At 57.7% G+C, this 136,772-nt stretch overlaps 5 protein-coding genes and 1 long non-coding RNA gene across 12 annotated transcripts in view; 3 read left to right on the top strand and 3 right to left on the bottom strand.

The window, feature by feature from the left end:
• Positions 1-3,130: 3,130 nt before the first annotated feature.
• LOC104356812 (zinc finger protein 239) lies at positions 3,131-30,630 on the bottom strand. Of its 3 annotated transcripts, XM_042794053.1 has the most exons (5): positions 30,478-30,630; positions 28,192-29,837; positions 22,323-22,371; positions 18,557-18,560; positions 3,131-3,317 (listed from the first exon to the last, which is right to left on the bottom strand). In XM_042794053.1, exons 2-5 carry the CDS (start codon positions 29,827-29,829, stop codon positions 3,233-3,235), a joined length of 1,776 nt encoding a protein of 591 aa, XP_042649987.1. In that variant the 5' UTR covers positions 29,830-29,837; positions 30,478-30,630; the 3' UTR covers positions 3,131-3,232. The 3 variants fall into 3 exon arrangements, with proteins under 3 accessions (XP_042649987.1, XP_032847777.2, XP_042649988.1); XM_032991886.2 differs by lacking the exons at positions 3,131-3,317; positions 18,557-18,560 and having other exon boundaries at positions 21,361-22,847; positions 28,270-29,837; XM_042794054.1 differs by lacking the exons at positions 3,131-3,317; positions 18,557-18,560; positions 28,192-29,837; positions 30,478-30,630 and adding an exon at positions 23,196-24,612 and having other exon boundaries at positions 21,361-23,011.
• SH3BP5L (SH3 binding domain protein 5 like) lies at positions 8,524-14,315 on the bottom strand. Its single transcript, XM_042794058.1, has 7 exons — positions 14,274-14,315; positions 13,258-13,773; positions 13,062-13,124; positions 10,833-10,961; positions 10,541-10,702; positions 10,194-10,367; positions 8,524-10,007 (listed from the first exon to the last, which is right to left on the bottom strand). The coding sequence occupies exons 2-7, from the start codon at positions 13,474-13,476 to the stop codon at positions 9,594-9,596; spliced, it is 1,161 nt and encodes a 386-aa protein (XP_042649992.1). The 5' UTR covers positions 13,477-13,773; positions 14,274-14,315; the 3' UTR covers positions 8,524-9,593.
• LOC116959223 (zinc finger protein 239-like) lies at positions 16,013-17,775 on the top strand. 2 transcript variants are annotated; one of them, XM_042794070.1, is made up of 3 exons: positions 16,013-16,204; positions 16,862-16,922; positions 17,028-17,775. In XM_042794070.1, the coding sequence occupies exons 2-3, from the start codon at positions 16,862-16,864 to the stop codon at positions 17,615-17,617; spliced, it is 651 nt and encodes a 216-aa protein (XP_042650004.1). In that variant the 5' UTR covers positions 16,013-16,204; the 3' UTR covers positions 17,618-17,775. The 2 variants fall into 2 exon arrangements, with proteins under 2 accessions (XP_042650004.1, XP_042650003.1); XM_042794069.1 differs by having other exon boundaries at positions 16,013-16,200.
• A 4,776-nt stretch (positions 30,631-35,406) lies between the features above and the next one.
• LOC104361615 (zinc finger protein 646) lies at positions 35,407-100,373 on the bottom strand. Of its 4 annotated transcripts, XM_042794033.1 has the most exons (26): positions 100,262-100,373; positions 99,325-99,909; positions 98,053-98,649; positions 95,500-96,057; positions 92,318-92,875; positions 81,308-82,108; positions 80,033-80,425; positions 78,766-79,362; positions 77,406-77,798; positions 76,332-77,018; positions 75,283-75,368; positions 65,297-65,795; positions 64,022-64,414; positions 62,755-63,351; positions 61,395-61,787; positions 60,321-61,007; positions 59,166-59,357; positions 50,746-51,246; positions 49,665-49,787; positions 45,766-46,308; positions 43,786-44,370; positions 41,282-41,842; positions 40,049-40,438; positions 38,634-38,673; positions 36,820-37,364; positions 35,407-36,327 (listed from the first exon to the last, which is right to left on the bottom strand). In XM_042794033.1, exons 1-26 carry the CDS (start codon positions 100,362-100,364, stop codon positions 36,212-36,214), a joined length of 11,523 nt encoding a protein of 3,840 aa, XP_042649967.1. In that variant the 5' UTR covers positions 100,365-100,373; the 3' UTR covers positions 35,407-36,211. The 4 variants fall into 4 exon arrangements, with proteins under 4 accessions (XP_042649967.1, XP_042649968.1, XP_042649969.1 ...); XM_042794034.1 differs by lacking the exons at positions 35,407-36,327; positions 36,820-37,364; positions 38,634-38,673; ... (2 more) ...; positions 43,786-44,370; positions 45,766-46,308 and adding an exon at positions 48,260-48,740 and having other exon boundaries at positions 49,230-49,787; XM_042794035.1 differs by lacking the exons at positions 35,407-36,327; positions 36,820-37,364; positions 38,634-38,673; ... (3 more) ...; positions 45,766-46,308; positions 50,746-51,246 and adding an exon at positions 48,260-48,740 and having other exon boundaries at positions 49,230-49,749; positions 59,293-59,357.
• A 701-nt stretch (positions 100,374-101,074) lies between these two features.
• The window catches only part of LOC104364205, a 39,057-nt gene continuing 3,359 nt past the window's right edge, over positions 101,075-136,772 (top strand). The window contains exons 1-21 of the mRNA XM_042794007.1: positions 101,075-101,177; positions 101,530-102,114; positions 105,233-105,790; positions 106,750-107,307; positions 108,122-108,679; positions 109,172-109,317; positions 109,906-109,912; positions 111,095-111,418; positions 111,771-112,463; positions 113,538-114,095; positions 114,965-115,357; positions 117,167-117,358; positions 124,730-125,434; positions 128,165-128,647; positions 128,955-129,539; positions 130,439-131,017; positions 131,981-132,565; positions 133,362-133,919; positions 134,109-134,666; positions 135,462-135,572; positions 135,765-136,019. Of these exons, the coding sequence (XP_042649941.1) occupies positions 101,075-101,177; positions 101,530-102,114; positions 105,233-105,790; positions 106,750-107,307; positions 108,122-108,679; positions 109,172-109,317; positions 109,906-109,912; positions 111,095-111,418; positions 111,771-112,463; positions 113,538-114,095; positions 114,965-115,357; positions 117,167-117,358; positions 124,730-125,434; positions 128,165-128,647; positions 128,955-129,539; positions 130,439-131,017; positions 131,981-132,565; positions 133,362-133,919; positions 134,109-134,666; positions 135,462-135,572; positions 135,765-136,019 (9,094 nt within the window). The remainder of the gene's footprint in view (positions 101,178-101,529; positions 102,115-105,232; positions 105,791-106,749; positions 107,308-108,121; positions 108,680-109,171; positions 109,318-109,905; positions 109,913-111,094; positions 111,419-111,770; positions 112,464-113,537; positions 114,096-114,964; positions 115,358-117,166; positions 117,359-124,729; positions 125,435-128,164; positions 128,648-128,954; positions 129,540-130,438; positions 131,018-131,980; positions 132,566-133,361; positions 133,920-134,108; positions 134,667-135,461; positions 135,573-135,764; positions 136,020-136,772) is intronic.
• LOC116960373 lies at positions 122,510-124,239 on the top strand. The gene is made up of 2 exons (XR_004406344.2): positions 122,510-123,376; positions 123,622-124,239. It is a non-coding gene; the product is annotated as an uncharacterized LOC116960373 (long non-coding RNA).

The raw sequence follows: 136,772 nt of genomic DNA on the forward strand, positions 1-136,772 counted from the left end.
CAGGCTCAGCATGTCTTGAAGGAGCTCAGCATGTCTTGAAGGGTTCAGCACATCTCCAAGGGGTTCAGGACATCTTCAGAGTGGTTCAGCACATCTTGAAGGGCTTTGGGGTGTCTCTAACGGGGTTCAGCACATCTCCAAGGGGTTCAGCACATCTCCAAGGGGGTTCAGCAGATCTCCAAGGGGTTCAGCAGATCCCTAAGGGGTTCAGCAGATCTCCAAGGGGTTCAGGTTTTGTCCAAAGGTCTCCAACACATCTAAAAGGCGCTCAGCATGTCTTGAAGGGGTTCAGCATCTCTTGAAGGGGTTCAGCACAAGCTCAGCACATCTCCAAAGGGGGTTGAGCACATCTCAAAGGAGTTCCCCACATCTCAAAAGGGCCTCCCAGGAAGCTCCCTGGGGAGATGCAAGCAGCACCCCCGCAGCTCTGCCACGGGGCAGAGACCCCTGGGCACAACCCCATTTTGGGGTCCAACCCAGGGACACCCCCACACCACCCCCCCCAAGCCTGCCTGGACGTGGCTCCGCTGGAGCAGAAGGTTCTGAGGAAACATCTGCGGGGGGAACGGTGCCAGGGGGGGAACAGGGTGGGGTCTTTATTTTTAGGTCGATATTAAATTTCCGTTGTCTTAATTAAATTGCTGCCGGGCTTGGGTGGGAAGAGGTCTGCACAGAATATGTATATATTCCTACTTTTATTTGGGAAAGGTTTTAATTAATAAGTGTCTTAATAAGTGCATAAAAAGAATATGTAGGCATTTTTTTTTAATGCTAGAAATAACAGTTACAAGGTAATTGTGGTGGCCGTGCTATGGGATAATTACAAAAATGGAACAAAATTGAATAAATCTGGTCTTAATCTGGAAAAAAAGGGGATGAAGAGAGGTGTGAGGGACTAGCAGAGAACCATGAGATGCTTCCTCCATAACAGCGCATGAAAGCAGATCCTCAGTGAGCAAAAGGAGATGATTCTTCTTTGAATGACTAGTCTATATATGGAGAAAAACCCTCGTTTTTTTCATTAAGACAAAAGAAGATCTGAAAAATCTGACGGCTGTAAGCAGACGAGCTTCAAAACCTGGCAAGAAAATGGCCATAGAGAGTGGTAAAATGAGAAAGTGGCCGTGTCCCGCGTCCTCGGCGGGAGCGAGAGCCGCAAAGGCATTTCTGGCATGCCAAAGATTTGCCTCCAGCGTCCTCCCAAACCCAAAGGTTCCACAGGGTTTAATCCCAGAAGGGCAAACCCGACCACTCCGCTGAATGCCCAAAATAGCTGGCGAGATAAAGTCGTGCAGGGGGGGAAGAGTTTTACCCGGGAGCAGCTGCAGATGTTGCTCCTGTCTTGGGTTTCTCCACGTGGCACCAACTCGAGCTGGTCCCTTTGTCCCTCACAGCTCTAGAAAGTCAGATACAGCTATGGACTCTCCAGACAACCCCAAATCCATATGAACAGGACATCCGCGTTACTCCTGCAGCATCTCCTCCAGCCTGCCTCATCCAGCAACCTGGAGAAGAGTTTAGATCCATCGAGGGTTTGGCTCCGTCAGGGATTTGGCTTCATCAACGTTTTGGCCCCGTCAATGTTTTGACTCCACCAAGGTTTTGGCTCCATCAACATTTTTGGCTTCATCAATATTTTGGCTCCGTCAATGTTTTGACTCCATCAAGGTTTTGGCTCCACCAAGGTTTTGGTTCCATCAATGTTTTGGCTCCATTGACATCTTTACCCTGTCAACGTTTTGGCTCCGTCAGGGTTTTGGCTCCACCAAGGTTTTGGCTCCATCAACACTGTTACCCTGTCAATGTTTTGGCTCCATCAAGGTTTTGGCTCTGTCAAGGTTTTGGCTCCACCAAGGTTTTGGCTCCATCAACATTTTTGGCTCCATCAGCATTTTGGCTCCGTCAATGTTTTGACTCCATCAAGGTTTTGGCTCTACCAAGTTTTGGCTCCATCAACATTGTTACCCTGTCAATGTTTTGGCTCCGTCAAGGTTTTGGCTCCACCAAGGTTTTGGCTCCATCAACATTTTGGCTCCGTCAACGTTTTAGCTCTATCAAGGTTTCAGCTCCACCAAACCCTCTCTACAAGGAGCTTGGTGTGTCCCCCCACCTTGGGACCTTCCGTGTGCCAAGTGATCTTATGGATAGACACCACCAGTCCTTACAACACACGGGCCACCCCATACAGCTGAGATTCGCCCCCCCGTGAAGGCTGTGGAGACCCTCTCGCCAAGGGAAGGACCGTCCCCTTGCCCCAGGAGAAGACATAGAGCTCTCGCACCCATCGCGCTGTTCCTTCATGCATGTGGGGTGGCCCCCTGCACCCCTGGGATCTGCAGCCACGTCCTCCCAACAGCTCCAAAACTGGGAGATCTCACCCCTTGTGCCTGCCAACGCCACCCAGGACTTGGGGACACCTCACCTTGATGGCCATCACCCAGGGCTTTGAGGACTTGATGGCCCCAAAAGCTTCAACATCCTGACAGACCCACCTGGATGTTATTTCTCCCACCCATCCTGGTGGATCTCCAGGTTTTTTGGTGGAAACAGCACAAGGAATAAATCAGACTTGCCCCATGCGTCTTAGGGTTGAGCACCAGCCCAAAAACCCCACTGAGCTCCTTCTCCCTGCCCAGTTTTGGGGTCATCTGCGGGGTGCTCCTGCCCCATCAAGATGGGAAAGGTGTCACCTGCTTGCCCCGTCCTTGGTGGGAAAGCTGAGGCTCCTCTTCCCACCCCAGACCAGGCTCATGTGTGGACCCGCTGGTGACGGACGAGGGCGGAGCTCTCACCGAAGCTCTTCCCGCAGCTCAGGCAGGTGAAGGGTTTCTCACCAGCGTGGGTCCCCTGGTGCCCTTGGAGATGCGAGAGGCGCCCCAAACCCTTCCCACGCTCCGGGCACCTGTAGGGCTTCTCCTCGGTGTGGATCCATTGGTGGGTGATGAGGTTGGAGCGATCGTTGAAGCTCTTCCCGCACCCGGGGGCAAGCATAGGGCTTCTCACCCTTGTGGGTCCTCTGATGGGAGAGGAGGCAGGAACGGAGGCTGAAGGTCTCCCCACACGCGGCGCAACCATAGGGTCTCTCCCCGGTGTGGATCTGGTGGTGCTTGGTGAGGTCCAGGCTCTGGCTGAAGATCTTCCCACACAGTCGATACAGGTGTAGGGCTTGTCCCCGGCGTGGGTCTTCTGGTGGATCAGGAGGATGGACCTATAGCTGAAGCTCTTCCCACACTCAGGACATCCACGGGGTCTCGCTCCGGTGTGGACCCGCTGGTGGATGAGAAGGTTGAACCTCTGGTTGAAGCTCTTCCCGCAGTCTTGTAGGGTCACTCGTGGGTGTGGGTACAGTGGTGGGCGACGAGGTGGGAGCTGCGCCCGAAGTTCTTCCCACACTCGGGACGCTTGTAGGGCTTCGTGCCGGGGGGTGACCAGGGATGAGCCACAGGAAAAACTTCTCCCACCCTCCCCACAAACATCGGCAGCTCCTGCGATGGGACCCCCATGCCACCCCGCCTTGTCCCCTTCTCCACCCGTTCCCCACAGCCGTGTTGTCCCATCCTGGGTCGTCTTCGGCGCGTCTCCATCCTCTCACCGCCTCCACCCTCCTCACCATCCACGGTCTCGTCACCTGCAAGGACAGACGTGCCGATGCGGGATCCCAGAGTGTCCCACCAAGCCCCCGGCGCGTCCCCAGTGGGTGGAAGTTTGAAGCCAAGACCTGGAGATGATCCACTCCAACCATCGACTTCGACCAAGGTCTTCTTGGCCCACGTCCGTGTCCTTGAGTTTCTCCAAGGGTGGACCAGCTCCAGGAAGCCTCTTCCAACCTTCTTCCATCACGGAATATCTCCAGTTGGAAGGGATTGCCGTCTCCAACCCCTTGCAGGAGGACAGCGCCCCCCAAGTAAGCTTTTTTTTTAAAGGTTTATGCAATATTTCATGGGGTTTTCCCTTGATTTGTGCCCCGATTCCAAAGGAAAAGAGGGGAAAAATAAAAGCTTCAGACTTTCCCACCTTTTTTTGCCATCCCGACTCGGTGGCGCTCAAGGGTTTCTTCTTGGGGAGGTGGGGGGATCCCCCAGACTTTAGGAACCACCTTCACCCCCCTGCTCGACCCACCCCCCCTGCCTCCCCGCCCCGCTTGGTGTTTTTTAACGATCGCACGAAATAATCCCGTAGGAAATTCGGTATTTCCGTGGGAAAGTGGGAAAGACCTCCCCTCCCCCGCTGGTCCAGCGGCCCGGGGATGCTCGGGGGATGCCTGGATGTGTCCCCCCCGGGCCCCCCCCGTCTCCCCCGCTTCCCGGAGCCTGTTGCAGGCCGGGCCGGTGTGGGAGGACACAGGAAAGGGCTGCCCGGGCCCGGAGGAAGCGGAGGGGGAGGTCGGAGCCGGCAGGTACCGGGGGAAGCGCGGGGGCGGCTCCGGGGAAGCTCCGCCCGGTCCCGGAGATGCCCCGGCGGGGCTGGGGGGGGGCTCGGCTGCGCCCCGGGGCTGCTTTTCCCGGTCCCAGGGATGCTCAGCCCGGTCCCGGGGCTGCTTTTCCCGGTTCCAAGGATGCTCAGCCCGGTCCTGGGGATGCTCAGCCCGGTCCCGGGGATGCTCAGCCCGGTCCCAGGGCTGCTTTTCCCGGTCCCAAGGATGCTCAGCCCGGTCCTGGGGATGCTCAGCCCGGTCCTGGGAATGATTTTCCCGGTTCCAAGGATGCTCAGCCCGGTCCCAGGGATGCTCAGCCCGGTCCTGGGAATGTTTTTCCCGGTCCCAGGGATGCTCAGCCCGGTCCTGGGGCTGTTTTTCCCGGTTCCAAGGATGCTCAGCCCGGTCCTGGGGATGCTCAGCCCGGTCCCGGGGATGCTCAGCCCGGTCCCAGGGCTGCTTTTCCCGGTCCCAAGGATGCTCAGCCCGGTCCTGGGGATGCTCAGCCCGGTCCTGGGAATGATTTTCCCGGTTCCAAGGATGCTCAGCCCGGTCCCAGGGATGCTCAGCCCGGTCCTGGGAATGTTTTTTCCCGGTCCCAGGGATGCTCAGCCCGGTCCTGGGGCTGTTTTTCCCGGTTCCAAGGATGCTCAGCCCGGTCCTGGGAATGTTTTTCCCGGTCCCAGGGATGCTCAGCCCGGTCCCGGGGCTGTTTTTCCCGGTTCCAAGGATGCTCAGCCCGGTCCCGGGAATGTTTTTCCCGGTCCCAGGGATGCTCAGCCCGGTCCTGGGGATGCTCAGCCCGGTCCCAGGGATGCTCAGCCCGGTCCCGGGGATGTTTTTCCCGGTTCCAAGGATGCTCAGCCCTGTCCCAGAAATTCCCCACGGGGTACTGAGGGTGCTCAGTTTGGTCCTGGGAATGTTCTACCAGGTCCCCGAGATGCTCAGCCCAGCCCTGGGGCTGCTTTTCCCGGTCCCAGGGATCCTCTACCCGGTCCCGGGGATGCTTTTCCCAGTCCCAGAAATGCTCAGCTGAGTCCTAGGGGTGCTCAGCTCTATTCCAGGGACACTTTTCCCGGTCCCAGGACACTTTTCCCAGTCCCAGGGATGCTCAGCCTGGTCCTGGGTCGCTTTGCCCAGCCTCAGAAATGCCCCACTGGGTACCAGGGCTGCTCAGCTCGCTCCTGGGGATGCTCAACCTGGTCTCAGGGATGCTTTTCCCAGTACCAGGACACTTTTCCCAGCCCCAGAAATGCCCCACTGGGTACCAGGGGTGCTCGGCTCAATCCCTGGGATGCTCCATCAGGTCCTGGGGATGTTCTTCCCAGTCCTTGGAGATTTTTTTTTTTTGGTCCCAGGACACTCTGCCCAGTCCCAGGGATGCTCTGCCCGGTCCTGGGTACCCCACTGGATCCCAGGGCTGCTCCACCCCACTCCAGGGATGCTCAGCTCCGTCCCAGAGCTCCTCCAGACACGACACTGCAGGGGAGCTGAGCCCCTCGCCCCCAATACCAGGCACCATCCCAGTACGGAGCCCCCCCAGTCTCAGCATTTCCCTCCCAGATGACTTTAGGAACTGAACTGGCTCCCAAGCCCTCCCGGGAGGGCGCTTTGCCCTTTGAACCATCCCACACAACTGTATTTATCCCTCCAGGGTCTGAACGGGGACCCCCCCCGGGGAACCTCGCATCCTCCTGCCCATACCCGGATCCCCCGCGGGTCGGTGGATTTTTTGGGACTCGCAGGGACCGACGGAAGCGTTTGCTGCTTTGGGGGCTGGAGGAGGACGGGGTTTCACCAGCCGTGCAGGAGAACCGCGAGGCATCGGCCTCGCCGGGTGAGTGGGTCCATGTCCCCCCTCTCTCACGAAATCTATTAAATTCCCCTTTCCCACGTTGCCCCACTCAAGCATTGGGGATCCCCTGCTGCCTCCCCAAAATCCCTCATCCTTCCCTCCCTTCCCAAACCCCCCCCATTCCTTCCCAACCCCCCATCCTTCCCTCCCTTCCCAAATCCCATTCCTCCCCAACCCCCCATCCCTCCCTGCCTTCCCAAATTCCCCCCAAACCCCCCCATTCCTCCCCAAATCCCCCCAAACCTTCCCTCCCTTCCCCAAATCCCATTCCTTCCCAACCCCCCCATCCTTCCCTCCCTTCCCAAATCCCATCGCCCCCCCCAAATCCCCCCATTCCTTCCCAAATCCCCCTTCCCTCCCTTCCCAAATCCCTTGGCTCCAGCCCAAATCCCCCCCCCCCCCCCCGAATTTCCCGGCGGGCGACGGACACCCCGGCACTGGGCTGAACCCAACCACGTCGAACCATCAGGAAAATCCCCCGGGAACGGATTCGGCTCATCCCCTTCCCCCTGGAAAGGGCTTCGACACCCCCGAGGACCCGATCCCGAGGGAGGAGAGGAGATTTTTCTGCACCGAATGCGGGAAGAGCTTCAGCCAGAGCGCCCACCTCCCCCGCCACCAACGCACCCTCTCCGGAGAACGTCCTTATCCCTGGCTGAAGTGCGGGAAAACTTTTACCTGGAATTCCCACCCGAATTCCCACCAAAAAACCCACGCGGGGGAAAAACCCCATCGTTGTCCCGACTGCCAGAAAGGTTTCAGCCGTTGATCCAACCTCCTCCGTCACCAACGCCTGCATGGGATGGAAATTCCTTACGGGAAAAGCTTGAAGGCTGAGCGTATCCCGCATTCCCGAAGCCACCCCGGTGATATTCCCTGTATTCGTTCTGAATGTGGGAAACGTTTCAGCACGCGCTCCAATCTTTTCCGTCATCAACGCATCCACGCCGGAGAAAAACCCTACAAAGGTCTTGAATGTGGGAAAATCTGGGGCAAAACTCGGGTCTTGCCAGCATCACTGAATCCACACCGGAGAAAAACCCGTTTCCTGCTCGTTTTGTGGGAAATCCTTTACCGAACGATCCCGCTTCATCCGACATCGAGGGCGGCACACGGGGAGAAAAACCCTCCAAGCGTTCGGAGCGTGGGAAAAGCTCCAGCTCCAGCTCGATCCGGCATCGAGGATTCCCCGCGGGGGGAAAAGCCTCGTAACCGTGGGGGGGTGCGGGAAAAGTGTCGGGGTGTGTTCCGTCCTCAGCGTCCTCACACAGGAGGAGGACCCCACGGGTGTCCTTGCGGGAAGAGGTTCGGGCGAAGCATCGACGGATCCACCCGTGTCCCGGCTCCGCTTGCGGGGAGGGAGGGGCTCAGCGGGCGGGCGCCTTCGGTGAAGCGTCGGCGCCGCTCCGTGAGCCACCCCAAAATCTGCCCTCTGGCCCCCAGGAACCTCTCCACCACCCCAGGAGAAAAAAAGGTTGATGACGGAGCTCGGTTTGCGGGGAGAAAGCAAGCGGAGGAGGAGGAATCGCTCCATAGATGCTCTCGAGCAGCAGCATTCCCCCCCCCCAAAAAAAAAGGGGGGTGACCCCCAAAATGCACATGAAGGGGAAAAGAGATTTGTGACTTCAAGGTGTGGTTGGCTCCGTGGTGTCACCCATAGAGGGGGGGGTTTGGGGGGGGGGCGGCAGTGGGAGCCCCAAATCCCTCTGGGGTGACGGATACCTTACCCTGCTGTATTTTAGGGGGGGGCGCAACAGTGGGACACCCCCCCCCCCCAATTTTAGAGCGGGGGGCCCACGATGGGACCCCCACATCCCTTGGGGTGCCACCTGCTTCTGCTCTTCCCAGCCACGATCTCCAGGGCCAAATTTGGGAGGTTCCAGGCCCCCCCCGCCCCCAGCAAAATCCAGGCACTGAACCCCCCCCCCCCTTTTTTTTTCCCCCAACTATTTCCCAAAAAATTCCTATTTTCCCTCCGATCCTTTGAGCTGGCTTGGAAACGCCAGGTAAGACTCAAGGGGAAAAGCAGGAGCAGCACGTTGGACCCCCCCAAAATAGCTTGATGTCACCCCAAAACCCAACCCCCAGTCTGAAGGAAATCCATATTCTTTTTTAAAAAAATGAGAAAACAGGCAAATTAAACCGATGAAAAGCAACCCTTTGGGGAATGAGAAGGGAATTTAGATACTCCAAAAAAAAAAAAGGTGTCATTTTTTCAGTCATGACGAAGGAAAATTTAGGGCACGAAGAGGAATGTCATTACTAATAATAGTGATTTTTTTTATTTATTTATGTTAATAATATTTGGGGCTATTGGTTTGGTTTTTCAAGTTTCAGGGACTCGACCCCGTCCCCGCGATGGATTTTTTTTTTAAAACCTCAGGAAGCACAATTGCCCCTGTAGGAGCCCAACGACCCCGGCCCCAAAGGCGTTACCCCCCACCACCCCCCCCCAAGGCTTCGAGCTGCTCCCCAGATGCCGGAATATCAGGGCTGGGGGGGGCAGGGGGGGTGTTTTTTGGGGTACCCGGGGTGCAACGGAGTGAATAAAACCACGTGGAGTTGCAGGGGGGGGCAGTAAGGCGGGGGGGGGGGGAAGGAAATAAATTTTACTCGCTGGCAAATAACTCCCCAAGCGACCCCCGGGGCAGCCTCCAACCGGCTGCGGTTCTCATCACAGCCCCGGCACGGCCGCAGCGCTCCCCGTACCCCGAAATAGTTGGGGGGCACCCCCCCCACACCCCCCCCCATCAATTCTGTTAGTGCAATTCGGGTTCTGCCTCGCCTTTCGCTGGAAAATAACCTCAAATAACTGCTTGAAATTGAGGGGGGGGGGGGGGGGGGGGCGGTTTGTGGGTGAAAGGAGGGGGGATTGGTAGGGTGTTGTGCCCCCCCCCTACATTTTTTGGGGTGCAGCTCCTCCGTCGAGGAGGGGCCGCGACTGAGCGGCTTCGTTAGCAGCTTCATTAGCAGCCTCGTTAGCAGCCTCGCCCACCCAGCCGCTCGCTGCCAACACCCCCCCCCCACCAAGGGGCAGCTTCCCCCCATATCCCAACATCCCGCATCCCACGGGACACGGCTCCCACTGACCCCCCCCGTCCCCCCCCCCCCGAATTCCAGGGGTGAACCCCAACAACCCCCCTACATTTTGGCCGCCGCCGGCGTCACCTTTCTCAACAAGGAGCTTCCAACCGTCGCCCCCCTTCGCTCCGGCATCCCCGGGAGGGACCGGCGGCACCCACCGCCGTTTTGGGGGGTTCCCCAAGGAGGGGAGAAGCCACAAAATTGGGGGGGCCGGGGGGGGGGGGGGCGGATGGGGGGGGGCTAAAGGCTGATGCTCCGATGATGTTTGAAGTGACCCTGCCCGCCCCGGCGTCGCTCCCGCTCCTCCAGCTCGTCGCTGTTGAGGCTGGTAGCGTCCGACAAACCCAACAAATGCTCGACCGAGTCGAACTTCTGGAGGTCGGAGGCGATGGTTTGCAGGCTGAGCACCGACAACGTGTCGGCTGGGGGGCACTCAGCCCCTAACCGGGTCCCCCCCGTCACCCCCAGCTCGGCGCCGGCGTGCTGAGGGCTGGCCTCGGCTCCCACGGGGGAGGCTCGGCGCACGATGAGGCGCTGGAGCCGCCGCGCGTGGATCTGTTCGCTGATCTGCTCCAGGTTCCGCAGGGCCACCGAATAGCGGGTCTTGGCTCGCGACACCAGCCGCTCCAACGCCGTCACCTTGGCCTTGTGCTCCTGCGGGACACGGCCTCAGCCACCCCGCTCCCAAACCGAGAGGCAGGTCCCACCCGCCTCCTTTTTTCTTCCCCCCCCCCCCCCGCCCCGCCCCGCGCAGCCCCGAAGCTGGTGGAAAGCAGGAGGATTCCGCCCCCCCCCCCCCCCCATCCTGCAAACATCCCACCGCCCCAGCGCTCCCAGTACCTCGAGGATCTGGTTGAACTGGGCTTTCAGCTCGAAATAAGGCTTGCTCTTCACGATGACGCGCTTGAGGGATTTTTGGAGGGCTTGGACCTTGGCCTCGGCTTGCTGACACAGCTGGGTGACGCGCTGGTGCTCCCGCTCGCTCCGCAGCCGCTCTTCCTCCGCTTCGTTGACCTGGAGGCAACCCCCAAAAACCCCTTTGGAAGCTGGGGGGTGTGTGTGTGTGTGTGTGTGTGTGTGTGTGTGTGTCCATCACCCCCAACCGCCTCCTCCCACACCCCATCCCGCCTCCCCCCGGGGTGATGAAGACCCCCCCCCCCACACACACACTCCTCGCAGCCCCGTACTTTGCAGGTGGCGTGGTTGAGCATCTCCTGCCAGGTGGGGTCCAGGCGGTTCTTGTCGGCCATCACGCCCTGCTCCGCCACGAAGACCATCTCGCGGGCGGCGTTGTGCATGCTGACGGCCCGCTCGTAGCGCAGCGCCGCCTTCTGCGTCTCCTGCTGAGCCTGCCGCCGCCAGCGAGGAAGGGGTTACGCTGGGGAAGGGGGGATAAACCAAACCAAAAAAAAAAAAAAAAAAATCACACAAAACACCCCCCCCCCGTCCTTCCACACCCCCTCAGAGGGATGTCAGTACCTCCTTGGCGAGGCGCCGGGCTTCGTAGTAAGGTCGGGCTTTCTCGATGCAGTTGCCCAGCTGGGAGCCCTGGGCGTTGAGCTTGCGGGCCGATTCGGAAAGGATCCGGCGATACGCGGTGCGGGCTTCCTGGGGGGGGTGGGAAGTGCAGGGGTCAGAGCATCCCCGGGGTCTTCCCGTCCCCCCGTCGCACCCACCCAGAGCCCTCGGCAGCGGGTTTTGCCCACCCAACCCTGGCACCGAGCACAAAATCCAGGAGGGACCAGCAGTAAGGCGGCCGGTTAGGGACTGGGGGGGACCAGTTAAGGGCTGGGAATGAGGATGCAGGGACTGGTTAAGGACTGTGGGGCGAGGAGTGGGGGACTAGTTAAGGACTGGGCACCCAGTTAAGGACTGGGAGACAGGTTAAGGACTGAGGGACAAGGAGGGGGGGACCTGGTTAAAGACTGGGAGATCCAATGAAAGACTGGGGGACAAGGAGCAGGGGACCAGTTAGGGACTGGGGGGGACAAGGAGCAGGGGACCAGTTAGGGACTGGGGGGGACAAGGAGCAGGGGACCAGTTAGGGACTGGGGGGGACAAGGAGCAGGGGACCAGTTAGGGACTGGGGGGGACAAGGAGCAGGGGACCAGTTAGGGACTGGGGGGGACAAGGAGCAGGGGACCAGTTAGGGACTGGGGGGGGACAAGGAGCAGGGGACCAGTTAGGGACTGGGGGGGGACAAGGAGCAGGGGACCAGTGAGGGACTGGGGGGGACAAGGAGCAGGGGACCAGTTAGGGACTGGGGGGGACAAGGAGCAGGGGACCAGTTAGGGACTGGGGGGGACAAGGAGCAGGGGACCAGTTAGGGACTGGGGGGGACAAGGAGCAGGGGACCAGTTAGGGACTGGGGGGGACAAGGAGCAGGGGACCAGTTAGGGACTGGGGGGGACAAGGAGCAGGGGACCAGTTAGGGACTGGGGGGGACAAGGAGCAGGGGACCAGTTAGGGACTGGGGGGGACAAGGAGCAGGGGACCAGTTAGGGACTGGGGGGGACAAGGAGCAGGGGACCAGTGAGGGACTGGGGGGGGACAAGGAGCAGGGGACCAGTTAGGGACTGGGGGGGACATGGAGCAGGGGACGAGTTAAGGACTGGGGGGGACAAGGAGCAGGGGACGAGTTAAGGACTGGGGGGGACAAGGAGCAGGGGACCAGTGAGGGACTGGGGGGGACAAGGAGCAGGGGACCAGTTAGGGACTGGGGGGGACAAGGAGCAGGGGACGAGTTAAGGACTGGGGGGGACAAGGAGCAGGGGACGAGTTAAGGACTGGGGGGGACAAGGAGCAGGGGACGAGTTAAGGACTGGGGGGGACAAGGAGCAGGGGACCAGTGAGGGACTGGGGGGGACAAGGAGCAGGGGACGAGTTAAGGACTGGGGGGGACAAGGAGCAGGGGACGAGTGAGGGACTGGGGGGGGACAAGGAGCAGGGCACCAGTGAGGGACTGGGGGGGACAAGGAGCAGGGCACCAGTGAGGGACTGGGGGGGACAAGGAGCAGGGGACCAGTGAGGGACTGGGGGGGACAAGGAGCAGGGGACCAGTGAGGGACTGGGGGGGACAAGGAGCAGGGGACCAGTGAGGGACTGGGGGGGGACAAGGAGCAGGGGACCAGTTAGGGACTGGGGGGGACAAGGAGCAGGGGACCAGTTAAGGACTGGGGGGGACAAGGAGCAGGGGACCAGTGAGGGACTGGGGGGGACAAGGAGCAGGGGACCAGTGAGGGACTGGGGGGGACAAGGAGCAGGGGACCAGTGAGGGACTGGGGGGGACAAGGAGCAGGGGACGAGTTAAGGACTGGGGGGGACAAGGAGCAGGGGACCAGTGAGGGACTGGGGGGGACAAGGAGCAGGGGACCAGTGAGGGACTGGGGGGGACAAGGAGCAGGGGACCAGTGAGGGACTGGGGGGGACAAGGAGCAGGGGACCAGTTAGGGACTGGGGGGGACAAGGAGCAGGGGACCAGTTAGGGACTGGGGGGGACAAGGAGCAGGGGACCAGTTAAGGGCTGGGGGACCTGGTTAAGGATTGGGGGACAGGTTAAGAACTGAGATACCAGGAGTGGGGGACCAGTTAAAGACTGGGAGACTGGACAAGGAGTAGGGGACCAGTTAGGGATTCAGGGACCCAGTTAAGGTCTGGGGACCCAGTTAAGGACTCGGGGACCATTTAGGGACTGGGGGAGCAGCTCACGTCCAGCTGGAGCTCCACCCGGTTGATCTCCTCATTGGCTTGGTTGAGGTGCTCCAGCTCCTCCTGGGGAAGGGAGAAGCCAAATGTGGGGTGAGGGAAGAGAAATGACACCCCCAAATTTACTATGTGTGTGTGTGTGTCCCTCAAAAAAAAAAAACAAGGGGGAACTGGGAAAAAGACCCCACCCACCCCTCACCTGTATCCTGGGATCCAGCTCTTCCTCCTCCTCCTCCTCCTCCTCTCCTACCACTTTTGGGGACGTCCTGGGCTCCTCACCCTCGCATGCCCCCCCTGAAACGGGCGCCCCTGCCTCAGCCTCGTCCCCCCCCGGGGAGACCCCCAGCTGCCCGGGGGGTGTCTGACGTCCGTCCCCTCCGTTTGTCCCCCAAACCAGCCTCTCCTCCGCGTCCCCCATGGCGGGATTCCCCCCAGTCCGGGTGACGTCGGGGTCCGCTCTGCTTCAGGGGGGGGCCAGCATCTTAGCGGGGGGGCCATCCAGCGCCGGCCCACCCCGCACAGAGCAAGGGGTCCTATTTCATTTCGGGGGAGAGCCAGGCGGGGGGGGGGGGGAGGTGGAGGGAAAAAGGGGGGTGCCCCCCCACCCCCACAGCAGAGACACCCCCCCCCCTCTTGGGGACGAGGAGTCGGGATCTAGTTCAGCCAAAACAGTTTGGGGGGGAGGGGGGGGGGGGAGGGGGCAGGGGACGACGACCTGAAAAATCAATTGGGAAAAGTTTATCCCCCTCCTGCACCCCACGGGGTGCCCCCCCCCCCCAATATCCCCCCCCCACTCTAATGAGCCCTATACCTTTCCAATGCCCCCTCATCTTCTACCCCCTCAAAATTCCCCCTACCACAACGCTGCCCCCACAGACTCCCAATGCCTTCCCCCCCCACATCCCTTCCCCCCAACTCCCTCTATATCCAGCCAATGCCCCCCCCACATCCCTCCAGCGGCCCCCCACCACTGCACTACCCTCATAGCCCCCCCCCAACGCCCCCCCCACATCCCTCCAACACCCTTCATCCCTCTAATCCCCCCACACCCCTTCAACGTCCCCCCCCGGCACTGTCCCTCCCATATCCCATATCCCCCGTCCCCCTCCCCCACGGCACCCCCCAGTCTAACCCCCCCCCCCCCCCCCCCCCCCCCAAAGCCCCCCCAAACCCCTTTGCCCCTCTTCCCCCCCCCCCGCCGCGGCCTGTGTTTACCTCCCGCTCCGCCACAGCGGCTCCACGTCCCACCCTCCCTTGCGTGCACCGGAACCGGAAGCGCTTCTCTCCCGCCTCATCCTCCTCCTGCCGTACGCCATGGCGGCCCTCACGGCCCCGCGGCCGCCCGCCGTCTCCACGCCCCGCCCGGTCCCCGGTAGCCTCCAACCGGGCGCGGAAGTGCTTACCGATGAACAACAAGCCGCGCTGTCCCGTTTGGCCCCGCTCCTCCTCATAGACGAGGTGGAGAAAGGGCAGCGGTGGCGGCCGGGGTGGGCGCCGCCATCTTGTTTTACGGTGCCGCCGCCGCGCCTCAAGATGGCGGCTGCCGCCTTTAAACCCCCTTAAATCGGTTCGACCCCGTTTACAAAGTTCCCCCGTGGAAATTCAGGTCTCGAGTGGGGTTTGGAGGGTGCTCGGGTGGGGAGGATGGGCCTCAGGCCCAAGGGCTGCGGGGAAAGAGCGGCGTTGGGGCTGGTAGAGGCCGAACTGAGCCTGTAGACATATATGGGCACGTATAGATCCCTATAGACGCATATGGATGTGTATACACACGGGTCTACACACGTGCGCGCTTTGGGCCGCGCATACAGGCGCACACATGTGCACACACCCCTACAGACACACAAACATATGTGCATACCCACATGTAGACGTGCATCCCCCTCAGGACATGAATATAGGGGCATACCGCACGTATATAGGCCTTTATACAGCCGCCTGTACACACATTTCTGCGCATACGTATACATGTATGCACACATATGCACATGCATCTACGCACATGCACATATACACACAGGTATATGTATATACACCTATATACATACCCCTATGGGCATGTATGCGCACATATAGAGACACATATATGTACAAATATACACACCCATACACACATACATAAATACATGTATGCACACACCCATACACGTGTATACGTATATAAATGAACACATATACACACCCATGGGCGCTTATACATAATGCACACACACACGCACACCCCCATACGTATGTATGCACTTACAGATATGCACACGTATATGCAGATGTATGCACACCCATGTATGTGCACATACATACATATATACTTACCTGGACACACATATACACATATACTCACACCCATGCAAGCATATAGTCACATATATGTACACACACACAGAGGCACACGCGTATGCACACATGTGCAGACGGACATGCACGTGCATATGCATTCACCTGTGCACATATATTCGCTCCGGTATACACGTTACACACACATACACGTGCACGCGTGTATGCACACTCACCTATGCACACGTATACACATATGCTCACACCCAGAGAAGCATACATACACATATGTACACACATATGTGCACATATGCACGTACATCGAGCCTCACCTATACAATCATACACGCGCACACACATACAGATGTCGATATACTCCCCTGCACACATGTACACGTGTGTATTCCCCCTCCATACACATGTATACACCCCCCGTGCACCCCTATATGTACCCACACCCACGCACACACACACCCCCCGCCTTAGCACACGCCTATAGGCGCGCACACGCGTGTACACACACCCTCGTGTACCTCCCCGCCCCCGGGGCACCCACACCTCCCTCCCCGGGAGGGACCCCCCACCCCGGGACACGTCCCCACCCCCCCGCGGAGGGACACGCCCCTCCCCACGCCCCCCCGCGACCGTGTCGGCTCGGTCGGTCGCTAGAGGGCCCCGAGTCGCCGATAATCCCCGCCCCCCCCCCCCCTCCACACCCCCCTCCCCTCGCCCCACTCGCGATCGCGCTTCAGCTTCCTGGGCCGGCTCCGCTCCGCCGGACACCCCCGCAGCCAGGACCCCCCCCCCCCACGCGTGACCGGGGTGCACGGCGTGGGAGAAAGCATCGCCTCCCCCCTCAGCCCCTCAAACTGTAGGTATGGGGGGGGGGGGGGTGATGGGGGGGGGTCCCCCCTTAATCCCAGTAACACCCGCCACCAATGGGGTGCGAGCACCCCAAGTCGGAGGGGGGGGGGGGGGAATGGGTGCGGGGCAGACACCACACACCCCCATCCCCCCCCAAATCATGCCGGGGGTGGGTGGGTGCAATGGGGGACCCCAAAATCATCCCGGGGGGGGGGCTGGGGGGGGGGAAATGACACCCCCAAATCATCCTCAGAGTGGGTGGGTGCGATGGGGGACCCCAAAATCATCCCAGGGGTGGGGAGGGTACGGGGGACCTCTCTTAACTTGTCCCAGGGGACCCCAACTCTTCCCGGGGGAGGGGGGGGGGGGGCTGCTGTAGGGCACCCCCAAATCCTCCTGGAGGTCGAGGGCTGCGATGGGGGACCCCAACTCACCCCAGGGTGGGGCTGAGACCCCCGGCAACCCCCTAATCACCCCCAGCCCCACCCGGTGACCCCCACCTGTTTGTTTTGGGGTGCCAGGGCAGCTCCTAAACTGGGGTAAGGATGATGGGGGGGGGGGGAGGGGGGGTCCAACACCATGTGTACCCTCCTCCCCCCCCTTTCACCTTGCACCCCATTTTCTCCCACAGCAGGTTTGATGTGACCCCCCCCCCTCCCCCTCCACAGATGGAGCCAGAAAGGGCCCCCCAAAACCAGGACACGGAGGAGGGGGGTGACCCCCACGCAGGTGAGTTTGGGGGGGGGGGGGGAAGGCCTGTGGGGTGCCATGTCTTGTTGTGTCGTGTGTCGTCCCCCCCCCCCCCATATCACCCCACTGCGGCTTCTTTTCCAGACACGGGGGATCCACCACCGCCCCCCGCAACGGGAAGCCAAGCGGGGGATTTGGGGGTGCCCCCACCCCACGGCCGCCCCTACGGATGCCGCGAGTGCGGGAAAGGTTTCGGTAGCAGTTCGGCCTTATTAACCCATCGGCGGGTCCACACGGGCCAAAAACCTTACAAACGCCCCGAATGCGGCGATCGGTTCAGCCAAAACTCCGCCTTGGCGGCTCATCGGCGGGTCCACAGGGGCCAAAAACCCTACAGGCGCCCCGAAGGCGGGAGGGATTTCGGTCACGCTTCGACGCCGGTTAAACATCGCCGGATCCACACGGGGGAAAAACCCGACGTCTGCGAAGAATGCGGGAAGAGGTTCAGCATCCCAGCGACCCGTATCCGACGGCGGAAAACCCAGGCGGGCGAGCGGCCCCACCGGTGTCCCCGCTGCGGGAAGGGCTTCGCGGAGAGCTCCAGCCTGGCGACCCATCAGCGCATCCACAGGGGCCAGCGGCCCTACAGCTGCCCCCGCTGCGGGAAGGGCTTTTACCGGAGCTCGGATCTCACCCGGCACCGCCGGGCCCCCGCCGGGCAGCGCCTAAAATGATGGGGGACACACACACACACACGCACACAGGCGAGGTGGCCCCGTCTTCCGAGCCCCGTGCCACCAGCGACGCGTCCCCCGGCTCCTCGTGGCTCGTGAAACGGCGTCAGCTCAGGAACCGCTTCGCTTCCGTTCCAATTGAGTACATTTAATTTTTATTTTTTTTTTTCCCCAAGCATCTTTACCATAATAAGGTAAAAATAAGGTTTTACCAAAATAAGGTAAAACTAAGGTTTTACCAAAATAATAAGGTAAAAATAATGTTTTACCAAAATAACGTAAAACGAAGGTTTTACCAAAATAATAAGGTAAAAATAATGTTTTACCAAAATAAGGTAAAACTAAGGTTTTACCAAGATAAGGTAAAAATAATGTTTTACCAAAATAAGGTAAAAATAATGTTTTGCCAAGATAAGGTAAAAATAATGTTTTACCAAAATAAGGTAAAAATAATGTTTTACCAAAATAAGGTAAAACTAATGTTTTACCAAAATAAGGTAAAAATAATGTTTTTTTACCAAAATAAGGTAAAACTAAGGCTTTACCAAAATAAGGTAAAACTAAGGCTTTACCAAAATAAGGTAAAAATAAGGTTTTACCAAGATAAGGTAAAAATAATATTTTACCAAAATAAGGTAAAAATAATGTTTTACCAAAATAAGGTAAAACTAAGGTTTTACCAAGATAAGGTAAAAATAATGTTTTACCAAGATAAGGTAAAAATAATGTTTTACCAAAATAAGGTAAAACTAAGGCTTTACCAAAATAAGGTAAAAATAATGTAGTTTTACCAAAATAAGGTAAAACTAAGGTTTTACCAAGATAAGGTAAAAATAATGTTTTACCAAAATAAGGTAAAACTAAGGTTTTACCAAGATAAGGTAAAAATAATGTTTTACCAAAATAAGGTTAAAAAAAAGTATTTTAGCATAGTGAAACCCCCCTCAAGGGACGTGGCAGGACGGGACCCTGGCTATTGGGGGGGGGGGGGGGAACCTCCCCACGGAGCGTTTTAGGGTGACTTTGCCGAGGGGATTTGCAACCTGTGCTGATGAAACGGGGCTACAAGGTGGAATTGAGGCATTTTGAGGCGAAACGCCCCTTCCTCCTCTAGGATGCTGGTTTTAGGGAGATTTAGACCCCAAAATCCGTCTCTGCTCTTCCCTTCACGGTGTCAACGTCCTCTCGTGGTGGCTGGAAAAATGGGGGAGGGGGGGGGGGGGGGAAGGAGCAACCTGAGGTTTGAAAATATTTGGGGGTTATTTTATATTAATAAAATATTCAATAAAATGATATCAAGGGGAGATGGACCTTCTCAGCTTTCGGGGTGCAAAGTGACAGCGAAACCTTTGGCTGCTGGGAAGTTGGGGCCCCCCCCCCCCCCCTAAGATATCCCCCCCCGGGGTGCAGCAATGTTCCCTGCCCCGAGTGGGTGCTGAGGTGGGGGGGTTACCCCCCCTTTTTTGGTGGGGTGGGCTTCAGAGCCCTCCTCCCCCTCAAACAAAACCCCAATCTCCCCTCTCCCCCCCCCCCCCCCAATTTGGGGTGCAGGGCTTCTTGGGGACCCCACTCCAGCCCCCCAAACTCGTCTTCCCCCCTTCTCCCCCGCCCCCCCCCCCCCCCCGTGGCGACATGCGTGGGAGCCCCGGGCTGGGCTGCATGGGGGGGGACACACACACATCCCCCATGACCCCCCCCTGGGGACCCCCCCAGAGTGGAGCCAGGCTGCAGTGCGAGGGGGGGGGACACCCCCACAAGCCCCAAGTGGGGACCCCCCACCCACAACCCCCCCAGCAGGGGGAACCCCAGCACCCTCCTGGTGATGCCCCATGGTGGATAAAGTCCACCCCAACCCCCCCCCCCCACCCCCCCAGGATCCTCCTTGTCACCCCATCGATTTTTTTTCCCCAGAAATCCCCTTTTTTAGGGGAAATCCTAAAACCCAAACTCCCGGGGAAAGCGGGGTGGTGGTTTTTTGGGGGGGGGGTTGTCCCCTTTCGGGTTGTCCCCGGGGAGGGGACAACCGCGGAGGAGGCGGCACCCCTGGTCCCGGTGCCACCAGCCTGCGGTGGGGACACCGTGACGAGGAACGAGGACACCGTGGTCCCTCTGGGTTAAGAGTCCCCAAGGGTTGGGGACAAGGTGAGGCCTCGGGCGGGTGGCCGAGACGTGGCTTTGGTGGGGACCAACATCTGGGGACGCGTGGTGGTGGCGGTGCTTTGTGTCCCTCAGCGGGGCTCTTGTGCTGTGGCGTGTCCTCAGACCTCCTGCCGTCATGTCCCCACCCCTCCGCCACCGTGTCCCCAAACCTTCTCCCACCATGTCTCCAGCCCTCGTGCCATGGTGTCCCCAAACCTTCTCCCACCATGTCCCCAACCCTTTTCCCACCTTGAATCCGTACTTTCTCCCACCATGTCCCCAGCCCTTGTGCCATGGTGTCCCCAAACCTTCTCCCACCATGTCCCCAACACTTTTCCCACCTTGAATCCGTACTTTCTCCCACCATGCCCCCACCCCTTGTGCCATGGTGTCCCCAAACCTTCTCCCACCATGCCCCCATCCCTTGTGCCATGGTGTCCCCAAACCTTCTCCCACCATGTCCCCACCCCTTGTGCCATGGTGTCCCCAAACCTTCTCCCACCATGCCCCCATCCCTTGTGCCATGGTGTCCCCAAACCTTCTCCCACCATGTCCCCACCCCTTGTGCCATGGTGTCCCCAAACCTTCTCCCACCATGTCCCCAGCCCTTGTGCCATGGTGTCCCCAAACCTTCTCCCACCATGCCCCCACCCCTTGTGCCATGGTGTCCCCAAACCTTCTCCCACCATGTCCCCACCCCTTGTGCCATGGTGTCCCCAAATCTTCTCCCACCATGTCCCCAGCCCTTGTGCCATGGTGTCCCCAAACCTTCTCCCACCATGCCCCCATCCCTTGTGCCATGGTGTCCCCAAACCTTCTCCCACCATGTCCCCATCCCTTGTGCCATGGTGTCCCCAAACCTTCTCCCACCATGTCCCCACCCCTTGTGCCATGGTGTCCCCAAACCTTCTCCCACCATGTCCCCATCCCTTGTGCCATGGTGTCCCCAAACCTTCTCCCACCATGTCCCCAGCCCTTGTGCCATGGTGTCCCCAAACCTTCTCCCACCATGTCCCCAACCCTTTTCCCATCTTGAATCCGTACTTTCTCCCACCATGTCCCCATCCCTTCTCCCACCATGACCCCCAACCTTGCCTGACCATGACTCCATCCCTTCTCCCACCGTGTCCCCAAGCCTTCTCCCACCGTGTCCCCATCCCTTCTCCCACCTTGAATCCATCCTTTCTGTCCCCCATCCCTTCTGCCATGGTGTCTCCATTCCTTCTACCACTGTGTCCCCAACCCTTCTCCCACCATGACCCCAAACCTCGGGGGTGGAGACCCTGGAGCTGGGTTCGGGCTCTCCGTCCCTCTCCATTTCCCTTGCACAAGGATGAAGGTTCAAACCAAACCCCGGATGAGGTTTAGCTGGCACCGCTGGTTAAGTCGTAGGGTTGCAGCATCCTTCCGAAACGTGGCCACCACAAGCCCACGTGTCCTCCTCACCCTCCACCCATCCATGGAGTTGTCCCACCACTCCCATCCATCCCAACACCATTGGGAAAATTCAACCCTAGAGATGGCCAAGCCACAGCTTGGATGAAAACGAGGTGGTTTGGGTTCAACGAGGCCATACCAAGGAGGTGAGTGGAGGACAAGTTCGCTGCAGTGGAGTTCTTGTTTATTTTTGGCAGCACGAAGGCAGCAAGAGCAGAATGTGGAGTTGGGCTGTGCCCATCTCCATCCCTAAGATGTTGCAGGAGCCTCTTCTGAAGCCCTTTGGACAACTCAAGAGTTTATTCATCCAAGACAAACTGTAGAGGGGCAGGACAGAGGTTGCACGATGCCACCAAATAACATCCCATGGAAAAAAAAAAAAACCAACCCCAAACCTGTAAAAGAGGAAGAACTCAGCCTTGTGTATCCCAACAGGGTTGTGGGACTGCTTCCACCCCATTTCTTCCTTCCTGAAGAAGCCGAGTCCCAAGTGGTGTCTTCAAAACTCGGTCTGTGCCCAACGCCATCCACCATTTGGCTGTGGAAGAAGCCCGTGGTCCATATGGTGTTGCTTGATGCCACCAGAAGAAATTACTGGATCAAGCGGATGTGACTTCTTGGAGTCTAAACCCAAAGAGTCCACTCGTCCTAACCGGCCTGCGTCCCACAGCTGAGCCCATCTCAGCAAATGGACACTCCCACCTCCATTCAGGTCCCTCTGGGGAAGCAGGCAGATGTGGGGCCCACCAGACAGGTCTCTACCCAACGTGGGTCACCAGGTCTCTACCCAACGTGGGTCACCAGGTCTCTACCCAACGTGGGTCCTCCGATGGGTAATGAAGTTGGAACAGCGGATAAAGCTCTTCCCGCAGTCAGGACACTCATAGGGCTTCCCTTCCCGGTGGGTCCTTTGGTGTTTAATCAAGGCAGAACTCACGGTGAAGCTCCTCCCGCACTCGGGGCACTCGTAGGGCTTCTCCCCAGTGTGGATGCGTTGGTGGGTCATCAGGTTGGAGCTGCGGTTGAAGCTCTTCCCGCAGTCGGGGCAGCGATAGGGTCTCTCACCCGTGTGTGTCCGCTGGTGCCTGATGAGATCTGAGCTGTTCCTAAACCACTTCCCACAGTCAACGCATCTGTAGGGCTTCTCCCCGGTGTGGACACGCTGGTGGATGATGAGGCTGGAGCTCTGGCTGAACGTCTTCTCGCACTCCCCGCACTTATAGGGCCTCTCCCCGGTGTGGATCTTCTGGTGGCGGATCAGGTAGGAGCTGACGCTGAAGCTCTTCCCACACTCGGGGCACTTGTAGGGTCTTTCCCCGGTGTGGGTGCGCTGGTGGGACGTGAGGTTGGAGCTCTGGTTGAAGCCCTTCCCGCAGTCGGGGCACTTGTAGGGCTTCTCGCCGGTGTGCAAGCGCTGGTGGGTGATGAGGGTGGAGCTGTCGCTGAAGCTCTTCCCGCACTCGGGGCACTTGTAGGGCTTCTCGCCGGTGTGCAGACGTTGATGGGTGATGAGATGGGAGCTCCGGCTGAAGCTCTTCCCGCACTCCAAGCACTTGTAGGGCTTCTCACCGGCGTGCAACCGCTGGTGGACCGCCAGGTTCGAGCTCCGGCTGAAGCTCCGGCCACATTCCTCACAGATGGTTGGTCTTTCCTCCTCTGAGCCTCGTGGGGTGGGTTTGCAACCTCTCCCCGTGGAGCATCTTCTTGGCTTCTCCTCCCCGTTGACCTCCTGCTCCATGGAGCCCTTCAAAACAGTCTCTTCCGCAAGGTTTTGCCGGCGGGGCTCCTCCTCCATGTCCTCCGTCCCCGTCTCACCGCCTGCCAGAGGATGGAACAAGGAGAGGAAGAGGATTTGCATCCGCAGCAGAGGGAAGAGGAAGGAGATCCTCTCCAATCCGCCTCCGGGAGTGTCAGCAACGCGGCTGTCCTACAGCCAGAAGCGATGCTCGGCTGGAGGATGGGGGAGAAGGGAGGATGAGAGGTCAAGCAAGTTCCTCCTCACCTGCCTGGGCATCTCGTAGCATCTCCTCTTCCGTGCAGCCTCTTCCTCTCAATCTGCCTGAGGTTTGGGAATGGGAAATCCTGGGTTTTGGGAAAAAAACCAAAAAAAACAAAAAACCAAGCTGTGAGCATGCTCCTCACTTTGGGTTGTGGGTTGCTCCTGCCCAAGTCCACCCCTACGGGGATGTCAGCGGGCAGGACACCACCACTGGGTTGTGTCCCTAAGCCCCCCAAGATACGGCCCATCAAACCCTCCACGACACCAAGATGTGGGGCCAAAGTCCTAAATACAAAGATCCGTCCTCAAAATGAAGGTGGAAGAGAAGCAAGGAGCTTGTCCTGCTTGGGAAATGTGGTGCTGGGCAGAGAGGACCCGGCGTCATGGCCCTGCAAGCGCAGTCCTACAGGGGCTGGAGAGGGGACAAGGGCAAGGGCAAGGTGGGCAACGACCCTGGCAGGGGCTCAGCCCCAAAATCACTTGCTCTCAGCCCAAAACCACCCCTCTCCGAGCTCCCGGGAGCCCCCCAGCTCTGGGATTGCCCCTCCTGAGGGTCCCAGGGGTCCCCCAGCTCTGGGATCGCTGGTCCCAGGGGTCCCCCAGCTCCGGGATCAGCCCTCTCCAGGCTGTTGGGGGGTCCCGGGGGTCCCCCAGCTCCGGGATCACCCCCTTCTGGGCTACCCGGGGGTTCTGGGGTCCCCCAGCTCTGGGACAGCTGGTCCCGGGGGTCCCCCAGCTCCGGGATCACCCCCCTCCAGGCTGTTAGGGGGTCCCGGGGGTCCCCCAGCTCCGGGATCACCCCCTTCTGGGCTACCCGGGGGTTCTGGGGTCCCCCAGCTCTGGGATAGCTGGTCCTGGGGGTCCCTAAGCTGTGGGATCGCCCCTCTCCAGGCTGCAGGGGGGTCCCAGGGGTCCCCCAGCTCCAGGATCGCTGGTCCCAAGGGTCCCCAAGTTCTGGGATCACCCCTCTCCAGGCTCCCAGGGGTCCCCCAACTCTGGGATCGCTGGTCTCAGGGGTCCCCCCAGCTCCGGGACAGCTGGTGTTGGGGGTCCCTAAGCTGTGGGATCGCCCCTCTCCAGGCTGCCGGGGGGTCCTGGGGGTCCCCCCAGTTCCAAGAACACCCCGCAGGTGGTCCCGGGGGTCCCTCAGCTCCAGGATCGCTGGTCCCAGGGATCCCCAAGTTCTGGGATCACCCCTTTCCGGGCTCCCGGGGGTCCCCCAGCTCCGGCACCCCCCCTCTCCAGGCTGCCGGGGGGTCCCGGGGGTCCCCCAGCTCCGGGCTCCCCCCTCTCCGGGCTCCCCACTTCGGGTTCCCGGGGATCCCAGCGGTGTCGCCCCCCCCCCCCCCCCCCCCTCCGGGCTCTCCGCTCCGTGTTCCCGGGGGTCCCCCCCGCCCGGGTCTCCTGGGGGGGGTCCGGTCCCGTGTGTGTGTGTGTCCCCCGGTACCGGCCGTTCGCTGCGGGGCTGCGGGTTGGCAATGGAGGCGGCGGCGGTGCCTGACCCAGGAAGGCCAACCCCCCAACGGGGGGGGCACCCGCACCCCCCCCCCCATCCCCATCCCCATCCCCACCGGCCGGGGCCCTCTGCCGGCAGCCGCCACCGGCTGACACCCCCCCCAAAAAAAAACCCTGCACCTCCCAGGGACACCCCCCCCCCATATCCCCCCCCCAAGGGGTATTTGCGGCTCAGCTCTGGAGTCCTGAAAGCTCCAAATATCCCACCCACCCACCCCCCAAAAAAAAAAAAAACCACAAAACAAACCACACCTCCCAGGGACCCCCCAAGCGATATTTGCAGCTCAGCTCTGGAGTCCTGCAAGCTCCACCCCGCCTCCCCCCCCCCCCCCCCAAAAAAAAAACCTCCCAGGGACACCCCCCCACTCCCCCCAAGAGATATTTGCAGCTCAGCTCTGGAGTCCTGCAAGCTCCAAACATGCCCCCACTCCCCAAAAAATACCCCCAAGGGATATTTCTGGCTCAGCTCTGGAGTCCTGCGAGCTCCAAATATTCCCCCACCCCCCCTCAAAAAAAAAACCCAAAACAAACCCACACCTCCCAGGAACACACCCCCCCCCCGCCCCCCCCCCCCCCAAGATCCCCGAAGGGATATTTGTGCTCAGCTCTGGAGCCCTGCGAGTTCCAAACATCCCCCCCTCCAAAAAAAACCTCCCAGGGATCCCCCCACCCCCCCCAAGGGGTATTTGCAGCTCAGCTCTGGAGTCCTGCAAGCTCCAAACATGCCCCCACCCCCCCAAAAAATACCCCCAAGGGATATTTCTGGCTCAGCTCTGGAGTCCTGCGAGCTCCAAATATCCGCCCCCCCCTCAAAAAAATACCTCCCAGGGACCCCCTCAGGTTCCCACCAAGGGATAGTAGTGGCTCAATTCCACAGTCCTGCAAGCTCCAAACACCCCCCCCCCGGTCCCCCACCCCCCCACCCCCCCCAAAAAACCACCTCAAACCTCTCAGGGAACCCCCCCGAGGGATATTTGTGGCTCAGCTCTGAGGTCCTGCAAGCTCCAAATATCCCCCTCCCCAAAATAAAACCTCCCAGGGACCCCCCCAAAGCCCCCTAACTAGCTCCAAACATCCCCTCCTCCCTAGTCCTGAAGCACCTCCTCACCCCTAGAGCCCCCAAAATTGGGGGTTTTAACTTAATTTCATACTTTCCATGAATAGTGGCTGCATTATATTACTCACCTCCTCGCTTTACTCCCAAACTCTCTTAGAATAACAGAACTGAAAATTAATTTTATTAAAGAATTTGGCTATTTTTTTTTTTTTCCCCCCAAATTCCTGAGAACTGACCGCTCGTCGCAGCAGTGAGAAACTCAGCCTCCCCCCTGGGCTGGGCACAAAGTGCTCCCTGGCCTTTGGGACCCCTCCTGTCCCCCCCCATCCCCAAATCCCTCCTGTGCCACATCCTAATCCCACTTCCCTGTCCCTGCGCCCCCTAAAATTACTCATTAATGACCCACAGCAATTAAAAAACTCTCTAGGAAGACACCCGACCAACAGCTGTAGGAATAAACCATTTATTTCAGAACGAGCGTGCAAAGAACAGTACAATTTTCCAGATGGAAACAACAGAATATCGAATAATTCACTAACAGTGGGCTAAAATTAATTAGAACATATATATGTGTATGATAACTAAGGGGCTTGGAGCATTTCAAAATTCCCTGATCCTTTTAGTGTTGAGCAGTGCAAGCATCACCTGGACTAATAACCGACCACAGCGGTGGGAGATCATCCTAAACTGGATTCCCACCACCGATGTTTGACTTTTTTTTTTGAACATAGCGTGGAATTTGTCTGCTGCTTTCGGTATCAGGGCGGCAGTTACCAAAGATTAAGGTGTATTCAAGTTTAAATTGTATTAAAGTTTGTTGTGCCTGGTCCTTTGCCTGTTGCAAGAGCTGATTTCAGCATTTATGCTGAAAAAAAAAAAAAAAAAAAAAAATGTTCAATTGGAGATAACTTTGCACCGAGAGGGGGAGGGATGATGTGGCGGTAGAAGGCAGAGTTAGTTGATGGTACTGGATGAGTAGTAATTCAAGGCGTAATTTGTAGTTAAAATCGCATCCAATTTGGGTGGCAAAGATACAAGTAGGTAGATTGGCACTTGGAGTGTGGCTGTAAAGAGTCGACAGAGAGAAAATAACACAAAGCTCGCAAACAGGAACAGCCGTTCCCGGCGTCGATGAGCATCTCCACGGTGGGTTCGCGGGGGCGTGATGGGAAATGACTCCCCCCCAAGGGAACGAAGGCACAGATTAGGGGCTCACACGGGATTCCCTCCAGCCCCGGGCCCCACTCCCGGCTCTGGGACACAACCTTTAGCGTGTGCCGCTGTCCAGCCTCTCGTTCCTTGCCAGGGCTGGTGTCCACGAGAGGGACCGCGGACCTGTCTTGGGGTAGACCCAAAGAGGCGAGGGGGTAGGTTTGTTGGGAAGCAGCCCCTCGCGCCGTCAAGCTGCGTCCACGTTTCCATCACAAGTCAAGTCTCCCAAGTGCCACCAGGCTTGCAGGTGACATTCAGTGGCATCACCCCAGGCAAGCTCACGAATTCCGGCGCGTAGACCTCTGGTGTCGCCTTCTCTTCGGGCCTCAGCCTGAACCAACTGTGGGGTCTGATGGCAACTCAGAGCCAAGGAAACATTCCCTTAGGTTATCCCCAAGGCATTTAATAATAATAATGTGGCCGTTGTTAATTGGATGTTCTCATTAGGGGACGGCATTTGGGGTCAACCACAGTCCCGTTCCCAACTTCAGTAACGATGATTGTAAGGGAATACGAAGATTTCACAGGGAGGTAGTCACTGTGTCTAGCTTATTGACCAGGATTTCGGCATCCATACCACCAAGCACTCCCACGCCTGTCCCCAAAAAGGGGGGGTTCCTGCAGGGAAATGAGCTGAGCTGCGGTGGGACATTGCCACAGAGCCAAGCTAGCCATCCTTCGTTAACGGTAAATGAGGAGGTGGGTCCAGTCTGGATGTATTTGTCAATACTGCTCATTCCACCCATCTTAAGGGCCAGTTGGGATCCAAAAGTAGTCGCTGAGTATGATTTTTTTTTTTTCCCGAATCGCACAGGGACCTACTTCAGTAAAAATGGGGGATGAAGTCAAGGGTGAGTTGAGGAGGATGGTCGGAGGGCTGGTTGGGATGAGTTTGAGACAGGCTTGGGGGGGAATAATACTAAATTTAAAAGCATGAGCCATCAGAGCCTTAGCCCAAAGGCACCCAGTGTCAACGGGGTGAGAAGGATAAGGGCCACGCCACAAAAAGACTGACAGTAATTCACTAATACTGGGCTCAAATGATATCTGGGCATGCAAAGACTTACACAACCATGGTTATCAGGTAGGACATGGGGCACGTCTTCCTTGGGTGAGTAACTTGGACCAGCTGATGGACTCAGGGCACCTCAAATTCTTTTACTGTTGAGCTGTGGAAGCACCATCTGGGCTCGTTAATTGATCATCACATCCCACCTCTGCTCCTGCTCTGTGCCGGGCCTTTCCTTTCTGCACATGGTGCTCAGACACCTCACGCAAAGCAACGCCAGTCACGGTCCTCCTGTGAATCTCCTGGTGCCTCGTGCAGTGGGAGGCTTGGCGGAAGGTTTTTTTGCAGATGGGGCAGGTATAGGGTTTTTCCCCCGTGTGGATTCGCTGGTGGGTGACGAGGAGAAAATTAGAGTGGAAACTTTTCCCGCAGTCGGAGCAATTGTAAGGTCTCCCTTCATTGTGGAACCGCTGATGCTTCAGGAGAGCTGCAATGGCACCAAAACACTCCCCACAGCTGGGACACTTATAGGGTTTCTCCTCGGTGTGGCTCCTCCGGTGTCTCCGAAGAGTCGAGCCGTCGTTGTAGCACTTCTCACAGTCGGGACACTTGAAGGGTCTCTCCCCCGTATGGATTCGTTGGTGTTTCAGTAGGGTTGCGCTGTGGCTGAAGGTCTTCTCGCACTTGGAGCATCTATAGGGTCGCACCCCGACATGGGTAGCCCGGTGAAGGACCAGGGCTGACTTTGCATGGAAGCTCTTGCTACAGTAGGGACATTTATATCGTCCCTCCCCCGGGTGGGCTCCCTGAGACATCCTCTGCTTCTTCTGCATGTGGATCTTCTTGTGTTTGATGAGTCCGGAGCTGTCCGTGTAGCTTTGCCCACAATCCATACATTTATACGGCCTCTCCCCGGTGTGGCTTCGCTGGTGTCTCGTAAGGTGGGAGCTCAACCGGAAGCTTTTATCGCAGCTGAGACAGTTGTAGGGTTTCTCCCCAGTGTGGATCCTCCGATGGGCAACGAGGTCTGAACTCATGATGAAGCTCTTCCCGCATTCAGGGCACTTGTAGGGTTTTTCCCCGGTGTGGACCCGCTGGTGAACAATAAGGATCGATCTCCGGTTGAAGCCCTTCCCACACACCGAGCACTTGAACGGCTTCTCTCCCGTATGGATCCGCTGATGAATGGCCAGGTACCGCCTCAAGCTGAAGCTCTTCCCGCACGCGGGGCACCGAAAAGGGTTGTCCATGCTATGGGTGGCTTCGTGGGCTATTAGATACGTACTCAACCGAAAGCTCTTCCCGCAAACAAGGCAGACGTAGGGTTTCTCCCCGGTGTGGATCTTCCGATGGGCGCTGAGGGTGGAGGTGAGACGGAAACGCCGCCCGCAGTCCGGGCACTTGTAGGGTTTCTCGCCCGTATGGATCCGCTGATGCTTGTTGAGAGCCGACCCGACGCGGAAACCCTTCCCGCACTCGTGGCAGGTGAAGGGCTTCTCACCGGTGTGGATGCGCTGGTGGGGGATGAGGAAGGACTTCCGACCGAAGACCTTCCCGCAGTCCAGACACGTGTAGACGGCTTCATGGCTGGCCCCGCTCTCGCTGCAGCTATAGGGTTTCTTCGCGGCACGGCCCCCGCGGCGTGCTTGCAGGCTCCTGCTCTTCCTCGGTGATGGGCGTTCGGGGCCGCCGTTTCTTGGTCCTTCGGTGGCTTCCTCTGGTTGACTCTCCCCCTCGTGCTGTGGCGTTGGGTTCGACTCTTGGCGGACGACCACCTCAGACAGGTCCCAGCGCAGCTCAGATCCTTCTGGCTCCTCCAGACCGTTTTCCTTCCCGTCCGCCATCCCATCAGCTGTAGGAACGAAGATCCCAAACCTCAGTGAGGGCAATGTCTTGGCCAAAGTTCCTGTGGAAGTTTAAGGCTCCGATGCCCAAATCTAGCCTGCTCCAGGGGTACCACGGGGGGGGGGGGGGGGTGACCCCAAGCTACAACCCCACCCTGGTGCAGCTCACGGGGTATGAGGACACAGGAAAAGGCCACGGGAAGGAGATCGATCTCTTGAGGGTTACCAGACCGAGAAGGTCCACGTGGACCTCCACGCTGAGGAAGGATGATCGTGCCCTCCTCCTCCCCCTCCACCCACCATCCCGAGGGCCTTCTCCTCCGTGTCACCCTCTCCCACTACAGCCACAGCCCACCCCTTCCTCCGCAAGGAAGACCTGGAGGAGAAGGAGAACGCGGTGATGGGGTCCCACCGCCACTCGCACCCCACGGGTGGGTCGGGACCGACCCCACCCACCCCACGTTTTGTCCCAAAGCCTCATCAACCACCAGCAGCCACCCGGACCTGGCGGCAGGACCCACGTGTTGGGCAGGACCCGACCATCCCACCCCAGGCACCCCCGGAGCCCTCAGAGCTCAGCCCCGCGTGGGGACCCCGCCACGCGGGAGCGGGGCTGGGGCTGTGCCGGCCCCCCCCCTCCCCGGTTACCTGCGGGCTGCGGCGGGGGGTGACGCTCCCGGGGGCGGGGGGCAGCGGGGGGCTCGGTGCTCCGTGTGACCCGGATACAGTGAGCAGTGGAACCACGCTTTTGCTGCTGCTGCTCCTCCTCCTCCTCCTCTGTCCCTCCTCCTCCTCCTCTATCCCTCCTTCACCTGCTCCTGCTCCTCCTCCTCCTCCCGCTCCTACCCCTCCTCCATCCCCCCTCCTTCATCCCTCCTCTTCCCGCTCCTGCTCCTCCTCCATCCCTCCTCCTCCTCCTCCATCTCCACCCCTCCTCCTCCTGCTCCCGCTCCTCCTTCATCCCTCCTCCAACTCCACCCCTCCTCCTCCTGCTCCTCCTCCTCCTCGTCCATCCCTCCTTCTCCTCCTCCACCCCTCCTCCTCCTCCTGCTTCTCCTCCATCTCCACCTCTCCTCTTCCTCCGCCTACTCCTTCATTCCTCCTCCTTTATTCCTCTTCCTGCTCCTCCTCCTCGTCCATCCCTCCTTCTCCTCCTCTATCCCTCCTCCTCCTCCTCGTCCATCCTCCTTCTCATCCTCTATCCCTCCTCCTCCTCCTCTATCCCTCCTCCTCCTCCTCGTCCATCCCTCCTTCTCCTCCTCTATCCCTCCTCCTCCTCCTCGTCCATCCTCCTTCTCATCCTCTATCCCTCCTCCTCCTCCTCGTCCATCCCTCCTTCTCATCCTCTATCCCTCCTCCTCCTCCTCGTCCATCCCTCCTTCTCATCCTCTATCCCTCCTCCTCCTTGTCCATCCCTCCTCCTCCTCCTCCTCCTCCATCCCCCTTGCAGCCCATACAAACGTTTCTCACCGAGCACGGGGACCACGAACCACCGGCTCCACCGTGTAAGCCTGATACGGTCCAAGCCTTGCTGGTGACTTTACCATTCAAGAGGAGATAAGAGCTTGATGAGAGGGGGGTGGTCCAGCCCCAGAAGGCCCAGAGCCTGGATGATTGCCCCAGAAGCATGGAGTAAAAAAAAAAAAAAAAAAAAATCTGTGGTAACTGGGTGAATTTGCCCCCTCAGAGGTGTAAGGAGCACACCAGCGAATGTACGCAGCAAGCCAGGCTAATTCAAATATAACTAACCCACAGCAGGTGGAACGGTAATTATGGACCAATGAGTGCAAAGTTATAACCATGTCGTAGGATAAACGAGCTGCAGTTTTTTTAGCTGGTGTGCTAGTGTGGTGGAATTACCCCCCAGCACCCGTCTTTGTGCAAGTACGGGATGAACCGCTCTCGGCTCCGTGTGCGAGATCGGCTTTTGCACAGCGGGTAATGAGCCCTGTCTGAGGGCGTGGGAAATGCGTATGCCCACAAAGACAAAAAATATTTTGTGAATCCTCAGGAAGAGCGGGGCTGGAATCAGCTGTTAACCTGATTAGCGTAGGGACAGCCGATACCGAAGGAAGGGGACTGGGGGAGAACATCAAAATCTCCCCAGCTGATCCCCTGGTTCCCGTAAAGCTGGGGAATTAAATTATTGATTTTCTAGTAGATGATCTAGTAGATAATGAGCAAACCATTTAGTAAAGACTACTTGCAAGGGACCTTTAAGTAAAATACATATGCCACTTGCTGGGGTCGTGGCAAAGCGAGCTTTCGGGCCATTTTTAAAACCTATGGAAAGTACAATTGGAAATGCTACATTAACTCATGAATTTCTATAAATGCCAGAGTGCCTCCTCCCATTGTTGGGATGGGACTTACGGTATAAATAAATTGAACTAATGGTATAAATAAATAATTCATTATAAATAAATAATATGGTATAAATAAATTGAATATAAAGAAATTGAATAAATAATTGAAAGCACAACTAACATTTTTAAATGAGTCTATTCAGGTACACGTGCCCGAGGAGACAGCGTGGGAAGCTCAGTTGCGTCCGTTGGCTGGAAAGAAACAGGAGAACAGGATCTTGAAAGAAATTTTGGATGCTGCAACACCCCTGGCTGGTATGGGCCTCCGAGAAACCTGGATGAGCAAAAAATGCGACTCCAGTAAAGGCGGTATTAAAATCAGGATCACAACCGGGAAGGAAAAAGCAGTACTCAATGAAATTAGAGGCTAGAGTGGGGTTAGAACCACTAATTAATGCTAGTACTAGTTGTCCTGGGGTGAGTGAGTGGTGGAGTTTTTTGGTGGCAGGGGAGGGGGCTATCGGGGCGGCCCCCTGTGAGAAGCTCCTCGAAGCTCCCCCAGCTCCACGTCAGCTCCACTTCTGTTTGGGAAATTGAGCCCATCAGCTGCACCTCTGCGATAACGTATTTAAGAAGGAATGTGGTGACGGGCAGTGGGACTGGTGAGGAGGAGTTGCTGCAGCTGCATGAACACCAAGGTCAGTGGAGGAACAGAGGAAGAAAGGAGGGGGGAGGTGTGCCGGAGCAGAGACCCCACTGTATCCTGTGGGGAGACGGCAGGGCGGCCCCCCCTGCCACCCATGGAGATCTATGGTGGAGCAGACACTGATTTATGGCCTGTCGTTCCTGCTCGGAATAATCAAGGGTCTGTGCCTGAAGAAGGCCGGGGTCTCATGGGAAAAGGCAGCCCCGCTGCTGTAATTCAGCGCTGGGAGGATTGCAGCATGTGGGGGAGTCCCACGCCGGAGCAGCTCGGGAAGGGCTGCAGCCGTGGGAGGGAATCCAGTCAGAGGAAGTTAGTGACCCATGACGGAGCAGTGTGGGGAACGCTGCGGCCCATGGGAGGAATTCAAGTCAGAGAAAGTTTGTGGAGGACTGTCTCCTGTGAGAGGGGGACCACGATGGAGCAGCAGGAACAAGTTCCGGACACTCCCCTCACCGAAGATGAAGGAAGTGGCAGCGCTGACTGCACCCCCCATTCCCTGCCCCTGCGCCCCTGGGGGAGGAGGTAGAGATATCGGGAGCAGAGCTGAGCCCGGGAAGGAGGGAGGGGTGGGGGGAAGGTGTTCTCAAGATGTGGTAATGCTTCTCACTGTCCTACTCTGTTATGTGTTGTTAGTGTCTGTAATAAATGTATGTTCTTTTTTTCTTCCCCTAACGAGTCTGCCTTTTGCTCATGATCATAAAAGAGGAATTTTCTCCCCATCCCAGTCCTATCTTGAACCCCAAGCCTGGCTCTCTGTCCCTTCTCATTGCCGGAGGGGAAGGGAGAGAGAGCTGCTGCATTGTGGTTGGCTGCCAACCAGGCCCAAACCACAACAGTTTTCGATTCCTTTTGTGAAATAAATGCCTAGAAATGTCTGTCAAGAACAAATGAGGTTTGGGTGATACGGTACTGTACAGCAGTTTTTCTGACTCAGCAGTAACCAGGAAATCCACGGGATTAGAATTTACACCTCAATCAGATTCAGAGACTGTTACAGTCACAAACTGGTCAGATTGCTGGGTTTGTACTCATTTTCCAGAACACGGCTGAAAGGGGAGTCCTTTAATAAGAGTCCCCATTCCTGCAAATACGTCATGGCAAAATCTGCCGGGTAATACTTCTTTTAAAGTAGATTGGTTAGAATCTCGGGAATGGGAAGCAGAAAACCCACCTCCACACGAGAATCACAAACTATGTTTCCAAAGATATTCCCCCTCTGCCCTGAAAGGAACAGATAGGAAAAATTGTTTGCTAGAAAACAGCACTTTTGTGGGAAATTACACTAGCTGAAAGCGTACAATAACAGCAGGGAAAAGAGGAAATGTTGGCTTGCCCAATGTTGCCTGGCCAGTTCCAGAAGGTAGAGGATGGTACTGGATATGTGGCACACGAGCCAGGAAAGTTGTACTGGAGAACTGGGCAGGAATATGCACTTTGGGTGCAATTGTTTCAAATATAACAATCATGGGCAGATTTAGTGCGGATAACCAAATTTGGCTAAGATCAATCCTAAAGAGACAGAAAAGAGCCAATCGTCCTACAGAACGACCGACAGCTTTTAATTCTTTTGCCAGGTGGTTTATACCGTGGTTAGGAGTCAGTGAATTGGAAAAAGCCATACTAAATATTTGGAAAAATGGGAAATGAGACTTACTATGATGTTATAAAGGCCCTGCAAGAAGTGTCTGAGTTAGCTAAAATTGCTTTACAAAATAGAATGGCTCGTGGTAAGATGCTGACCTCTCAGGGAGGAGTATACAGAGTTTTAAATATGAGCTGCTCCATATATGTAGATCAAAGTGGAAGATTTTCCACCGATTTAAATGAAGTTTGGAAGCAGACTAAAACCGATCATGAAATCCAAAAGGAGATAACACTTCTTACGGAGTCAAAGAAACATTCAGAGAGCTGACTTGCTGGTTCCCTGATTTGAGTCTGTGGATAAAGAAACTCGTAGGAATTTTAGTTACAATAATAACTGTGTTTGTATGCTTTATATACTCATCTAGTGGACATGGAGATGTTTATGTCTGGGTGAATAAACTGTGGAAAAGATGAAACTTACCTGCATGAATTTAAGTTCTCTAGATAGCCTCAAAGGAGGGAATTGTAGCCCTGTAGCCCATACAGATGTTTCTCACCAAGCACAGGGACCACTAATCAGTGGCTCCATTGTGTAAGCCCCAAACTTAGATACCTGGTGGCTCCATTGTGCAATTCAGGCCTTGCTAATGACTTCACCATTGAAGAGGAGATAAGAAATTGAAAAGAGGGGAACATCCAGCCCAGAAGGCCCAGAGGCTGGAGGACGGCCCAACAGGCATGAAGTAAAAAAAAAAAAAATCTGTGGCAGCTGGGGGAACTTGCCCCCCAACACCTCTAAGGAGCACATGAGCAAATTTACACAGCAAGTGAGGCTAATTCCAATATAACTAACCCAAGATATGGCCAAGAGGATCTCTTTAGTTGGGTCAGGTCGACTGCCTGGTTGTGACCCCATCCTGATGTCTTGTGCATCCCCCAAATCTGTTCACTGTTCGATGAACAGGAAGTGAATCTGAAAGATATTATGAGGATAATCCAATATATTTGGTAGAAATTTCAAAAAACAGAATAGGGATATTTCTTCTAAAGGCTATGATATATACACACCCTTGATACGTGTCTACATATATATATACACACACACGGACGTGGGCACCTGCGTAACAAAAGGAGCACCCCTTATGCTTGATTTTTGTTGCAGGGTCCTGGCTGGATTTTTGCTTCCTCCAAAGTGCCTGAGACGTTTTGGCACAGTTTTCCCCGTCACATCAATCTCCTTCCTCACAGTAAAATACTCCCTGAGCTGTCGGTGAGAGCGACTCATCCCTCCACCATCACAGTCCGGTATCCCTGTATCCCACCGGGAAGCACAAAAGCCAGGGCCTTGGTGAGCACCATCAGTGAAGTTCATCCTCACAGTCTGGAATCAGGTAATAATTAGTGGAACACGCTTTTAACGAAGCGACTGATGAACAGGGAGAGAGAAACATAGAAAGAGCAAACTGAGTAGAAGACAACAGGATGGTCACAGCGTGGAACACCCAACCAACACCCCACCAAAACGTCCGACCAAGACAGTCCAGCCGTTTGCTCAACGTTGGGTCTTCCTAACGACCCCGCCGACTAACGAGACTTTCTAATCCCTTTGGACTCACGGGAGCAGCCTGGTTTTGCCAGGAGGGCAGCGTTCCTGAAACATCGCGTCTCCCCGGACGCACAAGGCCCCATGGAGATGCTGCGGCTCTTGGACGTGATGGTCCCACGCGCTGGGGTGAAGGGAGAGCCACGTTGCCCATGTACCCAAGCCACCTCCTGGGAAATCTCCTCAGGGATGATCTTCCTGCCACCCCTTTGCCCCGTCAGCGTCGGCTCCTCCTTCCTCCCCAACTTTTCCTCCAGCACCCAGGGTGGTTGTCCTGGCTCCGCGTGGGTGCTCAGCGCCTGCTCGAGAAAGACAAAGCCATTGCACCAGCAGGACCTCCACAGCCAAGGAGGGAGGGGAAACCCAAGTATCTGCTGGGGTTATTCAAGGTGGGAAGGCCCAGGAGGGGATTTGCAGTGCTGGAGGAGGGGTGCACAGAGGCCTCCGTGTGCTCGAACGGCCCTGGAAAATGTGCTTGGAGACCATTTGCTATCCCCAAGTCTGACTCGTGAACCCCCCTGCATCGAGGAGTTTCCTCCAGTGCAGCTCCAGTCCCTGGAGGTCTCCAGTCCAACCTCCTGCTCAGAGCAGGACTATCCCCACCGACAGTTCAACCCAACCCAGGGACAGAGCAAACCCATCCCCAGGGACATCTCCCACCCCGTCGCTGCTGCCAGGCTGGGAGCAGGAGTCCCAGCACAGCCCCACCATGTGCTTCGCCAGCCCATCCCAGCCCACAGCCCCAGAAGGGACTGGAGACATCCCACACTAAGCTCCTCCTGAGGACTCACCACTGTGCAGGGTTTCCTCATGGCTCTGGAGGTGACTCCTCCTCCGGAAGGTCTGCCCGCAGCGCGAGCAGGCGTAGGGTTTGTCTCCCGAATGGACGCGCTGGTGGGAGACGAGGTTCGAGCGCCAGGCGAACCGTTTCCCACACGTGGTGCAGACAAAGGGCCTCTCGTCTGTGTGCCCTCTCCAGTGATGCCAGAACACGCCGCTCTCCATGAAGCTCTTCCCACAAATACTGCACTTGAAGGGCTTCTCTCCCGTATGGATCCGTCGGTGACGTCTCATGCTGTTCCTCCAGGCAAAGCTCTTCCCACAGTCCATGCACTTGTAGACCTTCTCTCTGGAGCTACGCCTTTGTTGGGTTGCATCTTCTTGAAGTTCTTCAGCATACGTCCCTTTGAAAGAGCATTTTCGGGGTCTTCTTGGCTCTTGGCTACCTTGCGTCACCCCTGGCTGCCGTGGGACATCCTGGTCCCCGTCCACCCTGGGGCTCTGGGGCTCCTCTCCGGCTCCTTCCAGCACCACCCTCTGCTCCTCCATGGGCTGCCTCTCCTCCTCCTTCCCAGTCCCCCCAGGACCCAGCACTGGGGACAGAAATACTTGAGGGAGAGATGGAATAACCGAGACAGGACCAACTGCCGTGACCGACGCACAGACCCACCCCCTTGTACTACGCCGCCAGACCCTTTTACACCCTTTCCTCCTCCTGGCCCCCTTCCCTGCTCATCACCTCCTGCGCACGCACAGCCCCCGCTCCAGCCGGGCATCCTTATCAGCTGTGGGAGCTGCCAGCCCTGCCTGCGGTGCACAAGTGTGTAAAGAGATGGGGGTGCAAGTGCACGGCTGCCCACGGCTCGGAGTGTGTGTATCCTCCTGATCCTCCTCCATCCCTCCTCCTCCTCCACCCTGGCCCAGCTCCCCCCTCTCTCCCCACTTCCATCCCCCCCAAACTCCCCCCACCCCCGGGAGGGCCAGGGCTGGAGATGGCTCAGGGTGGGATGGGGCAGTGGGGGGCTGCTGGCTGCTCCCACCCACTGTGGGGGAACCCGGGAAGGGGGAAAGAAGAGAGAAAGCAGGAAAACCTGTGGCTGGAGGTACAAATAGTTTGCCAGGAGGAGGCAGGAGGCTTCCATCACTAATCACCAACTATGGGAAGATGGATGCCCGGACAGTTCGTGTCTGAAATCTTTCCAACGCCCACCTCTGAAGCTCTTCCTCTCCATTTTTTTGCTGAGCACTGACACAGGGTTCAGCCACCCCCGAGGACTCACCATCGTGGAGCTCCTGCTGATGCCTCCTGAGGTTACACCTCTTCCAGAACTTCTTCCCGCAGTGTGAGCAGATGTACGGGAGCTCTCCCGTGTGGATGCGTCGGTGGGTGATCAAGTTGGATTTAAAAGTGAAGCATTTCCCGCAGGTGGTGCAGACAACGGGCTGCTTATCCTTGTGTGTCCTCTGGTGAGACTGAAGGCTCTTGCTATCCCCAAAGCTCTTCCCACAATCCCGGCACTTGAAGGGCTTCTCTCCCGTGTGGAGCTGTTGGTGATGGCTCAGGCTGCTCTCACGGCTAAAGACCTTCCCGCACTCCGCATATTTATGCACATCCTCTCTGGAGCTACTCACTGGTTGGGTTGCATCTTCCTGAAGTTCTCCACCATACGTCCCTTTGAAAGAGCATCTTTGGGTTCCTCTTGGCTCTTGGCTACCTTTTGTCTCCCCTGGCAGCTGTGGGACATCCTGGTCCATCTCCACCTTGGGGCTCTGGGGCTCCTCTTTGACTCCTTCCAGCACCACCCTCTGCTCCTCCATGGGCTGCCTCTCCTCCTCCTCCTTTATCTCCTTGCCTGCCCCATCACCTGTGGGGAGACCAAAGGGGCTCATTTCGGGGCTCTGAAGGCAGAGGAAGAGCAGCCCCCTGCTCCAGCAGCTCCAGCCCAGCCCAGTGCCCCCCAGCCCCGTGCTGAGCAGCTGCTGGAGCCCTTCCAGCAAGGCCTCTCCCCAGTTCTCTCCCTCCTCCCCGCCCCCGGCGCAGGGGGCAGGGGATGGGGGGGGCGATCACTCCCTCCCCCCTCAGCTCTGCCGCCCCTTCCTCCCCAGGGGGAGGACTCCTCGCACTCCTCCCCTGCTCCCGCGTGGGCTCCCTCCCACGGGACACACTCCCCCTCCGACCGCCTCCTCCCACGGGCTGCCGGCCCCCCAGCAACACACTGCTCCCCGAGTCCCGGCCTGCTTGGGGCGCAGCCCCCTGCTCCCCCATGGCGTCCTCCCCGGGCTGCGGGGGGGCATCTGCTCCCGCGTGGGCCTCCTCCATTCTTTGCAGTGGGGTCTCTGTTCCAATGAACCTTCTTGAGTGCTTGCACAGCTATTTCCCTCCCTCCCCTTCCTCTTCCTCCCAGCTTCCCCTTCTTAAATAGCTTCTCCCAGGGGAGCAACCATCATCACTAATTGGCTCAGCCTTGCCCAGAGACGGGTCCTGCTTGGAGCTGGGGGGCTTCCAGCACCTCCTTACAGGACCCTGACTGTAGCCCCCTCAACCCCCTGCTACCCAAACCGCGACCCATCCCAGCAGGGCGCAGCCGGCTGGGTGCTGAGCACCGTGCCCAGGGTGCTGAGCACCCTGCGGAGGCGGCAGCAGGGTGTGGGGGGGCCAGATTCAGAGTTCCCCCTCTTGGAACGAGCTCTGTGGGTGCTGCCAGCCCCCAGCTGCGGTGCACAAGTACACAAGGACATGGGGGTGCAAGTGCACACGTGGGTCGGAGGGGTGGGGTGGTACGTGGGGTTGTGCTGGTGTGGGGGGGGGGGACGTGGCTGTCTGTCTGTCTCTCCCCTCTTCCCCTTCATTCTCCATCCCTCCTCCTCCTTCACCTGGACCAGTTCCTACTCTTGTACCCGCTTCCATCCCCCCCAAAATCCCCCCACCCCCGGGAGGGCCAGGGCTGGAGATGGCTCAGGGCGGGATGGGGCAGTGGGGGGCTGCTGGCTGCTCCCACCCGCCGTGGGGGAACCCGGGAAGGGGGAAAGAGGGGAAAACAGGGAAAACCCACGGGTGGAGGAAAAAATAGTTGGGCAGGAGGGGGCTGGAGGGGGCCATCACTCACCCCCCAGAATGGGAAATGCATGCGCAGATGGTTCCCAAACCAAACCTGGGCCACCCCTGTCCCCAGACTACCTCCTCTCCACTTTTTGCTGAGCACAACGTGATATGGGCTTAAGCCCCCCGTGAAGACTGACCATTGTGGAAAGCTTGGTGCCTGCGGAGATGAGTCATCGTCACAAATCCCTTCCCACAGCGCGAGCAGGGGTAGGGCCTCTCTCCCGTGTGGATGCGCTGGTGGATGAGGAGGTTCGAGCTCCAGGCGAACCGTTTCCCACACGTGGTGCAGAGAAAGGGCTTCTCCTTGGTGTGGGTCTTCAGGTGACCGCGGAGATTCCCACTATCCCTGAACTTCTTCCCGCACTCCTGGCACTCGAAGGGCTTCTCTCCCGTGTGGATCCGTCGGTGACTGTTCAGGTTGCTGGGGCAGGTGAAGGCCTTCCCACAGTCCGTACACTTGTAAAACTTCCCTCTGAACCTCTTCTTTGGTGGGGTTGAGTGTTTTACAACTTCTGCAGGATAGAGCTCTTTGAAAGAACATTTTTAGAGTGCTGTTGTCACTTGGCATTCATCGGCCTGCCCGGCTCCCTCCCTTGCCTTCTCCTCCTCCTCACGCTCCCCATGGCCTTGCCCCTTAGCGCCACGTCCTGGTTTGAGCCCCGAGGGCACCCGAGCACCACGCAGCCGCTCGCTCGCCCCGTCCCCCTCAGGGCTGGGCAGGAGAAAATCAAATCAAAGGTCCAGGGGACCCAGACAAGGATGGGGGGGACCAGATTTGGGGTCCACCCCCCCTGTGACTTGGGCACCGAGGGTGCTGGCGCTGGGATCACAGCCCCTCCTGCCCCCAGCAGCCCTGCAGCAGCCTGGGCACTGCGGGACCTGCCAGCCCCTGCCCACACCCCTGCACCCCCCCTGCACCCCTGGCTGTACAAGAGTGTAAAGATGTCGGGGTGCAAGTGCATAGGTGCCCATGGATCCGAGTGTCTGTATCTTCCATCACCCTCCTCCTCCATTCTTCCTTGTCCTTCATCTTGGATCAGTGGCCAACCTTGGTCCCCACTTCCAACCCCCCCAGACTCCCCCCACCCCCCGGGAGGGCCAGGGCTGGAGATGGCTCAGGGTGGGATGGGGCAGTGGGGTTGCTCCAACCCGCTGTGGGGGAACCCGGGAGGGGGAAAAGAGGATGAAAAGGGAGAAAACCCATTAGTGGAGGTAAAAATAGTGGGGTAGGACGGGGCCACCACCTCCAGTGAGGATATGGATGCCCAGACATTTCCTTAACCAAAATCGGGCCAATCCCCAGCACCCAAAACCTCTCCATTGGTTTGCTGAGCACAACGTGGTAACTGTTAAACCCCACGAGGACTCACCACTGTGGACGGATCGCTGATGCCTCCTGAGTTGACATATGTACCGGAAGGTTTTTCCGCAGTGTGAGCAGTCATATGGTGTCTCACCAGTGTGGACACGCTGGTGGACAAGGAGGTACGAACTGAACGTGAAGCGTTTCCCACATGTGTTGCAGACAAAGGGCTTCTCATCGCTGTGAATCCTGCAGTGACGCAGGAGTTTTCCACTATCCCTGAATCTCTTCCCACATTCCTGACACTTGTAGGGCTTCTCGTCCGTGTGGATCCGTTGGTGACGGGTCAGGTTGCTTGCACAGGCAAAGATCTTCCCACAGTCCACACACTTGTACGCCTTCTCTGTGGAGGTGCTCCTTTGTTGGCTTGTGTTTTCTTGAAGGTCTTCAGCGCCCGTCCCTTCCAAAGAGCATCTTTGGGTTCCTCTTGGCTCTTGGCTACCTTGCGTCTCCCCTGGCTGCCGGGGGACATCCTGGTCCATCTCTACCTTGGGGCTCTGGGGCTCCTCTTTGACTCCTTCCAGCACCACCCTCTGCTCCTCCTTCATCTTCTTGTCTATCCCATCACCTGTGGGGAGACCAAAGGGGCTCATTTCAGGGCTCTGAAGGCAGAGGAAGAGCAGCCCCCTGCTCCAGCAGCTCCAGCCCAGCCCAGTGCCCCCCAGCCCCGTGCTGAGCAGCTGCTGGAGCCCTTCCAGCAAGGCCTCCACCCTCGCCAGTAGCCGCACTGGGATCCCAGATGGCTCCAGTAGCCTTGCCTGTTACTGCTGTGTCGTGGTTTGAGCCCAGAGGGCACCCGAGCACCACGCAGCCGCTCGCTCGCCCCGTCCCCCTCAGGGCTGGGCAGGAGAAAATCAAATCAAAGGTCCAGGGGACCCAGACAAGGATGGGGGGGACCAGATTCGGGGTCCACCCCCCTGTGACTTGGGCACCGAGGGTGCTGGCGCTGGGATCACAGCCCCTCCTGCCCCCAGCAGCCCTGCAGCAGCCTGGGCACTGCGGGACCTGCCCGCCCCTGCCCACCCCCCCCTGCACCCCCCCTGCCCCCCCGGCTGTGCTGCACAAGTGTGCAGGGAGCTGAAGTAGAAGTCCACGGGTGCCCATGGCTCTGCCTGGTTTTATCTTCCTGCTCTTCCTCCTCCTCCTCTGTCCCTCCTCCTCCTTCACTCTGGCCCAGCTCCCCCCCTCTCTCCCCACTTCCATCCCCCCCAAACTCCCCCCACCCCCGGGAGGGCCAGGGCTGGAGATGGCTCAGGGTGGGATGGGGCAGTGGGGGGCTGTTGGCTGCTCCCACCCGTGGGGGAACCCGGGAAGGGGACAGGAAGAGGAAAAGAGAGAAAACTTGTGCATGGAGGTGTCCTGGGTTTGAGTAAGAGGTGGGGTTTTTTGTAGCAGGGGAGGGGGCTATAGTGGCAGCCCCCTGTGAGAAGCTTTTCAAAGCTCCCCCAGCTCCAAGTCAGCTCCACCTCTGCACCAAAACTGAGCCCATCAGCTGCGCCTCTGCAATAACGTATTTAAGAAGGGACGTGGTGAGGAGCAGTGGGACTGGTGAGGAGGAGTTGGGGCAGCTGCATGAACACCAAGGTCAGTGGAGGAACAGAGGAAGAAAGGAGGGGGGAGGTGTGCTGGAGCAGAGACCCCCCTGTATCCTGTGGGGAGATGGCAGGGCGGCCCCCCCTGCCACCCATGGAGAGCTACAGTGGAGCAGACACTGATTTATGGCCTGTGTTTTTCGCACGGATGATCAAGGTGCTGTGCCCGAAGAAGGCCGGGGTCTCATGGGAAAAGGCAGCCCCGCTGCTGTAATTCAGCACTGGGAGGATTGCAGCATGTGGGGGAGTCCCACGCCGGAGCAGCTCGGGAAGGGCTGCAGCCGTGGGAGGGAATCCAGTCAGAGGAAGTTAGTGACCCATGACGGAGCAGTGTGGGGAACGCTGCGGCCCGTGGGAGGGACTCATGTCGGAGAAAGTTTGTGGAGGACTGTCTCCTGTGAGAGGGGGACCACGATGGAGCCCAGGGAGAAGTTCCAGGAGCTCCCCTCATTGAAGATACAAGAAGTGGCAGCACTGACTGCACCCCCCATTCCCTGCCCCTGCGCCCCTGGGGGGAGGAGTTAGAGATACTGGGAACAGAACTGAGCGCAGGAAGAAGGGAGGGTTGGGGGGAAGGTGTTCTCAAGATGTGGCAATACTTCTCACAGTCCTACTCTGTTACGTGCTGTTAGTGTCTGTAATAAACATATGGGGTTTTTTCTTCCCCTAATGACTCAGCCTTTTGCTCATGACCATCTGCAGTGGTTGGCTGCTAACCCGGCTCAAACCACTACAGGAGGTAAAAGGAGTTGGGCAGGAGGAGGCAGGAAGGGGCCATCACTCACCTCCACACATTGGGAGATGTATGCCCAGCCAGTTTCTGACAAAAATCAGGCCAACTGCCAGGCATAAATGCCTTCCTCTATATTTTGCTGCTGAGCACGACGTCGTATTTGTTTGAGGCCCTCCAAGGACTTACCACTGTGGCGGGCTCTCCGATGCCTCGTGACGCTGTAACTATCTCTAAAGGTCTTCCCGCAGTGCGAGCAGGAGAATGGTCTCGCTCCCGTGTGGATGTGTTGATGTTTGATAAGGTACCAGCTAAAGGCGAAAGTTTTTCCACACGTCGTGCAGAGAAAGGGCTTCTCACCGGTGTGCGTCTGCCGGTGAGTCAGGAGTCTCACTTTATCCCTGAAGCTTTTCCCACAATCAAAGCACTTGTAGGGCTTCTCTCCTGTGTGGATCCGCCGGTGACGGCTCAGGTTGCTCGCACAGGCAAAGATCTTCCCACATTCCAGACAATCGTAGACCTTCCCTCTGGAGCTACTCCTTGGTTGGGTTGAGTATTCCTGATGGGCTTCAGCGCCCGTCCCTTCCAAAGAGCATCTTTGGGTTCCTCTTGGCTCTTGGCTACCTTGCGTCACCCCTGGCTGCCGGGGGACATCCTGGTCCCCATCCACCCTGGGGCTCTGGGCCTCCTCTTTGACTCCTTCCAGCACCACCCTCTGCTCCTCCATGGGCTGCCTCTCCTCCTCCTCCTTAATCTTCTTGCCTGTCCCATCACCTGTGGGGAGACCAAAGGGGCTCATTTTGGGGCTCTGAAGGCAGAGGAAGAGCAGCCCCCTGCTCCAGCAGCTCCAGCCCAGCCCAGTGCCCCCCAGCCCCGTGCTGAGCAGCTGCTGGAGCCCTTCCAGCAAGGCCTCCACCCTCGCCAGTAGCCGCACTGGGATCCCAGATGGCTCCAGCACCTGACACCACAGAGCAGGGGTGCTGCCACCCCCAGGCTGACTCCTGCACATGACCCCAAACCTGCTCACACCAGTCTTCCCAGAACCAGGCACTGGGGACAGAAATACTTGAGGGAGAGATGGAATAACCGAGACAGGACCAACTGCCGTGACCGACGCACAGACCCACCCCCTTGTACTACGCCGCCAGACCCTTTTACACCCTTTCCTCCTCCTGCCCCCCTTCCCTGCTCATCACCTCCTGCGCACGCACAGCCCCCGCTCCAGCCGGGCATCCTTATCAGCTGCGAAGCTCGTGGTGGAGCTTCCAAGTTCTACTGGTGGCTAGAAGAGCCCCGTTGGCACGGCCAGCCACGTTTCCTGCTGGTTCATATCTTCGTTAACGCTAATTGGGCAGGTTGGATGTCTCTGTTGCTCAGCTCCCTCCCTTGCCTCCTCCTCCTCCTCACGCTCCCCATGGCCTTGCCCGTTAGCGCCATGTCCTGGTTTGAGCCCAGAGGGCACCCGAGCACCACGCAGCCGCTCGCTCGCCCCGTCCCCCTCAGGGCTGGGGAGGAGAAAATCAAATCGAAGGTCCAGGGGACCCAGACAAGGATGGGGGGGACCAGATTTGGGGTCCACCCCCCCTGTGACTTGGGCACCGAGGGTGCTGGCGCTGGGATCACAGCCCCTCCTGCCCCCAGCAGCCCTGCAGCAGCCTGGGCACTGCGGGACCTGCCCGCCCCTGCCCGCACCCCTGGAATGATGCACAACTGTGCAAATATATGGGGTGTAAGTGCACGGGTGCCCATGGCTATTTGTGTGTGGATCATTCCTGATCCTCCTCCATCCCTCCTCCTCCACCACCCTGGCCCAGCTCCCTGTCTCCCTCCCCACTTCCCTCCCCACCAAACTCCCCCCACCCCTGGGAGGGCCAGGGCTGGAGATGGCTCAGGGCGGGATGGGGCACTGGGGGCTGCTGGCTGCTCCCACCCGCTGTGGGGGAACCCAGGAAGGGGAAAGAAGAGGAAAGGCAAGAAAACCCGTGGGTGGAGGTAAAAATAGCTGGGCAGGAAGAGGCAGGATGGGACCATCATTCACCCCAGCCATGGGGAGATGGATGCCCAGACAGTTCCTGACCAAAATCTGGCCAACCCACACACACAAAACTCCTCCTTCCCATTTTATTGCTGAGCACAACATGATATGAAGTTTAGGCCCCGAGGACTCACCCTTGTGCTGGCTTTGCTGATGTTTCCTGAGGTGAATGTTTTGCCGGAATCTCTTCCCGCAGTGTGAGCAGGCGTACGGTCTCACGCCAGTGTGGGTGCTTTGGTGTTTCACCAGGTACGACTTAAGGGTGAAGCTTTTCCCACATACAGAGCAGACAAAGGATTTCTCATTGGTGTGTGTCATCCGGTGACGCAGGAGTTTCACACTATACCCAAAGCTCTTCCCGCAGTCCAAGCACTTGAAGGGCTTCTCTCCCGTGTGGATCCGTTTGTGACGCGTCAGGTTTCTTGCACAGCTCAGGACCTTCCCACACTCCTGACACTCATAGACCTTCTTTCTGGTGCTACACCTTTGTTGATTTGCATCCTCCTTAAGTTCTTCAGCATACGTCCCTTTGAAAGAGCATTTTCGGAGTCTTCTTCGCGCTCGCCTACCTTTTGTCTCCCCTGGCTGCCGGGGGACATCCTGGTCCATCTCCACCCTGGGGCTCTGGGGCTCCTCTTTGAAAGAGCATCTTTGGGTTCCTCTTGGCTCTTGGCTACCTTGCGTCTCCCCTGGCAGCTGTGGGACATCCTGGTCCATCTCCACCTTGGGGCTCTGGGGCTCCTCTTTGACTCCTTCCAGCACCACCCTCTGCTCCTCCATGGGCTGCCTCTCCTCCTCCTCCTTTATCTCCTTGCCTGCCCCATCACCTGTGGGGAGACCAAAGGGGCTCATTTCGGGGCTCTGAAGGCAGAGGAAGAGCAGTCCCCTGCTCCAGCAGCTCCAGCCCAGCCCAGTGCCCCCCAGCCCCGTGCTGAGCAGCTGCTGGAGCCCTTCCAGCAAGGCCTCTCCCCAGTTCTCTCCCTCCTCCCCGCCCCCGGCGCAGGGGGCAGGGGATGGGGGGGGCCCTCACTCCCTCCCCCCTCGGCTCTGCCGCCCCTTCCTCCCCAGGGGGAGGACTCCTCGCACTCCTCCCCTGCTCCCGCGTGGGCTCCCTCCCACGGGACACACTCCCCCTCCGACCGCCTCCTCCCACGGGCTGCCGGCCCCCCAGCAACACACCGCTCCCCGAGTCCCGGCCTGCTTGGGGCGCAGCCCCCTGCTCCCCCGTGGCGTCCTCCCCGGGCTGCGGGGGGGCATCTGCTCCCGCGTGGGCCTCCTCCATGCTTTGCAGGGTAGCCTGTTCCGGCGCACCTCCCCCGCTCCTTCCGTCCTTCCCCGCCCTTGGGGTTTGCAGGGGAGTTTCCTTCCCTGCTCCCTCCTCTTCCTCCCGGCTTCCCCTTCTGAAATCCGTTATCCCAGACTTGCACCCGCCGTCGCTCGTTGGCTCGGCCTTGCCCAGAGCCGGCTCCGGTTTGGGCCCGGGGGGCTTCGGGCAGGACCCCCCTGCACCCCCCCGCAACCACCGTGCACCCCCCCTTCACCTCCCTACAGCCCCCTGCACCCCCCTACCTCAACCCCTGCACCCCCCCACGCCCCTGCACTGCCCTTGTACCCCCCCAAAACCCCCCTGCACGCCCCCCACCCCCCGAACCCCCCCCTGCTCCCAGCCCGCTCCGCTCAGGCGTGCGAGGAGCTGGGGAGGGGTCCGGGGGGTGTCTGGGGCTCTGGGTCTCAGCCTGCGCTCCCCTGCGCCCGGCAAGGCCGGGGGGTTGGGGGGGGCGAGCACGAGGGTGCCCGCAAAGGCGGGGGGGTTCTCTTCGTGTGTGGGGGTGCAGCATCGCGCTGCTGGCAGGAGTGTTCCCCATTAGCACCGGGACCAGTAACCCCCAGCCCGGCTGTGGGAGCCTGAGGCGAGGCCGGGCCTTTGCTGCCGACTGACCCTTGGGGAGGAGCGGAGAGCCAGGCGGGAGGGGAACAGCCGGCCCAACAGGCCCCGGAGGCCGGACGGTCCTGGGACAGGGGGACACGGAGCAAAAACCGGCGTCAGTGGGCGGGAGAGACCCCACCGGCCGAGTCGAGTGAGGAGCAGGAGGACGGGCCCCCCCTCGCCCTTCGTGCTGGCGCAGGAGAACTAAAAGCCGCTGGGACTTTCCATCGAGACGAGGCCCGTTGGTACCCGGAGAGGGACAGAGCGACCAGAACGTGGCCCTGCTCACTCCAGCACCGGTGTGTTCGGGTGGGCCGAGGGGTAGAAAGGGTATAAATAAAGTGTATAAATGTGTAAACAAGGAATAAATAGATCCCTCTGCTCGGGGGGGGATGTCGGCGTCTGGCCCAGCGCAGAAACGACTCGGCTTGAGGGACAAACCTGGGAGCTTGTAAAAAGAAGTAAAAAGAGTTTATTAGCAGGAGACAGGAGGAGAAGAGCTGCAAAGGCCATCACTCACCGACATCTGGCCAACCCCCACCCCTGGCCCCCTCCTCTCCATTTTGTCGTGGAGCAACACTCAATACAGCCAGGAATGTCTCTTTGCTTGGGTCAGGTCATCCGCCTGGTTGAGTTCCCCCCATCCCAATCCCTTGTGCAACCCCCAGAAATTTTCACTGTTCAATAAACGGGACACGAAGTGGAAGGACATTATGAGGAACACCCCATGTATTTGATAGAAACTTCAAAAAAAGAGAGGTATTTCTTCCATTTCCTATAAGGGGATATATACACACCCTTGATAGGTGTGAACACACACGGACGTGGGCACCTGTGTAACAAAAGGAGCACCCCCTATGCCTGACTTTTGTTGCAGGGTCCTGGCTGGATTTTTGCTTCCACCTTCCGGGTGAAGCACTACCCAAACTCTGGGCACTTGCAAAGTCTCTCTCCATTATGGATCCTGTGGTGGGAGATGAGGTTAGAGAAGTCACTGAAGTTCTTCCCACTCTCAGGGCATTTATGGGTCCTCCACTTTTATTTGGACTCCAGCTTGCTCATGGCTGCATGGGTTCTCTTCCTGCCACCCCTTTGCCCCGTCAGCATCGGCTCCTCCTTCCTCCCCAACTTCTCCTCCAGCACCCGGGGTGGTTGTCCTGGCTCCACGTGGGTGCTCAGCGCCTGCTCGAGAAAGACAAAGCCATTGCACCAGCAGGACCTCCACAGCCAAGGAGGGAGGGGAAACCCAAGTATCTGCTGGGGTTATTCAAGGTGGGAAGGCCCAGGAGGGGATTTGCAGTGCTGGAGGAGGGGTGCACCGAGGCCTCCGTGTCCTCGAACGGCCCTGGAAAATGTGCTTGGAGACCATTTGCTATCCCCAAGTCTGACTCGTGAACCCCCCTGCATCGAGGAGTTTCCTCCAGTGCAGCTCCAGTCCCTGGGGGTCTCCAGTCCAACCTCCTGCTCAGAGCAGGACTATCCCCACCGACAGTTCAACCCAACCCGGGGACAGAGCAAACCCATCCCCAGGGACATCTCCCACCCCATCGCTGCTGCCAGGCTGGGAGCAGGAGTCCCAGCACAGCCCCACCATGTGCTTCGCCAGCCCATCCCAGCCCACAGCCCCACCACGGCTGTGACATCTCGCGCTCAGCACCCTCAGGGACTCACCATTATGGAGGGCTTCCTCATGGCTCTGGAGGTGACTCCTCCTCCGGAACGCCTTCCCGCAGAACGAGCAGGCGTAAGGTCTCTCTCCCGTGTGGATTCGATGGTGGGCGACGAGGTTCGAGCGCAAGGAGAAGCTTTTTCCACACGTGGTGCAGAGAAAGGACCTCTCTTCTATGTGCCCTCTCCAGTGATGCCAGAACACGCCGCTCTCCATGAACTTCTTCCCACAAATACGGCACTTGAAGGACTTCTCTCTTGTATGGATCTGTCGATGACGTCTCATGCTGTTCCTCCAGGCAAAGCTCTTCCCACAGTCCACGCACTTGTAGACCTTCCCTCTGGAGCTACGCCTTTGTTGGGTCGCATCTTCTTGAAGTTCCTCACCATACGTCCCTTTGAAAGAGCATTTTCGGGGTCTTCTTGGCTCTTGGCTACCTTGTGTCTCCCCTGGCTGCCGGGGGACATCCTGGTCCATCTCCACCCTGGGGCTCTGGGGCTCCTCTCCGGCTCCTTCCAGCACCACCCTCTGCTCCTCCTTCTCCTTGTCTGTCCCATCACCTGTGGGGAGACCAAAGGGGCTCATTTCGGGGCTCTGAAGGCAGAGGAAGAGCAGCCCCCTGCTCCAGCCCAGCCCAGTGCCCCCCAGCCCCGTGCTGAGCAGCTGCTGGAGCCCTTCCAGCAAGGCCTCCACCCTCGCCAGTAGCCGCACTGGGATCCCAGATGGCTCCAGTAGCCTTGCCTGTTACTGCTGTGTCGTGGTTTGAGCCCAGAGGGCACCCGAGCACCACGCAGCCGCTCGCTCGCCCCGTCCCCCTCAGGGCTGGGCAGGAGAAAATCAAACCGAAGGTCCAGGGGACCCAGACAAGGATGGGGGGGACCAGATTTGGGGTCCACCCCCCCTGTGACTTGGGCACCGAGGGTGCTGGCACTGGGATCACAGCCCCTCCTGCCCCCAGCAGCCCTGCAGCAGCCTGGGCCCTGCAGAACCTGCCAGCCCCTGCCCACACCCCCTGCACCCCCCCTGCACCCCTGGCTGTGCTGCACAAGTGTGCAAGGAGATGGGGCTGTAAGTCCTCGAGTGCCCATGGTTCTGCCTGTTTTTATCTTCCTGCTCTTCCTCCTCCTACTCCATCCCTCCTCCTCCTTCATGCTGGCCCAGCTCCCACCCTCCCTCCCCACTTCCATCCCCCCCAAACTCCCCCCACCCCCCGGGAGGGCCAGGGCTGGAGATGGCTCAGGGCGGGATGGGGCAGTGGGGGGCTGCTGGCTGCTCCCACCCGCCGTGGGGGAACCCGGGAAGGGGGAAAGAGGAGGAAAAGCGAGAAAACTTGTGCATGGAGGTAGAAGGAGTTGGGCAGGAGGAGGCAGGAAGGGTCCATCAGTCACCTCCACACAGTGGGAGATGTATGCCCAGCCAGTTTCTGACAAAAATCAGGCCAAGCCCACCTACAAATGCCTTCCTCTATATCTTTTTGCTGAGCACGTCATATGTGTTTGAGGCCCTCCAAGGACTTACCACTGTGGCGGGCTCTCTGATGCCTTTTGACGCTGTAACTATCTCTAAAGGTCTTCCCGCAGTGCGAGCAGGAGAATGGTCTCACTCCCGTGTGGACGTGTTGATGTTTCATAAGGTACCAGCTAAAGGAGAAACTTTTTCCACACGTCTTGCAGAGAAAGGCCTTCTCACTGCTGTGTATCTGCCGGTGATTCAGGAGTTTCATTTCATACCTGAAGCTCTTCCCACAATCAAAGCACTTGTAGGGCTTCTCTTCGCTGTGGATCAGTTGGTGACGGATCAGGTTTCTCCCAGAGGCAAAGCCCTTCCCACATTCCAGACACTTGTAGACCTTCCCTCTGGATCTACTCCTTGGTTGGGTTGAGTCTTCCTGATGGGCTTCAGCGCCCGTCCCTTCCAAAGAGCATCTTTGGGTTCCTCTTGGCTCTTGGCTACCTTGCATCTCCCCTGGCTGCCGTGGGACATCCTGGTCCATCTCCACCTTGGGGCTCTGGGGCTCCTCTTTGACTCCTTCCAGCACCACCCTCTGCTCCTCCATGGGCTGCCTCTCCTCCTCCTCCTTTATCTCCTTGCCTGTCCCATCACCTGTGGGGAGACCAAAGGGGCTCATTTCGGGGCTCTGAAGGCAGAGGAAGAGCAGCCCCCTGCTCCAGCAGCTCCAGCCCAGCCCAGTGCCCCCCAGCCCCGTGCTGAGCAGCTGCTGGAGCCCTTCCAGCAAGGCCTCCACCCTCGCCAGTAGCCGCACTGGGATCCCAGATGGCTCCAGTAGCCTTGCCTGTTACTGCTGTGTCGTGGTTTGAGCCCAGAGGGCACCCGAGCACCACGCAGCTGCTCGCTCGCCCCGTCCCCCTCAGGGCTGGGCAGGAGAAAATCAAATCGAAGGTTCAGGGGACCCAGACAAGGATGGGGGGGACCAGATTTGGGGTCCACCCCCCCTGTGACTTGGGCACCGAGGGTGCTGGCGCTGGGATCACAGCCCCTCCTGCCCCCAGCAGCCCTGCAGCAGCCTGGGCCCTGCGGGACCTGCCAGCCCCTGCCCGCACCCCTGCACCCCCCCTGCACCCCTGGCTGTACAAGAGTGTAAAGATGTTGGGGTGCAAGTGCATAGGTGCCCATGGATCCGAGTGTCTGTATCTTCCATCATCCTCCTCCTCCATTCTTCATTGTCCTTCATCTTGGATCAGTGGCCAACCTTGGTCCCCACTTCCATCCCTCCCAGAGTCCCCCCACCCCCCGGGAGGGCCAGGGCTGGAGATGGCTCAGGGTGGGATGGGGCAGTGGGGGGCTGCTGGCTGCTCCCACCCACCGTGGGGGAACCCGGGAAGGGGGAAAGAGGGGAAAAAGGGAGAAAACCCGTGGGTGGAGGTAAAAATAGTGGGGCAGGAGGAGGGAGGTAGGGGCCATCACTTCACTCCGGCCCAGGAGGATATGGATGCCCAGAGAGTTCCAGACCAAAATTTCTTCAACCCACACCCTGAAAGCACCTTCTCTCCATTGTATTACTGAAAATGATGTGATACTGGGTTGAACACACCCACCAAGTACTCACGTTTTTGGAGGGTTTCCAGATGCCTCTTCAGGTCAGACTTGCTCCGGAAGGTCTTCTCACAGTGCGAGCAGGCGTAGGGTTTCTCTCCCGTGTGGATGCGTTGGTGGATGATGAGGTTTGAGGTACAGGAGAAGCATTTCCCACACGTGGTGCAAAGAAAGGGTCTCTCATCCGTGTGTGTCCTCCAGTGACGCTGGAGGTTTCCTCTCTCCGTGAAGCTCTTCCCACACTCCTGGCACTCGAAGGGCTTCTCTCCCGTGTGGATCCGTTGGTGACGGGTCAGTTTGTTTCCACAGCCAAAGACCTTCCCACATTCCGAACACTTGTGCTCCTCTCTGGAGCTTCTCCATGGTTTGGTTGCATCTTCTTGGAGGCCTTCAGCACACGTCCCTTGGAAAGAGCATTTTTGGGGGCTTCTTGGCACTTGGCTACCTTGCGTATCACCCGGCTGCTGTGGGACATCGTGGTCCACATCAGCCTTGGGGCTTCGTGCCCTTTCTCACAGGACCCTCCAGTGTTACCCCCCATCCCCTGCTACCCAAACCCCAACCCATCCCAGCAGGGTGCGGCCGGCTGGGTGCTGAGCACCGCGCCCAGGGTGCTGAGCACCCCGCCGAGGCGGCAGCAGGGTGCGGGGGGGCCGGGGGAAGGCGGCTCAGCCCCGTCCCACCGCACCCAGCCCCGCAGGGGTGTTCAGGGGCAGTGTGGGGTGGATTTGGGGTCCCCCCTCCGTGGCACTGGCACTGCAGGCGCTGGGATCACAGCCCCTCCTGCCCCCAGCAGCCCTGCAGCAGCCTGGGCCCTGCGGGACCTGCCAGCCCCTGCCCACCCCCCCCCGTAGTGCACACGTGTGCAAGGGGACGGGGTGCAGGTGCACGGGTGCCCATGGCTCTGACCGTGTCTTTGTCCCCTCTTTCACCTTGTCCTACTCTTCCATCTCTCCAACTCCTTCATCCTTCCTCTTCCTCACTCCTCCATCATTACTCCTCCTCCTCCTCCACTCTGGCCCAGCTCCCCCCTCCCTCCCCACTTCCATCCCCCCCAAACTCCCCCCACCCCCCGGGAGGGCCAGGGCTGGAGATGGCTCAGGGCGGGATGGGGCACTGGGGGCTGCTGGCTGCTCCCACCCACCGTGGGGGAACCCAGGAAGGGGGAAAGAGGGGAAAAAAGGGAGAAAACCCGTGGGTGGAGGTAAAAATAGCTGGGCAGGAAGAGGCAGGATGGGACCATCATTCACCCCAGCCATGGGGAGATGGATGCCCAGACAGTTCCTGACCAAAATCTGGCCAACCCACACACACAAAACTCCTCCTTCCCATTTTATTGCTGAGCACAACACGATATGAAGTTTAGGCCCCGAGGACTCACCCTTGTGCTGGCTTTGCTGATGTTTCCTGAGGTGAAAGTTCTGCCGGAATCTCTTCCCGCAGTGTGAGCAGGCGTACGGTCTCACGCCAGTGTGGTTGCGTTGGTGTTTCACCAGGTACGACTTAAGGATGAAGCTTTTCCCACATATGGAGCAGACAAAGGATTTCTCCTTGGTGTGTGTCAGCCGGTGACGCAGGAGTTTCACACTATACCCAAAGCTCTTCCCGCAGTCCAAGCACTTGAAGGGCTTCTCTCCCGTGTGGATCCGTTGGTGACGGGTCAGGTTTCCTGCACAGCTCAGGACCTTCCCACACTCCTGACACTCGTAGACCTTCTCTCTGGAGCTACACCTTTGTTGATTTGCATCCTCCTGAAGGTCTTCAGCATACGTCCCTTTGAAACAGCATTTTCGGGGTCTTCTTGGCTCTTGGCTACCTTGCGTCTCCCCTGGCAGCTGTGGGACATCCTGGTCCATCTCCACCCTGGGGCTCTGGGGCTCCTCTTTGACTCCTTGCAGCACCACCCTCTGCTCCTCCATGGGCTGCCTCTCCTCCTCCTCCTTTATCTCCTTGCCTGCCCCATCACCTGTGGGGAGACCAAAGGGGCTCATTTCGGGGCTCTGAAGGCAGAGGAAGAGCAGTCCCCTGCTCCAGCAGCTCCAGCCCAGCCCAGTGCCCCCCAGCCCCGTGCTGAGCAGCTGCTGGAGCCCTTCCAGCAAGGCCTCTCCCCAGTTCTCTCCCTCCTCCCCGCCCCCAGCGCAGGGGGCAGGGGATGGGGGGGCGCTCACTCCCTCCCCCCTCGGCTCTGCCGCCCCTTCCTCCCCAGGGGGAGGACTCCTCGCACTCCTCCCCTGCTCCCGCGTGGGCTCCCTCCCACGGGACACACTCCCCCTCCGACCGCCTCCTCCCACGGGCTGCCGGCCCCCCAGCAACACACCGCTCCCCGAGTCCCGGCCTGCTTGGGGCGCAGCCCCCTGCTCCCCCGTGGCGTCCTCCCCGGGCTGCGGGGGGGCATCTGCTCCCGCGTGGGCCTCCTCCATGCTTTGCAGGGGAGCCTGTTCCGGCGCACCTCCCCCGCTCCTTCCGTCCTTCCCCGCCCTTGGGGTTTGCAGGGGAGTTTCCTTCCCTGCTCCCTCCTCTTCCTCCCGGCTTCCCCTTCTGAAATCCGTTATCCCAGACTTGCACCCGCCGTCGCTCGTTGGCTCGGCCTTGCCCAGAGCCGGCTCCGGTTTGGGCCCGGGGGGCTTCGGGCAGGACCCCCCTGCCCCCCCCCAACCCCGCTACCGAACCCCATCGCACCCATCCCAGCACGGCCCCTGAATCTGGCCCCCCCCGGCCCCCCCCGGGGCTGGGTGCGGTGGGACGGGGCTGAGCCGCCTTCCCCCGGCCCCCCCGCACCCTGCTGCCTCCTCGGCGGGGTGCTCAGCACCCTGGGCGCGGTGCTCAGCACCCAGCCGGCCGCACCCGGGCTGTGTAGAGAGGAGGGTGCCTGGCGGGGGGGGGTCAGGCACATTTCAGTTGCTGGTGGCCTTCGCATCACTGCTCCTCCTCCTGTCTCGTCCTGTTAAACTCTTGTCAACATCCACCCACGGGTTTTCTTGCCTTTCCTCCTCTTTCCCCCTTCCCGGGTTCCCCCACGGGTGGGAGCAGCCAGCAGCCCCCCACTGCCCCATCCCGCCCTGAGCCATCTCCAGCCCTGGCCCTCCCGGGGGGCGGGGGGAGTTTGGGGGGGATGGAAGTGGGGAGGGAGGGGGGAGCTGGGCCAGGGTGGAGGAGGAGGAGGGATGGAGGAGGAGGAGGAAGAGCAGGAAGATAAAACCAGGCAGAGTCATGGGCACCCGTGCACTTCTACCTCAGCTCCTTGCACACTTGTGCAGCACAGCCGGGGGTGCAGGGGGGGTGCAGGGGGGTGCGGGCAGGGGCGAGCAGGTCCCGCAGTGCCCAGGCTGCTGCAGGGCTGCTGGGGGCAGGAGGGGCTGTGATCCCAGCGCCAGCACCCTCGGTGCCCAAGTCACAGGGGGGGTGGACCCCAAATCTGGTCCCAAGTCTGCCAGCAGGCGTGTCGGTCCTTTCCATGCCGTTTCTGGGGGAATGTGCATTTTAACTGAACTTTCACAAAGTTTACAAAGCGAGTCCTGTCCTCGTAGTGGCAATGGGCACTCCGGCCAAGAAAGAAACTCATGGGTTCATTTGGTACCACCGCTCACATGTTCCACTGCTTTTAAAAAAAGGCCTGACTGATCATCAACAGCCGGAATTGATGATTTGCTTGGAGGTCCCTTACAGCTAGGCAGGACAGAATGAGTTGTTCCACCATCAATTAAGAAGTCAAGCATTTAACCCCCCAGCTTGACAGGAACCAGGGGATCAGCTGGGGAATTTCTGAAGATGTCTGCCAGTTCCCCTCATTCTAGATCCTCTTCCAACATCGTAACATTAATGTCTCCCATCGGATTTGAGTTCCCCTTCACAGTAGGACATTTATTTTTCCAATGTCCTCCTTGCTTACAAGTGGCACACTGATTAGGTCCCACGGGTGGTCTCAGAATCTGTTTTCCAGAGACTGTTCCTTGTCTACCTCCTTGTCCCATTCTCCTTCCTCCCCCTGTACCTCTGTTCCCAGTACTTAGGCCACTGTTTGCTAGAACCCCAGCGAGAGCCATTGCTGACATGGATGTCTGGGCCTTTGCCTGACCCTATCTTCCTTTTCCCTATCCTCCCTATTATTACAGACTTTGTAAGCTCTTTCTGTTAATTCCGCAGTGGGTTTCTCTTCTGCTCCTTCAGTCTTAATCACTTTCTTTTTTATATCTGGTGCTGATTGCGCCATAAATCAGCCATTAAACATTTCCCTATTATTCTCCTCACCTGGGTCAAAATCTGTCCATTTATACGCTGATTCTCATATCTGCTCATAGAAGGCAGGCGGGGTTTCATCTGGTCCTTGTCTAATTTCATATGCCTTCAATAGATTCTTTTGTTTCAGCACCACATTTTTTTTATTCCATGGAATGTCAAGTCCCTGTGCCTTTGGATAACCATCATTCCCTCCGCTGTATTTGGGTCAAGTCTAGTTCCTGATCAGTAGGAACACCAAGCTCATTCTTCCCAGGGATCTCTCTCCTTTCTTTCTCCTTTCCAGCCCCTTCCGACACCTTTCGTTTGCCCTCAGCTGTGAACAAAGCATCAAAAAGCACCTGCATATCTTCAGAGTTTGGGTTACAAGTTGGAATTACTGTCTTCCTCAACGGATGAGCTTTCTCCACCTTTTCTCCACCTTTATATATATATATATCTCCCGTTCCCCCTGTCATACATATTTAGCAATTTGCATTTCCTTCTAGTACCGTAATCAGTCCTTAAAGTCATAAACCCATCCACATGTGGTACTTCATCCCATTTTCCCACAAGTTTAAAAAACAACATTAGCTGTAATACAGTGTTATATGTTTAAAGAGTCCCCTTCAGGCCACTTTCCCCATGCTCCAACAAATATAGTGGCTACCACTGATTCCAGTATAGTTTCATTCTTAATTTAAATTAGAGGATCTCCAAACTTTTTCCAGCTTTTCAAAATATACCCCAAGAGGGTGCAAGGAGAATTTGTGGTAGAGGAGGCTGCACCCATCTTTGCTTACCAAATGATATTACCCAATTCCCTTGCCCTTATTGCTGTAGACCTTTGAACAGTCTACCACTGCACGCCACTCCAACCCACCTGGCCGATAATTGTTGTCTTTTTTTCTCTTCTTCTGTAATGGTGGCTCCTTGCCTGCAAATCCCAAGCTCCCCGCCCCTGTTCCACAAAACACCATAGCTGGGAGTTGCACGGCGAGTTGCAGGTCTCGACAACCAGCCCCAGCGCCGGGACTGACCAGACAACCCGGGCAAGGTGTGGCCATCCCATCGGGGAGGCCCAAATCTCATCCCAACGGGAGGGTTCTTCCACCCGGTGCTCAAGCCAACACACAGAGGGTTGAGGTACTTCTTTTATTCCCTAAATGCGCAGCGAGGGGTGCCGGGGGTGCTTCCACCCCGCTCCACCCCGCACCAAAGCACTTCAGTGTATTTCTACCCCTCGGCCCACCCGAACACACCGGTGCTGGAGTGAGCAGGGCCACGTTCTGGTCGCTCTGTCCCTCTCCGGGTACCAACGGGCCTCGTCTCGATGGAAAGTCCCAGCGGCTTTTAGTTCTCCTGCGCCAGCACGAAGGGCGAGGGGGGGCCCGTCCTCCTGCTCCTCACTCGACTCGGCCGGTGGGGTCTCTCCCGCCCACTGACGCCGGTTTTTGCTCAGGCTCTGAGGATCGCCCGGCCTTCGGCGCCTTCTGGGGCCGGGTGCTCCCTCTTCTCAGCCTTTGGGCTGCTCCCCGAGGGCACAGCCCTGAGCAAGCCCTGCAGCCTCCGCACCAGGGCTCAGAGCTACACAACAGCCCCGGGATTAGTGCTGCTCCGGAGGAGGGGGGGACCGCGCCCCAACCCCCCAGGAGGGTCCCTGCAGCTGAGCCCTCGCCCCCCCAGACGCTGATACTGGGGGGCAGAACGGCCGGGGGGTTGGGGCTGTGGGGGGATCAGTGTGGGTGTGCACGAGCGGCGTGGGGGGGGGTGCAAGTGCAGGGGTGCCCGAAGGTCGGGGGGGTGGGGGGGGTGTGTGTGTCTGTGTCCCTCTTCCTGCTCCCCACCTCCTCCTGCCCTCCCACTCCCCCTCCATCCCTACCAATCCTCCTCCTCCATCCCTCCTCCTCCTCCTCCACCCTGGCCCAGCTCCCCCCTCCCTCCCCACTTCCATCCCCCCCAGACTCCCCCCACCCCCCGGGACGGCCAGGGCTGGAGATGGCTCAGGGCGGGATGGGGCAGTGGGGGGCTGCTGGCTGCTCCCACCCACCGTGGGGGAACCCGGGAAGGGGGAAAGAAGGGAAAAAGGGAGAAAACCTGTTGGTGAAGGTAAAAAGCGTTGGGCGACAAGAGGCCATCACTCACCCCTGCCCATGGGGAGGTGGATGCCCAGACAGTTCCTGACTGAAATCTGGCCAACCCCCACCCCCAACCCACTCCACTCCATTTGATTGCTGTCCCTGACATGACACCTGTTAAACCCACCAAGTACTCACCGTTGTGGACTCTTTCCTGATGCCTGCTAAGGTGGTAAGTCTGCCGGAAGGTCTTCCCGCAGCGCGGGCAGGGGTAGGGCCTCTCTCCCGTGTGGATGCGCTGGTGGATGGTGAGGTTCGAGATCCAGGAGAAGCTTTTTCCACACGTGGTGCAGACAAAGGGCTTCTCCTTGCTGTGTGTCTGCTGGTGACACAAGAGGTTCCGTCTCTCCACGAAGGTTTTGCCGCAGTCCCGGCACTTGAAGGGATTCTCTCCCGTGTGGATCCGTCGGTGACGGCTCAGGTTGCTCATAGAGGCAAAGCCCTTCCCGCACTCCAGACACGTGTGCACCTTCTCTCTGGAGCTACTCACTGGTTGAGTTGCATCTTCTTGAAGTTCTTCAGCATACGTCCCTTTGAAAGAGCATTTTCGGGGTCGTCTTGGCTCTTGGCTACCTTGCGTCTCCCCTGGCTGCCGTGGGACATCCTGGTCCATCTCTACCTTGGGGCTCTGGGGCTCCTCTTTGACTCCTTCCAGCACCACCCTCTGCTCCTCCATGGGCTGCCTCTCCTCCTCCTCCTTTATCTCCTTGCCTGTCCCATCACCTGTGGGGAGACCAAAGGGGCTCATTTCGGGGCTCTGAAGGCAGAGGAAGAGCAGCCCCCTGCTCCAGCAGCTCCAGCCCAGCCCAGTGCCCCCCAGCCCCGTGCTGAGCAGCTGCTGGAGCCCTTCCAGCAAGGCCTCCACCCTCGCCAGTAGCCGCACTGGGATCCCAGATGGCTCCAGTAGCCTTGCCTGTTACTGCTGTGTCGTGGTTTGAGCCCAGAGGGCACCTGAGCACCACGCAGCCGCTCGCTCGCCCCGTCCCCCTCAGGGCTGGGCAGGAGAAAATCAAATCGAAGGTCCAGGGGACCCAGACAAGGATGGGGGGGACCAGATTTGGGGTCCACCCCCCTGTGACTTGGGCACCGAGGGTGCTGGCGCTGGGATCACAGCCCCTCCTGCCCCCAGCAGCCCTGCAGCAGCCTGGGCCCTGCGGGACCTGCCCGCCCCTGCCCGCACCACACACATGTGCAAGGAGATGATGGTGCAAGTCAATGGATCTCTATGACTTGGTGTCTGTATTTGTGTCCCCTCTTCCAGCTCCTGTTCCTTCCACATCTCTCCCCCTCCTACTGCCTTTCTCCTGCTGCATCATCCAGGACCAGTTCCTACTCTCCGTCCCCACTTCCATCCCCCCCAAACTCCCCCCACCCCCCGGGAGGGCCAGGGCTGGAGATGGCTCAGGGCGGGATGGGGCAGTGGGGGGCTGCTGGCTGCTCCCACCCGCCGTGGGGGAACCCGGGAAGGGGAGAGAGGAGGAAAAGCGAGAAAACTTGTGCATGGAGGTAGAAATACTTGGGCAGGACCGGGCAGAAGGGCCCATCACTCATGACCGGCCATGGGGACATGGATGTACACACAGTTCCCAAACCGAATCTGGCCAACCCCCACCCCCAAACATTCTACTCTCCCTTTTTTTGCACAGCACAATGTGATATGGTGTTCAGCCATCCCCAAGGACTCACCATTATGGATGACCTCCTCGTGCCTCCTGAGGTCACACCTCTTCCAAAAGCTCTTCCCGCAGTGTGAGCAGGCATGCGGTCTCTCTGCTGTGTGGACGTACTGGTGTGTGGTGAGGTTCGACTGACACGTGAAGCGTCTCCCACACGTGGTGCAGACAAAGCGCTTCTCCTTGGTGTGTGTCTGCTGGTGACACAAGAGGTTCCAGCCCTCCATGAAGGTTTTTCCACAGTCCCGGCACTTGAAGGGATTCTCTGCTGCGTGGATCCATCGGTGACGGCTCAGGTTGCTCATAGAGGCAAAGCCCTTCCCGCACTCCAGGCACTTGTGCTCCTTCTCTCTGGAGCTACTCCCTGGTTGAGTTGCATCTTCCCAAAGTTCTTCAGCACACGTCCCATTCAAGGGCAATTTTGGGGTTCCTCTTAGCTCTTGGCTACCTTGCATCTCCCCTGGCTGCCGTGGGACATCCTGGTCCATCTCCACCTTGGGGCTCTGGGGTTCCTCTTTGAAAGAGAATCTTTGGGTTCCTCTTGGCTCTTGGCTACCTTTCGTCTCCCCTGGCTCCTGTGTGACATCCTGGTCCATCTCCACCTTGGGGCTCTGGGGCTCCTCTTCGGCTCCTTCCAGCACCACCCTCTGCTCCTCCATGGGCTGCCTCTCCTCCTCCTTCTCCTTGTCTGTCCCATCACCTGTGGGGAGACCAAAGGGGCTCATTTCGGGGCAGAGGAAGAGCAGCCACCGCCTCCAGCAGCTCCAGACCACATCAGTACCACCTAGTATGCTGGAACCTGGTGTGGTGACCTGGATACTTTGATCTGTCTTATTCTGTCTCATATGTGTTGTTATTGTTAGTGTTTGTATTAAATTTATGTTCTTTTTTTCTTCCCCTAATGAGTCCTTCTGTCTTTTGCTCCAGACAATAATGGTTGCATCACCCCTCCCTGTCCTATCTCAAGACCGAAGCATTTCCTTATTTTCTCCTTCCCAGCACTGGAGGGGGAATGGGGAAGTGAGCACCTGCATGGTGCTCAGTCACCCTCTGGGCTCAAAACACAGCAACCCTCCTGAGGACTCACCACTGTGGAGGGCTTCCTGATGCCTCCTGACTTGAGAGCTCTGCCGGAAGGTTTTCCCGCAGTGTGAGCAGGTGTAGGGTTTCTCTCCCGTGTGGATGCGCTGGTGGATGGTGAGGTTTGATTTCAAGTTGAAGCGTTTCCCACACGTGGTGCAGAGAAATGGCTTCTCATCGGTGTGTGTCCGCTGGTGACGCAGGAATTGACGTTTCTGTGTGAAGCTCTCCCCGCATTCCTGGCACTTCAAGGTTTTCTCTACCGTGTGGACCCGTTGGTGACGGATGAGTTTGCTCCTACAGACAAAGGCCTTCCCGCACTCCAGACACTTGTGCAGCTTCTCTCTGGAGCTACTCTTTGGTTGTCTCGAAGCAACCTGAAGGTCTTCAGCACACGTCCCTTGGAAAGAAGAGATTTGGGTTCCTCTTGGCTACCTTGTGTCTCCCCTGGCTGCCGTGGGACATCCTGGTCCCCGTCCACCCTGGGGCTCTGGGGCTCCTCTCCGGCTCCTTCCAGCACCACCCTCTGCTCCTCCATGGGCTGCCTCTCCTCCTCCTTCCCAGTCCCCCCAGGACCCAGCACTGGGGACAGAAATACTTGAGGGAGAGATGGAATAACCGAGACAGGACCAACTGCCGTGACCGATGCACAGACCCACCCCCTTGTACTACGCCGCCAGACCCTTTTACACCCTTTCCTCCTCCTGGCCCCCTTCCCTGCTCATCACCTCCTGTGCACGCACAGCCCCCGCTCCAGCCGGGCATCCTTATCAGCTGTGGGAGCTGCCAGCCCCTGCCTGCGGTGCACAAGTGTGTAAAGAGATGGGGGTGCAAGTGCACGGCTGCCCACGGCTCGGAGTGTGTGTATCCTCCTGATCCTCCTCCATCCCTCCTCCTCCTCCACCCTGGCCCAGCTCCCCCCTCCCTCCCCACTTCCATCCCCCCCAAACTCCCCCCACCCCCCGGGAGGGCCAGGGCTGGAGATGGCTCAGGGTGGGATGGGGCAGTGGGGGGCTGCTGGCTGCTCCCACCCGCCGTGGGGGAACCCGGGAAGGGGGAAAGAGGGGAAAAAGGGAGAAAACCCGTGGGTGGAGGTAAAAATAGTGGGGCAGGAGGAGGGAGGAAGGGGCCATCACTCACCCTGGCCAATAAAGAGATGGATGCCCAGACAGTTTCTGGCCAAAACTGTTCAACCCACGATGCAAAAGCACCTTCTCTCAATTTTATTACTGAACCTGATGAGATACTGGGATGTACACCCAGAGAGCTCCTGACTGAAATCTGGACAACACCCACCTCCAAACTACCTCCTCTCTATTTTATTGGTCATCACAATGTGATACCGAGTTTAAGCCCCAAGGACTCACCACCGTGGACTTTTTGCTGATGTTTCCTGAAGTGATAATTCTGCCGGAAGATCCTCCCGCAGTGCGAGCAGGGGAACGACCTCACTTCTGTGTGGGACCGTTGGTGTTTTATGAAGCCTGAGTACGAGGAGTAGCGTTTCCCACAGGTGGTGCAGACAAAGGGCTTCTCCTTGGTGTGTGTCCTCTGGTGAGACCGAAGATTCCCTCTATCCCTGAAGCCCTTCCCGCAATCCTGGCACTTGTAGGGCTTCTCTCCCCTGTGGAACCGTCGGTGTCGCCTCAGGCTGCTCTCCCAGATGAAAACCTTCCCACACTCCAGACACTTATAGACCTTCCCTCTGGAGATACTACTTGGTTGGGTTCCGTGCTTTTGAAGGTCTTCAGCACACGTCCCGTGGGAAGAAGAGTTTTGGGTTCCTCTTGGCTCTTGGCTACCTTGCGTCTCCCCTGGCTGCCGTGGGACATCCTGGTCCCCGTCCACCCTGGGGCTCTGGGGCTCCTCTCCGGCTCCTTCCAGCACCACCCTCTGCTCCTCCATGGGCTGCCTCTCCTCCTCCTTCCCAGTCCCCCCAGGACCCAGCACTGGGGACAGAAATACTTGAGGGAGAGATGGAATAACCGAGACAGGACCAACTGTCGTGACCGACGCACAGACCCACCCCCTTGTACTACGCCGCCAGACCCTTTTACACCCTTTCCTCCTCCTGCCCCCCTTCCCTGCTCATCACCTCCTGCGCACGCACAGCCCCCGCTCCAGCCGGGCATCCTTATCAGCTGTGGGAGCTGCCAGCCCCTGCCTGCGGTGCACAAGTGTGTAAAGAGATGGGGGTGCAAGTGCACGGCTGCCCACGGCTCGGAGTGTGTGTATCCTCCTGATCCTCCTCCATCCCTCCTCCTCCTCCACCCTGGCCCAGCTCCCCCCTCCCTCCCCACTTCCATCCCCCCCAAACTCCCCCCACCCCCCGGGAGGGCCAGGGCTGGAGATGGCTCAGGGCGGGATGGGGCAGTGGGGGGCTGCTGGCTGCTCCCACCCGCCGTGGGGGAACCCGGGAAGGGGGAAAGAGGAGAGAAAGCAGGAAAACTCATGCTTGGAGGTAAAAATAGTGGGGCAGGAAGGGACCATCACTGACCTCCACCCATGTGGACATGGATCCCTAGACAATTCCAGACTGAAATCTGTCCAACCGCTGCCCCTCAAAACCCCTCCTCTCCAATTTATTGCTGAGCACATCCTGATATGGGGTTTAGATCCCTCCCAAGGACTCACCTCCATGGAGGGCTTGCTGATGATCCCTGAGGTAATAACGACGCTGGAAGCTCTTCCCGCAGTACGAGCAGGTGTAGGGTCTCTCTCCCGTGTGGATGCGCTGGTGGATGGTGAGGTTTGAGCTCCAGGAGAACCGTTTCCCACACGTGGTGCAGACAAACGGCTTCTCCTTGGTGTGGGTTATCCGGTGACGCAGGAGTTTCCCACTATCCCTAAAGGTCTTCCCACAATCCAGGCACTTATAGGGCTTCTCTCCCGTGTGGATCCACTGGTGTTGCCTCAGGTTTCGCACGGAGGTGAAGACCTTCCCACAGTCCACACACGTGTGCATCTCCTCTCTGGAGCTACGCCGTGGTTGTCTTGCAACTTTTCGAACTTTTGCAACATATGTCCCTTTGAAAGAGCATTTTTGGGGTCCTCTTGTCACTTGGCTACCTTCCATACCATCGGCCTGCCCGGCTCCCCCCCTTGCCTTCTCCTCCTCCTCACGCTCCCCATGGCCTTGCCCCTTAGCGCCACGTCCTGGTTTGAGCCCCGAGGGCACCCGAGCACCACGCAGCCGCTCGCTCGCCCCGTCCCCCTCAGGGCTGGGCAGGAGAAAATCAAATCGAAGGTCAGGGGACCCAGACAAGGATGGGGGGGACCAGATTTGGGGTCCACCCCCCCTGTGACTTGGGCACCGAGGGTGCTGGCGCTGGGATCACAGCCCCTCCTGCCCCCAGCAGCCCTGCAGCAGCCTGGGCACTGCGGGACCTGCCAGCCCCTGCCCGCACCCCCGTGCACCCCCCCTGCACCCCTGGCTGTACAAGAGTGTAAAGATGTTGGGGTGCAAGTGCACAGGTGCCCATGGATCCGAGTGTCTGTATCTTCCATCATCCTCCTCCTCCATTCTTCCTTGTCCTTCATCTTGGATCAGTGGCCAACCTTGGTCCCCACTTCCATCCCCCCCAGACTCCCCCCACCCCCCGGGAGGGCCAGGGCTGGAGATGGCTCAGGGCGGGATGGGGCAGTGGGGGGCTGCTGGCTGCTCCCACCCGCTGTGGGGGAACCTGGGAAGGGGGAAAGAAGAGGAAAGGCAAGAAAACCCGTGGGTGGAGGTGAAAATCGTTGGGCAGTACGAGAGAGCAGGGGGCCATCACTCACCTCTGTCCATGCAGAGATGTACACCCAGACAGCTCCTGACTGAAATCTGGACAACACTCAGCATCGAACCACCTCCTCTATATTTTTTTAGTCATCACTATGTGATACGGGGTTTAGGAACCAAGGACTCACCACTGTGGACTATTTGCTGATGCTTCCTGAGGTGATAATTCCGCTGGAAGGTCCTCCCACAGTGCGAGCAGCTGTACGATCTCACCGCTGTGTGGGTGCGCTTGTGTTTTAAGAGGCTTGAGTACCAGGAGAAGTGTTTCCCACATGTGGTGCAGAAAAAGGCCTTCTCCTTGGTGTGCGTCCTCCAGTGGGACAGAAGATCCCCACTCTCCCTGAAGCTCTTCCCGCAATGCTGGCACTTGTAGGGCTTCTCTCCGGTGTGGAACCGGCGGTGACGGCTCAGGCTACTTGCCCAGCTGAAGACCTTCCCACATAGAAGACACTTGTAGACCTTCCCTCTGGAGCTACTGCCTCCTTCAGATGAGTCTTCTTGAAGGTCCTCAGCATACGTCCCTTTGAAAGAGCATTTTCGGGGTCCTCTTGGCTCTTGGCTACCTTGCGTCTGCCCTGGCTGCCGTGGGACATCCTGGTCCATCTCCACCTTGGGGCTCTGGGGCTCCTCTTTGAAAGAGCATCTTTGGGTTCCTCTTGGCTCTTGGCTACTGTGTGTCTCCCCTGGCAGCCGGGGGACATCCTGGTCCATCTCCACCTTGGGGCTCTGGGGTTCTTCTTTGAAAGAGAATCTTTGGGTTCCTCTTGGCTCTTGGCTACCGTGTGTCTCCCCTGGCAGCTGTGGGACATCCTGGTCCCCGTCCACCCTGGGGCTCTGGGGCTCCTCTTTGACTCCTTCCAGCACCACCCTCTGCTCCTCCATGGGCTGCCTCTCCTCCTCCTCCTTTATCTCCTTGCCTGCCCCATCACCTGTGGGGAGACCAAAGGGGCTCATTTCGGGGCTCTGAAGGCAGAGGAAGAGCAGCCCCCTGCTCCAGCAGCTCCAGCCCAGCCCAGTGCCCCCCAGCCCCGTGCTGAGCAGCTGCTGGAGCCCTTCCAGCAAGGCCTCTCCCCAGTTCTCTCCCTCCTCCCCGCCCCCGGCGCAGGGGGCAGGGGATGGGGGGGCGCTCACTCCCTCCCCCCTCGGCTCTGCCGCCCCTTCCTCCCCAGGGGGAGGACTCCTCGCACTCCTCCCCTGCTCCCGCGTGGGCTCCCTCCCACGGGACACACTCCCCCTCCGACCGCCTCCTCCCACGGGCTGCCGGCCCCCCAGCAACACACCGCTCCCCGAGTCCCGGCCTGCTTGGGGCGCAGCCCCCTGCTCCCCCGTGGCGTCCTCCCCGGGCTGCGGGGGGGCATCTGCTCCCGCGTGGGCCTCCTCCATGCTTTGCAGGGGAGCCTGTTCCGGCGCACCTCCCCCGCTCCTTCCGTCCTTCCCCGCCCTTGGGGTTTGCAGGGGAGTTTCCTTCCCTGCTCCCTCCTCTTCCTCCCGGCTTCCCCTTCTGAAATCCGTTATCCCAGACTTGCACCCGCCGTCGCTCGTTGGCTCGGCCTTGCCCAGAGCCGGCTCCGGTTTGGGCCCGGGGGGCTTCGGGCAGGACCCCCCTGCCCCCCCCAACCCCGCTACCGAACCCCATCGCACCCATCCCAGCACGGCCCCTGAATCTGGCCCCCCCCGGCCCCCCCCGGGGCTGGGTGCGGTGGGACGGGGCTGAGCCGCCTTCCCCCGGCCCCCCCGCACCCTGCTGCCGCCTCGGCGGGGTGCTCAGCACCCTGGGCGCGGTGCTCAGCACCCAGCCGGCCGCACCCGGGCTGTGTAGAGAGGAGGGTGCCTGGCGGGGGGGGGTCAGGCACATTTCAGTTGCTGGTGGCCTTCGCATCACTGCTCCTCCTCCTGTCTCGTCCTGTTAAACTCTTGTCAACATCCATCCACGGGTTTTCTTGCCTTTCCTCCTCTTTCCCCCTTCCCGGGTTCCCCCACGGCGGGTGGGAGCAGCCAGCAGCCCCCCACTGCCCCATCCCGCCCTGAGCCATCTCCAGCCCTGGCCCTCCCGGGGGGTGGGGGGAGTTTGGGGGTGGAGTAAAAGTGGGGACTAAGGATGGGAGCTGGAACAGGGTGAAGGAGGAGGAGTAATGATGGAGGAGTGAGGAAGAGGAAGGATGAAGGAATTGGAGAGATGGAAGAGTAGGACAAGGTGAAAGAGGGGACAAAGACACGCTCAGAGCCATGGTCACCGGTGAACTTGCACCCCGTCCCCTTGCACACGTGTGCACTACGGGGGGGTGTGCGCAGGGTCTGGCAGGTCCCGCAGTGCCCAGGCTGCTGCAGGGCTGCTGGGGGCAGGAGGGGCTGTGATCCCAGCGCCAGCACCCTCGGTGCCCAAGTCACAGGGGGGGTGGACCCCAAATCTGGTCCCCCCCATCCTTGTCTGGGTCCCCTGACCTTCGATTTGATTTTCTCCTGCCCAGCCCTGAGGGGGACGGGGCGAGCGAGCGGCTGCGTGGTGCTCGGGTGCCCTCGGGGCTCAAACCAGGACGTGGCGCTAAGGGGCAAGGCCATGGGGAGCGTGAGGAGGAGGAGAAGGCAAGGGAGGGAGCCGGGCAGGCCGATGGTATGGAAGGTAGCCAAGTGACAAGAGGACCCCAAAAATGCTCTTTCAAAGGGACACTTGCTGCAGAGCTTCAAGAAGTTGCAAGACAACCACAGAGCAGCTCCAGTGAGAAGGTCTCTAAGCGTGTGGAACGTGGGAAGGGCTTTGCCACGTGGAGCGGCGTGAGCTGTCATTGACAGGTCCCCACGGGAGAGGAGCCTGTCCTGGGTTGAGTGAGTGGTGGAGTTTTTTGGTGGCAGGGGAGGGGGCTATCGGGGTGGCCCCCTGGGAGAAGCTCCTCGAAGCTCCCCCAGCTCCACGTCAGCTCCACTTCTGTTTGGGAAATTGAGCCAATCGGCTGTGCCTCTGCGATAACGTATTTAAGAAGGGACGTGGTGACTGGCAGTCGGACTTGTGAGGAGCAGTTGGGGCAGCTGCATGAACACCAAGGTCAGTGGAGGAACAGAGGAAGAAAGGAGGGGGGAGGTGTGCTGGAGCAGAGACCCCCCTGTATCCTGTGGGGAGACAGCAGGGCGGCCCCCCCCTGCCACCCATGGAGAGCTACGGTGGAGCAGACACTGATTTATGGCCTGTGGCTCCTGCTTGCCTGATCAAGGTGCTGTGCCCGAAGAAGGCCGGGGTCTTGTGGGAAAGGGCAGTCCCACTGCTGTAATTCAGTGCTGGGAGGATTGCAGCATGCGGGGGAGTCCCACACCGGAGCAGCTCGGAAAGGGCTGCAGCCGTGGGAGGGAATCCAGTCGGAGGAAGTTAGTGACCCATGACGGAGCAGTGTGGGGAACGCTGCGGCCCGTGGGAGGGACTCATGTCAGAGAAAGTTTGTGGAGGACTGTCTGCTGTGAGAGGGGGACCACGATGGAGCAGGAGGAACAAGTTCCGGACACTCCCCTCACCGAAGATGAAGGAAGTGGCAGCACTGACTGCACCCCCCATTCCCTGCCCCTGCGCCACTGGGGGAGGAGGTAGAGATATCGGGAGCAGAGCTGAGCCCAGGAAGAAGGGAGGGGTGGGGGGAAGGTGTTCTCAAGATGTGGCAATGCTTCTCACTGTCCTACTCTGTTAAGTGTTGTTAGTGTCTGTAATAAATGTATGTTCTTTTTTTCTTCCCCTAACGAGTCTGCCTTTTGCTCATGATCATAAAAGGGGGATTTTTCCCCATCCCAGTCCTATCTCGGACCCCAAGCCTGGCTCTCTGTCCCTTCTCATTGCCGGAGGGGAAGGGAGAGAGAGCTGCTGCCTTGTGGTTGGCTGCCAACCAGGCCCAAACCACAACAAGCCCTTCGAGCGCTGCGATTGCGGGAAGAGCTTCACACAGAGCGGGAACCTCAGGTCTCACTGCCAGAGACGCCACGGACAAGCCCTTTCTCTGCACCACGTGTGGGAAACGCTCCTGCTCAAGGTCAGACATCATCCCCCACCAGCGCATCCACACGGGACAGAGGCCCTACCCCTGCTCGCACTGCGGGAAGACCTTCCGGCAGACTTACCACCTCAGGAGGCATCAGGAAACCCTCCACAGTGGTGAGTCCTCAGGAGGAGCTTAGTGTGGGATGTCTCCAGTCCCTTCTGGGGCTGTGGGCTGGGATGGGCTGGCGAAGCACATGGTGGGGCTGTGCTGGGACTCCTGCTCCCAGCCTGGCAGCAGCGATGGGGTGGGAGATGTCCCTGGGGATGGGTTTGCTCTGTCCCTGGGTTGGGTTGAACTGTCGGTGGGGATAGTCCTGCTCTGAGCAGGAGGTTGGACTGGAGACCTCCAGGGACTGGAGCTGTACTGGAGGAAACTCCTCGATGCAGGGGGGTTCACGAGTCAGACTTGGGGATAGCAAATGGTCTCCAAGCACATTTTCCAGGGCCGTTCGAGGACACGGAGGCCTCTGTGCACCCCTCCTCCAGCACTGCAAATCCCCTCCTGGGCCTTCCCACCTTGAATAACCCCAGCAGATACTTGGGTTTCCCCTCCCTCCTTGGCTTTGGAGGTCCTGCTGGTGCAATGGCTTTGTCTTTCTCGAGCAGGCGCTGAGCACCCACGTGGAGCCAGGACAACCACCCCGGGTGCTGGAGGAGAAGTTGGGGAGGAAGGAAGAGCCGACACTGACGGGGCAAAGGGGCTCCTGTGAAGAACAACCATGAAGCCACGAGCAAGCTGGAGTCCAAATAAAAGTGGAGGACCCATAAATGCCCAGTGTATCACTCCCCTTATTTTTGTCATTCTTATTCTGAAGGAATCCATATGCTTAAACAAATATGCCAGCAAAGGTATAAAAACAAATATTAAAGCAGAATATAAGGAGCTGACTTCTCACGATTGCAAGGGTAGGACATCTACTCATTCCATTTGTGTTTCCTGACAGTTTTGAGATTTGCCTCTCTGAGGTTTGATTCATCCTTTCTACTTCCTCACTTGATCATCGGGGTCTTCAAGTTGTATGTCGACCCCATTTCATCTGTAGATACTTAGCAATCCCTTGAAGTACTTCAGCTGTAAAAGGCCCATTGTCCAAGTACATGTCTTCTGGGCTCTCAAACCTCAGAATTACTTCTGTGAGTATGAGTTTAACTACTTTAGATTTGTTGGTGCAGCATGGGAAAGCTTCAGACCACCCAGAAAAAGTGTCTACCAAGACAGAAAGATACTTAAAATTGTTACATTTTGGTAATTCCAAAAAATCTATTTGCCAGTATTCCCCGGGGGCTCTCACTTCTCCGAAATGCTGTTTCTTTGAATTTTCAGATTGTTCTTTTAACACAGCTGACACCTGTACAATTATATCAGCTAATTTTTGCATTTTTGTCATATAGGGTATCTTTTAACAATTGCAACCAGAGCTTCTGCTCCCATATGAGATTCCCTGTGGGTCTGGGTTTCTTTCTTTAATATTTTTCTTACCATTGGGGTAGTGATCAATAATTGTCCGCCTTTTGTTCCCTGCCACCCTCCTTCTGATTCATACATGATTACATTTGAAATGTTTGGCAAACCGATCCTCTTCTTCAGAGTATTTTAGAGGTTCCCACTGAACTTTTCCCAAAGGAATCAATGCTCTGCTCAATTGTCCTGTTTCTACAACTTGTAGTTGTTCCACCAGCCTTCTGATTTCCTCTCACCACTTCTGGTTATCCTTTCTGGTGGGCTTTGCGATGCACGGCTGCAGCTTCTCTTGGCTCTAGAACAGCTTGTAGCTGCTTTAGAATCTCTGCTCCGTATTTACTGTGAGCTCCTTGGAAGACAATAGTCCGTTCTCCTTCCAGACAGCTGCATGCGTGTGGACCACTCCAAGTGCATGCTTGGGAGTCTAGAAGATGTTTACCCTTTTTCCCTGAGAAAGCTCCAAAGCTCAGGCTACATCTATGATTTCTTGGGATTTAGGCTATTTCACTTGCAAGGTTGGGGTATTATATTCAGATTGGCATTCTTGCAAAAATCTGAATTTGAAGAAAGTTGCAATTAAAGGTTCCAACTGCTTTCTAGCCTCCCTCTTTATTGGATATTGTTTCTTTTTTACCAGCCAGGTCCCAGACTTTAGTTCTATATTTATGGGACTTACCTTTTTTTGATCTTCCTGGTTTCTCTGTAGCCCAAACCAGAGGGATTGCTGCATCTGCAACTCCACTGAGTAACTGTCATTATCCTCTTGCTTATTCTGATCCTGTAAGTCTGCCAGCAGGCGTGTCGGTGCTTTCCATGCCGTTTCTGGGGGAATGTGCATTTTAACTGAACTTTCACAAAGTTTACAAAGCGAGTCCTGTCCTCGTAGTGGCAATGGGCGCTCCGGCAAAGAAAGAAACTCATGGGTTCATTTGGTACCACCGCTCACATGTTCCACTGCTTTTAAAAAAAGGCCTGACTGATCATCAACAGCCGGAATTGATGATTTGCTTGGAGGTCCCTTACAGCTAGGCAGGACAGAATGAGTTGTTCCACCATCAATTAAGAAGTCAAGCATTTAACCCCCCGGCTTGACTGGAACCAGGGGATCAGCTGGGGAATTTCTGAAGATGTCTGCCAGTTCCCCTCATTCTAGATCCTCTTCCAACATCGTAACATTAATGTCTCCCATTGGATTTGAGTTCCCCTTCACAGTAGGACATTTATTTTTCCAATGTCCTCCTTGCTTACAAGTGGCACACTGATTAGGTCCCACGGGTGGTCTCAGAATCTGTTTTCCAGAGACTGTTCCTTGTCTACCTCCTTGTCCCATTCTCCTTCCTCCCCCTGTACCTCTGTTCCCAGTACTTAGGCCATTGTTTGCTAGAACCCCAGCGAGAGCCATTGCTGACATGGATGTCTGGGCCTTTGCCTGACCCTATCTTCCTTTTCCCTATCCTCCCTATTATTACAGACTTTGTAAGCTCTTTCTGTTAATTCCGCAGTGGGTTTCCCTTCTGCCCCTTCAGTCTTAATCACTTTCTTTTTTATATCTGGTGCTGATTGCGCCATAAATCAGCCATTAAACATTTCCCTATTATTCTCCTCACCTGGTTCAAATTCTGTCCATTTATACGCTGATTCTCATATCTGCTCATAGAAGGCAGGCGGGGTTTCATCTGGTCCTTGTCTAATTTCATATGCCTTCAATAGATTCTTTTGTTTCAGCACCACATTTTTTTTATGCCATGGAATGTCAAGTCCCTGTGCCTTTGGATAACCATCATTCCCTCCGCTGTGTTTGGGTCAAGTCTGGTTCCTGATCAGTAGGAACACTAAGCTCATTCTTCCCAGGGATCTCTCTCCTTTCTTTCTCCTTTCCAGCCCCTTCCGACACCTTTCGTTTGCCCTCAGCTGTGAACAAAGCATCAAAAAGCACCTGCGTATCTTCAGAGTTTGGGTTACAAGTTGGAATTACTGTCTTCCTCAACGGATGAGCTTTCTCCACCTTTTCTCGATATGAATCTAACGCTGCCAGTTTAACAAATCTGCAGCAGTGAGACCTGTACAAACAACGGGCCGTCCATCCCCCCAGCCTGACGGGACCCGGAGAACAGGACCTTGACCTCTTGTTCGGCTAGCAACGGGGCTAAAAGTTTCACTCCTTCTCCCAGAGTTAGTAGGAGCAGCTCCCGGCCGGCTCTTCTCCATTTGGAGAGGGGAAATAGGGACGTATTCTCTGAAGGAGGCTCTGGTCCCTTCTTCCCAGCCCCACAGCCCATGCAACAACCCTCCTCATCATTTTCACTATCCAATATATGCAACTATATATATATATATGTTTTTATATATATATATCTCCCGTTCCCCCTGTCATACATATTTAGCAACTTGCATTTCCTTCTAGTACCGTAATCAGTCCTTAAAGTCATAAACCCATCCACATGTGGTACTTCATCCCATTTTCCCACAAGTTTAAAAAACAACATTAGCTGTAATACAGTGTTATATGTTTAAAGAGTCCCCTTCAGGCCACTTTCCCCATGCTCCAACAAATATAGTGGCTACCACTGATTCCAGTATAGTTTCATTCTTAATTTAAATTAGAGGATCTCCAAACTTTTTCCAGCTTTTCAAAATATACCCCAAGAGGGTGCAAGGAGAAGTTGTGGTAGAGGAGGCTGCACCCATCTTTGCTTACCAAATGATATTACCCAATTCCCTTGCCCTTATTGCTGTAGACCTTTGAACAGTCTACCACTGCACGCCACTCCAACCCACCTGGCTGATAATAATTTTTACTTCGCTGAAAATCCCAAATTCTCTGCCTGTTTGCCCTGGGACACCGCTGCTAGGCCTTGCACCTTTGAGTCACCGGTCCGCCCGTCCTGGAGCCGGGACTGACCAGACAACCCGGGCAAGGTGTGGCCATCCCATCGGGGAGGCCCAAATCTCATCCCAACGGGAGGGTTCTTCCACCCGGTGCTCAAGCCAACACACAAAGGGTTGAGGTACTTCTTTTATTCCCTAAATGCGCAGCGAGGGGTGCCGGGGGCGTTTCCACCCCGCTCCACCCCGCACCAAAGCACTTCAGTGTATTTCTACCCCTCGGCCCACCCGAACACACCGGTGCTGGAGTGAGCAGGGCCACGTTCTGGTCGCTCTGTCCCTCTCCGGGTACCAACGGGCCTCGTCTCGATGGAAAGTCCCAGCGGCTTTTAGTTCTCCTGCGCCAGCACGAAGGGCGAGGGGGGGCCCGTCCTCCTGCTCCTCACTCGACTCGGCCGGTGGGGTCTCTCCCGCCCACTGACGCCGGTTTTTGCTCAGGCTCTGAGGATCGCCCGGCCTTCGGCGCCTTCTGGGGCCGGGTGCTCCCTCTTCTCAGCCTTTGGGCTGCTCCCCGAGGGCACAGCCCTGAGCAAGCCCTGCAGCCTCCGCACCAGGGCTCAGAGCTACACAACAGCCCCGGGATTAGTGCTGCTCCGGAGGAGGGGGGGACCGCGCCCCAACCCCCCAGGAGGGTCCCTGCAGCTGAGCCCTCGCCCCCCCAGACGCTGATACTGGGGGGCAGAACGGCCGGGGGGTTGGGGCTGTGGGGGGATCAGTGTGGGTGTGCACGAGCGGCGTGGGGGGGGGTGCAAGTGCAGGGGTGCCCGAAGGTCGGGGGGGTGGGGGGGGTGTGTGTGTCTGTGTCCCTCTTCCTGCTCCCCACCTCCTCCTGCCCTCCCACTCCCCCTCCATCCCTACCAATCCTCCTCCTCCATCCCTCCTCCTCCTCCTCCACCCTGGCCCAGCTCCCCCCTCCCTCCCCACTTCCATCCCCCCCAGACTCCCCCCACCCCCTGGGACGGCCAGGGCTGGAGATGGCTCAGGGCGGGATGGGGCAGTGGGGGGCTGCTGGCTGCTCCCACCCACCGTGGGGGAACCCGGGAAGGGGGAAAGAAGGGAAAAAGGGAGAAAACCTGTTGGTGAAGGTAAAAAGCGTTGGGCGACAAGAGGCCATCACTCACCCCTGCCCATGGGGAGGTGGATGCCCAGACAGTTCCTGACTGAAATCTGGCCAACCCCCACCCCCAACCCACTCCACTCCATTTGATTGCTGTCCCTGACATGACACCTGTTAAACCCACCAAGTACTCACCGTTGTGGACTCTTTCCTGATGCCTGCTAAGGTGGTAAGTCTGCCGGAAGGTCTTCCCGCAGCGCGGGCAGGGGTAGGGCCTCTCTCCCGTGTGGATGCGCTGGTGGATGGTGAGGTTCGAGATCCAGGAGAAGCTTTTTCCACACGTGGTGCAGACAAAGGGCTTCTCCTTGCTGTGTGTCTGCTGGTGACACAAGAGGTTCCGTCTCTCCACGAAGGTTTTGCCGCAGTCCCGGCACTTGAAGGGATTCTCTCCCGTGTGGATCCGTCGGTGACGGCTCAGGTTGCTCATAGAGGCAAAGCCCTTCCCGCACTCCAGACACGTGTGCACCTTCTCTCTGGAGCTACTCACTGGTTGAGTTGCATCTTCTTGAAGTTCTTCAGCATACGTCCCTTTGAAAGAGCATTTTCGGGGTCGTCTTGGCTCTTGGCTACCTTGCGTCTCCCCTGGCTGCCGTGGGACATCCTGGTCCATCTCTACCTTGGGGCTCTGGGGCTCCTCTTTGACTCCTTCCAGCACCACCCTCTGCTCCTCCATGGGCTGCCTCTCCTCCTCCTCCTTTATCTCCTTGCCTGTCCCATCACCTGTGGGGAGACCAAAGGGGCTCATTTCGGGGCTCTGAAGGCAGAGGAAGAGCAGCCCCCTGCTCCAGCAGCTCCAGCCCAGCCCAGTGCCCCCCAGCCCCGTGCTGAGCAGCTGCTGGAGCCCTTCCAGCAAGGCCTCCACCCTCGCCAGTAGCCGCACTGGGATCCCAGATGGCTCCAGTAGCCTTGCCTGTTACTGCTGTGTCGTGGTTTGAGCCCAGAGGGCACCTGAGCACCACGCAGCCGCTCGCTCGCCCCGTCCCCCTCAGGGCTGGGCAGGAGAAAATCAAATCGAAGGTCCAGGGGACCCAGACAAGGATGGGGGGGACCAGATTTGGGGTCCACCCCCCTGTGACTTGGGCACCGAGGGTGCTGGCGCTGGGATCACAGCCCCTCCTGCCCCCAGCAGCCCTGCAGCAGCCTGGGCCCTGCGGGACCTGCCCGCCCCTGCCCGCACCACACACATGTGCAAGGAGATGATGGTGCAAGTCAATGGATCTCTATGACTTGGTGTCTGTATTTGTGTCCCCTCTTCCAGCTCCTGTTCCTTCCACATCTCTCCCCCTCCTACTGCCTTTCTCCTGCTGCATCATCCAGGACCAGTTCCTACTCTCCGTCCCCACTTCCATCCCCCCCAAACTCCCCCCACCCCCCGGGAGGGCCAGGGCTGGAGATGGCTCAGGGCGGGATGGGGCAGTGGGGGGCTGCTGGCTGCTCCCACCCGCCGTGGGGGAACCCGGGAAGGGGAGAGAGGAGGAAAAGCGAGAAAACTTGTGCATGGAGGTAGAAATACTTGGGCAGGACCGGGCAGAAGGGCCCATCACTCATGACCGGCCATGGGGACATGGATGTACACACAGTTCCCAAACCGAATCTGGCCAACCCCCACCCCCAAACATTCTACTCTCCCTTTTTTTGCACAGCACAATGTGATATGGTGTTCAGCCATCCCCAAGGACTCACCATTATGGATGACCTCCTCGTGCCTCCTGAGGTCACACCTCTTCCAAAAGCTCTTCCCGCAGTGTGAGCAGGCATGCGGTCTCTCTGCTGTGTGGACGTACTGGTGTGTGGTGAGGTTCGACTGACACGTGAAGCGTCTCCCACACGTGGTGCAGACAAAGCGCTTCTCCTTGGTGTGTGTCTGCTGGTGACACAAGAGGTTCCAGCCCTCCATGAAGGTTTTTCCACAGTCCCGGCACTTGAAGGGATTCTCTGCTGCGTGGATCCATCGGTGACGGCTCAGGTTGCTCATAGAGGCAAAGCCCTTCCCGCACTCCAGGCACTTGTGCTCCTTCTCTCTGGAGCTACTCCCTGGTTGAGTTGCATCTTCCCAAAGTTCTTCAGCACACGTCCCATTCAAGGGCAATTTTGGGGTTCCTCTTAGCTCTTGGCTACCTTGCATCTCCCCTGGCTGCCGTGGGACATCCTGGTCCATCTCCACCTTGGGGCTCTGGGGTTCCTCTTTGAAAGAGAATCTTTGGGTTCCTCTTGGCTCTTGGCTACCTTTCGTCTCCCCTGGCTCCTGTGTGACATCCTGGTCCATCTCCACCTTGGGGCTCTGGGGCTCCTCTTCGGCTCCTTCCAGCACCACCCTCTGCTCCTCCATGGGCTGCCTCTCCTCCTCCTTCTCCTTGTCTGTCCCATCACCTGTGGGGAGACCAAAGGGGCTCATTTCGGGGCAGAGGAAGAGCAGCCACCGCCTCCAGCAGCTCCAGACCACATCAGTACCACCTAGTATGCTGGAACCTGGTGTGGTGACCTGGATACTTTGATCTGTCTTATTCTGTCTCATATGTGTTGTTATTGTTAGTGTTTGTATTAAATTTATGTTCTTTTTTTCTTCCCCTAATGAGTCCTTCTGTCTTTTGCTCCAGACAATAATGGTTGCATCACCCCTCCCTGTCCTATCTCAAGACCGAAGCATTTCCTTATTTTCTCCTTCCCAGCACTGGAGGGGGAATGGGGAAGTGAGCACCTGCATGGTGCTCAGTCACCCTCTGGGCTCAAAACACAGCAACCCTCCTGAGGACTCACCACTGTGGAGGGCTTCCTGATGCCTCCTGACTTGAGAGCTCTGCCGGAAGGTTTTCCCGCAGTGTGAGCAGGTGTAGGGTTTCTCTCCCGTGTGGATGCGCTGGTGGATGGTGAGGTTTGATTTCAAGTTGAAGCGTTTCCCACACGTGGTGCAGAGAAATGGCTTCTCATCGGTGTGTGTCCGCTGGTGACGCAGGAATTGACGTTTCTGTGTGAAGCTCTCCCCGCATTCCTGGCACTTCAAGGTTTTCTCTACCGTGTGGACCCGTTGGTGACGGATGAGTTTGCTCCTACAGACAAAGGCCTTCCCGCACTCCAGACACTTGTGCAGCTTCTCTCTGGAGCTACTCTTTGGTTGTCTCGAAGCAACCTGAAGGTCTTCAGCACACGTCCCTTGGAAAGAAGAGATTTGGGTTCCTCTTGGCTACCTTGTGTCTCCCCTGGCTGCCGTGGGACATCCTGGTCCCCGTCCACCCTGGGGCTCTGGGGCTCCTCTCCGGCTCCTTCCAGCACCACCCTCTGCTCCTCCATGGGCTGCCTCTCCTCCTCCTTCCCAGTCCCCCCAGGACCCAGCACTGGGGACAGAAATACTTGAGGGAGAGATGGAATAACCGAGACAGGACCAACTGCCGTGACCGATGCACAGACCCACCCCCTTGTACTACGCCGCCAGACCCTTTTACACCCTTTCCTCCTCCTGGCCCCCTTCCCTGCTCATCACCTCCTGTGCACGCACAGCCCCCGCTCCAGCCGGGCATCCTTATCAGCTGTGGGAGCTGCCAGCCCCTGCCTGCGGTGCACAAGTGTGTAAAGAGATGGGGGTGCAAGTGCACGGCTGCCCACGGCTCGGAGTGTGTGTATCCTCCTGATCCTCCTCCATCCCTCCTCCTCCTCCACCCTGGCCCAGCTCCCCCCTCCCTCCCCACTTCCATCCCCCCCAAACTCCCCCCACCCCCCGGGAGGGCCAGGGCTGGAGATGGCTCAGGGTGGGATGGGGCAGTGGGGGGCTGCTGGCTGCTCCCACCCGCCGTGGGGGAACCCGGGAAGGGGGAAAGAGGGGAAAAAGGGAGAAAACCCGTGGGTGGAGGTAAAAATAGTGGGGCAGGAGGAGGGAGGAAGGGGCCATCACTCACCCTGGCCAATAAAGAGATGGATGCCCAGACAGTTTCTGGCCAAAACTGTTCAACCCACGATGCAAAAGCACCTTCTCTCAATTTTATTACTGAACCTGATGAGATACTGGGATGTACACCCAGAGAGCTCCTGACTGAAATCTGGACAACACCCACCTCCAAACTACCTCCTCTCTATTTTATTGGTCATCACAATGTGATACCGAGTTTAAGCCCCAAGGACTCACCACCGTGGACTTTTTGCTGATGTTTCCTGAAGTGATAATTCTGCCGGAAGATCCTCCCGCAGTGCGAGCAGGGGAACGACCTCACTTCTGTGTGGGACCGTTGGTGTTTTATGAAGCCTGAGTACGAGGAGTAGCGTTTCCCACAGGTGGTGCAGACAAAGGGCTTCTCCTTGGTGTGTGTCCTCTGGTGAGACCGAAGATTCCCTCTATCCCTGAAGCCCTTCCCGCAATCCTGGCACTTGTAGGGCTTCTCTCCCCTGTGGAACCGTCGGTGTCGCCTCAGGCTGCTCTCCCAGATGAAAACCTTCCCACACTCCAGACACTTATAGACCTTCCCTCTGGAGATACTACTTGGTTGGGTTCCGTGCTTTTGAAGGTCTTCAGCACACGTCCCGTGGGAAGAAGAGTTTTGGGTTCCTCTTGGCTCTTGGCTACCTTGCGTCTCCCCTGGCTGCCGTGGGACATCCTGGTCCCCGTCCACCCTGGGGCTCTGGGGCTCCTCTCCGGCTCCTTCCAGCACCACCCTCTGCTCCTCCATGGGCTGCCTCTCCTCCTCCTTCCCAGTCCCCCCAGGACCCAGCACTGGGGACAGAAATACTTGAGGGAGAGATGGAATAACCGAGACAGGACCAACTGTCGTGACCGACGCACAGACCCACCCCCTTGTACTACGCCGCCAGACCCTTTTACACCCTTTCCTCCTCCTGCCCCCCTTCCCTGCTCATCACCTCCTGCGCACGCACAGCCCCCGCTCCAGCCGGGCATCCTTATCAGCTGTGGGAGCTGCCAGCCCCTGCCTGCGGTGCACAAGTGTGTAAAGAGATGGGGGTGCAAGTGCACGGCTGCCCACGGCTCGGAGTGTGTGTATCCTCCTGATCCTCCTCCATCCCTCCTCCTCCTCCACCCTGGCCCAGCTCCCCCCTCCCTCCCCACTTCCATCCCCCCCAAACTCCCCCCACCCCCCGGGAGGGCCAGGGCTGGAGATGGCTCAGGGCGGGATGGGGCAGTGGGGGGCTGCTGGCTGCTCCCACCCGCCGTGGGGGAACCCGGGAAGGGGGAAAGAGGAGAGAAAGCAGGAAAACTCATGCTTGGAGGTAAAAATAGTGGGGCAGGAAGGGACCATCACTGACCTCCACCCATGTGGACATGGATCCCTAGACAATTCCAGACTGAAATCTGTCCAACCGCTGCCCCTCAAAACCCCTCCTCTCCAATTTATTGCTGAGCACATCCTGATATGGGGTTTAGATCCCTCCCAAGGACTCACCTCCATGGAGGGCTTGCTGATGATCCCTGAGGTAATAACGACGCTGGAAGCTCTTCCCGCAGTACGAGCAGGTGTAGGGTCTCTCTCCCGTGTGGATGCGCTGGTGGATGGTGAGGTTTGAGCTCCAGGAGAACCGTTTCCCACACGTGGTGCAGACAAACGGCTTCTCCTTGGTGTGGGTTATCCGGTGACGCAGGAGTTTCCCACTATCCCTAAAGGTCTTCCCACAATCCAGGCACTTATAGGGCTTCTCTCCCGTGTGGATCCACTGGTGTTGCCTCAGGTTTCGCACGGAGGTGAAGACCTTCCCACAGTCCACACACGTGTGCATCTCCTCTCTGGAGCTACGCCGTGGTTGTCTTGCAACTTTTCGAACTTTTGCAACATATGTCCCTTTGAAAGAGCATTTTTGGGGTCCTCTTGTCACTTGGCTACCTTCCATACCATCGGCCTGCCCGGCTCCCCCCCTTGCCTTCTCCTCCTCCTCACGCTCCCCATGGCCTTGCCCCTTAGCGCCACGTCCTGGTTTGAGCCCCGAGGGCACCCGAGCACCACGCAGCCGCTCGCTCGCCCCGTCCCCCTCAGGGCTGGGCAGGAGAAAATCAAATCGAAGGTCAGGGGACCCAGACAAGGATGGGGGGGACCAGATTTGGGGTCCACCCCCCCTGTGACTTGGGCACCGAGGGTGCTGGCGCTGGGATCACAGCCCCTCCTGCCCCCAGCAGCCCTGCAGCAGCCTGGGCACTGCGGGACCTGCCAGCCCCTGCCCGCACCCCCGTGCACCCCCCCTGCACCCCTGGCTGTACAAGAGTGTAAAGATGTTGGGGTGCAAGTGCACAGGTGCCCATGGATCCGAGTGTCTGTATCTTCCATCATCCTCCTCCTCCATTCTTCCTTGTCCTTCATCTTGGATCAGTGGCCAACCTTGGTCCCCACTTCCATCCCCCCCAGACTCCCCCCACCCCCCGGGAGGGCCAGGGCTGGAGATGGCTCAGGGCGGGATGGGGCAGTGGGGGGCTGCTGGCTGCTCCCACCCGCTGTGGGGGAACCTGGGAAGGGGGAAAGAAGAGGAAAGGCAAGAAAACCCGTGGGTGGAGGTGAAAATCGTTGGGCAGTACGAGAGAGCAGGGGGCCATCACTCACCTCTGTCCATGCAGAGATGTACACCCAGACAGCTCCTGACTGAAATCTGGACAACACTCAGCATCGAACCACCTCCTCTATATTTTTTTAGTCATCACTATGTGATACGGGGTTTAGGAACCAAGGACTCACCACTGTGGACTATTTGCTGATGCTTCCTGAGGTGATAATTCCGCTGGAAGGTCCTCCCACAGTGCGAGCAGCTGTACGATCTCACCGCTGTGTGGGTGCGCTTGTGTTTTAAGAGGCTTGAGTACCAGGAGAAGTGTTTCCCACATGTGGTGCAGAAAAAGGCCTTCTCCTTGGTGTGCGTCCTCCAGTGGGACAGAAGATCCCCACTCTCCCTGAAGCTCTTCCCGCAATGCTGGCACTTGTAGGGCTTCTCTCCGGTGTGGAACCGGCGGTGACGGCTCAGGCTACTTGCCCAGCTGAAGACCTTCCCACATAGAAGACACTTGTAGACCTTCCCTCTGGAGCTACTGCCTCCTTCAGATGAGTCTTCTTGAAGGTCCTCAGCATACGTCCCTTTGAAAGAGCATTTTCGGGGTCCTCTTGGCTCTTGGCTACCTTGCGTCTGCCCTGGCTGCCGTGGGACATCCTGGTCCATCTCCACCTTGGGGCTCTGGGGCTCCTCTTTGAAAGAGCATCTTTGGGTTCCTCTTGGCTCTTGGCTACTGTGTGTCTCCCCTGGCAGCCGGGGGACATCCTGGTCCATCTCCACCTTGGGGCTCTGGGGTTCTTCTTTGAAAGAGAATCTTTGGGTTCCTCTTGGCTCTTGGCTACCGTGTGTCTCCCCTGGCAGCTGTGGGACATCCTGGTCCCCGTCCACCCTGGGGCTCTGGGGCTCCTCTTTGACTCCTTCCAGCACCACCCTCTGCTCCTCCATGGGCTGCCTCTCCTCCTCCTCCTTTATCTCCTTGCCTGCCCCATCACCTGTGGGGAGACCAAAGGGGCTCATTTCGGGGCTCTGAAGGCAGAGGAAGAGCAGCCCCCTGCTCCAGCAGCTCCAGCCCAGCCCAGTGCCCCCCAGCCCCGTGCTGAGCAGCTGCTGGAGCCCTTCCAGCAAGGCCTCTCCCCAGTTCTCTCCCTCCTCCCCGCCCCCGGCGCAGGGGGCAGGGGATGGGGGGGCGCTCACTCCCTCCCCCCTCGGCTCTGCCGCCCCTTCCTCCCCAGGGGGAGGACTCCTCGCACTCCTCCCCTGCTCCCGCGTGGGCTCCCTCCCACGGGACACACTCCCCCTCCGACCGCCTCCTCCCACGGGCTGCCGGCCCCCCAGCAACACACCGCTCCCCGAGTCCCGGCCTGCTTGGGGCGCAGCCCCCTGCTCCCCCGTGGCGTCCTCCCCGGGCTGCGGGGGGGCATCTGCTCCCGCGTGGGCCTCCTCCATGCTTTGCAGGGGAGCCTGTTCCGGCGCACCTCCCCCGCTCCTTCCGTCCTTCCCCGCCCTTGGGGTTTGCAGGGGAGTTTCCTTCCCTGCTCCCTCCTCTTCCTCCCGGCTTCCCCTTCTGAAATCCGTTATCCCAGACTTGCACCCGCCGTCGCTCGTTGGCTCGGCCTTGCCCAGAGCCGGCTCCGGTTTGGGCCCGGGGGGCTTCGGGCAGGACCCCCCTGCCCCCCCCAACCCCGCTACCGAACCCCATCGCACCCATCCCAGCACGGCCCCTGAATCTGGCCCCCCCCGGCCCCCCCCGGGGCTGGGTGCGGTGGGACGGGGCTGAGCCGCCTTCCCCCGGCCCCCCCGCACCCTGCTGCCGCCTCGGCGGGGTGCTCAGCACCCTGGGCGCGGTGCTCAGCACCCAGCCGGCCGCACCCGGGCTGTGTAGAGAGGAGGGTGCCTGGCGGGGGGGGGTCAGGCACATTTCAGTTGCTGGTGGCCTTCGCATCACTGCTCCTCCTCCTGTCTCGTCCTGTTAAACTCTTGTCAACATCCATCCACGGGTTTTCTTGCCTTTCCTCCTCTTTCCCCCTTCCCGGGTTCCCCCACGGCGGGTGGGAGCAGCCAGCAGCCCCCCACTGCCCCATCCCGCCCTGAGCCATCTCCAGCCCTGGCCCTCCCGGGGGGTGGGGGGAGTTTGGGGGTGGAGTAAAAGTGGGGACTAAGGATGGGAGCTGGAACAGGGTGAAGGAGGAGGAGTAATGATGGAGGAGTGAGGAAGAGGAAGGATGAAGGAATTGGAGAGATGGAAGAGTAGGACAAGGTGAAAGAGGGGACAAAGACACGCTCAGAGCCATGGTCACCGGTGAACTTGCACCCCGTCCCCTTGCACACGTGTGCACTACGGGGGGGTGTGCGCAGGGTCTGGCAGGTCCCGCAGTGCCCAGGCTGCTGCAGGGCTGCTGGGGGCAGGAGGGGCTGTGATCCCAGCGCCAGCACCCTCGGTGCCCAAGTCACAGGGGGGGTGGACCCCAAATCTGGTCCCCCCCATCCTTGTCTGGGTCCCCTGACCTTCGATTTGATTTTCTCCTGCCCAGCCCTGAGGGGGACGGGGCGAGCGAGCGGCTGCGTGGTGCTCGGGTGCCCTCGGGGCTCAAACCAGGACGTGGCGCTAAGGGGCAAGGCCATGGGGAGCGTGAGGAGGAGGAGAAGGCAAGGGAGGGAGCCGGGCAGGCCGATGGTATGGAAGGTAGCCAAGTGACAAGAGGACCCCAAAAATGCTCTTTCAAAGGGACACTTGCTGCAGAGCTTCAAGAAGTTGCAAGACAACCACAGAGCAGCTCCAGTGAGAAGGTCTCTAAGCGTGTGGAACGTGGGAAGGGCTTTGCCACGTGGAGCGGCGTGAGCTGTCATTGACAGGTCCCCACGGGAGAGGAGCCTGTCCTGGGTTGAGTGAGTGGTGGAGTTTTTTGGTGGCAGGGGAGGGGGCTATCGGGGTGGCCCCCTGGGAGAAGCTCCTCGAAGCTCCCCCAGCTCCACGTCAGCTCCACTTCTGTTTGGGAAATTGAGCCAATCGGCTGTGCCTCTGCGATAACGTATTTAAGAAGGGACGTGGTGACTGGCAGTCGGACTTGTGAGGAGCAGTTGGGGCAGCTGCATGAACACCAAGGTCAGTGGAGGAACAGAGGAAGAAAGGAGGGGGGAGGTGTGCTGGAGCAGAGACCCCCCTGTATCCTGTGGGGAGACAGCAGGGCGGCCCCCCCCTGCCACCCATGGAGAGCTACGGTGGAGCAGACACTGATTTATGGCCTGTGGCTCCTGCTTGCCTGATCAAGGTGCTGTGCCCGAAGAAGGCCGGGGTCTTGTGGGAAAGGGCAGTCCCACTGCTGTAATTCAGTGCTGGGAGGATTGCAGCATGCGGGGGAGTCCCACACCGGAGCAGCTCGGAAAGGGCTGCAGCCGTGGGAGGGAATCCAGTCGGAGGAAGTTAGTGACCCATGACGGAGCAGTGTGGGGAACGCTGCGGCCCGTGGGAGGGACTCATGTCAGAGAAAGTTTGTGGAGGACTGTCTGCTGTGAGAGGGGGACCACGATGGAGCAGGAGGAACAAGTTCCGGACACTCCCCTCACCGAAGATGAAGGAAGTGGCAGCACTGACTGCACCCCCCATTCCCTGCCCCTGCGCCACTGGGGGAGGAGGTAGAGATATCGGGAGCAGAGCTGAGCCCAGGAAGAAGGGAGGGGTGGGGGGAAGGTGTTCTCAAGATGTGGCAATGCTTCTCACTGTCCTACTCTGTTAAGTGTTGTTAGTGTCTGTAATAAATGTATGTTCTTTTTTTCTTCCCCTAACGAGTCTGCCTTTTGCTCATGATCATAAAAGGGGGATTTTTCCCCATCCCAGTCCTATCTCGGACCCCAAGCCTGGCTCTCTGTCCCTTCTCATTGCCGGAGGGGAAGGGAGAGAGAGCTGCTGCCTTGTGGTTGGCTGCCAACCAGGCCCAAACCACAACAAGCCCTTCGAGCGCTGCGATTGCGGGAAGAGCTTCACACAGAGCGGGAACCTCAGGTCTCACTGCCAGAGACGCCACGGACAAGCCCTTTCTCTGCACCACGTGTGGGAAACGCTCCTGCTCAAGGTCAGACATCATCCCCCACCAGCGCATCCACACGGGACAGAGGCCCTACCCCTGCTCGCACTGCGGGAAGACCTTCCGGCAGACTTACCACCTCAGGAGGCATCAGGAAACCCTCCACAGTGGTGAGTCCTCAGGAGGAGCTTAGTGTGGGATGTCTCCAGTCCCTTCTGGGGCTGTGGGCTGGGATGGGCTGGCGAAGCACATGGTGGGGCTGTGCTGGGACTCCTGCTCCCAGCCTGGCAGCAGCGATGGGGTGGGAGATGTCCCTGGGGATGGGTTTGCTCTGTCCCTGGGTTGGGTTGAACTGTCGGTGGGGATAGTCCTGCTCTGAGCAGGAGGTTGGACTGGAGACCTCCAGGGACTGGAGCTGTACTGGAGGAAACTCCTCGATGCAGGGGGGTTCACGAGTCAGACTTGGGGATAGCAAATGGTCTCCAAGCACATTTTCCAGGGCCGTTCGAGGACACGGAGGCCTCTGTGCACCCCTCCTCCAGCACTGCAAATCCCCTCCTGGGCCTTCCCACCTTGAATAACCCCAGCAGATACTTGGGTTTCCCCTCCCTCCTTGGCTTTGGAGGTCCTGCTGGTGCAATGGCTTTGTCTTTCTCGAGCAGGCGCTGAGCACCCACGTGGAGCCAGGACAACCACCCCGGGTGCTGGAGGAGAAGTTGGGGAGGAAGGAAGAGCCGACACTGACGGGGCAAAGGGGCTCCTGTGAAGAACAACCATGAAGCCACGAGCAAGCTGGAGTCCAAATAAAAGTGGAGGACCCATAAATGCCCAGTGTATCACTCCCCTTATTTTTGTCATTCTTATTCTGAAGGAATCCATATGCTTAAACAAATATGCCAGCAAAGGTATAAAAACAAATATTAAAGCAGAATATAAGGAGCTGACTTCTCACGATTGCAAGGGTAGGACATCTACTCATTCCATTTGTGTTTCCTGACAGTTTTGAGATTTGCCTCTCTGAGGTTTGATTCATCCTTTCTACTTCCTCACTTGATCATCGGGGTCTTCAAGTTGTATGTCGACCCCATTTCATCTGTAGATACTTAGCAATCCCTTGAAGTACTTCAGCTGTAAAAGGCCCATTGTCCAAGTACATGTCTTCTGGGCTCTCAAACCTCAGAATTACTTCTGTGAGTATGAGTTTAACTACTTTAGATTTGTTGGTGCAGCATGGGAAAGCTTCAGACCACCCAGAAAAAGTGTCTACCAAGACAGAAAGATACTTAAAATTGTTACATTTTGGTAATTCCAAAAAATCTATTTGCCAGTATTCCCCGGGGGCTCTCACTTCTCCGAAATGCTGTTTCTTTGAATTTTCAGATTGTTCTTTTAACACAGCTGACACCTGTACAATTATATCAGCTAATTTTTGCATTTTTGTCATATAGGGTATCTTTTAACAATTGCAACCAGAGCTTCTGCTCCCATATGAGATTCCCTGTGGGTCTGGGTTTCTTTCTTTAATATTTTTCTTACCATTGGGGTAGTGATCAATAATTGTCCGCCTTTTGTTCCCTGCCACCCTCCTTCTGATTCATACATGATTACATTTGAAATGTTTGGCAAACCGATCCTCTTCTTCAGAGTATTTTAGAGGTTCCCACTGAACTTTTCCCAAAGGAATCAATGCTCTGCTCAATTGTCCTGTTTCTACAACTTGTAGTTGTTCCACCAGCCTTCTGATTTCCTCTCACCACTTCTGGTTATCCTTTCTGGTGGGCTTTGCGATGCACGGCTGCAGCTTCTCTTGGCTCTAGAACAGCTTGTAGCTGCTTTAGAATCTCTGCTCCGTATTTACTGTGAGCTCCTTGGAAGACAATAGTCCGTTCTCCTTCCAGACAGCTGCATGCGTGTGGACCACTCCAAGTGCATGCTTGGGAGTCTAGAAGATGTTTACCCTTTTTCCCTGAGAAAGCTCCAAAGCTCAGGCTACATCTATGATTTCTTGGGATTTAGGCTATTTCACTTGCAAGGTTGGGGTATTATATTCAGATTGGCATTCTTGCAAAAATCTGAATTTGAAGAAAGTTGCAATTAAAGGTTCCAACTGCTTTCTAGCCTCCCTCTTTATTGGATATTGTTTCTTTTTTACCAGCCAGGTCCCAGACTTTAGTTCTATATTTATGGGACTTACCTTTTTTTGATCTTCCTGGTTTCTCTGTAGCCCAAACCAGAGGGATTGCTGCATCTGCAACTCCACTGAGTAACTGTCATTATCCTCTTGCTTATTCTGATCCTGTAAGTCTGCCAGCAGGCGTGTCGGTGCTTTCCATGCCGTTTCTGGGGGAATGTGCATTTTAACTGAACTTTCACAAAGTTTACAAAGCGAGTCCTGTCCTCGTAGTGGCAATGGGCGCTCCGGCAAAGAAAGAAACTCATGGGTTCATTTGGTACCACCGCTCACATGTTCCACTGCTTTTAAAAAAAGGCCTGACTGATCATCAACAGCCGGAATTGATGATTTGCTTGGAGGTCCCTTACAGCTAGGCAGGACAGAATGAGTTGTTCCACCATCAATTAAGAAGTCAAGCATTTAACCCCCCGGCTTGACTGGAACCAGGGGATCAGCTGGGGAATTTCTGAAGATGTCTGCCAGTTCCCCTCATTCTAGATCCTCTTCCAACATCGTAACATTAATGTCTCCCATTGGATTTGAGTTCCCCTTCACAGTAGGACATTTATTTTTCCAATGTCCTCCTTGCTTACAAGTGGCACACTGATTAGGTCCCACGGGTGGTCTCAGAATCTGTTTTCCAGAGACTGTTCCTTGTCTACCTCCTTGTCCCATTCTCCTTCCTCCCCCTGTACCTCTGTTCCCAGTACTTAGGCCATTGTTTGCTAGAACCCCAGCGAGAGCCATTGCTGACATGGATGTCTGGGCCTTTGCCTGACCCTATCTTCCTTTTCCCTATCCTCCCTATTATTACAGACTTTGTAAGCTCTTTCTGTTAATTCCGCAGTGGGTTTCCCTTCTGCCCCTTCAGTCTTAATCACTTTCTTTTTTATATCTGGTGCTGATTGCGCCATAAATCAGCCATTAAACATTTCCCTATTATTCTCCTCACCTGGTTCAAATTCTGTCCATTTATACGCTGATTCTCATATCTGCTCATAGAAGGCAGGCGGGGTTTCATCTGGTCCTTGTCTAATTTCATATGCCTTCAATAGATTCTTTTGTTTCAGCACCACATTTTTTTTATGCCATGGAATGTCAAGTCCCTGTGCCTTTGGATAACCATCATTCCCTCCGCTGTGTTTGGGTCAAGTCTGGTTCCTGATCAGTAGGAACACTAAGCTCATTCTTCCCAGGGATCTCTCTCCTTTCTTTCTCCTTTCCAGCCCCTTCCGACACCTTTCGTTTGCCCTCAGCTGTGAACAAAGCATCAAAAAGCACCTGCGTATCTTCAGAGTTTGGGTTACAAGTTGGAATTACTGTCTTCCTCAACGGATGAGCTTTCTCCACCTTTTCTCGATATGAATCTAACGCTGCCAGTTTAACAAATCTGCAGCAGTGAGACCTGTACAAACAACGGGCCGTCCATCCCCCCAGCCTGACGGGACCCGGAGAACAGGACCTTGACCTCTTGTTCGGCTAGCAACGGGGCTAAAAGTTTCACTCCTTCTCCCAGAGTTAGTAGGAGCAGCTCCCGGCCGGCTCTTCTCCATTTGGAGAGGGGAAATAGGGACGTATTCTCTGAAGGAGGCTCTGGTCCCTTCTTCCCAGCCCCACAGCCCATGCAACAACCCTCCTCATCATTTTCACTATCCAATATATGCAACTATATATATATATATGTTTTTATATATATATATCTCCCGTTCCCCCTGTCATACATATTTAGCAACTTGCATTTCCTTCTAGTACCGTAATCAGTCCTTAAAGTCATAAACCCATCCACATGTGGTACTTCATCCCATTTTCCCACAAGTTTAAAAAACAACATTAGCTGTAATACAGTGTTATATGTTTAAAGAGTCCCCTTCAGGCCACTTTCCCCATGCTCCAACAAATATAGTGGCTACCACTGATTCCAGTATAGTTTCATTCTTAATTTAAATTAGAGGATCTCCAAACTTTTTCCAGCTTTTCAAAATATACCCCAAGAGGGTGCAAGGAGAAGTTGTGGTAGAGGAGGCTGCACCCATCTTTGCTTACCAAATGATATTACCCAATTCCCTTGCCCTTATTGCTGTAGACCTTTGAACAGTCTACCACTGCACGCCACTCCAACCCACCTGGCTGATAATAATTTTTACTTCGCTGAAAATCCCAAATTCTCTGCCTGTTTGCCCTGGGACACCGCTGCTAGGCCTTGCACCTTTGAGTCACCGGTCCGCCCGTCCTGGAGCCGGGACTGACCAGACAACCCGGGCAAGGTGTGGCCATCCCATCGGGGAGGCCCAAATCTCATCCCAACGGGAGGGTTCTTCCACCCGGTGCTCAAGCCAACACACAAAGGGTTGAGGTACTTCTTTTATTCCCTAAATGCGCAGCGAGGGGTGCCGGGGGCGTTTCCACCCCGCTCCACCCCGCACCAAAGCACTTCAGTGTATTTCTACCCCTCGGCCCACCCGAACACACCGGTGCTGGAGTGAGCAGGGCCACGTTCTGGTCGCTCTGTCCCTCTCCGGGTACCAACGGGCCTCGTCTCGATGGAAAGTCCCAGCGGCTTTTAGTTCTCCTGCGCCAGCACGAAGGGCGAGGGGGGGCCCGTCCTCCTGCTCCTCACTCGACTCGGCCGGTGGGGTCTCTCCCGCCCACTGACGCCGGTTTTTGCTCAGGCTCTGAGGATCGCCCGGCCTTCGGCGCCTTCTGGGGCCGGGTGCTCCCTCTTCTCAGCCTTTGGGCTGCTCCCCGAGGGCACAGCCCTGAGCAAGCCCTGCAGCCTCCGCACCAGGGCTCTGAGCTACACAACAGCCCCGGGATTAGTGCTGCTCCGGAGGAGGGGGGGGCCGCGCCCCGACCCCCCAGGAGGGTCCCTGCAGCTGAGCCCTCGCCCCCCCAGATGCTGATACTGGGGGGCAGAACGGCCGGGGGGTTGGGGCTGTGGGGGGATCAGTGTGGGTGTGCACGAGCGGCGTGGGGGGGGGTGCAAGTGCAGGGGTGCCCGAAGGTCGGGGAGGGGTGGGGGTGTGTGTGTCTGTGTCCCTCTTCCTGCTCCCCACCTCCTCCTGCCCTCCCACTCCCCCTCCATCCCTACCAATCCTCCTCCTCCATCCCTCCTCCTCCTCCTCCACCCTGGCCCAGCTCCCCCCTCCCTCCCCACTTCCATCCCCCCCAAACTCCCCCCACCCCCCAGGAGGGCCAGGGCTGGAGATGGCTCAGGGCGGGATGAGGCAGTGGGGGGCTGCTGGCTGCTCCCACCCGCCGTGGGGGAACCCGGGAAGGGGGAAAGAGGGGAAAAAGGGAGAAAACCCGTAAACGGAGGAAAAAATAGAGGGGCAGGAGGAGGCCATCACTCACCCCCGACCAAGGGGAGGTGGATGCCCAAACACTTCCTGACTGAAATCTGGCCAACCCCCACCCCCAACCACCTCGTCTCCATGTTATTGCTGTTCATAACGTGAAGATCTGTTAAAGCCCACCAAGGACTCACCACTGTGGATGGCTTCCTGATGCCTGCTAAGGTGGTAAGTCTGCCGGAAGCTCTTCCCGCAGCGCGAGCAGGGGTAGGGCCTCTCTCCCGTGTGGATGCGCTGGTGGATGAGGAGGTTCGAGTGCCAGGAGAACCGTTTCCCACAGGTGATGCAGAGAAAGCGCTTCTCCTCAGAGTGTGTCTGCCGATGATGCAGGAATTTCCCTTTCTCCCTGAAGGTTTTCCTACAATCTGGGCACTTGAAGAGCTTCTCCCCCGTGTGGGTCCATCTGTGACGCGTCAGGTTGCTCGAAGAGGCAAAGCCCTTCCCACACTTCTCACACTTGTGCTCCTTCCCTCTGGAGCTACGACTTGGTTCTGTTGACTCTTCCTGATGGGCTTCAGCGCCCGTCCCTTCCAAAGAGCATCTTTGGGTTCCTCTTGGCTCTTGGCTACCATGCATCTCCCCTGGCTGCCGGGGGACATCCTGGTCCCCGTCCACCTTGGGGCTCTGGGGCTCCTCTCCGGCTCCTTCCAGCACCACCCTCTGCTCCTCCTTCTCCTTGCCTGTCCCATCACCTGTGGGGAGACCAAAGGGGCTCATTTCGGGGCTCTGAAGGCAGAGGAAGAGCAGCCCCCTGCTCCAGCAGCTCCAGCCCAGCCCAGTGCCCCCCAGCCCCGTGCTGAGCAGCTGCTGGAGCCCTTCCAGCAAGGCCTCCACCCTCACCAGTGGCCGCACTGGGATCCCAGATGGCTCCAGCACCTGACACCACAGAGCAGGGGTGCCGCCACCCCCAGGCTGACTCCTGCACATGACCCCAAACCCGCTCACACCAGTCCCCCCAGAACCAGGCACTGGGGACAGAAATACTTGAGGGAGAGATGGAATAACCGAGACAGGACCAACTGCCGTGACCGACGCACAGACCCACCCCCTTGTACTACGCCGCCAGACCCTTTTACACCCTTTCCTCCTCCTGGCCCCCTTCCCTGCTCATTACCTCCTGCGCACGCACAGCCCCCGCTCCAGCCGGGCATCCTTATCAGCTGTGGGAGCTGCCAGCCCTGCCTGCGGTGCACAAGTGTGTAAAGAGATGGGGGTGCAAGTGCACGGCTGCCCACGGCTCGGAGTGTGTGTATCCTCCTGATCCTCCTCCATCCCTCCTCCTCCTCCACCCTGGCCCAGCTCCCCCCTCCCTCCCCACTTCCATCCCCCCCAAACTCCCCCCACCCCCCAGGAGGGCCAGGGCTGGAGATGGCTCAGGGCGGGATGGGGCAGTGGGGGGCTGTTGGCTGCTCCCACCCGCCGTGGGGGAACCCGGGAAGGGGGAAAGAAGAGAAAAAGTGAGGAAACCCAAGAGCTGTGGTAAAATAAATTGCGCAGGAGGAGGCCGGACAGGGCCATCACTCAGCCCTGCCCATAGGGATTTGGACGCCCAGACAGTTCCCAAACCAAAGGTGGCCAACCCATACCCCCAAATCCCCATCTCTCCATTTTTTTGCTGAGCACTGACACAGGGTTCAGCCACCCCCGAGGACTCACCATTGTGGAGGCCCTGCTGATGCCTCCTGAGGTCACACTTCTTCCAGAACTTCTTCCCGCAGTGTGAGCAGACGTACGGGATCTCTCCCGTGTGGATGCGTTGGTGTTTGACGATCTCTGTCCTTGAGGAGAAGCGTTTCCCACACGTGGTGCAGAGAAAGGGCTTCTCCTTGGTGTGCGTCCTCCAGTGACACAGGAGGGTTGCACTCTCCCTGAAGCTCTTCCCACACTCCTGGCACTTGAAGGGCTTCTCTCCCGTGTGGATCCGTTGGTGACGGATCAGGCTGCTCCCACGGGTGAAGACCTTCCCACACTCCTGACACTTGTGCTCCTTCTCTATCAAGCTACTCCTCGGTTGGGTTGAGTCCTCTTGAAGGTCTTCAGCACACGACCCTTGGAAAGAGCATCTTCGGGTTCCTCTTGGCTCTTGGCTACCTCGCGTCTCCCCTGGCTGCCGTGGGACATCCTGGTCCCCATCCACCTTGGGGCTCTGAGGCTCCTCTCTGGCTCCTTCCAGCACCACCCTCTGCTCCTCCTTCTCCTTGTCTGTCCCATCACCTGTGGGGAGACCAAAGGGGCTCATTTCGGGGCTCTGAAGGCAGAGGAAGAGCAGCCCCCTGCTCCAGCAGCTCCAGCCCAGCCCAGTGCCCCCCAGCCCCGTGCTGAGCAGCTGCTGGAGCCCTTCCAGCAAGGCCTCCACCCTCGCCAGTAGCCGCACTGGGATCCCAGATGGCTCCAGTAGCCTTGCCTGTTACTGCTGTGTCGTGGTTTGAGCCCAGAGGGCACCCGAGCACCACGCAGCTGCTCGCTCGCCCCGTCCCCCTCAGGGCTGGGCAGGAGAAAATCAAATCGAAGGTCCAGGGGACCCAGACAAGGATGGGGGGGACCAGATTTGGGGTCCACCCCCGCTGTGACTTGGGCACCGAGGGTGCTGGCGCTGGGATCACAGCCCCTCCTGCCCCCAGCAGCCCTGCAGCAGCCTGGGCCCTGCGGTACCTGCCAGCCCCTGCCCGCCCCCCCCTGCACCCCCCCTGCACCCCTGGCTGTACAAGAGTGTAAAGATGTTGGGGTGCAAGTGCATAGGTGCCCATGGATCCGAGTGTCTGTATCTTCCATCATCCTCCTCCTCCATTCTTCCTTGTCCTTCATCTTGGATCAGTGGCCAACCTTGGTCCCCACTTCCATCCCTCCCAGAGTCCCCCCACCCCCCGGGAGGGCCAGGGCTGGAGATGGCTCAGGGCGGGATGGGGCAGTGGGGGGCTGCTGGCTGCTCCCACCCGCCGTGGGGGAACCCGGGAAGGGGGAAAGCAGAGAAAGAGGGAGAAAAAACTTGTGGGTGGAGGGAAACACAGTGTGGCAGGAGGAGGGAGGAAGGGGCCATCACTCACCCCGGCCCAGGAGGAGATGGTGCCCAGACAGTTCCCAACCAAAATCAGCCCAATCACGGCCATGAACCCGTCCACCCCGTTTTATTGCCCAGCACATCAGGATTAATGAGTGGGGTTGGAGTGAGTGGTGGAGTTTTTGGTAGCAGGGGAGGGGGCTGCAGTGGTGGCCTCATGTCAGAAGCTTCTCCAGCTCCCTCGGCTCCACGTCAGACCCACCTCTGCGCCAAGGCCAAGCCACGTAGCTGCACCCCTGCGAGAACAGATGTCAGAAGGGGATGTGGGAGGAGGAGTGGGGAGTTGTGAGGAGGAAGAGTTGCGACTTTGATCTGAACACCGAGTTCAGTGGAGGAAGGGAAGAGGAAAGTGCGGAGGAGCTGCACCAGAGCAGAGACCCCCCTGAATCCTTTGGGGAGAGGGTGAAACAAAAAAGGCCCCAACAGTCGGCCTCAAACCAAAGTTGACTTCTGAGGGAATTCCCCGACCAGCAACCAGCATCTTATCAGCAGCATGAAGCAACCAGCACCTTAACAGCGTGAAATGCACCCCTGGGAACAATCCCTGGGAACTATAAGTAAACAACAGGACTAACCTATAAATCCCAAATGTAAAGAAAAACAGAAACTTCTCAGACGTGCCCGGATCCTGGCCAGATCCGGACACACCTGAGTGAGGCATATCAATCTACCAGATATCTCCTGGGCGTTTTGTATAGACTTGTTTGTTAAACTGTATAAAAGCTGGACCCTCTCCCAGCACAGACGCAGACCTCCCCTACGAGCGGACGCCCTGCGTGGGACTTCCCATTTCTGGGAAAGGCTCTGCATCCTTCGCTGGGACGGGGCTCCCCAGCTGGTGCACGGGGCGGGGGGATGGCAAAGTAGGAAGGCAATTGGTGATGGATCTTTCTTAATCACTATAGCCAGCTTTACGTAGCAATGACTAGGTGCGTTACCTCCCTTGTTCTTTCTGCTGCTTTAAACTAAAGTAAAATAAGCCTATTTCTTTAGCTTGGTGTCTGTGTCCTTTGTGTTAACCCCGTCAACTGGCAAAACAGAGGGCTAGGCTACACCCTGCCACCCATGGAGGTCTGTGGTAGAGCAGACACCAACATACAATCTGGGGGGGCACCACACCCCCACCCCCACCCCCAATTTTCAGGTGACTCCACCCAAAGGAAGACAGCGTCTTGGAGGAAGCAGCCCCCGCTGTTGCAGCTTGGTGCTGGGAGGTTTGTCACGCGTGGGGCTCACCCCACGCCCAAGCAGCTCAGAAAACGCCCCTGGGAGGGAATCATCTCAGAGAAGGTTTGTGGAGGATTATCTCCTCCCAGAAGGGGACCATGCTGGAGCAGGGAAAAGAAGTTCCAGAAGTTTTTCCCTTCCCCAGCAAGATGGAAGAAGTGGCAGCACTGACTGAACCCCCCCATTCCCTGCCCCCAGTGACACCACGGGGAAGAGGTAGAGAGATCGAGCGGGAGCAAAGCAGAACCTGGAAAGAAGAGAGGGGAGGGGAAAAGTCTTTTCAGGATGTAGTAATGCCTCTCACAGTCCTGCTCTGTTAAGTGTTGTTGTTGTCAGTGTCTGCATTGAATTTATGTACTTTTTCTAATTCCCCCAATGAGTTTCTCTTTTGCCCAGATCTTAACAGGTGAGTCATCCCTCCCTGTCCTGTCTCGACTCCCAAACCGTTACTTACTTTCTCCTTCCCAGCACTGGAGGGGGAATGGGGAAGCGAGCACCTGCACGGTGCTCAGTTGCCCTCTGGGCTCAAACGACAAAATCCCCGAGGACTCACCCTTGTGGCGGGTTTGCTGATGCTTCCTGAGTTGAGCTTTCTGCCGGAAGCTCTTCCCGCAGTGCGAGCAGGCGTAGGGTCTCTCTCCCGTGTGGATGCGTTGGTGGATGATGAGGTTTGAGCACCACGTGAAGCGTTTCCCACACGTGGTGCAGATGAAGGGCTTCTCATTCGTGTGTGTCCTCTGGTGAGACAGGAGGTTCCCTCTCTGCGAGAAGCTCTTCCCACACTCCTGACACTCAAAGGGTTTCTCTCCTGTGTGCATCCGTTGGTGACGGGTCAGCCTGCTGCTGCAGGTGAAGACCTTCCCACAGTCCACACACTTGTATACCTTCTCTGTGGAGCTACTCCTCGGTTGGGTTGAGTCTTCTTGAAGGTCTTCAGCATACGTCCCTTTGAAAGAGCGTTTTCGAGGTCCTCTTGGCTCTTGGCTACCTTGCGTCTCCCCTGGCTGCCGGGGGACATCCTGGTCCCCGTCCACCCTGGGGCTCTGGGGCTCCTCTCCGGCTCCTTCCGGCACCACCCTCTGCTCCTCCTTCTCCTTGCCTGTCCCATCACCTGTGGGGAGACCAAAGGGGCTCATTTTGGGGCTCTGAAGGCAGAGGAAGAGCAGCCCCCTGCTCCAGCAGCTCCAGCCCAGCCCAGTGCCCCCCAGCCCCGTGCTGAGCAGCTGCTGGAGCCCTTCCAGCAAGGCCTCCACCCTCGCCAGTAGCCGCACTGGGATCCCAGATGGCTCCAGTAGCCTTGCCTGTTACTGCTGTGTCGTGGTTTGAGCCCAGAGGGCACCCGAGCACCACGCAGCCGCGCGCTCGCCCCGTCCCCCTCAGGGCTGGGCAGGAGAAAATCAAATCGAAGGTTCAGAGGACCCAGACAAGGATGGGGGGGAACCAGATTTGGGGTCCACCCGCCCTGTGACTTGGGCACCGAGGGTGCTGGCGCTGGGATCACAGCCCCTCCTGCCCCCAGCAGCCCTGCAGCAGCCTGGGCACTGCGGGACCTGCCCGGCCCTGCCCGCACCCCCCTGCGGTGCACAAGCATGTCAGGAGGTTGGGGTGCAAGTGCAGGGGTGCCCATGGATCTGGGTGTCTGTTTTTCCCCTATTTCGACTCGGTTTACTATTCCATCCCTCCCCATCATTCATACTTCCTCTTCATCCCTCCTCCAGCATTACTCCTTGCCCTGGGCTTGAGTGAGTGGTGGGGTTTCTGGTAGCAGGGGAGGGGGCTACAGCACTGGCCTCATGGGAGAAGCTTCTCAAAGCTCCCCCAGCTCCCAACCAGACCCATCTGTGTACCAAAACTGGGCCAATCAGCTGTGCCTCTGTGATATTGCATTTAAGAAGGGACCTGGGAGGAGTTAGACTTGTGAGGAGGAGTTGGGGCAGCTGTGTGAACACCAAGGTCAGTGGAGGAATGGAGGAAGAAAGGAGGGGGGAGGTGTGCCGGAGCAGAGACCCCCCTGTATCCTGTGGGGAGACGGCAGGGCGGCCCCCCCCTGCCACCCATGGAGAGCTACGGTGGAGCAGACACTGACTTATGGCCTGTAAGGTGTTTCACGTGGCCAATTAAGGTGACTGCGCCCAAATGCAGCCAGGATCCTGTGGGAAGAAGCAGCCCCCGCTGTTGTAGTTCGGTGTCAGGAGGATTGCAGCATGTGGGGGTGTCGCAGGCTGGAGCAGCTGCGGAAACGCTGCAGCCCGTGGGAGGGACTCACATCAGAGAAAAGTCATGGAGGACTGTCTCCTGTGAGAGGGGGAAGAAGTTCCAGAAGTTTCCCTGCCCCAAAGATGGCAGAAGCGGCAGCGCTGACTGCACCCCCCATTCCCTGCCCCTGCGCCCCTTGGGGAGGAGGTAGAGATATCGGGAGCAGAGCTGAGCCTGGGAAGAAGGGAGGGGTGGGGGGAAGGTGTTCTCAAGATGTGGCAATGCTTCTCACTGTCCCAATCAATATGTTGTGTTGTGGTTCTTAATGCCTGTAATAAACTTATCTTCTTTTCTTCCGCTAACAAGTCTGCTTTTTGACCCTGAGAATAACCGGTGATTTATCCCTCCCTGACTTATCCCAAATCACAAGCCTTGACTTATTTTCTCCTTCTGAGCGCTGTGGGGGAAGTGAGTGGCTGTGTGGTGCTCAGTTGCTCTCTGAGTTCAAACCACAACACTCCACCTCCATATTCATACTGGTCCAACTCACACCCCCCACCTCCAATTCCATCCCCACCAAAATCCCCCCACCCTCTGGGAGGCCCAGGGCTGGAGATGGCTCAGGTTGGGATGGGGCAGTGGGGGGCTGTTGTCTGCTCCCACCCACCGTGGGGGAACCTGGGAAGGGGAAAAGAAGAGGAAAAGAAAAGTGAGAAAACCCGTGGGTGGAGGTAAAAAGAGTTGGGCAGGAGACAGCAGGAGGAGGCCACCACTTACTCCCACCCATGCAGAGATGGATGCCCAGACAGTTCCTGATCAAAATCTGGCCAACCGCTGCCCCAAAATCCCCTGTTCGTCATTGCATTGCTGAGCACAACGTTATACAGGGTTCAGCCCCCTGAGGACTCACCACTGTGGCGGTTTTGCTGATGCTTCCTGAGGTGATAAATACGCTGGAAGGTCTTCCCGCAGTGCGAGCAGGGGAACGATCTCACTCTCGTGTGGGTTTGTTGGTGTTTCATGAGGTTTGAATACCAGGAGAAGCGATTCCCACAGGTGGTGCAGAGAAAGGGCTTCTCCTTGGTGTGTGTCCTCCAGTGAGACAGAAGATTCCCGCTATCCCTGAAGCCCTTCCCGCAATCCCCACATTTATAGGGCTTCTCTCCTCTGTGCATTCGTCGGTGACGGCTCAGGCTGCTGCCCCAGTTGAAAACCTTCCCACACTCCAGACACTTATAGACCTTCCCTCTGGAGATACTGCTTGGTTGGGTTCCGTGCTTTTGAAGGTCTTCAGCACACATCCCGTGGGAAGAAGAGTTTTGGGTTCCTCTTGGCTCTTGACTACCTTGCGTCTCCCCTGGCTGCCGGGGGACATCCTGGTCCCCGTCCACCCTGGGGCTCTGGGGCTCGTCTCCGGCTCCTTCCAGCACCACCCTCTGCTCCTCCATGGGCTGCCTCTCCTCCTCCTTCCCAGTCCCCCCAGGACCCAGCACTGGGGACAGAAATACTTGAGGGAGAGATGGAATAACCGAGACAGGACCAACTGCCGTGACCGACGCACAGACCCACCCCCTTGTACTACGCCGCCAGACCCTTTTACACCCTTTCCTCCTCCTGGCCCCCTTCCCTGCTCATCACCTCCTGCGCACGCACAGCCCCCGCTCCAGCCGGGCATCCTTATCAGCTGTGGGAGCTGCCAGCCCCTGCCTGCGGTGCACAAGTGTGTAAAGAGATGGGGGTGCAAGTGCACGGCTGCCCACGGCTCGGAGTGTGTGTATCCTCCTGATCCTCCTCCATCCCTCCTCCTCCTCCACCCTGGCCCAGCTCCCCCCTCCCTCCCCACTTCCATCCCCCCCAAACTCCCCCCACCCCCCGGGAGGGCCAGGGCTGGAGATGGCTCAGGGCGGGATGGGGCAGTGGGGGGCTGCTGGCTGCTCCCACCCGCCGTGGGGGAACCCGGGAAGGGGGAAAGAGGGGAAAAAGGGAGAAAACGCATGGGTGGAGGTAAAAATAGTGGGGCAGGAGGAGGGAGGAAGGAGCCATCACTCAACCCCACCCATGGGGAGATGGATGCCCAGACAGTTCCCAAACCACATCTGGCCAACGCCCGCCCTCAAATGCCCTCCTCTCCATTTTATCTCCGAGTAAGACAAGACATGGCCTTAAACCTCCAGGGACTCACCACTGTGCAGGGCTTGCTGATGGCTCCTGAGGTGGTAACTCCGCTGGAAGCTCTTCCCACAGTACGAGCAGGTGTAGGGTCTCAGTCCCGTGTGGATGCGCTGGTGGATGAGGAGGTACGAGCGCCAGGAGAAGACTTTTCCACATGTTGTGCAGAGAAAGGTCTTCTCCTTGGTGTGTGTCGTCCGGTGACGCAGGAGTTTCACACTATACCTGAAGCTCTTCCCACAATCCAGGCACTTGAAGGGCTTCTCTCCCGTGTGGGACTGATGGTGACGGCTCAGGCTGCTCCTGCGGTTGAAGACCTTCCCACAGTCCAGACACGTGTACACCTTCTCTCTGGACTGATTCGTTGGTTGGGTTGCGTCTCCCTGACGGCCCCCACCATACGTCCCTTTGAAAGAGCATTTTCGGGGTCTTCTTGGCTCTTGGCTACCGTGTGTCTCCCCTGGCTGCCGTGGGACATCCTGGTCCATCTCCACCCTGGGGCTCTGGGGCTCCTCTCCGGCTCTTTCCAGCACCACCCTCTGCTCCTCCATGGGCTGCCTCTCCTCCTCCTCCTTTATCTCCTTGCCTGCCCCATCACCTGTGGGGAGACCAAAGGGGCTCATTTCGGGGCTCTGAAGGCAGAGGAAGAGCAGCCCCCTGCTCCAGCAGCTCCAGCCCAGCCCAGTGCCCCCCAGCCCCGTGCTGAGCAGCTGATGGAGCCCTTCCAGCAAGGCCTCTCCCCAGTTCTCTCCCTCCTCCCCGCCCCCGGCGCAGGGGGCAGGGGATGGGGGGGGCGATCACTCCCTTCCCCCTCGGCTCTGCCGCCCCTTCCTCCCCAGGGGGAGGACTCCTCGCACTCCTCCCCTGCTCCCGCGTGGGCTCCCTCCCACGGGACACACTCCCCCTCCGACCGCCTCCTCCCACGGGCTGCCGGCCCCCCAGCAACACACCGCTCCCAGAGTCCCGGCCTGCTTGGGGCGCAGCCCCCTGCTCCCCCGTGGCGTCCTCCCCGGGCTGCGGGGGGGCATCTGCTCCCGCGTGGGCCTCCTCCATGCTTTGCAGGGGAGCCTGTTCCGGCGCACCTCCCCCGCTCCTTCCGTCCTTCCCCGCCCTCAGCGTTTGCAGAGGAATTTCTCTCCTCCTCCTTCTCCTCCTCCTCCTCTTCCTCCCAGCTTCCCCTTCTCAATTTCCTTCTCCCAGGGACGCGCCCACCGTCGCTCATTGGCTCGGCCTGGACCCGGGGGGCTTCGGGCAGGACCCCCCTGCACCCACCCTGCCCCGCACGAGTGTGCAAGGAGATGGATCTGAGCCATGCCAAAGCCCCAACCCATCCCAGCAGGGTGCGGCCGGCTGGGTGCTGAGCACCGCGCCCAGGGTGCTGAGCACCCCGCCGAGGCGGCAGCAGGGTGCGGGGGGGCCGGGGGAAGGCGGCTCAGCCCCGTCCCACCGCACCCAGCCCCGGGGGGGGCCGGGGGGGGCCAGATTCAGGGGCCGTGCTGGGATGGGTGCGATGGGGTTCGGTAGCGGGGTTGGGGGGGGCAGGGGGGTCCTGCCCGAAGCCCCCCGGGCCCAAACCGGAGCCGGCTCTGGGCAAGGCCGAGCCAACGAGCGACGGCGGGTGCAAGTCTGGGATAACGGATTTCAGAAGGGGAAGCCGGGAGGAAGAGGAGGGAGCAGGGAAGGAAACTCCCCTGCAAACCCCAAGGGCGGGGAAGGACGGAAGGAGCGGGGGAGGTGCGCCGGAACAGGCTCCCCTGCAAAGCATGGAGGAGGCCCACGCGGGAGCAGATGCCCCCCCGCAGCCCGGGGAGGACGCCACGGGGGAGCAGGGGGCTGCGCCCCAAGCAGGCCGGGACTCGGGGAGCGGTGTGTTGCTGGGGGGCCGGCAGCCCGTGGGAGGAGGCGGTCGGAGGGGGAGTGTGTCCCGTGGGAGGGAGCCCACGCGGGAGCAGGGGAGGAGTGCGAGGAGTCCTCCCCCTGGGGAGGAAGGGGCGGCAGAGCCGAGGGGGGAGGGAGTGATCGCCCCCCCCATCCCCTGCCCCCTGCGCCGGGGGCAGGGAGGAGGGAGAGAACTGGGGAGAGGCCTTGCTGGAAGGGCTCCAGCAGCTGCTCAGCACGGGGCTGGGGGGCACTGGGCTGGGCTGGAGCTGCTGGAGCAGGGGGCTGCTCTTCCTCTGCCTTCAGAGCCCCGAAATGAGCCCCTTTGGTCTCCCCACAGGTGATGGGGCAGGCAAGGAGATAAAGGAGGAGGAGGAGAGGCAGCCCATGGAGGAGCAGAGGGTGGTGCTGGAAGGAGTCAAAGAGGAGCCCCAGAGCCCCAGGGTGGACGGGGACCAGGATGTCCCACGGCAGCCAGGGGAGACAAAAGGTAGGCGAGCGCGAAGAAGACCCCGAAGATGCTCTTTCAAAGGGACGTATGCTGAAGAACTTCAAGAAGACTCAACTCAACCAAGGAGTAGCTCCAGAGAGAAGGAGCACAAGTGCCTGAAGTGTGAGAAATTTTTCACCCGTGGGAGCAGCCTGACCCGTCACCTGCAGCTCCACACAGGAGAGAAGCCCTTCAAGTGCCAGGACTGTGGGAAGAGCTTCAGGGTTGAAGCATATCTTACGTCCCACCAGAAAACACACATGAAGGAGAAGCCCTTTCTCTGCACCACGTGTGGGAAACGTTTCTGCAGTAGCTCGTCCCTCAGGAAACATCAACGCATCCACACGGGAGGGAATCCCTTCTCCTGCTCACAGTCTGTGAGGACCTTCTGGACCTGGTCTGACCTCATATACTATCAGGAAACCCGCCACAAAGGTGAGTCACTGGCAGGAGCTGAACCCCCCATCACGCTGTGGTCAGCTATAAAATAGAGGGGAGGCAGTTTGGGAGTGGGGCTTGGTCAGATTTCAGTCATGAACAGGCTGGGCATCCATCCCTGCATGGCTGAGCGTAACTGATGGCCCCTTCCTGCCTCCTCAACTATTTTTACCTCCACCCACGGGTTTTCTCCCTTTTTCCCCTCTTTCCCCCTTCCCGGGTTCCCCCACGGGTGGGAGCAGCCAGCAGCCCCCCACTGCCCCATCCCGCCCTGAGCCATCTCCAGCCCTGGCCCTCCCGGGGGGTGGGGGGAGTTTGGGGGGGATGGAAGTGGGGAGGGAGGGGGGAGCTGGGCCAGAGTGAAGGAGGAGGAGGGATGGAGGAGGATCAGGAATGATCCACACACAAATGGCCATGGGCACCCGTGCACTTACACCCCATATATTTGCACACTTGTGCATCATTCCAGGGGTGCGGGCAGGGGCGGGCAGGTCCCGCAGTGCCCAGGCTGCTGCAGGGCTGCTGGGGGCAGGAGGGGCTGTGATCCCAGCGCCAGCACCCTCGCCTTGCAGAGGTTACCCCAATTCCCGACCCCCCCCCCACTGGGCTTGCTGTGGGGGGACTGGGCTGAGCGGCCTTTCTGTGTGTCGTGGTTTGAGCTCAGGGGGTCACTGAGCACCACGCAGCCGCTCACTTGTCCCTTCCCACCCAGCGATGAGAAGGGACAAATAAACCAGGGTTGGGATTCCAGATAGGACCAGGAGGGGCAAATCACCCATTATGGTCACAGGCAAAAAGCAGCTTGTTAAGGGAAGTGAAAAAGAGAATATAGATTTATTACAGACGCTAACAACACATAACAGAGTAGGACAGTGAGAAGCATTGCCACATCTTGAGAACACCTTCCCCCCACCCCTCCCTTCTTCCCGGGCTCAGCTCTGCTCCCGATATCTCTACCTCCTCCCCCAGGGGCACAGGGGCAGGGAATGGGGGGTGCAGGCAGTGCTGCCGCTTCTGCCATCTTTGGGGCAGGGAAACTTCTGGAACTTCTTCCTCTTCTCCCAGGAGACAGTCCTCCACGACTTTTCTCTGATGTGAGTCCCTCCCACGGGCTGCAGCGTTTCCCCAGCTGCTCCAGCCTGGGACACCCCCGCATGCTGCAATCCTCCTGACCCTGAACTACAAGATCAGGGCTGCTTTTTTCCACAAGGCCTTCTTTGGGCACAGTCACCTTGAACATCCATGCGACAAACACAGGCCATAAATCAGTGTCTGCTCCACCGTAGCTCTCCATTTGGTGGCAGGGGGGGGCCGCCCTGCCGTCTCCCCACAGGATACAGGGGGGTCTCTGCTCCGGCACACCTCCCCCCTCCTTTCTTCCTCCGTTCCCCCACTGACCTTGGGGTTCATGCAGCTGCCCCAACTCCTCCTCACAAGTCCGACTGCTCCTCACCACGTCCCTTCTTAAATACGTTATTGCAGAGGCGCAGCTGATGGGCTCAGTTTTCGTGCCGAGGTGGAGCTGACTTGGAGCTGGGGGAGCTTCGAGAAGCATCTCACAGGGGGCCGCCCCGATAGCCCCCTCCCCTGCCACCAAAAAAAAAACCCACCCAAAAACCACCCACCCCATCACTCACTCAAACCCAGGAGTTTGCGCCCCCCCCCACACCCTGCTGCCACCTGTACAGGGTGCTCAGCACCCCGAGCACGGTGCTGAGCACCCAGCCGGCTTGAGCCCTGTACTGTCGGTTTGCGTGTGGTGGGTGTTCTGACCTGGCCTGGGACCCCAGGGAGTCACAGAAGATTTGTGATCACCTCGGGTTAAATTAAGGTGGAACGACAACAGCTGACTGGTTCAAATGTTTTCCTAGCTGTAGAAACAGCTTAAACTTGGAAAAGGAGGGGAAGCAGTGCGGCCTCTTATTGGCAAATGCATGAGAAATTAAAGAAAGTAAAGAAAAGGGAGGCAGAGAAAAAGTCAGAGGATCTGGATCGCCAGCCCAGGGTCCAGTATTGTCTCAGCTCGGGTAATCTTGGATGGTGGGGGCAGGCCCAGCAACATTCTCTGTCACCTTATAAGTTCATCTTATCGGCTGATTTGCATACTGAACAAAGAGACAGGTATTCCATGATCTCACTTCCCTGTGAGGCAAGGGAGTTGGGTTCTGGGTGTGCACTGAGGGAGGATGGAGCACATGAACCCTTTTGTCCAGTTGAGTCAGTGGTCGACATCCCCCTTATCACCTTTACTTTTTCCTCAGTTTTTCTTTGCTGGGCAGTTTTCCAGCCTTTATTTCTTCTGGTGCCGGCTGTTTGTCTCACGTCGGATTCTTTTAGCCCTTTTTCAGGGGTACAGCTGTAAATTAAAGTGTAGGCATTAACCTGAACATGCGGTTTCGGGGCTGGGCTCCAGTGGTGGCCCTTGTGAGAAGCTGCTTGAAGACCCAGGCTCCAAGTCAGATCTGCCTCTGGCCAAGGCTGAGACAATGCGTGATGGTGGCCTCACCTACGAAATAACAGAGTTATGAGGGGGGAACCCGGGAGGAAGAGGACGGAAAAACCTCTGTAAAGAGCGAGGGTTGGGAAGAATGGAAGGAGAGGGGGAGATGCACCAGAACGGAGAGCCCATGCAAAGAAAGGAGGTCACGGGGGAGCAAATGCATCCTGCAGCCCTCGGAGGACTCCACAGGGGAGCAGGGGGCTCCACGTGAAGAAGGCCGGGACTCTGCGGGCAGCGCGGGCAGGAGTGGTGAGCTGCTGGGGGGGGTCTGTGCGTCGGTCACGGCAGTTGGTCCTGTCTCGGTTATTCCATCTCTCCCTCAAGTATTTCTGTCCCCAGTGCCTGGTTCTGGGGGGACTGGTGTGAGCGGGTTTGGGGTCATGTGCAGGAGTCAGCCTGGGGGTGGCGGCACCCCTGCTCTGTGGTGTCAGGTGCTGGAGCCATCTGGGATCCCAGTGCGGCCACTGGCGAGGGTGGAGGCCTTGCTGGAAGGGCTCCAGCAGCTGCTCAGCACGGGGCTGGGGGGCACTGGGCTGGGCTGGAGCTGCTGAAGCAGGGGGCTGCTCTTCCTCTGCCTTCAGAGCCCCGAAATGAGCCCCTTTGGTCTCCCCACAGGTGATGGGGCAGGCAAGGAGAAGGAGGAGCAGAGGGTGGTGCTGGAAGGAGCCGGAGAGGAGCCCCAGAGCCCCAAGGTGGACGGGGACCAGGATGTCCCACGGCAGCCAGGGGAGACGCAAGGTAGCCAAGAGCCAAGAGGAACCCAAAGATGCTCTTTGGAAGGGACGGGCGCTGAAGCCCATCAGGAAGAGTCAACCCAACCAAGGAGAGGATCCAGAGGGAAGGTCTGCAAGTGTCCAGAATGTGGGAAGGGCTTTGGCTGTATAAGAAACCTGAACCGTCACTGGCGGATCCACACAGGAGAGAAGCCCTACAAGTGCTTTGATTGTGGGAAGAGCTTCAGGTATAAACTGAAACTCCTCATTCACCGGCAGAGACACACCAATGAGAAGCCCTTTGTCTGCACCACGTGTGGAAAAAGTTTCTCCTTTAGCTGGTACCTTATCAAACATCAAAATGTCCACACGGAAGGGAGACCGTACGCCTGCTCGCACTGCGGGAAGACCTTCAGACATAGTTACAGCGTCAAGAGGCATCGGAGACTCCACCACGGTGGTAAGTCCTTGGAGGGCCTCAAACACATATGATGACGTGCTCAGCAAAAAAATATAGAGGAAGGCATTTGTAGGTGGGCTTGGCCTGATTTTTTCAGAAACTGGCTGGGCATACATCTCCCACTCTGTGGAGGTGAGTGATGGACCCTTCCTGCCTCCTCCTGCCCAACTTCTTCTACCCCCATGCACAAGTTTTCTTGCTTTTCCTCCTCTCTCCCCTTCCTGGGTTCCCCCACAGCGGGTGGGAGCAGCCAGCAGCCCCCCACTGCCCCATCCCGCCCTGAGCCATCTCCAGCCCTGGCCGTCCCGGGGGGTGGGGGGACTCTGGGGGGAATGGAAGTGGGGACCAAGGTTGGCCACTGATCCAAGATGAAGGACAAGGAAGAATGGAGGAGGAGGATGATGGAAGATACAGACACTCGGATCCATGGGCACCTATGCACTTGCACCCCAACATCTTTACACTCTTGTACAGCCAGGGGTGCAGGGGGGGTGCAGGGGGGGGTGGGCAGGGGCTGGCAGGTCCCGCAGGGCCCAGGCTGCTGCAGGGCTGCTGGGGGCAGGAGGGGCTGTGATCCCAGCGCCAGCACCCTCGGTGCCCAAGTCACAGGGGGGGTGGACCCCAAATCTGGTCCCCCTAATCCTTGTCTGGGTCCCCTGGACCTTCGGTTTGATTTTCTCCTGCCCAGCCCTGAGGGGGACGGGGCAAGCGAGCGGCTGCGTGGTGCTCGGGTGCCCTCTGGGCTCAAACCACGACACAGCAGTAACAGGCAAGGCTACTGGAGCCATCTGGGATCCCAGTGCGGCTACTGGTGAGGGTGGAGGCCTTGCTGGAAGGGCTCCAGCAGCTGCTCAGCACGGGGCTGGGGGGCACTGGGCTGGGCTGGAGCTGCTGGAGCAGGGGGCTGCTCTTCCTCTGCCTTCAGAGCCCCGAAATGAGCCCCTTTGGTCTCCCCACAGGTGATGGGACAGACAAGGAGAAGGAGGAGCAGAGGGTGGTGCTGGAAGGAGCCGGAGAGGAGCCCCAGAGCCCCAGGGTGGAGATGGACCAGGATGTCCCCCGGCAGCCAGGGGAGATGCAAGGTAGCCAAGAGCCAAGAGGAACCCAAAACTCTTCTTCCCACGGGACGTGTGCTGAAGATCTTCAAAAGCACGGAACCCAAACAAGCAGTATCTCCAGAGGGAAGGTCTATAAGTGTCTGGAGTGTGGGAAGGTCTTCAACTGGTGGAGCTGCCTCATCCGTCACCGGCGGATCCACACGGGAGAGAAGCCCTTCAAGTGCTTTGATTGTGGGAAGAGCTTTCGGGATGCTGGGAATCTTATGTCTCACTGGAAGACACACACCAAGGAGAAGCCCTTTCTATGCACAACATGTGGGAAATGCTTCTCATTTAGCTCACGCCTCCTCATTCACCAAATATCCCACACAGAAGAGAGACCGTACGCCTGCTCGTACTGCAAGAAGACCTTCCGGCATATTTACCACCTCAGGAGGCATCAGCAAACCGTCCGCTGTGGTGAGTCCTCATGTGCGGCGTAACGTCATAGCACGTTGTGCTCAGCAATAAAATGGAGAGGTGAGGAATCAGGGGTGGCAGTTGTCCAGATTTTGGTCATGAACTGTCTGGACATCCATCTCCCAATAGGAGTGGGTGAGTGATGGCCTTTGCATGTCTCCTGTCTGTTTTCTCCTGCCCCACTATTTTTACCTCCACCCACGGGTTTTCTCCCTTTTTTCCCCTCTTTCCCCCTTCCCGGGTTCCCCCACAGCGGGTGGGAGCAGCCAGCAGCCCCCCACTGCCCCATCCCGCCCTGAGCCATCTCCAGCCCTGGCCCTCCCGGGGGGCGGGGGGAGTTCATGGAGGAGATGAAAGCGGGGACACAGTAGGAACTACTCCTGAGTGATGCAGCAAGAATAAGGCAGCATGAGGGGGAGATATGTGGATGGAGCAGGAGCTGAAGGAGGGGACACACATACAGACACCAAGTCACCCTAAATCTGGCACCACCCATCCTTGTCTGGGTCCCCTGGACCTTCGATTTGATTTTCTCCTGCCCAGCCCTGAGGGGGACGGGGCGAGCGAGCGGCTGCGTGGTGCTCAGGTGCCCTCTGGGCTCAAACCACGACACAGCAGTAACAGGCAAGGCTACTGGAGCCATCTGGGATCCCAGTGCGGCTACTGGTGAGGGTGGAGGCCTTGCTGGAAGGGCTCCAGCAGCTGCTCAGCACGGGGCTGGGGGGCACTGGGCTGGGCTGGAGCTGCTGGAGCAGGGGGCTGCTCTTCCTCTGCCTTCAGAGCCCCGAAATGAGCCCCTTTGGTCTCCCCACAGGTGATGGGGCAGGCAAGGAGAAGGAGGAGCAGAGGGTGGTGCTGGAAGGAGTCAAAGAGGAACCCCAGAGCCCCAGGGTGGACGGGGACCAGGGTGTCCCACGGCAGCCAGGGGAGATGCAAGGTAGCCAAGAGTCAAGAAGACCCCGAAAATGCTCTTTCAAAGGGACGTATGGTGAGGAACTTCAAGAAGATGCAACCCAACAAAGGCGTAGCTCCAGAGGGAAGGTCTACAAGTGTGTGGACTGTGGGAAGAGCTTCGCCTGGAGGAACAGCATGAGACGTCATCGACAGATCCATACGGGAGAGAAGCCCTTCAAGTGCCGTATTTGTGGGAAGAGCTTCATGGAGAGTGCAACCCTCCTGTGTCACTGGAGGACCCACACCAAGGAGAAGCCCTTTCTCTGCACCACGTGTGGGAAACGGTTCGCCTGGCGCTCGGGCCTCACCATCCACCAGCGTATCCACACGGGACAGAGGCCCTACCCCTGCTCGCACTGTGGGAAGACCTTCCGGCAGACTTACCACCTCAGGAGGCATCAGGAAACCCTCCACAGTGGTGAGTCCTCAGGAGGAGCTTAGTGTGGGATGTCTCCAGTCCCTTCTGGGGCTGTGGGCTGGGATGGGCTGGCGAAGCACATGGTGGGGCTGTGCTGGGACTCCTGCTCCCAGCCTGGCAGCAGCGATGGGGTGGGAGATGTCCCTGGGGATGGGTTTGCTCTGTCCCCGGGTTGGGTTGAACTGTCGGTGGGGATAGTCCTGCTCTGAGCAGGAGGTTGGACTGGAGACCTCCAGGGACTGGAGCTGCACTGGAGGAAACTCCTCGATGCAGGGGGGTTCACGAGTCAGACTTGGGGATAGCAAATGGTCTCCAAGCACATTTTCCAGGGCCGTTCGAGGACACGGAGGCCTCTGTGCACCCCTCCTCCAGCACTGCAAATCCCCTCCTGGGCCTTCCCACCTTGAATAACCCCAGCAGATACTTGGGTTTCCCCTCCCTCCTTGGCTGTGGAGGTCCTGCTGGTGCAATGGCTTTGTCTTTCTCGAGCAGGCGCTGAGCACCCACGCGGAGCCAGGACAACCACCCCGGGTGCTGGAGGAGAAGTTGGGGAGGAAGGAGGAGCCGACACTGACGGGGCAAAGGGGTGGCAGGAAGAGAACCCATGCAGCCACGAGCAAGCTGGAGTCCAAATAAAAGTGGAGGACCCATAAATGCCCTGAGAGTGGGAAGAACTTCAGTGACTTCTCTAACCTCATCTCCCACCACAGGATCCATAATGGAGAGAGACTTTGCAAGTGCCCAGAGTTTGGGTAGTGCTTCACCCAGAAGGTGGAAGCAAAAATCCAGCCAGGACCCTGCAACAAAAATCAGGCATAGGGGGTGCTCCTTTTGTTACGCAGGTGCCCACATCCGTGTGTGTTCACACCTATCAAGGGTGTGTATATATCCCCTTATAGGAAATGGAAGAAATACCTCTCTTTTTTTGAAGTTTCTATCAAATACATGGGGTGTTCCTCATAATGTCCTTCCACTTCGTGTCCCGTTCATTGAACAGTGAAAATTTCTGGGGGTTGCACAAGGGATTGGGATGGGGGGAACTCAACCAGGCGGATGACCTGACCCAAGCAAAGAGACATTCCTGGCTGTATTGAGTGTTGCTCCACGACAAAATGGAGAGGAGGGGGCCAGGGGTGGGGGTTGGCCAGATATCGGTGAGTGATGGCCTTTGCAGCTCTTCTCCTCCTGTCTCCTGCTAATAAACTCTTTTTACTTCTTTTTACAAGCTCCCAGGTTTGTCCCTCAAGCCGAGTCGTTTCTGCGCTGGGCCAGACGCCGACATCCCCCCCGAGCAGAGGGATCTATTTATTCCTTGTTTACACATTTATACACTTTATTTATACCCTTTCTACCCCTCGGCCCACCCGAACACACCGGTGCTGGAGTGAGCAGGGCCATGTTCTGGTCGCTCTGTCCCTCTCCGGGTACCAACGGGCCTCGTCTCGATGGAAAGTCCCAGCGGCTTTTAGTTCTCCTGCGCCAGCACGAAGGGCGAGGGGGGGCCCGTCCTCCTGCTCCTCACTCGACTCGGCCGGTGGGGTCTGTCCCGCCCACTGACGCCGGTTTTTGCTCCGTGTCCCCTCTCCGAGGACCGTCCGGCCTCCGGGGCCTGTTGGGCCGGCTGTTCCCCGGTTTTTGCTCCGTGTCCCCTCTCCCAGGACCGTCCGGCCTCCGGGGCCTGTTGGGCCGGCTGTTCCCCGGTTTTTGCTCCGTGTCCCCTCTCCCAGGACCGTCCGGCCTCCGGGGCCTGTTGGACCGGCTGTTCCCCCGGTTTTTGCTCCGTGTCCCCCTCTCCCAGGACCGTCCGGCCTCCGGGGCCTGTTTGGCCGGCTGTTCCCCCGGTTTTTGCTCCGTGTCCCCCTGTCCCAGGACCGTCCGGCCTCCGGGGCCTGTTGGGCCGGCTGTTCCCCGGTTTTTGCTCCGTGTCCCCCTGTCCCAGGACCGTCCGGCCTCCGGGGCCTGTTGGGCCGGCTGTTCCCCTCCCGCCTGGCTCTCCGCTCCTCCCCAAGGGTCAGTCGGCAGCAAAGGCCCGGCCTCGCCTCAGGCTCCCACAGCCGGGCTGGGGGTTACTGGTCCCGGTGCTAATGGGGAACACTCCTGCCAGCAGCGCGATGCTGCACCCCCACACACAAAGAGAACCCCCCGCCTTAGTGGGCACCCTCGTGCTCGCCCCCCCCAACCCCCCGGCCTTGCCGGGCGCAGGGGAGCGCAGGCTGAGACCCAGAGCCCCAGACACCCCCCGGACCCCTCCCCAGCTCCTCGCACGCCTGAGCGGAGCGGGCTGGGAGCAGGGGGGTTTTGGGGGGGTACAAGGGCGGTGCAGGGGCGTGGGGGGGTGCAGGGGTTGAGGTAGGGGGGTGCAGGGGGCTGTAGGGAGGTGAAGGGGGGGTGCACGGTGGTTGCGGGGGGGTGCAGGGGGGTCCTGCCCGAAGCCCCCCGGGCCCAAACCGGAGCCGGCTCTGGGCAAGGCCGAGCCAACGAGCGACGGCGGGTGCAAGTCTGGGATAACGGATTTCAGAAGGGGAAGCCGGGAGGAAGAGGAGGGAGCAGGGAAGGAAACTCCCCTGCAAACCCCAAGGGCGGGGAAGGACGGAAGGAGCGGGGGAGGTGCGCCGGAACAGGCTCCCCTGCAAAGCATGGAGGAGGCCCACGCGGGAGCAGATGCCCCCCCGCAGCCCGGGGAGGACGCCACGGGGGAGCAGGGGGCTGCGCCCCAAGCAGGCCGGGACTCTGGGAGCGGTGTGTTGCTGGGGGGCCGGCAGCCCGTGGGAGGAGGCGGTCGGAGGGGGAGTGTGTCCCGTGGGAGGGAGCCCACGCGGGAGCAGGGGAGGAGTGCGAGGAGTCCTCCCCCTGGGGAGGAAGGGGCGGCAGAGCCGAGGGGGGAGGGAGTGATCGCCCCCCCCATCCCCTGCCCCCTGCGCCGGGGGCGGGGAGGAGGGAGAGAACTGGGGAGAGGCCTTGCTGGAAGGGCTCCAGCAGCTGCTCAGCACGGGGCTGGGGGGCACTGGGCTGGGCTGGAGCTGCTGGAGCAGGGGGCTGCTCTTCCTCTGCCTTCAGAGCCCCGAAATGAGCCCCTTTGGTCTCCCCACAGGTGATGGGGCAGGCAAGGAGATAAAGGAGGAGGAGGAGAGGCAGCCCATGGAGGAGCAGAGGGTGGTGCTGGAAGGAGTCAAAGAGGAGCCCCAGAGCCCCAGGGTGGAGATGGACCAGGATGTCCCACAGCTGCCAGGGGAGACGCAAGGTAGCCAAGAGCCAAGAGGAACCCAAAGATGCTCTTTCAAAGAGGAGCCCCAGAGCCCCAGGGTGGAGATGGACCAGGATGTCCCCCGGCAGCCAGGGGAGAGAAAAGGTAGGCGAGCGCGAAGAAGACCCCGAAAATGCTCTTTCAAAGGCTCATACGCTTCATACCTTCAAGAAGACTCAACCCAACCAAGGAGTAGCTCCAGAAAGAAGGAACACAAGTGCCTGGTGTGTGGGAGGGTCTTCAACTGGCAGTGCAGGCTGACGACTCACCAACGGATCCACAGGCTGGACAATCCCTTCAAGTGTGAGTATTGCTGGAAGACCTTCAAGGATGAAATCACACTCCGGCGTCACCAGCGGACACACACCAGGGAGAAGCCCTTTCTCTGCACCACGTGTGGGAAACACTTCAGCTTTCGCTCGTGCTTCATCGCCCACCAACTCATGCACACCGGAGAGAGACCGTACGCCTGCTCACAGTGTGGGAAGAGATTCCAGTTTAATTACCACCGTAAGAGGCATCAGAAAGCGTTGCACGGTGGTGAGTCCCCAGGGGGCCTTAACCAAGTATTGTGTCATGCTCAGGAATAAATTGGAGAGGAGGGGGTTTGGGGGCAGGGTTTGGCCAGATTTTGTTCAGGAACTGTGGGTGCGTCCATCTCCCCATTGACTGGGGTGAGCCTTTGCATGTCTTCTGTTTGTCTCCTCCTGCCCAACACTTTTTCTCTGCATCCACAGGTTTTCTTGGTCTTCCTCTTCTTTCCCCCTAACCCAGGTTCCCCCACGGCGGGTGGGAGCAGCCAGCAGCCCCCCACTGCCCCATCCCGCCCTGAGCCATCTCCAGCCCTGGCCCTCCCGGGGGGTGGGGGGAGTTTGGGGGAGACGGAGGTGTGGAGGGAGGGGGGGAGCTGGGCCAGTGTTTAAATGGAGGGTGAGGTGTGGAGGGTGCAGACAAAGAGGGGAAAGAAAGTGTCGCACACACAAACTCACGCACATCCCCCAGACACTTGCACACCCTTCCTCTTGCACACTTTTGCAAATCAAAAAGACGTCACACCCACGCCCAGGCAGCCCCCGATGCCTTCAGCCACAAAGAGAGCCATGGGCACCCGTGCACCTGCACCCCGTCCCCTTGCACACGTGTGCACTATGGGGGGGGGTGGGCAGGGGCTGGCAGGTCCCGCAGTGCCCAGGCTGCTGCAGGGCTGCTGGGGGCAGGAGGGGCTGTGATCCCAGTGCCATCACCCTCGGTGCCCAAGTCACAGGGGGGGTGGACCCCAAATCTGGTCCCCCCCATCCTTGTCTGGGTCCCCTGAACCTTCGATTTGATTTTCTCCTGCCCAGCCCTGAGGGGGACGGGGCAAGCGAGCGGCTGCGTGGTGCTCGGGTGCCCTCTGGGCTCAAACCACGACACAGCAGTAACAGGCAAGGCTACTGGAGCCATCTGGGATCCCAGTGCGGCTACTGGCGAGGGTGGAGGCCTTGCTGGAAGGGCTCCAGCAGCTGCTCAGCACGGGGCTGGGGGGCACTGGGCTGGGCTGGAGCTGCTGGAGCAGGGGGCTGCTCTTCCTCTGCCTTCAGAGCCCCGAAATGAGCCCCTTTGGTCTCCCCACAGGTGATGGGACAGACAAGGAGAAGGAGGAGCAGAGGGTGGTGCTGGAAGGAGCCAGAGAGGAGCCCCAGAGCCCCAAGGTGGACGGGGACCAGGATGTCCCACGGCTGCCAGGGCAGACGCGAGGTACCCAAGAGCCAAGAGGAACCCGAAAATGCTCTTTCAAAGGGACGTATGCTGAAGAACTTCAAGAAGACTCAACCCAACCAAGGAGTAGCTCCGGAGAGAAGGAGCACAAGTGCCCGGAATGTGGGAAATTTTTTACCTGTGCGAGAAACCTGAACCGTCACCTGCGCCTCCACACAGGAGAGAAGCCCTTCAAGTGCCAGGACTGTGGGAAGAGCTTCAGGGATAGTACAAATCTTATATCCCACCAGAACACACACATGAAGGAGAAGCCCTTTCTCTGCACCACATGTGGGAAACGCGTCTCCAGTAGGTCATGCCTCATCAAACACCAACGCATCCACATGAGAAAGAAACAGTTCTCCTGCTCACAGTGTGTGAGGACCTTCTCGAGAAGATCTGACCTGCTGTATCATCAACAAGCCCACCACAATGGTGAGTCACTGGCAGGAGCTGAACCCCCCATCACGCTGTGGTCAGCTATAAAATAGAGGGGAGGCAGTTTGGGAGTGGGGCTTGGTCAGATTTCAGTCATGAACAGGCTGGGCATCCATCCCTGCATGGCTGAGTGTAACTGATGGCCCCTTTCTGCCTCCTCAACTATTTTTACCTCCACCCACGGGTTTTCTCCCTTTTTTCTCCTCTTTCCCCCTTCCCGGGTTCCCCCACGGCGGGTGGGAGCAGCCAGCAGCCCCCCACTGCCCCATCCCACCCTGAGCCATCTCCAGCCCTGGCCCTCCCGGGGGGTGGGGGGAGTTTGGGGGGGATGGAAGTGGGGAGGGAGGGGGGAGCTGGGCCAGGGTGGAGGAGGAGGAGGGATGGAGGAGGATCAGGAGGATACACACACTCCGAGCCGTGGGCAGCCGTGCACTTGCACCCCCATCTCTTTACACACTTGTGCACCGCAGGCAGGGGCTGGCAGCTCCCACAGCTGATAAGGATGCCCGGCTGGAGCGGGGGCTGTGCGTGCGCAGGAGGTGATGAGCAGGGAAGGGGGGCAGGAGGAGGAAAGGGTGTAAAAGGGTCTGGCGGCGTAGTACAAGGGGGTGGGTCTGTGCGTCGGTCACGGCAGTTGGTCCTGTCTCGGTTATTCCATCTCTCCCTCAAGTATTTCTGTCCCCAGTGCTGGGTCCTGGGGGGACTGGGAAGGAGGAGGAGAGGCAGCCCATGGAGGAGCAGAGGGTGGTGCTGGAAGGAGCCGGAGAGGAGCCCCAGGGTGGACGGGGACCAGGATGTCCCACGGCAGCCAGGGGAGACGCAAGGTAGCCAAGTGTCAGTAGAACCCCAAAAATTCTCTTTCAAAGGGACGTATGCTGAAGACCTTGAAGAAGATGCAGCCCAATCAAGGAGTAGCTCCAGAGATGAGGTCTACAAGTGTCTGGAATGTGGGAAGGTCTTCAGTTCTGGAAACAACTTGAGATATCACCGACGCATCCACATAGGAGTGAAGCCCTTCAAGTGCTTGGATTGCGGGAAGAGCTTTAGGAGCAGTGTGAACCTCGTGCATCACTGGAGGACACACACCAAGGAGAAGCCCTTTGTCTGCACCACGTGTGGGAAACGCTTCAGCTTTAGCTCAGATGTCGTCAAACACCAACTCATCCACACCGGAGAGCTCCCGTACGTCTGCTCACACTGCGGGAAGAAATTCTGGAAGAAGTGCGACCTCCGGAGGCATCAGCAAACCTTCCACGCAGGCGAGTTCTCACTGGGGGCTTAACCCCATGTCACGTTGTGCTCAGCAGTAAAGTGGAGAGGAGTGGATTTGGTGTGAGAGTTGGGCAGATATTGAACCTGAACTGTCTGGGCATCTGTTACGAGCCGGGCTGGGAACCCAAGGAGTCACAAAGGTTCTGTGATCTCCTCCCGTTAAATTAAGGTGAAACAACACCATATGACTAGTTAAAATGTTTTACTTGTGGTAGAAACTACATAAAATGGGAAAAGGAAGGTAAGCAGTGTGGCTTCTTATTGATAAATGTATAAGAAATAGAAGAAAGAAAATAAGGAGGAAAGGAGAGGTCAGAAGTCCGGTTCACCATTCCAAGTTCCAGTGTTGTTTCAGGTCCAGTAATCTTAGGTGGTTGCAGCACACCCAGCAACATTCTCTGTCACCTTTTAAGTTTATTTTACTGGCTGATTTGCATACTAGACAAAGAGAAGCAGGTATTCCATGAACTCATTTCAAGGAGAAATGAGGAAAAGGTGGAGGATGGGTTCTGGGTATGGGTTGAAGGGGGATGAGGTACACCGACCCCCTTGTCCAGTTGAGTCAGTGGTCATGCTCCCCTCTATCACCTTCCTCAGTTTTTTTTTTTCCTTGGGTAATTGTCCAGCATAAGCTTATCAGTCTTTTTACCCCTTTTCAAGAGTATAGCTGTAAATTAAATGCAGCCATTAACCTGAACTTATGGCTGTGCTCAAGGCTGTGTCTCCTGCCTTTGAGGCTTATCTAAGGGATTTGGCACTGCCTCAGCAGGGAAGTGGAGCCCTGGGCCCTTCCATACACCCCCTGATGAGCTCTTCAGACTAATCCCAAAGGCCACATCTGGTCCTTGAGGCTTTTTTTTTTGTTTGAGGAATGTTTGAGGCATTAACTCCTTCAGTTCCCTAGAGCATCCATATCCCCATGGGGGGTGGTGAGTGATGGCCTTTTCATGTCTTCTGTTTGTCTTGTCGTCTCTTCTCCTCCTGCCCCACTATTTTTACCTCCACCCACAGGTTTTCTCCCTTTTTCCCCTCTTTCCCCCTTCCCAGGTTCCCCCACGGCGGGTGGGAGCAGCCAGCAGCCCCCCACTGCCCCATCCCGCCCTGAGCCATCTCCAGCCCTGGCCCTCCCGGGGGGTGGGGGGAGTTTGGGGGGATGGAAGTGGGGAGGGAGGGGGGAGCTGGGCCAGGGTGGAGGAGGAGGAGGGATAAAGGAGTAAGGATGAAAATGAGGAAGAGTATGATGGAGGACAAAGAGCAGGAAGATACACACACACTCAGAGCCATGGGCACCTGTACACCTGCACCCCGTCCCCTTGCACACGTGTGCACTACGGGGGGGGGCGGGCAGGGGCTGGCAGGTCCCGCAGGGCCCAGGCTGCTGCAGGGCTGCTGGGGGCAGGAGGGGCTGTGATCCCAGCGCCAGCACCCTCGGTGCCCAAGTCACAGGGGGGGTGGACCCCGAATCTGGTCCCCCCCATCCTTGTCTGGGTCCCCTGAACCTTCGATTTGATTTTCTCCTCCCCAGCCCTGAGGGGGATGGGGCGAGCGAGCGGCTGCGTGGTGCTCAGGTGCCCTCTGGGCTCAAACCACGACACAGCAGTAACAGGCAAGGCTACTGGAGCCATCTGGGATCCCAGTGCGGCTACTGGCGAGGGTGGAGGCCTTGCTGGAAGGGCTCCAGCAGCTGCTCAGCACGGGGCTGGGGGGCACTGGGCTGGGCTGGAGCTGCTGGAGCAGGGGGCTGCTCTTCCTCTGCCTTCAGAGCCCCGAAATGAGCCCCTTTGGTCTCCCCACAGGTGATGGGACAGACAAGGAGATAAAGGAGGAGGAGGAGAGGCAGCCCATGGAGGAGCAGAGGGTGGTGCTGGAAGGAGTCAAAGAGGAGCCCCAGAGCCCCAAGGTGGAGATGGACCAGGATGTCCCACGGCTGCCAGGGGAGACACACGGTAGCCAAGAGCCAAGAGGACCCCGAAAATGGGATACCGGACTATGATGGTGGAGGGATGAGCCACTCTCACCGACAGCTCAGGGACTATTTTATGCCGGGGAAGGAGATGCTGCCGATGGGGTAAATCGCAGCAAAAAGTCTCAAGCAGTTTGAAGGAAGCAAAATTCCAGCCAGGACCCTGCAATAAAAATCAAGCATAGGGGATGCTCTTTTTGTTATGTAGCTGCAGGCTTACGTGTGTATTTTATATACACACGTATCAAAGGATTGTATATGTCTCCTTAGAGTAAAAAGAAGACAGTTTTTTTTCTTTTAAGTTTCTGTCAAATAAATTGGGTTTTGCTGATAATGTCTTTCTGTCTGCGCAGTGAGGGGTGCCGGGGGCGCTTCCACCCCGCTCCACCCCGCACCAAAGCACTTCAGTGTATTTCTACCCCTCGGCCCACCCGAACACACCGGTGCTGGAGTGAGCAGGGCCACGTTCTGGTCGCTCTGTCCCTCTCCGGGTACCAACGGGCCTCGTCTCGATGGAAAGTCCCAGCGGCTTTTAGTTCTCCTGCGCCAGCACGAAGGGCGAGGGGGGGCCCGTCCTCCTGCTCCTCACTCGACTCGGCCGGTGGGGTCTGTCCCGCCCACTGACGCCGGTTTTTGCTCCGTGTCCCCCTCTCCGAGGACCGTCCGGCCTCCGGGGCCTGTTGGGCCGGCTGTTCCCCGGTTTTTGCTCCGTGTCCCCTCTCCCAGGACCGTCCGGCCTCCGGGGCCTGTTGGGCCGGCTGTTCCCCCGGTTTTTGCTCCGTGTCCGCTCTCCGAGGACCATCCAGCCTTTGGGGCTTTCTGGGGCTGGGTGTTCCCTCTTATCAGTCTTTTTAGCTGCTCCTCAAAGATAGAGTCAGTAGCACAACATGCATTTTTTTCTGCAAAGTTGGATAACTCCCTTATCTCCTGGTTCCTTTTTTTGATTTATCACTCTTAAATCAGTGACTGACCCTGTCATTGTCTTGTTTACAAGTTCTGGTTTCCTCAGAATGAGCAGGCTAGAAAATTTCCTAGAGAAATCATTCCCTCCTTTGGTATTCTGACTCTCCTTTCTGCGAGTCTCATAAGTCTCACTATTTCTTTTTTTTTTAATATTTTATATGTTCCAGTTGTGGTCTGTATAAGCCATTTCTTTATACAACTTCAAGCTTTGCAAATTGTAACTGTTACTATCGTGATTTCAATTAAGTTTTGAAGTAAGCTTGCTAGCTAGCCTGTAAGGGAGAAGCCAATCCATGTAGTATTCTGTCCAAACATCCCGTGTCTATCGTGGCGTTGAGATCACGGCTTGATTTCACTGCCTGTTCCATTTTATCCAAGCACCTCCCTAAACCATCGGTAACACTGGGGATGTGAACTCAGCAGTCTTTGTCATTTAGATTTAAATATCCCCATGCTCCTGCCCTCACATTAGGTCTAATGCTTGGCTGTTTTGTAAATTCATTGTAGATGTGGCTTGTAATTGGAGATTTAATTCCTGTAGTCCCGTCTTGGATGCATCAGCTAATACTTTTATTTGTCCTGTTCAGTTGTACAAAACCAGCGGATTTTGGAATGACATAGTCTGTGGTGGCCTAAAAATCGCTTCTAGGCTCCACCATACCTCAGTCCCAGTAGAAGGGTTTTTCCAGGCACCTGAGTTACCTCGTTTCCATTTTCCCCAGAATTGGGAGCCTAGGGACTTTGTTCTCCCTAGGAGACACAGGGATGACATAGCTAGGGCTTGTGGCTGCATTCCCTTATAGGGAACTGGGCGGCCCAGGATCCATCACTACTGACCCGTTCTGTGTATCCCCTTGAAGGCACTGTTCCCTTTTCACAGCTAAAAGGGCTCCCTTTCACTACAGCGTTAGTCCAAGTACCACTGATGTGAGCAGTGGAATTACTGCAGTTATAGCCTAGTCATAAAGCTCTGGCAACTGGCACTGATTGTCGAAGTTTATAATCCTCTGTAGAACACTTAAAAATTTGAGTACAGTTCCATTGAGGATGTTGATTTCTCTTGGAAAAAGAAGTGTCCCCCTGTCCACACCACAAAATATAAATGGTTGAACTGGTGTATCCAGTGGGAGAGAGACCTTTTGATTCAGGTACCTGTGCAGTGAAGACAAAGTCTGAGAAAGAAAAATCAAGTCTTCTTTAGTATCAACCTGCCCTTTGCTGTGCAATTGGTCTCCCTTAGCAATCAAGAGGTTCCCAGGATATGCTTTTCCGTACACAATTTCAAAAGGACATCTTCTCTGACCCTAGGTGTTACTCGCATTGGTAAAAGAGCTAAAGCTTGGGCTTCTGCCCATTTCAGATGTGCTTCTGCTTCCTGACAGAGTTTGGAGATTTCTCTTTTGATTGTTCAATTTGCTCTCTACTTTTCCACAGACTGAGGCTGCGAGGGGGTCTGTAATTCCCACTTAATCTGTAAAAACTGAGAAATTCCCTGTAATACTCCTGCAAAAGAGTGAGGCCCATTAAGAGAGGAGATACCTTCTGTAATACCAAACCTAGGTATAATTTCTTTTAACAAGACCTTAATTACTACTTTAGCCTTGTTGGTATAGCAAGGAAAAGCCTCTGGCCAACCTGAAAAGGCATCTATAAATACCAACAAATATCTATATTGGTTGCATCTAGGTAATTCCCAAAAATCTATTTGCCAGTATTCCCCAGGAGTGATTCCTCACCTCACAATTCCTCCCATAATCTTTCTCATTTTGGGGTGTTATTGGCGCAACCGCTGGCACATTTCTTCACCTCAGGATCTGCTCTATTCATCTGCTCCTGCACGGTGTAACTTTTTAAGCAAGATTTCCACCATTTTCTCAGGAATCAGTAATTGTTTCAGTGGCATAATCCACCAACCTTGATCCTTTTTGGAACAGTCTAACTGTACGGCCAACTGGTTCTGCGTTTCAGTATGTTTTGGGGGTGTTGGTTCCAAGAAGGATCTGAGAATCAGAGCCCCCTCTAAGTTTGGCTCTTTCAGGGCTGCTTCCTTAGCTCGTCGATCTGCTTTTCGATTCGGCTCTTTCCTTTTTGATGTGCTTTGCAATGCATTACCGCAAGTGCCTTTGGCTGGAGAACTGCTTGCAAGAGTTCCACAATCTCGGGCCCGTATTTTACTGGAGTCCCTTGTGAATTTAACAGTCCCCTTTCTTTCCGAATTGCCCCATGTGCATGTACTACTCCAAATGCGTATTTAGAGTTGGTGTATATATTGATTCTCTTTCCATGACTTAGTTCTAGAGCTTGAGTTAATGTTAAATTCTGCCTTCGGAGCAGATGCATTATCAGGCAGGGCTCTAGCTTCCAGTGTTTGGGCATTTGTTATCCCTGCATATCCAGCTCTTCTCCTTCCCTCCAGCACGGAGCTGTTGCCATCAGTGAGAGCTCCGCTGATGCGTCGAACAGGCCTTCGTCCCCTAGAGCTGGCCTGCTGGAATACATTGGTTCAACAGTGCTTAAACCACCATGTTGCAGTTCATCAGGCTCAGAGGTTGGGAGTAAGGTGGCAGGATCCGAGGTGGGGGTCAAAGACGGTGTAACATCATCTTGTTCTGATAAGACAGCCTGATATTTAGCGAGTCTACTCGGGGAAATCCAGTGGTGTCCCTTATTGTCAAGGAGGGGTGACACAGCATGAGGTGGAGACATGGCAACTGGCTGACACGTCTCTACCTCATGCTAGTGTCAGTTTTTGGGATTCTTCAATCAGGATTCTGGGCTCAGCTACTGCCCTCAAGCAAGCGGGCCACCCTTCACTGACCTCATCCAGTTGGTTGGAGAAATACCCTGCTGGTCTCTTGTCATTTCCGAATTTCTGTGTTAGTACCCCCCGTGCTACTTGCTGTCTCTTGTGTACATAGAATTGAAAGGGTTTTTTACATTCAGTTGTCCCAAAGCAGGGCCTTCCATCAGCTTTCTCTTGATCTCATCACAGCTTTCGCCGCACACTCTGCTGTCCATTCGAATGTTTCTTCAAGTCCTTTTGTGGCAACACCCAGTGATTTGGTGTCGTGGTTTAGGCCCAGCCAAGGACCAGGCGGCTGCTCACTCACCCCTCCCCTCCCAGGCAGGATGAGGAGGAGAATCAGAAGGAAAAAAAAGTAAAACCCCGTGGGTTGAGATAAGGATAGTTTAATCGAACAACACAAGAAGAGAAGAAAATGCTAACAGCAGTACCAATAAAACTAATATATAAAACGAGTGATGCATAATGCAATTGCTCACCACTTGGCCCCACATGCTCAGTCCCTTTCCAAGCCACGATCACCCCCGTTACCCCTGGCCAGTTCCCCCAGTAATATACTGAGCAGGACACCAGCATGACCGTTGAATATCCCCTGGGTTGGTTGGGGTCACCTGTCCTGGCTGCGCTCCCTCCCAGCTTCTTGTGAAAATGAACCCTGCCCTAGCAGAGCCCAGGACACCATCCACCCCTCACTCTACACCATCAACATCACGCCCAGATCCTACACTTTCCAATTATTTACCACCCCTTTTTCTCTGTCCTTGATACATATATATGCACATATAGATGTTTATACACCAGAGGGATATCACTGCCCTAGTCTACGGGCCCTACCTCTAACGTGCCCATTGAACTCATTCACGCCACGACTCCATCGGTCGTACCAGTGTCTCAGGGCAGGAGAGGTGGTGTGTGCTGTTGGGCTGGTGCACGCTGCAGCCGGAGCTCGTGGCTGGTGTGTTTGGTGCGGCCCGTACCCAGGGTCTGTGGGTTGGAGGTGTTGATCTTGAGGAAGTTGCTGGGCGCCGGTTGCTGAAGCCAATTCAAGTTCATCACTGCTACGCTTCATTCTTCATTGATTTGGGTGACTCTTACTGGAATATCATTTATATGGCACACAGCAACTGCGGTAGTGATGATGCACAGTGTCAGTATTTTGCAATTAACATCGTAGAATTTAATTCACTGGCTCCGCCCAGCCAAAACCAAATCCCCTCGAGGTACACCTCGAACTTCCCCCCCCCCCCCCCCCGCATCGCCCACTGAGTGCACCCAGATGCCTGAGCCAAAACAATCCCACAAATGGGTTTGCTTTTGCCCGAGGCAGGGCTAACCCAGACTGTCTTCCTTAACAGATTCTTTTTGTGCACTACAAGAACTTTATTCCCATCTACATTACATGGAAGTTTTGACTGGGCAGGGCCAGATCGATTGGTAGCTCCTCGACTGTTCATTAACCAGGTGGCTTTTGCTAAAGGTGTACCCCAATGTTTAAAGGTCACAGCCCTGCCATTTTTCTCGGTGTAGTTTTTAACAGTCTGCTGTATTGCTGAATTATCCCAGCGGCTGGGGCATGATCAGGGAGGTGATATTGTAAGGAACTGAAGGAGTTAGTGACTCAAACATCCATCCATGCAGAGAACCTCAAGGACAAGTTATGCCCTTTGTGATTAGCCCAAGGAAATGGGGAGTGTACTGAAGGATGCACAGCTCCACTCCCTTGCAGCTGTATGTCCAAATTCCTTAGATAAGCATCAAAGGAAGGAAACGCAGCCTGAGTGAAACCAGATGTTCAGTCTGAGTGAAACGATATGTTCTGCCTAAAAGACTGATAAGAGAGAGAAACATCAGGCACCAGACCAGCCTCTCTTTGTCTAGGGCGCACATCGGCCAATAAGATGAACTGAAAAGGCAACAGAAAACTTCGCTGTGTGTGCACCCACCACCGGACGTTACAGGACCTGACACAACGCTGGAACCTGGGGTGGTGATCCAGCTCCATCGACTCTTTCTCTCCCTTCATTTTCTTTTACTTCTTTTCTTTTCTTTCTCACATATTTATCAAAAAGAGGCCCATTCCTTATTATCCCTTTTCTGAGTTTAAGTTGTTTCTACCGTAACTAAGACGTTTAAACTGGTCGCTCAGTGTCATTTCACCTTCTGAGTCCCACACCCAGTAGGAAAGTACAACCCTGCCGGGCTGTGCTGCCCCGAGGATTCACGAATAGCTCCCCTGGCTCGGGAAGGTACTCACCAAAGAACGGGAAGAACAGCAAGGTAAGAATCCCTCTGGCACACGGGTGCCATATGTGGGTGATACAATTTTGGGAACCAGAACTGAACAGGAATATCAGATTGCCACGATTGCCTCCTGCGGTTTCCTGGGGCAAGCGGGATACCACATCTGCTAGAAAAGGGCCCAGATATCCCAGATAGGCCCCGATTTGAGTCTATGGATAAAGGAACTCTTAGGGATTTTAGTTACAATAATAATTGTGTTTGTATGCTTTGTATCCATCCAGTGGACCTGGAGATGTTGCTTATGGTTGGGTGAACAAACTGTGGAAAACCTGAGTCTTACCTGGATGAATTTAAGTTCTCTAGATAGTTTAAAAGGAGGGAATCGTCGCCCTATAAATGTTTCTTATCAAGCTCAAGGACCGCTGATCACTGGCCCTGCTGTGTAAGACTGAGACGATCCAGGCCTTGCTAATGACTTCACCACTGAAGAGGAGCTGAGAGACTGCCAGGAGGGGAACATCCAGCCCCAGAAGGCCCCAAAGGCTGAATAATTTGCCCAAGAAGCACGAAGTCAGCAAAAATCTGCGGTAACTGGTGGAAAAGTAAAGGTGGCAGGGGGAGATTATGAACACTGACTCAATTCAAGACTGGAAAACTTACCCCCCACCTCACCTGGAGGGAGCACCGGTGCTTATTTACACAACAAGGCTAATTTAAATGTAACTGACCCATAGAAGATCAAATGGTAATTATGGACCAATGAGTGTAAATTTACAGGTTTCTACTAATCATGTAATAGGATAAATGGGCTGTACTCTCTTTACATACCCCACTAGCATTGGGGAACTACGCCCCAGCACCCGTCTTTGTGCAACTATGGAATAAACTGGTATCTGGGCTCCGTGTGTGAGACTGGCTTTTGCACAGCAGATAACAAACCCTGTTTGGGGGACAACAACTGTGGGGGTCCACACGCTTGTAAGGAGCTGAGGGTGCAAGTGCACGCGCGCCCTGAGCTCTGCCTGTGTGTCCGCTCTTCCTACTCCACCACTCTCCTCCTCCTTCATCCTTCCTCGTCCTGCTCCTTCTCCGTCCTTCCCCCTCCCTCAACCCTCCTCCTCCTTCGCCCTGAACCAGCACCCACACTTGGTCCCCACTTTAACCCCCCCTGCCCCCAAAACTCATCCCATCTCCAGGGAAGGCCAGGGATTCGACGCCACCAGGAAATTTTCTATTCTACTCATTCTGAACTTGTAAACAAGACAATGACAGGCTCAGTCACTGATTTAAGAGTGATAAATCAAAAAAAGGAACCAGGAGATAAGGGAGTTATCCAACTTTGCAGAAAAAAATGCATGTTGTGCTACTGACTCTATCTTTGAGGAGCAGCTAAAAAGACTGATAAGAGGGAACACCCAGCCCCAGAAAGCCCCAAAGGCTGGACGGTCCTGGGACAGGGGGACACGGAGCAAAAACCGGGGGAACAGCCGGCCCAACAGGCCCCGGAGGCCGGACGGTCCTGGGAGAGGGGACACGGAGCAAAAACCGGGGGAATAGCCGGCCCAACAGGCCCCGGAGGCCGGACGGTCCTCGGAGAGCGGACACGGAGCAAAATCCGGGGAACAGCCGGCCCAACAGGCCCCGGAGGCCGGACGGTCCTGGGACAGGGGGACACGGAGCAAAAACCGGGGAACAGCCGGACCAACAGGCCCCGGAGGCCGGACGGTCCTCGGAGAGGGGGACACGGAGCAAAAACCGGGGAACAGCCGGCCCAACAGGCCCCGGAGGCCGGACAGTCCTCGGAGAGGGGACACGGAGCAAAAACCGGGGGAACAGCCGGACCAACAGGCCCCGGAGGCCGGACAGTCCTGGGAGAGGGGACACGGAGCAAAAACCGGGGAACAGCCGGTCCAACAGGCCCCGGAGGCCGGACGGTCCTGGGACAGGGGACACGGAGCAAAAACCGGCGTCAGTGGGCGGGAGAGACCCCACCGGCCGAGTCGAGTGAGGAGCAGGAGGACGGGCCCCCCCTCGCCCTTCGTGCTGGCGCAGGAGAACTAAAAGCCGCTGGGACTTTCCATCGAGACGAGGCCCGTTGGTACCCGGAGAGGGACAGAGCGACCAGAACGTGGCCCTGCTCACTCCAGCACCGGTGTGTTCGGGTGGGCCGAGGGGTAGAAATACACTGAAGTGCTTTGGTGCGGGGTGGAGCGGGGTGGAAGCGCCCCCGGCACCCCTCGCTGCGCATTTAGGGAATAAAAGAAGTACCTCAACCCTTTGTGTGTTGGCTTGAGCACCGGGTGGAAGAACCCTCCCGTTGGGATGAGATTTGGGCCTCCCCGATGGGATGGCCACACCTTGCCCGGGTTGTCTGGTCAGTCCCGGCGCTGGGGCTGGTTGTCGAGACCTGCAACTCGCCGTGCAACTCCCAGCTATGGTGTTTTGTGGAACAGGGGCGGGGAGCTTGGGATTTGCAGGCAAGGAGCCACCATTACAGAAGAAGAGAAAAAAAGACAACAATTATCGGCCAGGTGGGTCGGAGCTGTTTGCTGTGGTAGACTGTTCAAAGGTCTACAGCAATAAGGGCAAGGGAATTGGGTAATATCATTTGGTAAGCAAAGATGGGTGCAGCCTCCTCTACCACAACTTCTCCTTGCACCCTCTTGGGGTATATTTTGAAAAGCTGAAAAAGTTTGGAGATCCTCTAATTTAAATTAAGAATGAAACTATACTGGAATCAGTGGTAGCCACTATATTTGTTGGAGCATGGGGAAAGTGGCCTGAAGGGGACTCTTTAAACATATAACACTGTATTACAGCTAATGTTGTTTTTTAAACTTGTGGGAAAATGGGATGAAGTACCACATGTGGATGGGTTTATGACTTTAAGGACTGATTACGGTACTAGAAGGAAATGCAAATTGCTAAATATGTATGACAGGGGGAACGGGAGATATATATATATAAAGGTGGAGAAAAGGTGGAAAAAGCCCATCCATTGAGGAAGACAGTAATTCCAACTTGTAACCCAAACTCTGAAGATATGCAGGTGCTTTTTGATGCTTTGTTCACAGCTGAGGGCAAACGAAAGGTGTCGGAAGGGGCTGGAAAGGAGAAAGAAAGGAGAGAGATCCCTGGGAAGAATGAGCTTGGTGTTCCTACTGATCAGAAACCAGACTTGACCCAAACACAGCGGAGGGAATGATGGTTATCCAAAGGCACAGGGACTTGACATTCCATGGCATAAAAAAAATGTGGTGCTGAAACAAAAGAATCTATTGAAGGCATATGAAATTAGACAAGGACCAGATGAAACCCCGCCTGCCTTCTATGAGCAGATATGAGAATCAGCGTATAAATGGACAGATTTTGACCCAGGTGAGGAGAATAATAGGGAAATGTTTAATGGCTGATTTATGGCGCAATCAGCACCAGATATAAAAAAGAAAGTGATTAAGACTGAAGGAGCAGAAGGGAAACCCACTGCGGAATTAACAGAAAGAGCTTACAAAGTCTGTAATAATAGGGAGGATAGGGAAAAGGAAGATAGGGTCAGGCAAAGGCCCAGGCATCCATGTCAGCAATGGCTCTCGCTGGGGTTCTAGCAAACAATGGCCTAAGTACTGGGAACAGAGGTACAGGGGGAGGAAGGAGAATGGGACAAGGAGGTAGACAAGGAACAGTCTCTGGAAAACAGATTCTGAGACCACCCGTGGGACCTAATCAGTGTGCCACTTGTAAGCAAGGAGGACATTGGAAAAATAAATGTCCTACTGTGAAGGGGAACTCAAATCCGATGGAAGACATTAATGTTACGATGTTGGAAGAGGATCTAGAATGAGGGGAACTGGCAGACATCTTCAGAAATTCCCCAGCTGATCCCCTGGTTCCAGTCAAGCCGAGGGGTTAAATGCTTGACTTCTTAATTGATGGTGGAACAACTCATTCTGTCCTGCCTAGCTGTAAGGGACCTTCAAGCAAATCATCAATTCCGGCTGTTGATGATCAGTCAGGCCTTTTTTTAAAAGCAGTGGAACATGTGAGCGGTGGTACCAAATGAACCCATGAGTTTCTTTCTTTGCCGGAGCGCCCATTGCCACTACGAGGACAGGACTCGCTTTGTAAACTTTGTGAAAGTTCAGTTAAAATGCACATTCCCCCAGAAACGGCATGGAAAGCACCGACACGCCTGCTGGCAGACTTGGGACCAGATTTGGGGTCCACCCCCGCTGTGACTTGGGCACCGAGGGTGCTGGCGCTGGGATCACAGCCCCTCCTGCCCCCAGCAGCCCTGCAGCAGCCTGGGCACTGCGGGACCTGCCCGCCCCTGCCCACCCCCCCTGCACCCCCCCTGCCCCCCCGGCTGTGCTGCACAAGTGTGCAAGGAGCTGAGGTAGAAGTTCACGGGTGCCCATGGCTCTGCCTGGTTTTATCTTCCTGCTCTTCCTCCTACTCCTCCATCCCTCCTCCTCCTCCACCCTGGCCCAGCTCCCCCCTCCCTCCCCACTTCCATCCCCCCCAAACTCCCCCCACCCCCCGGGAGGGCCAGGGCTGGAGATGGCTCAGGGCGGGATGGGGCAGTGGGGGGCTGTTGTCTGCTCCCACCCGTGGGGGAACCCGGGAAGGGGGAAAGAGGAGGAAAGGCAAGAAAACCCGTGGGTGGATGTTGACAAGAGTTTAACAGGACGAGACAGGAGGAGGAGCAGTGATGCGAAGGCCACCAGCAACTGAAATGTGCCTGACCCCCCCCCGCCAGGCACCCTCCTCTCTACACAGCCCGGGTGCGGCCGGCTGGGTGCTGAGCACCGCGCCCAGGGTGCTGAGCACCCCGCCGAGGCGGCAGCAGGGTGCGGGGGGGCCGGGGGAAGGCGGCTCAGCCCCGTCCCACCGCACCCAGCCCCGGGGGGGGCCGGGGGGGGCCAGATTCAGGGGCCGTGCTGGGATGGGTGCGATGGGGTTCGGTAGCGGGGTTGGGGGGGGCAGGGGGGTCCTGCCCGAAGCCCCCCGGGCCCAAACCGGAGCCGGCTCTGGGCAAGGCCGAGCCAACGAGCGACGGCGGGTGCAAGTCTGGGATAACGGATTTCAGAAGGGGAAGCCGGGAGGAAGAGGAGGGAGCAGGGAAGGAAACTCCCCTGCAAACCCCAAGGGCGGGGAAGGACGGAAGGAGCGGGGGAGGTGCGCCGGAACAGGCTCCCCTGCAAAGCATGGAGGAGGCCCACGCGGGAGCAGATGCCCCCCCGCAGCCCGGGGAGGACGCCACGGGGGAGCAGGGGGCTGCGCCCCAAGCAGGCCGGGACTCGGGGAGCGGTGTGTTGCTGGGGGGCCGGCAGCCCGTGGGAGGAGGCGGTCGGAGGGGGAGTGTGTCCCGTGGGAGGGAGCCCACGCGGGAGCAGGAGCCGAGGGGGGAGGGAGTGATCGCCCCCCCCATCCCCTGCCCCCTGCGCCGGGGGCGGGGAGGAGGGAGAGAACTGGGGAGAGGCCTTGCTGGAAGGGCTCCAGCAGCTGCTCAGCACGGGGCTGGGGGGCACTGGGCTGGGCTGGAGCTGCTGGAGCAGGGGGCTGCTCTTCCTCTGCCTTCAGAGCCCCGAAATGAGCCCCTTTGGTCTCCCCACAGGTGATGGGGCAGGCAAGGAGATAAAGGAGGAGGAGGAGAGGCAGCCCATGGAGGAGCAGAGGGTGGTGCTGCAAGGAGTCAAAGAGGAGCCCCAGAGCCCCAGGGTGGAGATGGACCAGGATGTCCCACGGCTGCCAGGGGAGACAAAAGGTAGGCGATCGGGAAGAAGACCCCGAAAATGCTCTTTCAAAGGGACGTATGCTGAAGAACTTCAAGAAGACACAAGCCAACAAAGGAGCACCTCCCGAGAGAAGGTGTACAAGTGTGTGGACTGTGGGAAGATCTTTACCTGTGGGCGCAACCTGACCCGTCACCAACGGATCCACACGGGAGAGAAGCCCTTCGAGTGTCAGGAATGTGGGAAGAGATTCGGGGATAGTGGAAAACTCCTGCGTCACTGGATGATACACACCAAGGAGAAGCCCTTTGTCTGCCCCACCTGTGGGAAACGCACCTCCTCCAACTCGGACCTCACCAAACACAAGCGCATCCACTCGGAACTGAAACCCCACGCCTGCTCCTACTGCGGGAAGACCTTCCGGCAGAGAAATGACCTCAGGAGGCATCAGCAAGCCCACCACAAAGGTGAGTCCTCAGGGGGGGCGGACAGGGGCTGGCAGGTCCCACCTTTGGTTTGATTTTCTCCTCCCCAGCCCTGAGGGGGACGGGGTGAGCAAGCAGCTGCGTGGTGCTCAGGTGCCCTCTGAGCTCTAAACTCTTGTGGTGTCAGATACTGGAGGGAGCTGGGATCCCAGTGCAGCTGGTGGATTGGGTGGAGGCCTTGCTGGAAGGGCTCCAGCAGCATTGCATAAGGTACTGAAGGAGTTAATGCCTCAAACACTCCTCAACACAGCAAGCCTCAAGGAGAAGCTGGGACCTTAGCGATCAGCCCAAGGAATGCTGCCTAAGGAAGAGTAGAGTGACTTCAGTTTGCTGGAGTGCCAGATTCCTTAGAAAAGTCCCAAAGGGAACTATAGCTCAATAAAAGGTGGATAAGAGAGATAATTGCCAGGCACCAGATCTGCCTCTTTAGTATGCAAATCAGCTGCTCAAATGAACTTAAAGGTCCACAGAAAAGGTTGCTGTGTGTGCCCCCACCACCCAAGATTACCAGACCTATGACAATGCTGGAGCCAGGGGTGGTGATGTGGATACTCTGAGTCTTTCTCTCCTTCCCTCTCCCCTTCTTTCCTTTTCTTTCTGTGATTTCTTATAAATTTCTAATTAAGAGACGACATCCCTTACTCTCCTTTTCCAAGATTAACTTCTTTCTAACAAAAGAAAAAATTTTAGTTGTTCATCTGGTATCGTTTCACCATAAATTAAATCGAGGGGATCACAGAACACTGGGCTGCCAATATGGGTCGTAACACTGCTCAGCACGGGGCTGGGGGGCACTGGGCTGGGCTGGAGCTGCTGGAGCAGGGGGCTGCTCTTCCTCTGCCTTCAGAGCCCCGAAATGAGCCCCTTTGGTCTCCCCACAGGTGATGGGATAGACAGGGAGAAGGAGGAGGAGAGGCAGCCCATGGAGGAGCAGAGAGTGGTGCTGGAAGGAGCCGGAGACGAGCCCCAGAGCCCCAGGGTAGACGGGGACCAGGATGTCCCACGGCTGCCAGGGGTGATGCAAGGTAGCCAAGAGCCAAGAGGAACCCGAAGATGCTCTTTCAAAGGGACGTATGCTGAAGACCTTCAAGAAGACTCAACCCAACCAAGGAGTAGCTGCGGAGAGAAGGAGCACAAGTGCCCGGAGTGTGGGAAGTTTTTCACCCGTGGGAGCAGCCTGACTCGTCACCTGCAGCTCCACACAGGAGAGAAGCCCTTCAAGTGCCAGGACTGTGGGAAGAGCTTCAGGGTTGAAGAATATCTTATGTCCCACCAGAAGACACACATGAAGGAGAAGCCCTTTCTCTGCACCACGTGTGGGAAACGTTTCTGCAGAATGTCATCCCTCATGAAACACCAACACATCCACACGAGAAAGAAACAGTTCTCCTGCTCACAGTGTGTGAGGACCTTCTCGACAAGATCTGACCTGCTGTCTCATCAACAAGCCCACCACAATGGTGAGTCACTGGCAGGAGCTGAACCCCCCATCACGCTGTGGTCAGCTATAAAATAGAGGGGAGGCAGCTTGGGAGTGGGGCTTGGTCAGATTTCAGTCATGAACAGGCTGGGCATCCATCCCTGCGTGGCTGAGCGTAACTGATGGCCCCTTCCTGCCTCCTCAACTATTTTTACCTCCACCCATGGGTTTTCTCCCTCTTTCCCCCTTCCCGGGTTCCCCCACGGCGGGTGGGAGCAGCCAGCAGCCCCCCACTGCCCCATCCCGCCCTGAGCCATCTCCAGCCCTGGCCCTCCCGGGGGGTGGGGGGAGTTTGGGGGGATGGAAGTGGGGAGGGAGGGGGGAGCTGGGCCAGGGTGAAGGAGGAGGAGGGATAAAGGAGTAAGGATGAAAATGAGGAAGAGTATGATGGAGGACAAAGAGCAGGAAGATACACACACACTCAGAGCCATGGGCACCTGTACACCTGCACCCCGTCCCCTTGCACACGTGTGCACTACGGGGGGGGGCGGGCAGGGGCTGGCAGGTCCCGCAGTGCCCAGGCTGCTGCAGGGCTGCTGGGGGCAGGAGGGGCTGTGATCCCAGCGCCAGCACCCTCGGTGCCCAAGTCACAGGGGGGGTGGACCCCAAATCTGGTCTCCCCCATCCTTGTCTGGGTCCCCTGGACCTTCGATTTGATTTTCTCCTGCCCAGCCCTGAGGGGGACGGGGTGAGCGAGCGGCTGTGTGGTGCTCGGGTGCCCTCTGGGCTCAAACCACGACACAGCAGTAACAGGCAAGGCTACTGGAGCCATCTGGGATCCCAGTGCGGCTACTGGCGAGGGTGGAGGCCTTGCTGGAAGGGCTCCAGCAGCTGCTCAGCATGGGGCTGGGGGGCACTGGGCTGGGCTGGAGCTGCTGGAGCAGGGGGCTGCTCTTCCTCTGCCTTCAGAGCCCCGAAATGAGCCCCTTTGGTCTCCCCACAGGTGATGGGGCAGGCAAGGAGATAAAGGAGGAGGAGGAGAGGCAGCCCATGGAGGAGCAGAGGGTGGTGCTGGAAGGAGTCAAAGAGGAGCCCCAGAGCCCCAGGGTGGACGGGGACCAGGATGTCCCCCGGCAGCCAGGGGAGACACACGGTAGGCGATCGCAAAGAAGACCCCGAAAATGCTCTTTCAAAGGGACGTATGCTGAAGACCTTCAAGAAGACTCAACTCAACCAAGGAGTAGCTCCAGAGAGAAGGAACACAAGTGCCTGGAGTGTGGGAAATTTTTCGCCTGTGAGGGCAGCCTGAGCCAGCACCTGCAGCTCCACACGGGAGAGATGCCATTCAAGTGCCAGGATTGTGGGAAGAGCTTCAGGGTTGAAGCAAATCTTATATCCCATCAGAAAACACACATGAAGGAGAAGTCCTTTCTCTGTACCACGTGTGGGAAACGTTTCTGCAGTAGCTCGTCCCTCATGGAACACCAACGCATCCACACGGGAGGGAATCCGTTCTCCTGCTCACAGTGTGTGAGGACCTTCTCGAGAAGATCTGACCTGCTGTCTCATCAACAAGCCCATCACAATGGTGAGTCACTGGCAGGAGCTGAACCCCCCATCACGCTGTGGTCAGCTATAAAATAGAGGGGAGGCAGTTTGGGAGTGGGGCTTGGTCAGATTTCAGTCATGAACAGGCTGGGCATCCATCCCTGCATGGCTGAGCGTAACTGATGGCCCCTTCCTGCCTCCTCAACTATTTTTACCTCCACCCACGGGTTTTCTCCCTTTTTCCCCTCTTTCCCCCTTCCCGGGTTCCCCCACGGTGGGTGGGAGCAGCCAGCAGCCCCCCACTGCCCCATCCCGCCCTGAGCCATCTCCAGCCCTGGCCCTCCCGGGGGGCGGGGGGAGTTCATGGAGGAGATGAAAGCGGGGACACAGTAGGAACTACTCCTGAGTGATGCAGCAAGAGTAAGGCAGCATGAGGGGGAGATATGTGGAAGGAGCAGGAGCTGAAGGAGGGGACACACATACAGACACCAAGTCACCCCAAATCTGGTCCCCCCCATCCTTGTCTGGGTCCCCTGGACCTTCGGTTTGATTTTCTCCTCCCCAGCCCTGAGGGGGACGGGGTGAGCGAGCGGCTGCATGGTGCTCAGGTGCCCTCTGGGCTCAAACCACGACACAGCAGTAACAGGCAAGGCTACTGGAGCCATCTGGGATCCCAGTGCGGCTACTGGCGAGGGTGGAGGCCTTGCTGGAAGGGCTCCAGCAGCTGCTCAGCACGGGGCTGGGGGGCACTGGGCTGGGCTGGAGCTGCTGGAGCAGGGGGCTGCTCTTCCTCTGCCTTCAGAGCCCCAAAATGAGCCCCTTTGGTCTCCCCACAGGTGATGGGGCAGACAAGGAGAAGGAGGAGCAGAGGGTGGTGCTGGAAGGAGCCAGAGAGGAGCCGCAGAGCCCCAAGGTGGACGGGGACCAGGATGTCCCACGGCAGCCAGGGGAGATGCACAGTAGGCGATCGCGAAGAAGACCCCGAAAATGCTCTTTCAAAGGGACGTATGCTGAAGAACTTCAAGAAGACTCAACACAACCAAGGAGTAGCTCCACAGAGAAGGAGCACAAGTGCCCGGAGTGTGGGAAATTTTTAGCCTGTAAGGGCAGCCTGACCCAACACCTGCTGATCCATACGGAAGATAAGCCCTTCAAGTGCCAGGACTGTGGGAAGAGCTTCAGGGTTGAAGCATATCTTATATCCCACCAGAAAACACACATGAAGGAGAAGCCCTTTCTCTGCACCACGTGTGGGAAACGTTTCTGCAGTAGCTCATCCCTCATGAAACATCAACGCATCCACACGGGAGGGAATCCGTTCTCCTGCTCACAGTGTGTGAGGACCTTCTGGACCTGGTCTGACCTCATATACCATCAGGAAACCCGCCACAAAGGTGAGTCACTGGCAGGAGCTGAACCCCCCATCACGCTGTGGTCAGCTATAAAATAGAGGGGAGGCAGTTTGGGAGTGGGGCTTGGTCAGATTTCAGTCATGAACAGGCTGGGCTGGAGCTGCTGGAGCAGGGGGCTGCTCTTCCTCTGCCTTCAGAGCCCCAAAATGAGCCCCTTTGGTCTCCCCACAGGTGATGGGACAGACAAGGAGAAGGAGGAGCAGAGGGTGGTGCCAGAAGGAGCCAGAGAGGAGCCCCAGAGCCCCAGGGTGGACGGGGACCAGGATGTCCCACAGAAGCCAGGGGAGACACAAGGTAGCCAAGAGCCAAGAAGACCCCGAAAGTGCTCTTTCAAAGGGACGTATGGTGAGGAACTTCAAGAAGATGCAACCCAACCAAGGACTAGCTCCAGAGGGAAGGAGCACAAGTGCCTGGAGTGCGGGAAATTTTTAAGCCGTGGGAGCAGCCTGACCCGTCACCGACGGATTCACACGGGAGAGATGCCCTTCAAGTGCCAGGAGTGTGGGAGGAGATTCAGGTTTGAAGCATATCTTATATCCCACCAGAAGACACACATGAAGGAGAAGCCCTTTCTCTGCATCACCTGTGGGAAACGTTTCTTCAGTAGGCCGTCCCTCATGAAACACCACCGCATCCACACAAGAAAGAAAGAGTTCTCCTGCTCACAGTGTGTGAGGACCTTCTCGACAAGATCTGACATGCTATATCATCAGCAAGCCCTCCACAGTGGTGAGTCACTGGCAGGAGCCGAACCCCCCATCACGCTGTGGTCAGCTATAAAATAGAGGGGAGGCAGTTTGGGAGTGGGGCTTGGTCAGATTTCAGTCATGAACAGGCTGGGCATCCATCCCTGCATGGCTGAGCGTAACTGATGGCCCCTTCCTGCCTCCTCAACTATTTTTACCTCCACCCATGGGTTTTCTCCCTTTTTCCCCTCTCTCCCCTTCCTGGGTTCCCCCACGGCGGGTGGGAGCAGCCAGCAGCCCCCCACTGCCCCATCCCGCCCTGAGCCATCTCCAGCCCTGGCCCTCCCGGGGGGCGGGGGGAGTTCATGGAGGAGATGAAAGCGGGGACACAGTAGGAACTACTCCTGAGTGATGCAGCAAGAGTAAGGCAGCATGAGGGGGAGATATGTGGATGGAGCAGGAGCTGAAGGAGGGGACACACATACAGACACCAAGTCACCCTAAATCTGGCACCACCCATCCTTGTCTGGGTCCCCTGGACCTTCGATTTGATTTTCTCCTGCCCAGCCCTGAGGGGGACGGGGCGAGCGAGCAGCTGCGTGGTGCTCAGGTGCCCTCTGGGCTCAAACCACGACACAGCAGTAACAGGCAAGGCTACTGGAGCCATCTGGGATCCCAGTGCGGCTACTGGCGAGGGTGGAGGCCTTGCTGGAAGGGCTCCAGCAGCTGCTCAGCACGGGGCTGGGGGGCACTGGGCTGGGCTGGAGCTGCTGGAGCAGGGGGCTGCTCTTCCTCTGCCTTCAGAGCCCCAAAATGAGCCCCTTTGGTCTCCCCACAGGTGATGGGGCAGACAAGGAGAAGGAGGAGCAGAGGGTGGTGCTGGAAGAAGAAAGAGAGGAGCCGCAGAGCCCCAAGGTGGATGGGGACCAGGATGTCCCACGGAAGCGAGGTGAGACACAAGGTAGCCAAGTGTCAGTAGAACCCCAAAAATGCTTTTTGAAAGGGACATGTGCTGAAGGCCTTCGGGGAGAGTCAGACCAACCGTGGAGTAGCTCCATGGGGAAGGTGTACAACTATTTGGTTGGTGAGAAGGTCTTCAGCAAAGGGAGGAACCTGAACCCACACTGGCGTATCCATACAGGAAAGAAGTCCTTCAAGTGCCAGGAATGCGGGAAGGGCTTCAGGGATACTACGAACCTCCTCTCTCACATGAGGACACACACCAAGGAGAAGCCCTTTCTCTGCACCACCTGTGGGAAACGCTTCTCCTGGCGCTCGAACCTCCTCACCCACCAACGCACCCACACGGAAGAGAATCCGTACTCCTGCTCGTACTGCGGGAAGACCTTCCGGCATAGTCATAACCTCCGGAGGCATCTCTTTTTCTTCCACAACGGTGAGTCCTCAGGGGGGGGTGGGCAGGGGCTGGCAGGTCCCGCAGTGCCCAGGCTGCTGCAGGGCTGCTGGGGGCAGGAGGGGCTGTGATCCCAGTGCCAGCACCCTCGGTGCCCAAGTCACAGGGGGGGTGGACCCCAAATCTGGTCCCCCCCATCCTTGTCTGGGTCCCCTGAACCTTTGATTTGATTTTCTCCTCCCCAGCGCTGATGGGGACGGGGCGAGCGAGCGGCTGCGTGGTGCTCAGGTCCCCTGTGGGCTCAAACCTCTGTGGTGTCTGATACTGGAGGGAGCTGGGATCCCAGGGCAGCTGGTGGATTGGGTGGAGGCCTTGCTGGAAGGGCTCCAGCAGCATTGCATAAGGTACTGAAGGAGTATCAAACATTCTTTGACACAGAAAACCTCAAGGGCAAGCTGTGGCCTTTGTGATTAGTTTAAGGTTGCTGCTACAGGAAGGGGGGAGTTTATGGAACAATGCACAGCTTTACTCCCTGCTGCTGCAGAGCCAAATTCCTTACACAAGCCTCAAAGGAAACTATAGGTCCTAGACAAAAGGGTGATAAGAGATAAGCACCGGGCACCAGACCTGCCTCTTTTTGTCTGGGATGTAATTCAGATGCAAGATGAACTTAAAAGGTGACAAAAAACCCTGCTGTATGTGCCCCCAGCACCCAAGATTACCAGACCTCAGCCAATTCTTAGATCTGGGATGTTGATCTGGGTACTTTGACTCTTTCTCTCCCTCTTCTTTCTT

This window comes from Tyto alba, unplaced genomic scaffold, assembly GCF_018691265.1.
Source record: "Tyto alba isolate M040663 unplaced genomic scaffold, T.alba_DEE_v4.0 Super-Scaffold_200000178, whole genome shotgun sequence".
NCBI classification, from domain to species: Eukaryota; Metazoa; Chordata; class Aves; order Strigiformes; family Tytonidae; genus Tyto; species Tyto alba.

Coding starts and splice junctions, on each gene's coding strand:
- SH3BP5L (XM_042794058.1), bottom strand. CDS start 13,476: ATGGGGGACGCGGAGGAGAGGCTGGTTTGGGGGACAAACGGAGGGGAC. Junction 10,962..13,061: donor GGGTGGAGCTCCAGCTGGAC/GTGAGCTGCTCC, acceptor CACCCCCCCCAG/GAAGCCCGCACCGCGTATCG. Junction 10,368..10,540: donor TCAACCACGCCACCTGCAAA/GTACGGGGCTGC, acceptor GGTTGCCTCCAG/GTCAACGAAGCGGAGGAAGA.
- LOC104356812 (XM_032991886.2), bottom strand. CDS start 29,829: ATGGCGGACGGGAAGGAAAACGGTCTGGAGGAGCCAGAAGGATCTGAG. Junction 22,848..28,269: donor AGGAGATTCACAGGAGGACC/GTGACTGGCGTT, acceptor CGAGGCTCAGAG/GAGGAAAGACCAACCATCTG.
- LOC116959223 (XM_042794070.1), top strand. CDS start 16,862: ATGGAGCCAGAAAGGGCCCCCCAAAACCAGGACACGGAGGAGGGGGGT. Junction 16,923..17,027: donor GGGGGGTGACCCCCACGCAG/GTGAGTTTGGGG, acceptor CTTCTTTTCCAG/ACACGGGGGATCCACCACCG.
- LOC104361615 (XM_042794033.1), bottom strand. CDS start 100,364: ATGGAGGAGGCCCACGCGGGAGCAGATGCCCCCCCGCAGCCCGGGGAG. Junction 82,109..92,317: donor TCAGCAGGGCCTCCACAATG/GTGAGTCCTCGG, acceptor GTCTCCCCACAG/GTGATGGGGCAGGCAAGGAG. Junction 61,008..61,394: donor TCAGGAAGCCCTCCACAGTG/GTGAGTCCTCAG, acceptor GTCTCCCCACAG/GTGATGGGACAGACAAGGAG.